This window comes from Cygnus atratus, chromosome 17 (assembly GCF_013377495.2).
Source record: "Cygnus atratus isolate AKBS03 ecotype Queensland, Australia chromosome 17, CAtr_DNAZoo_HiC_assembly, whole genome shotgun sequence".
NCBI classification, from domain to species: Eukaryota; Metazoa; Chordata; class Aves; order Anseriformes; family Anatidae; genus Cygnus; species Cygnus atratus.
Window position 1 is genome coordinate 1,453,463 of NC_066378.1, and position 121,632 is coordinate 1,575,094.

Here is a 121,632-nt window from a genome sequence, read left to right on the forward strand (position 1 = left end):
ATGGTGTCTGGGAGGCCACAGATAAGGGGGAGTTAACCTTGCCAGTTGAATCAGGGCTAGCTTTGGGGATCTCCGTAAGAGATCCTTCTCCTGCATGGCTTGTATGCAGGCTGGTTTTGGAACAGATGCAGCCAAATCGGAGAACCCTGAGGTCTTCATGACAAGGGATTCTCCTCTTTCTTGTGGGTCTATTCCACTGACCCGATAGGCAGCTAAAATGAATCTATGCCACTAACCCAAAAGGCAGTTAACACATTTCTAAACGTATAAATGCTATCGCAGGTATTCCTCACCAAAGTGAAGGTGAAGGTGCAGAGCTTACCAAGGAGGTGTCCCTGTCTTGGTGGAGAAGGAGCACAGAACATCGACTGCCTCTTCTAGGTTTTCAATTATTTCTTCTCCCCTCCGCCCCCCCTCCCCAGCTCTCCCTTTTTTCCTCACTCTAAGGTTTTCCTATCATGAATTTTTTCACCACTACCTGCTAACACTTTTATATCCTAAGCTTATGTGTCCCACCCTGGGATGACAATGAGCATAATTTGGGCAAAAAGTTGAGTATTATAGTCTTCTATGTTTAGCATGTACTTCCTTAATCTCATTGTCTTGTTAAGAGTTAACTTTAATGTTCATTTTATAAAGAATGAAGAAAAAGGTTTCAGTTTGGGCACCGCAGACTTCAAGATTCTGTTCTGCTGCCCAGAGAGGGTTTGGCACACCGTGGGTATGCTGCTTTTGTTGAGAACTAAGGCATGTAGGCCAAACTTTTCCAGTGTGCTCCAGGCAGCTGTCAGGACCCCCTGGGGCAGGACAGCCCAGCCGTGAGCTCGAGAGAGCTGGGCCATGGACGTCATGGATGTGGAGCTTCTCAGGGGCACAGGTATGGTGGAACCAAAAGAGAGTGTTCAGCTCCAGGGGAAAGAGTGAGAAGTCCGCCCTGTGGCACTTGGGGACTCATGGACTCGCACATGCACCACCTCGCTCAGGACCAAGCATGGGGACCCAGCTCGTTGGGAAGCCAAGGACAGGGACCGTGAGCACATGGCAGCCCTGTGCTGTCAGGGGCAGTGCATATTGTGACCCACAGTGGTGCTAGGCAACCGCCATGTCCCACTGCAGGGCTGACAGGCACAGCCTCAGTCACCCTCAAGCCAGAGCTGGCCCCAGCCCAGCCCTGTGGCTCCCAAGAGGGTCCTGGGGCACCAGTGCAGGTGGGCTCGAGCTGGATGGTCTTTAAGGGCCCTTCCAACCCCAGCCATTGTAGGATTCTGTGAGGGAGGCAGTGCACAGGGAAAACGGGGTCGGTTGCTGATGTCTGAAAAAAGCAAAGAAACAACAAAACTAAGAGGAGGATTCAAAGTAACAAAAGTGGTAGGATTGAAGGAAAGACCAAAGAAAGAAAAGGTCATAATGAAAAGAAACAACCAAACAAAACAAAATCCAACAAAAACTGTCTATTCCATTGTTGCAGGGTTGGGAACGTACACCGATGGACACAAACGAACTAGAGCAACAGCCTTGGAGGAGTTTGAGGCAGCAACCCGAGGTTTCAGCTCTGTTCAGAGAATGCCAAAAGGAAGGGCTCAATGAAATGCTTGGAAAGAGCCTTAAGGGGCAAACAGAACCAGACGTCAAGAAATGGAGAAAAAGCTGGGGAAGCTCCGTGCAATTTGAGCTAATCCGTGAGAGCTACAGGACATGCAGACACAGGCAGGTAACAAAAAAGCAGACGGGTATGCTGCTTTTCCAGAACTTGTGCAGGTGACAGAGAATTTTTCCTAAGTACAATGTGGTGGAGGCAAAGGTAGCTCCCGGGCATGTAGCAACCTCCAAATTAGCCAAAATTCTCTGTTACCTAGCCTAGAGGGATCCGAGTTTAGGATCCACAAAGAAAAAACCTCTCTTGGAGGAAGCCAAATCTTTTTTCTAGAAGCATGCCGAGGTGAGAAGGCAAGGGTAGCTACCAGGCATACAGTTCCGTCTAAACTTGTCCAAAGTTGTGGTGTCCCTGCCCTGAAGGGCTTTGCAGCTGGTCCCCAGAGCTAAATGTGTCTCAGGCAGAATCCCCAACATTTGCAGAAGCTTCCCTGGAGGAGGCAATGGTAGCTAGCAGGCATGCAGCTCCCTCCAAAGTAGAGCCAAAATTGTGAGGGACTTAACGCGGAGGGGTCTTCAGGTGGTGTTGACAAGCAGTTCTGTATTGGGAGCTAGGTCAAAAGTTTTTCAAATCATGATCAGCGAAGGGAAGTGAAGGTACCCAGGCAGGAACCTCCCTCCAAAATTGGCCAAAGTTCTTGGGTACCAAGCCTGAAGGGGTCTGCGGACCGAATCCACAAGTCCCTCTCTCTCCGGAAGAGGCCCCAAAATTTCACCAAGTATGCCTGGGAGGAGGAACGGGTAGCTACTGGGCATGCACGTACTTCCCAATTTGGCCAAAGTTCAGGTAGATACCCCATACGGGTATGCTGCTTTTATCCAGAACTTGTGCAGGTGACAGAGAATTTTTCCTAAGTACAATGTGGTGGAGGCAAAGGTAGCTCCCGGGCATGTAGCAACCTCCAAATTAGCCAAAATTCTCTGTTACCTAGCCTAGAGGGATCCGAGTTTAGGATCCACAAAGAAAAAACCTCTCTTGGAGGAAGCCAAATCTTTTTTCTAGAAGCATGCCGAGGTGAGAAGGCAAGGGTAGCTACCAGGCATACAGTTCCGTCTAAACTTGTCCAAAGTTGTGGTGTCCCTGCCCTGAAGGGCTTTGCAGCTGGTCCCCAGAGCTAAATGTGTCTCAGGCAGAATCCCCAACATTTGCAGAAGCTTCCCTGGAGGAGGCAATGGTAGCTAGCAGGCATGCAGCTCCCTCCAAAGTAGAGCCAAAATTGTGAGGGACTTAACGGCGGAGGGGTCTTCCGGTGGTATTGACAAGCAGTTCTGTATTGGGAGCTAGGTGCAAAGTTTTTCAAATCCTGATCAGCGAAGGGAAGTGAAGGTACCCAGGCAGGAACCTCCCTCCAAAATTGGCCAAAGTTCTTTGGTACCAAGCCTGAAGGGGTCTGCGGACCGAATCCACAAGTCCCTCTCTCTCCGGAAGAGGCCCCAAAATTTCACCAAGTATGCCTGGGAGGAGGAACGGGTAGCTACTGGGCATGCACGTACTTCCCAATTTGGCCAAAGTTCAGGTAGATACCCCATACGGGTATGCTGCTTTTATCCAGAACTTGTGCAGGTGACAGAGAATTTTTCCTAAGTACAATGTGGTGGAGGCAAAGGTAGCTCCCGGGCATGTAGCAACCTCCAAATTAGCCAAAATTCTCTGTTACCTAGCCTAGAGGGATCCGAGTTTAGGATCCACAAAGAAAAACTCTCTCTTGGAGGAAGCCAAATCTTTTTTCTAGAAGCATGCCGAGGTGAGAAGGCAAGGGTAGCTAGCCAGGCATACAGTTCCGTCTAAACTTGTCCAAAGTTGTGGTGTCCCTGCCCTGAAGGGCTTTGCAGCTGGTCCCCAGAGCTAAATGTGTCTCAGGCAGAATCCCCAACATTTGCAGAAGCTTCCCTGGAGGAGGCAATGGTAGCTAGCAGGCATGCAGCTCCCTCCAAAGTAGAGCCAAAATTGTGAGGGACTTAAGGCGGAGGGGTCTTCCGGTGGTATTGACAAGCAGTTCTGTATTGGGAGCTAGGTTGAAAGTTTTTCAAATCCTGATCAGCGAAGGGAAGTGAAGGTACCCAGGCAGGAACCTCCCTCCAAAACTGGCCAAAGTTGTCAGGTACCTACCCTGAAGCGATCTGAGCAGAGGATCCCAGACAAAATCTGTATGTGGAGGTAGCCACAAAGTTTTGGCAAACAAGATCAGCCAGCTGTGTGGCATCCAGGGCAGTATTCATAGCACAGGCAGTTTGTGTGTGGTCTTGAACAGTAGCTACATGTGTCTTTATGGTGTCTGGGAGGCCACAGATAAGGGGGAGTTAACCTTGCCAGTTGAATCAGGGCTAGCTTTGGGGATCTCCGTAAGAGATCCTTCTCCTGCATGGCTTGTATGCAGGCTGGTTTTGGAACAGATGCAGCCAAATCGGAGAACCCTGAGGTCTTCATGACAAGGGATTCTCCTCTTTCTTGTGGGTCTATTCCACTGACCCGATAGGCAGCTAAAATGAATCTATGCCACTAACCCAAAAGGCAGTTAACACATTTCTAAACGTATAAATGCTATCGCAGGTATTCCTCACCAAAGTGAAGGTGAAGGTGCAGAGCTTACCAAGGAGGTGTCCCTGTCTTGGTGGAGAAGGAGCACAGAACATCGACTGCCTCTTCTAGGTTTTCAATTATTTCTTCTCCCCTCCGCCCCCCCTCCCCAGCTCTCCCTTTTTTCCTCACTCTAAGGTTTTCCTATCATGAATTTTTTCACCACTACCTGCTAACACTTTTATATCCTAAGCTTATGTGTCCCACCCTGGGATGACAATGAGCATAATTTGGGCAAAAAGTTGAGTATTATAGTCTTCTATGTTTAGCATGTACTTCCTTAATCTCATTGTCTTGTTAAGAGTTAACTTTAATGTTCATTTTATAAAGAATGAAGAAAAAGGTTTCAGTTTGGGCACCGCAGACTTCAAGATTCTGTTCTGCTGCCCAGAGAGGGTTTGGCACACCGTGGGTATGCTGCTTTTGTTGAGAACTAAGGCATGTAGGCCAAACTTTTCCAGTGTGCTCCAGGCAGCTGTCAGGACCCCGTGGGGCAGGACAGCCCAGCCGTGAGCTCGAGAGAGCTGGGCCATGGACGTCATGGATGTGGAGCTTCTCAGGGGCACAGGTATGGTGGAACCAAAAGAGAGTGTTCAGCTCCAGGGGAAAGAGTGAGAAGTCCGCCCTGTGGCACTTGGGGACTCATGGACTCGCACATGCACCACCTCGCTCAGGACCAAGCATGGGGACCCAGCTCGTTGGGAAGCCAAGGACAGGGACCGTGAGCACATGGCAGCCCTGTGCTGTCAGGGGCAGTGCATATTGTGACCCACAGTGGTGCTAGGCAACCGCCATGTCCCACTGCAGGGCTGACAGGCACAGCCTCAGTCACCCTCAAGCCAGAGCTGGCCCCAGCCCAGCCCTGTGGCTCCCAAGTGGGTCCTGGGGCACCAGTGCAGGTGGGCTCGAGCTGGATGGTCTTTAAGGTCCCTTCCAACCCCAGCCATTGTAGGATTCTGTGAGGGAGGCAGTGCACAGGGAAAACGGGGTCGGTTGCTGATGTCTGAAAAAAGCAAAGAAACAACAAAACTAAGAGGAGGATTCAAAGTAACAAAAGTGGTAGGATTGAAGGAAAGACCAAAGAAAGAAAAGGTCATAATGAAAAGAAACAACCAAACAAAACAAAATCCAACAAAAACTGTCTATTCCATTGTTGCAGGGTTGGGAACGTACACCGATGGACACAAACGAACTAGAGCAACAGCCTTGGAGGAGTTTGAGGCAGCAACCCGAGGTTTCAGCTCTGTTCAGAGAATGCCAAAAGGAAGGGCTCAATGAAATGCTTGGAAAGAGCCTTAAGGGGCAAACAGAACCAGACGTCAAGAAATGGAGAAAAAGCTGGGGAAGCTCCGTGCAATTTGAGCTAATCCGTGAGAGCTACAGGACATGCAGACACAGGCAGGTAACAAAAAAGCAGACGGGTATGCTGCTTTTCCAGAACTTGTGCAGGTGACAGAGAATTTTTCCTAAGTACAATGTGGTGGAGGCAAAGGTAGCTCCCGGGCATGTAGCAACCTCCAAATTAGCCAAAATTCTCTGTTACCTAGCCTAGAGGGATCCAAGTTTAGGATCCACAAAGAAAAAACCTCTCTTGGAGGAAGCCAAATCTTTTTTCTAGAAGCATGCCGAGGTGAGAAGGCAAGGGTAGCTACCAGGCATACAGTTCCGTCTAAACTTGTCCAAAGTTGTGGTGTCCCTGCCCTGAAGGGCTTTGCAGCTGGTCCCCAGAGCTAAATGTGTCTCAGGCAGAATCCCCAACATTTGCAGAAGCTTCCCTGGAGGAGGCAATGGTAGCTAGCAGGCATGCAGCTCCCTCCAAAGTAGAGCCAAAATTGTGAGGGACTTAAGGCGGAGGGGTCTTCCGGTGGTATTGACAAGCAGTTCTGTATTGGGAGCTAGCCCAAAAGTTTTTCAAATCCTGATCAGCGAAGGGAAGTGAAGGTACCCAGGCAGGAACCTCCCTCCAAAATTGGCCAAAGTTCTTGGGTACCAAGCCTGAAGGGGTCTGCGGACCGAATCCACAAGTCCCTCTCTCTCCGGAAGAGGCCCCAAAATTTCACCAAGTATGCCTGGGAGGAGGAACGGGTAGCTACTGGGCATGCACGTACTTCCCAATTTGGCCAAAGTTCAGGTAGATACCCCATACGGGTATGCTGCTTTTATCCAGAACTTGTGCAGGTGACAGAGAATTTTTCCTAAGTACAATGTGGTGGAGGCAAAGGTAGCTCCCGGGCATGTAGCAACCTCCAAATTAGCCAAAATTCTCTGTTACCTAGCCTAGAGGGATCCGAGTTTAGGATCCACAAAGAAAAAACTCTCTCTTGGAGGAAGCCAAATCTTTTTTCTAGAAGCATGCCGAGGTGAGAAGGCAAGGGTAGCTACCAGGCATACAGTTCCGTCTAAACTTGTCCAAAGTTGTGGTGTCCCTGCCCTGAAGGGCTTTGCAGCTGGTCCCCAGAGCTAAATGTGTCTCAGGCAGAATCCCCAACATTTGCAGAAGCTTCCCTGGAGGAGGCAATGGTAGCTAGCAGGCATGCAGCTCCCTCCAAAGTAGAGCCAAAATTGTGAGGGACTTAACGCAGGAGGGGTCTTCAGGTGGTGTTGACAAGCAGTTCTGTATTGGGAGCTAGGTCGAAAGTTTTTCAAATCCTGATCAGCGAAGGGAAGTGAAGGTACCCAGGCAGGAACCTCCCTCCAAAATTGGCCAAAGTTCTTGGGTACCAAGCCTGAAGGGGTCTGCGGACCGAATCCACAAGTCCCTCTCTCTCCGGAAGAGGCCCCAAAATTTCACCAAGTATGCCTGGGAGGAGGAACGGGTAGCTACTGGGCATGCACGTACTTCCCAATTTGGCCAAAGTTCAGGTAGATACCCCATACGGGTATGCTGCTTTTCCAGAACTTGTGCAGGTGACAGAGAATTTTTCCTAAGTACAATGTGGTGGAGGCAAAGGTAGCTCCCGGGCATGTAGCAACCTCCAAATTAGCCAAAATTCTCTGTTACCTAGCCTAGAGGGATCCAAGTTTAGGATCCACAAAGAAAAAACCTCTCTTGGAGGAAGCCAAATCTTTTTTCTAGAAGCATGCCGAGGTGAGAAGGCAAGGGTAGCTACCAGGCATACAGTTCCGTCTAAACTTGTCCAAAGTTGTGGTGTCCCTGCCCTGAAGGGCTTTGCAGCTGGTCCCCAGAGCTAAATGTGTCTCAGGCAGAATCCCCAACATTTGCAGAAGCTTCCCTGGAGGAGGCAATGGTAGCTAGCAGGCATGCAGCTCCCTCCAAAGTAGAGCCAAAATTGTGAGGGACTTAACGCGGAGGGGTCTTCCGGTGGTATTGACAAGCAGTTCTGTATTGGGAGCTAGGTTGCAAAGTTTTTCAAATCCTGATCAGCGAAGGGAAGTGAAGGTACCCAGGCAGGAACCTCCCTCCAAAATTGGCCAAAGTTCTTTGGTACCAAGCCTGAAGGGGTCTGCGGACCGAATCCACAAGTCCCTCTCTCTCCGGAAGAGGCCCCAAAATTTCACCAAGTATGCCTGGGAGGAGGAACGGGTAGCTACTGGGCATGCACGTACTTCCCAATTTGGCCAAAGTTCAGGTAGATACCCCATACGGGTATGCTGCTTTTATCCAGAACTTGTGCAGGTGACAGAGAATTTTTCCTAAGTACAATGTGGTGGAGGCAAAGGTAGCTCCCGGGCATGTAGCAACCTCCAAATTAGCCAAAATTCTCTGTTACCTAGCCTAGAGGGATCCAAGTTTAGGATCCACAAAGAAAAAATCTCTCTTGGAGGAAGCCAAATCTTTTTTCTAGAAGCATGCCGAGGTGAGAAGGCAAGGGTAGCTACCAGGCATACAGTTCCGTCTAAACTTGTCCAAAGTTGTGGTGTCCCTGCCCTGAAGGGCTTTGCAGCTGGTCCCCAGAGCTAAATGTGTCTCAGGCAGAATCCCCAACATTTGCAGAAGCTTCCCTGGAGGAGGCAATGGTAGCTAGCAGGCATGCAGCTCCCTCCAAAGTAGAGCCAAAATTGTGAGGGACTTAACGCGGAGGGGTCTTCCGGTGGTATTGACAAGCAGTTCTGTATTGGGAGCTAGGTTGAAAGTTTTTCAAATCCTGATCAGCGAAGGGAAGTGAAGGTACCCAGGCAGGAACCTCCCTCCAAAACTGGCCAAAGTTGTCAGGTACCTACCCTGAAGCGATCTGAGCAGAGGATCCCAGACAAAATCTGTATGTGGAGGTAGCCACAAAGTTTTGGCAAACAAGATCAGCCAGCTGTGTGGCATCCAGGGCAGTATTCATAGCACAGGCAGTTTGTGTGTGGTCTTGAACAGTAGCTACATGTGTCTTTATGGTGTCTGGGAGGCCACAGATAAGGGGGAGTTAACCTTGCCAGTTGAATCAGGGCTAGCTTTGGGGATCTCCGTAAGAGATCCTTCTCCTGCATGGCTTGTATGCAGGCTGGTTTTGGAACAGATGCAGCCAAATCGGAGAACCCTGAGGTCTTCATGACAAGGGATTCTCCTCTTTCTTGTGGGTCTATTCCACTGACCCGATAGGCAGCTAAAATGAATCTATGCCACTAACCCAAAAGGCAGTTAACACATTTCTAAACGTATAAATGCTATCGCAGGTATTCCTCACCAAAGTGAAGGTGAAGGTGCAGAGCTTACCAAGGAGGTGTCCCTGTCTTGGTGGAGAAGGAGCACAGAACATCGACTGCCTCTTCTAGGTTTTCAATTATTTCTTCTCCCCTCCGCCCCCCCTCCCCAGCTCTCCCTTTTTTCCTCACTCTAAGGTTTTCCTATCATGAATTTTTTCACCACTACCTGCTAACACTTTTATATCCTAAGCTTATGTGTCCCACCCTGGGATGACAATGAGCATAATTTGGGCAAAAAGTTGAGTATTATAGTCTTCTATGTTTAGCATGTACTTCCTTAATCTCATTGTCTTGTTAAGAGTTAACTTTAATGTTCATTTTATAAAGAATGAAGAAAAAGGTTTCAGTTTGGGCACCGCAGACTTCAAGATTCTGTTCTGCTGCCCAGAGAGGGTTTGGCACACCGTGGGTATGCTGCTTTTGTTGAGAACTAAGGCATGTAGGCCAAACTTTTCCAGTGTGCTCCAGGCAGCTGTCAGGACACCGTGGGGCAGGACAGCCCAGCCGTGAGCTCGAGAGAGCTGGGCCATGGACGTCATGGATGTGGAGCTTCTCAGGGGCACAGGTATGGTGGAACCAAAAGAGAGTGTTCAGCTCCAGGGGAAAGAGTGAGAAGTCCGCCCTGTGGCACTTGGGGACTCATGGACTCGCACATGCACCACCTCGCTCAGGACCAAGCATGGGGACCCAGCTCGTTGGGAAGCCAAGGACAGGGACCGTGAGCACATGGCAGCCCTGTGCTGTCAGGGGCAGTGCATATTGTGACCCACAGTGGTGCTAGGCAACCGCCATGTCCCACTGCAGGGCTGACAGGCACAGCCTCAGTCACCCTCAAGCCAGAGCTGGCCCCAGCCCAGCCCTGTGGCTCCCAAGAGGGTCCTGGGGCACCAGTGCAGGTGGGCTCGAGCTGGATGGTCTTTAAGGGCCCTTCCAACCCCAGCCATTGTAGGATTCTATGAGGGAGGCAGTGCACAGGGAAAACGGGGTCGGTTGCTGATGTCTGAAAAAAGCAAAGAAACAACAAAACTAAGAGGAGGATTCAAAGTAACAAAAGTGGTAGGATTGAAGGAAAGACCAAAGAAAGAAAAGGTCATAATGAAAAGAAACAACCAAACAAAACAAAATCCAACAAAAACTGTCTATTCCATTGTTGCAGGGTTGGGAACGTACACCGATGGACACAAACGAACTAGAGCAACAGCCTTGGAGGAGTTTGAGGCAGCAACCCGAGGTTTCAGCTCTGTTCAGAGAATGCCAAAAGGAAGGGCTCAATGAAATGCTTGGAAAGAGCCTTAAGGGGCAAACAGAACCAGACGTCAAGAAATGGAGAAAAAGCTGGGGAAGCTCCGTGCAATTTGAGCTAATCCGTGAGAGCTACAGGACATGCAGACACAGGCAGGTAACAAAAAAGCAGACGGGTATGCTGCTTTTCCAGAACTTGTGCAGGTGACAGAGAATTTTTCCTAAGTACAATGTGGTGGAGGCAAAGGTAGCTCCCGGGCATGTAGCAACCTCCAAATTAGCCAAAATTCTCTGTTACCTAGCCTAGAGGGATCCAAGTTTAGGATCCACAAAGAAAAAATCTCTCTTGGAGGAAGCCAAATCTTTTTTCTAGAAGCATGCCGAGGTGAGAAGGCAAGGGTAGCTACCAGGCATACAGTTCCGTCTAAACTTGTCCAAAGTTGTGGTGTCCCTGCCCTGAAGGGCTTTGCAGCTGGTCCCCAGAGCTAAATGTGTCTCAGGCAGAATCCCCAACATTTGCAGAAGCTTCCCTGGAGGAGGCAATGGTAGCTAGCAGGCATGCAGCTCCCTCCAAAGTAGAGCCAAAATTGTGAGGGACTTAACGGCGGAGGGGTCTTCAGGTGGTGTTGACAAGCAGTTCTGTATTGGGAGCTAGGCCCAAAAGTTTTTCAAATCCTGATCAGCGAAGGGAAGTGAAGGTACCCAGGCAGGAACCTCCCTCCAAAATTGGCCAAAGTTCTTGGGTACCAAGCCTGAAGGGGTCTGCGGACCGAATCCACAAGTCCCTCTCTCTCCGGAAGAGGCCCCAAAATTTCACCAAGTATGCCTGGGAGGAGGAACGGGTAGCTACTGGGCATGCACGTACTTCCCAATTTGGCCAAAGTTCAGGTAGATACCCCATACGGGTATGCTGCTTTTCCAGAACTTGTGCAGGTGACAGAGAATTTTTCCTAAGTACAATGTGGTGGAGGCAAAGGTAGCTCCCGGGCATGTAGCAACCTCCAAATTAGCCAAAATTCTCTGTTACCTAGCCTAGAGGGATCCAAGTTTAGGATCCACAAAGAAAAACTCTCTCTTGGAGGAAGCCAAATCTTTTTTCTAGAAGCATGCCGAGGTGAGAAGGCAAGGGTAGCTACCAGGCATACAGTTCCGTCTAAACTTGTCCAAAGTTGTGGTGTCCCTGCCCTGAAGGGCTTTGCAGCTGGTCCCCAGAGCTAAATGTGTCTCAGGCAGAATCCCCAACATTTGCAGAAGCTTCCCTGGAGGAGGCAATGGTAGCTAGCAGGCATGCAGCTCCCTCCAAAGTAGAGCCAAAATTGTGAGGGACTTAACGCGGAGGGGTCTTCCGGTGGTATTGACAAGCAGTTCTGTATTGGGAGCTAGGTCAAAAGTTTTTCAAATCATGATCAGCGAAGGGAAGTGAAGGTACCCAGGCAGGAACCTCCCTCCAAAATTGGCCAAAGTTCTTGGGTACCAAGCCTGAAGGGGTCTGCGGACCGAATCCACAAGTCCCTCTCTCTCCGGAAGAGGCCCCAAAATTTCACCAAGTATGCCTGGGAGGAGGAACGGGTAGCTACTGGGCATGCACGTACTTCCCAATTTGGCCAAAGTTCAGGTAGATACCCCATACGGGTATGCTGCTTTATCCAGAACTTGTGCAGGTGACAGAGAATTTTTCCTAAGTACAATGTGGTGGAGGCAAAGGTAGCTCCCGGGCATGTAGCAACCTCCAAATTAGCCAAAATTCTCTGTTACCTAGCCTAGAGGGATCCAAGTTTAGGATCCACAAAGAAAAAACTCTCTCTTGGAGGAAGCCAAATCTTTTTTCTAGAAGCATGCCGAGGTGAGAAGGCAAGGGTAGCTACCAGGCATACAGTTCCGTCTAAACTTGTCCAAAGTTGTGGTGTCCCTGCCCTGAAGGGCTTTGCAGCTGGTCCCCAGAGCTAAATGTGTCTCAGGCAGAATCCCCAACATTTGCAGAAGCTTCCCTGGAGGAGGCAATGGTAGCTAGCAGGCATGCAGCTCCCTCCAAAGTAGAGCCAAAATTGTGAGGGACTTAACGGCGGAGGGGTCTTCCGGTGGTATTGACAAGCAGTTCTGTATTGGGAGCTAGGTTGAAAGTTTTTCAAATCCTGATCAGCGAAGGGAAGTGAAGGTACCCAGGCAGGAACCTCCCTCCAAAACTTGGCCAAAGTTGTCAGGTACCTACCCTGAAGCGATCTGAGCAGAGGATCCCAGACAAAATCTGTATGTGGAGGTAGCCACAAAGTTTTGGCAAACAAGATCAGCCAGCTGTGTGGCATCCAGGGCAGTATTCATAGCACAGGCAGTTTGTGTGTGGTCTTGAACAGTAGCTACATGTGTCTTTATGGTGTCTGGGAGGCCACAGATAAGGGGGAGTTAACCTTGCCAGTTGAATCAGGGCTAGCTTTGGGGATCTCCGTAAGAGATCCTTCTCCTGCATGGCTTGTATGCAGGCTGGTTTTGGAACAGATGCAGCCAAATCGGAGAACCCTGAGGTCTTCATGACAAGGGATTCTCCTCTTTCTTGTGGGTCTATTCCACTGACCCGATAGGCAGCTAAAATGAATCTATGCCACTAACCCAAAAGGCAGTTAACACATTTCTAAACGTATAAATGCTATCGCAGGTATTCCTCACCAAAGTGAAGGTGAAGGTGCAGAGCTTACCAAGGAGGTGTCCCTGTCTTGGTGGAGAAGGAGCACAGAACATCGACTGCCTCTTCTAGGTTTTCAATTATTTCTTCTCCCCTCCGCCCCCCCTCCCCAGCTCTCCCTTTTTTCCTCACTCTAAGGTTTTCCTATCATGAATTTTTTCACCACTACCTGCTAACACTTTTATATCCTAAGCTTATGTGTCCCACCCTGGGATGACAATGAGCATAATTTGGGCAAAAAGTTGAGTATTATAGTCTTCTATGTTTAGCATGTACTTCCTTAATCTCATTGTCTTGTTAAGAGTTAACTTTAATGTTCATTTTATAAAGAATGAAGAAAAAGGTTTCAGTTTGGGCACCGCAGACTTCAAGATTCTGTTCTGCTGCCCAGAGAGGGTTTGGCACACCGTGGGTATGCTGCTTTTGTTGAGAACTAAGGCATGTAGGCCAAACTTTTCCAGTGTGCTCCAGGCAGCTGTCAGGACACCGTGGGGCAGGACAGCCCAGCCGTGAGCTCGAGAGAGCTGGGCCATGGACGTCATGGATGTGGAGCTTCTCAGGGGCACAGGTATGGTGGAACCAAAAGAGAGTGTTCAGCTCCAGGGGAAAGAGTGAGAAGTCCGCCCTGTGGCACTTGGGGACTCATGGACTCGCACATGCACCACCTCGCTCAGGACCAAGCATGGGGACCCAGCTCGTTGGGAAGCCAAGGACAGGGACCGTGAGCACATGGCAGCCCTGTGCTGTCAGGGGCAGTGCATATTGTGACCCACAGTGGTGCTAGGCAACCGCCATGTCCCACTGCAGGGCTGACAGGCACAGCCTCAGTCACCCTCAAGCCAGAGCTGGCCCCAGCCCAGCCCTGTGGCTCCCAAGAGGGTCCTGGGGCACCAGTGCAGGTGGGTTCGAGCTGGATGGTCTTTAAGGTCCCTTCCAACCCCAGCCATTGTAGGATTCTATGAGGGAGGCAGTGCACAGGGAAAACGGGGTCGGTTGCTGATGTCTGAAAAAAGCAAAGAAACAACAAAACTAAGAGGAGGATTCAAAGTAACAAAAGTGGTAGGATTGAAGGAAAGACCAAAGAAAGAAAAGGTCATAATGAAAAGAAACAACCAAACAAAACAAAATCCAACAAAAACTGTCTATTCCATTGTTGCAGGGTTGGGAACGTACACCGATGGACACAAACGAACTAGAGCAACAGCCTTGGAGGAGTTTGAGGCAGCAACCCGAGGTTTCAGCTCTGTTCAGAGAATGCCAAAAGGAAGGGCTCAATGAAATGCTTGGAAAGAGCCTTAAGGGGCAAACAGAACCAGACGTCAAGAAATGGAGAAAAAGCTGGGGAAGCTCCGTGCAATTTGAGCTAATCCGTGAGAGCTACAGGACATGCAGACACAGGCAGGTAACAAAAAAGCAGACGGGTATGCTGCTTTTCCAGAACTTGTGCAGGTGACAGAGAATTTTTCCTAAGTACAATGTGGTGGAGGCAAAGGTAGCTCCCGGGCATGTAGCAACCTCCAAATTAGCCAAAATTCTCTGTTACCTAGCCTAGAGGGATCCAAGTTTAGGATCCACAAAGAAAAAACCTCTCTTGGAGGAAGCCAAATCTTTTTTCTAGAAGCATGCCGAGGTGAGAAGGCAAGGGTAGCTACCAGGCATACAGTTCCGTCTAAACTTGTCCAAAGTTGTGGTGTCCCTGCCCTGAAGGGCTTTGCAGCTGGTCCCCAGAGCTAAATGTGTCTCAGGCAGAATCCCCAACATTTGCAGAAGCTTCCCTGGAGGAGGCAATGGTAGCTAGCAGGCATGCAGCTCCCTCCAAAGTAGAGCCAAAATTGTGAGGGACTTAACGCGGAGGGGTCTTCCGGTGGTGTTGACAAGCAGTTCTGTATTGGGAGCTAGGTCCAAAAGTTTTTCAAATCCTGATCAGCGAAGGGAAGTGAAGGTACCCAGGCAGGAACCTCCCTCCAAAATTGGCCAAAGTTCTTGGGTACCAAGCCTGAAGGGGTCTGCGGACCGAATCCACAAGTCCCTCTCTCTCCGGAAGAGGCCCCAAAATTTCACCAAGTATGCCTGGGAGGAGGAACGGGTAGCTACTGGGCATGCACGTACTTCCCAATTTGGCCAAAGTTCAGGTAGATACCCCATACGGGTATGCTGCTTTATCCAGAACTTGTGCAGGTGACAGAGAATTTTTCCTAAGTACAATGTGGTGGAGGCAAAGGTAGCTCCCGGGCATGTAGCAACCTCCAAATTAGCCAAAATTCTCTGTTACCTAGCCTAGAGGGATCCGAGTTTAGGATCCACAAAGAAAAAACTCTCTCTTGGAGGAAGCCAAATCTTTTTTCTAGAAGCATGCCGAGGTGAGAAGGCAAGGGTAGCTACCAGGCATACAGTTCCGTCTAAACTTGTCCAAAGTTGTGGTGTCCCTGCCCTGAAGGGCTTTGCAGCTGGTCCCCAGAGCTAAATGTCGTCTCAGGCAGAATCCCCAACATTTGCAGAAGCTTCCCTGGAGGAGGCAATGGTAGCTAGCAGGCATGCAGCTCCCTCCAAAGTAGAGCCAAAATTGTGAGGGACTTAACGCAGGAGGGGTCTTCAGGTGGTATTGACAAGCAGTTCTGTATTGGGAGCTAGGTTGAAAGTTTTTCAAATCATGATCAGCGAAGGGAAGTGAAGGTACCCAGGCAGGAACCTCCCTCCAAAATTGGCCAAAGTTCTTGGGTACCAAGCCTGAAGGGGTCTGCGGACCGAATCCACAAGTCCCTCTCTCTCCGGAAGAGGCCCCAAAATTTCACCAAGTATGCCTGGGAGGAGGAACGGGTAGCTACTGGGCATGCACGTACTTCCCAATTTGGCCAAAGTTCAGGTAGATACCCCATACGGGTATGCTGCTCTTATCCAGAACTTGTGCAGGTGACAGAGAATTTTTCCTAAGTACAATGTGGTGGAGGCAAAGGTAGCTCCCGGGCATGTAGCAACCTCCAAATTAGCCAAAATTCTCTGTTACCTAGCCTAGAGGGATCCAAGTTTAGGATCCACAAAGAAAAAACCTCTCTTGGAGGAAGCCAAATCTTTTTTCTAGAAGCATGCCGAGGTGAGAAGGCAAGGGTAGCTACCAGGCATACAGTTCCGTCTAAACTTGTCCAAAGTTGTGGTGTCCCTGCCCTGAAGGGCTTTGCAGCTGGTCCCCAGAGCTAAATGTGTCTCAGGCAGAATCCCCAACATTTGCAGAAGCTTCCCTGGAGGAGGCAATGGTAGCTAGCAGGCATGCAGCTCCCTCCAAAGTAGAGCCAAAATTGTGAGGGACTTAAGGCGGAGGGGTCTTCCGGTGGTATTGACAAGCAGTTCTGTATTGGGAGCTAGGTCAAAAGTTTTTCAAATCCTGATCAGCGAAGGGAAGTGAAGGTACCCAGGCAGGAACCTCCCTCCAAAACTGGCCAAAGTTGTCAGGTACCTACCCTGAAGCGATCTGAGCAGAGGATCCCAGACAAAATCTGTATGTGGAGGTAGCCACAAAGTTTTGGCAAACAAGATCAGCCAGCTGTGTGGCATCCAGGGCAGTATTCATAGCACAGGCAGTTTGTGTGTGGTCTTGAACAGTAGCTACATGTGTCTTTATGGTGTCTGGGAGGCCACAGATAAGGGGGAGTTAACCTTGCCAGTTGAATCAGGGCTAGCTTTGGGGATCTCCGTAAGAGATCCTTCTCCTGCATGGCTTGTATGCAGGCTGGTTTTGGAACAGATGCAGCCAAATCGGAGAACCCTGAGGTCTTCATGACAAGGGATTCTCCTCTTTCTTGTGGGTCTATTCCACTGACCCGATAGGCAGCTAAAATGAATCTATGCCACTAACCCAAAAGGCAGTTAACACATTTCTAAACGTATAAATGCTATCGCAGGTATTCCTCACCAAAGTGAAGGTGAAGGTGCAGAGCTTACCAAGGAGGTGTCCCTGTCTTGGTGGAGAAGGAGCACAGAACATCGACTGCCTCTTCTAGGTTTTCAATTATTTCTTCTCCCCTCCGCCCCCCCTCCCCAGCTCTCCCTTTTTTCCTCACTCTAAGGTTTTCCTATCATGAATTTTTTCACCACTACCTGCTAACACTTTTATATCCTAAGCTTATGTGTCCCACCCTGGGATGACAATGAGCATAATTTGGGCAAAAAGTTGAGTATTATAGTCTTCTATGTTTAGCATGTACTTCCTTAATCTCATTGTCTTGTTAAGAGTTAACTTTAATGTTCATTTTATAAAGAATGAAGAAAAAGGTTTCAGTTTGGGCACCGCAGACTTCAAGATTCTGTTCTGCTGCCCAGAGAGGGTTTGGCACACCGTGGGTATGCTGCTTTTGTTGAGAACTAAGGCATGTAGGCCAAACTTTTCCAGTGTGCTCCAGGCAGCTGTCAGGACACCGTGGGGCAGGACAGCCCAGCCGTGAGCTCGAGAGAGCTGGGCCATGGACGTCATGGATGTGGAGCTTCTCAGGGGCACAGGTATGGTGGAACCAAAAGAGAGTGTTCAGCTCCAGGGGAAAGAGTGAGAAGTCCGCCCTGTGGCACTTGGGGACTCATGGACTCGCACATGCACCACCTCGCTCAGGACCAAGCATGGGGACCCAGCTCGTTGGGAAGCCAAGGACAGGGACCGTGAGCACATGGCAGCCCTGTGCTGTCAGGGGCAGTGCATATTGTGACCCACAGTGGTGCTAGGCAACCGCCATGTCCCACTGCAGGGCTGACAGGCACAGCCTCAGTCACCCTCAAGCCAGAGCTGGCCCCAGCCCAGCCCTGTGGCTCCCAAGTGGGTCCTGGGGCACCAGTGCAGGTGGGTTCGAGCTGGATGGTCTTTAAGGTCCCTTCCAACCCCAGCCATTGTAGGATTCTATGAGGGAGGCAGTGCACAGGGAAAACGGGGTCGGTTGCTGATGTCTGAAAAAAGCAAAGAAACAACAAAACTAAGAGGAGGATTCAAAGTAACAAAAGTGGTAGGATTGAAGGAAAGACCAAAGAAAGAAAAGGTCATAATGAAAAGAAACAACCAAACAAAACAAAATCCAACAAAAACTGTCTATTCCATTGTTGCAGGGTTGGGAACGTACACCGATGGACACAAACAAACTAGAGCAACAGCCTTGGAGGAGTTTGAGGCAGCAACCCGAGGTTTCAGCTCTATTCAGAGAATGCCAAAAGGAAGGGCTCAATGAAATGCTTGGAAAGAGCCTTAAGGGGCAAACAGAACCAGACGTCAAGAAATGGAGAAAAAGCTGGGGAAGCTCCGTGCAATTTGAGCTAATCCGTGAGAGCTACGAGGACATGCAGACACAGGCAGGTAACAAAAAAGCAGACGGGTATGCTGCTTTTCCAGAACTTGTGCAGGTGACAGAGAATTTTTCCTAAGTACAATGTGGTGGAGGCAAAGGTAGCTCCCGGGCATGTAGCAACCTCCAAATTAGCCAAAATTCTCTGTTACCTAGCCTAGAGGGATCCAAGTTTAGGATCCACAAAGAAAAAACCTCTCTTGGAGGAAGCCAAATCTTTTTTCTAGAAGCATGCCGAGGTGAGAAGGCAAGGGTAGCTACCAGGCATACAGTTCCGTCTAAACTTGTCCAAAGTTGTGGTGTCCCTGCCCTGAAGGGCTTTGCAGCTGGTCCCCAGAGCTAAATGTGTCTCAGGCAGAATCCCCAACATTTGCAGAAGCTTCCCTGGAGGAGGCAATGGTAGCTAGCAGGCATGCAGCTCCCTCCAAAGTAGAGCCAAAATTGTGAGGGACTTAAGGCGGAGGGGTCTTCCGGTGGTATTGACAAGCAGTTCTGTATTGGGAGCTAGGTCCAAAAGTTTTTCAAATCCTGATCAGCGAAGGGAAGTGAAGGTACCCAGGCAGGAACCTCCCTCCAAAATTGGCCAAAGTTCTTGGGTACCAAGCCTGAAGGGGTCTGCGGACCGAATCCACAAGTCCCTCTCTCTCCGGAAGAGGCCCCAAAATTTCACCAAGTATGCCTGGGAGGAGGAACGGGTAGCTACTGGGCATGCACGTACTTCCCAATTTGGCCAAAGTTCAGGTAGATACCCCATACGGGTATGCTGCTTTATCCAGAACTTGTGCAGGTGACAGAGAATTTTTCCTAAGTACAATGTGGTGGAGGCAAAGGTAGCTCCCGGGCATGTAGCAACCTCCAAATTAGCCAAAATTCTCTGTTACCTAGCCTAGAGGGATCCAAGTTTAGGATCCACAAAGAAAAAACTCTCTCTTGGAGGAAGCCAAATCTTTTTTCTAGAAGCATGCCGAGGTGAGAAGGCAAGGGTAGCTACCAGGCATACAGTTCCGTCTAAACTTGTCCAAAGTTGTGGTGTCCCTGCCCTGAAGGGCTTTGCAGCTGGTCCCCAGAGCTAAATGTCGTCTCAGGCAGAATCCCCAACATTTGCAGAAGCTTCCCTGGAGGAGGCAATGGTAGCTAGCAGGCATGCAGCTCCCTCCAAAGTAGAGCCAAAATTGTGAGGGACTTAAGGCGGAGGGGTCTTCCGGTGGTGTTGACAAGCAGTTCTGTATTGGGAGCTAGTCCAAAAGTTTTTCAAATCCTGATCAGCGAAGGGAAGTGAAGGTACCCAGGCAGGAACCTCCCTCCAAAATTGGCCAAAGTTCTTGGGTACCAAGCCTGAAGGGGTCTGCGGACCGAATCCACAAGTCCCTCTCTCTCCGGAAGAGGCCCCAAAATTTCACCAAGTATGCCTGGGAGGAGGAACGGGTAGCTACTGGGCATGCACGTACTTCCCAATTTGGCCAAAGTTCAGGTAGATACCCCATACGGGTATGCTGCTTTTATCCAGAACTTGTGCAGGTGACAGAGAATTTTTCCTAAGTACAATGTGGTGGAGGCAAAGGTAGCTCCCGGGCATGTAGCAACCTCCAAATTAGCCAAAATTCTCTGTTACCTAGCCTAGAGGGATCCGAGTTTAGGATCCACAAAGAAAAACTCTCTCTTGGAGGAAGCCAAATCTTTTTTCTAGAAGCATGCCGAGGTGAGAAGGCAAGGGTAGCTACCAGGCATACAGTTCCGTCTGAACTTGTCCAAAGTTGTGGTGTCCCTGCCCTGAAGGGCTTTGCAGCTTGGTCCCCAGAGCTAAGTCCGTCTCAGGCAGAATCCCCAACATTTGCAGAAGCTTCCCTGGAGGAGGCAATGGTAGCTAGCAGGCATGCAGCTCCCTCCAAAGTAGAGCCAAAATTGTGAGGGACTTAACGCAGAGGGGTCTTCAGGTGGTGTTGACAAGCAGTTCTGTATTGGGAGCTAGGTTGAAAGTTTTTCAAATCATGATCAGCGAAGGGAAGTGAAGGTACCCAGGCAGGAACCTCCCTCCAAAATTGGCCAAAGTTCTTGGGTACCAAGCCTGAAGGGGTCTGCGGACCGAATCCACAAGTATCTCTCTCTCCGGAAGAGGCCCCAAAATTTCACCAAGTATGCCTGGGAGGAGGAACGGGTAGCTACTGGGCATGCACGTACTTCCCAATTTGGCCAAAGTTCAGGTAGATACCCCATACGGGTATGCTGCTCTTATCCAGAACTTGTGCAGGTGACAGAGAATTTTTCCTAAGTACAATGTGGTGGAGGCAAAGGTAGCTCCCGGGCATGTAGCAACCTCCAAATTAGCCAAAATTCTCTGTTACCTAGCCTAGAGGGATCCGAGTTTAGGATCCACAAAGAAAAAACTCTCTCTTGGAGGAAGCCAAATCTTTTTTCTAGAAGCATGCCGAGGTGAGAAGGCAAGGGTAGCTACCAGGCATACAGTTCCGTCTAAACTTGTCCAAAGTTGTGGTGTCCCTGCCCTGAAGGGCTTTGCAGCTGGTCCCCAGAGCTAAATGTGTCTCAGGCAGAATCCCCAACATTTGCAGAAGCTTCCCTGGAGGAGGCAATGGTAGCTAGCAGGCATGCAGCTCCCTCCAAAGTAGAGCCAAAATTGTGAGGGACTTAAGGCGGAGGGGTCTTCCGGTGGTATTGACAAGCAGTTCTGTATTGGGAGCTAGGTCAAAAGTTTTTCAAATCCTGATCAGCGAAGGGAAGTGAAGGTACCCAGGCAGGAACCTCCCTCCAAAACTGGCCAAAGTTGTCAGGTACCTACCCTGAAGCGATCTGAGCAGAGGATCCCAGACAAAATCTGTATGTGGAGGTAGCCACAAAGTTTTGGCAAACAAGATCAGCCAGCTGTGTGGCATCCAGGGCAGTATTCATAGCACAGGCAGTTTGTGTGTGGTCTTGAACAGTAGCTACATGTGTCTTTATGGTGTCTGGGAGGCCACAGATAAGGGGGAGTTAACCTTGCCAGTTGAATCAGGGCTAGCTTTGGGGATCTCCGTAAGAGATCCTTCTCCTGCATGGCTTGTATGCAGGCTGGTTTTGGAACAGATGCAGCCAAATCGGAGAACCCTGAGGTCTTCATGACAAGGGATTCTCCTCTTTCTTGTGGGTCTATTCCACTGACCCGATAGGCAGCTAAAATGAATCTATGCCACTAACCCAAAAGGCAGTTAACACATTTCTAAACGTATAAATGCTATCGCAGGTATTCCTCACCAAAGTGAAGGTGAAGGTGCAGAGCTTACCAAGGAGGTGTCCCTGTCTTGGTGGAGAAGGAGCACAGAACATCGACTGCCTCTTCTAGGTTTTCAATTATTTCTTCTCCCCTCCGCCCCCCCTCCCCAGCTCTCCCTTTTTTCCTCACTCTAAGGTTTTCCTATCATGAATTTTTTCACCACTACCTGCTAACACTTTTATATCCTAAGCTTATGTGTCCCACCCTGGGATGACAATGAGCATAATTTGGGCAAAAAGTTGAGTATTATAGTCTTCTATGTTTAGCATGTACTTCCTTAATCTCATTGTCTTGTTAAGAGTTAACTTTAATGTTCATTTTATAAAGAATGAAGAAAAAGGTTTCAGTTTGGGCACCGCAGACTTCAAGATTCTGTTCTGCTGCCCAGAGAGGGTTTGGCACACCGTGGGTATGCTGCTTTTGTTGAGAACTAAGGCATGTAGGCCAAACTTTTCCAGTGTGCTCCAGGCAGCTGTCAGGACACCGTGGGGCAGGACAGCCCAGCCGTGAGCTCGAGAGAGCTGGGCCATGGACGTCATGGATGTGGAGCTTCTCAGGGGCACAGGTATGGTGGAACCAAAAGAGAGTGTTCAGCTCCAGGGGAAAGAGTGAGAAGTCCGCCCTGTGGCACTTGGGGACTCATGGACTCGCACATGCACCACCTCGCTCAGGACCAAGCATGGGGACCCAGCTCGTTGGGAAGCCAAGGACAGGGACCGTGAGCACATGGCAGCCCTGTGCTGTCAGGGGCAGTGCATATTGTGACCCACAGTGGTGCTAGGCAACCGCCATGTCCCACTGCAGGGCTGACAGGCACAGCCTCAGTCACCCTCAAGCCAGAGCTGGCCCCAGCCCAGCCCTGTGGCTCCCAAGTGGGTCCTGGGGCACCAGTGCAGGTGGGTTTGAGCTGGATGGTCTTTAAGGTCCCTTCCAACCCCAGCCATTGTAGGATTCTATGAGGGAGGCAGTGCACAGGGAAAACGGGGTCGGTTGCTGATGTCTGAAAAAAGCAAAGAAACAACAAAACTAAGAGGAGGATTCAAAGTAACAAAAGTGGTAGGATTGAAGGAAAGACCAAAGAAAGAAAAGGTCATAATGAAAAGAAACAACCAAACAAAACAAAATCCAACAAAAACTGTCTATTCCATTGTTGCAGGGTTGGGAACGTACACCGATGGACACAAACAAACTAGAGCAACAGCCTTGGAGGAGTTTGAGGCAGCAACCCGAGGTTTCAGCTCTATTCAGAGAATGCCAAAAGGAAGGGCTCAATGAAATGCTTGGAAAGAGCCTTAAGGGGCAAACAGAACCAGACGTCAAGAAATGGAGAAAAAGCTGGGGAAGCTCCGTGCAATTTGAGCTAATCCGTGAGAGCTACAGGACATGCAGACACAGGCAGGTAACAAAAAAGCAGACGGGTATGCTGCTTTTCCAGAACTTGTGCAGGTGACAGAGAATTTTTCCTAAGTACAATGTGGTGGAGGCAAAGGTAGCTCCCGGGCATGTAGCAACCTCCAAATTAGCCAAAATTCTCTGTTACCTAGCCTAGAGGGATCCAAGTTTAGGATCCACAAAGAAAAAACCTCTCTTGGAGGAAGCCAAATCTTTTTTCTAGAAGCATGCCGAGGTGAGAAGGCAAGGGTAGCTACCAGGCATACAGTTCCGTCTAAACTTGTCCAAAGTTGTGGTGTCCCTGCCCTGAAGGGCTTTGCAGCTGGTCCCCAGAGCTAAATGTGTCTCAGGCAGAATCCCCAACATTTGCAGAAGCTTCCCTGGAGGAGGCAATGGTAGCTAGCAGGCATGCAGCTCCCTCCAAAGTAGAGCCAAAATTGTGAGGGACTTAACGTGGAGGGGTCTTCCGGTGGTATTGACAAGCAGTTCTGTATTGGGAGCTAGGTTGAAAGTTTTTCAAATCCTGATCAGCGAAGGGAAGTGAAGGTACCCAGGCAGGAACCTCCCTCCAAAACTGGCCAAAGTTGTCAGGTACCTACCCTGAAGCGATCTGAGCAGAGGATCCCAGACAAAATCTGTATGTGGAGGTAGCCACAAAGTTTTGGCAAACAAGATCAGCCAGCTGTGTGGCATCCAGGGCAGTATTCATAGCACAGGCAGTTTGTGTGTGGTCTTGAACAGTAGCTACATGTGTCTTTATGGTGTCTGGGAGGCCACAGATAAGGGGGAGTTAACCTTGCCAGTTGAATCAGGGCTAGCTTTGGGGATCTCCGTAAGAGATCCTTCTCCTGCATGGCTTGTATGCAGGCTGGTTTTGGAACAGATGCAGCCAAATCGGAGAACCCTGAGGTCTTCATGACAAGGGATTCTCCTCTTTCTTGTGGGTCTATTCCACTGACCCGATAGGCAGCTAAAATGAATCTATGCCACTAACCCAAAAGGCAGTTAACACATTTCTAAACGTATAAATGCTATCGCAGGTATTCCTCACCAAAGTGAAGGTGAAGGTGCAGAGCTTACCAAGGAGGTGTCCCTGTCTTGGTGGAGAAGGAGCACAGAACATCGACTGCCTCTTCTAGGTTTTCAATTATTTCTTCTCCCCTCCGCCCCCCCTCCCCAGCTCTCCCTTTTTTCCTCACTCTAAGGTTTTCCTATCATGAATTTTTTCACCACTACCTGCTAACACTTTTATATCCTAAGCTTATGTGTCCCACCCTGGGATGACAATGAGCATAATTTGGGCAAAAAGTTGAGTATTATAGTCTTCTATGTTTAGCATGTACTTCCTTAATCTCATTGTCTTGTTAAGAGTTAACTTTAATGTTCATTTTATAAAGAATGAAGAAAAAGGTTTCAGTTTGGGCACCGCAGACTTCAAGATTCTGTTCTGCTGCCCAGAGAGGGTTTGGCACACCGTGGGTATGCTGCTTTTGTTGAGAACTAAGGCATGTAGGCCAAACTTTTCCAGTGTGCTCCAGGCAGCTGGCAGGACCCCCTGGGGCAGGACAGCCCAGCCGTGAGCTCGAGAGAGCTGGGCCATGGACGTCATGGATGTGGAGCTTCTCAGGGGCACAGGTATGGTGGAACCAAAAGAGAGTGTTCATCTCCAAGGGAAAGAGTGAGAAGTCCGCCCTGTGGCACTTGGGGACTCATGGACTCGCACATGCACCACCTCGCTCAGGACCAAGCATGGGGACCCAGCTCGTTGGGAAGCCAAGGACAGGGACCGGTGAGCACATGGCAGCCCTGTGCTGTCAGGGGCAGTGCATATTGTGACCCACAGTGGTGCTAGGCAACCGCCATGTCCCACTGCAGGGCTGACAGGCACAGCCTCAGTCACCCTCAAGCCAGAGCTGGCCCCAGCCCAGCCCTGTGGCTCCCAAGAGGGTCCTGGGGCACCAGTGCAGGTGGGTTTGAGCTGGATGGTCTTTAAGGTCCCTTCCAACCCCAGCCATTGTAGGATTCTGTGAGGGAGGCAGTGCACAGGGAAAACGGGGTCGGTTGCTGATGTCTGAAAAAAGCAAAGAAACAACAAAACTAAGAGGAGGATTCAAAGTAACAAAAGTGGTAGGATTGAAGGAAAGACCAAAGAAAGAAAAGGTCATAATGAAAAGAAACAACCAAACAAAACAAAATCCAACAAAAACTGTCTATTCCATTGTTGCAGGGTTGGGAACGTACACCGATGGACACAAACGAACTAGAGCAACAGCCTTGGAGGAGTTTGAGGCAGCAACCCGAGGTTTCAGCTCTGTTCAAAGAATGCCAAAAGGAAGGGCTCAATGAAATGCTTGGAAAGAGCCTTAAGGGGCAAACAGAACCAGACGTCAAGAAATGGAGAAAAAGCTGGGGAAGCTCCGTGCAATTTGAGCTAATCCGTGAGAGCTACAGGACATGCAGACACAGGCAGGTAACAAAAAAGCAGACGGGTATGCTGCTTTTCCAGAACTTGTGCAGGTGACAGAGAATTTTTCCTAAGTACAATGTGGTGGAGGCAAAGGTAGCTCCCGGGCATGTAGCAACCTCCAAATTAGCCAAAATTCTCTGTTACCTAGCCTAGAGGGATCCAAGTTTAGGATCCACAAAGAAAAAATCCTCTCTTGGAGGAAGCCAAATCTTTTTTCTAGAAGCATGCCGAGGTGAGAAGGCAAGGGTAGCTACCAGGCATACAGTTCCGTCTAGACTTGTCCAAAGTTGTGGTGTCCCTGCCCTGAAGGGCTTTGCAGCTGGTCCCCAGAGCTAAATGTGTCTCAGGCAGAATCCCCAACATTTGCAGAAGCTTCCCTGGAGGAGGCAATGGTAGCTAGCAGGCATGCAGCTCCCTCCAAAGTAGAGCCAAAATTGTGAGGGACTTAACGTGGAGGGGTCTTCCGCTGGTATTGACAAGCAGTTCTGTATTGGGAGCTAGGTCAAAAGTTTTTCAAATCCTGATCAGCGAAGGGAAGTGAAGGTACCCAGGCAGGAACCTCCCTCCAAAACTGGCCAAAGTTGTCAGGTACCTACCCTGAAGCGATCTGAGCAGAGGATCCCAGACAAAATCTGTATGTGGAGGTAGCCACAAAGTTTTGGCAAACAAGATCAGCCAGCTGTGTGGCATCCAGGGCAGTATTCATAGCACAGGCAGTTTGTGTGTGGTCTTGAACAGTAGCTACATGTGTCTTTATGGTGTCTGGGAGGCCACAGATAAGGGGGAGTTAACCTTGCCAGTTGAATCAGGGCTAGCTTTGGGGATCTCCGTAAGAGATCCTTCTCCTGCATGGCTTGTATGCAGGCTGGTTTTGGAACAGATGCAGCCAAATCGGAGAACCCTGAGGTCTTCATGACAAGGGATTCTCCTCTTTCTTGTGGGTCTATTCCACTGACCCGATAGGCAGCTAAAATGAATCTATGCCACTAACCCAAAAGGCAGTTAACACATTTCTAAACGTATAAATGCTATCGCAGGTATTCCTCACCAAAGTGAAGGTGAAGGTGCAGAGCTTACCAAGGAGGTGTCCCTGTCTTGGTGGAGAAGGAGCACAGAACATCGACTGCCTCTTCTAGGTTTTCAATTATTTCTTCTCCCCTCCGCCCCCCCTCCCCAGCTCTCCCTTTTTTCCTCACTCTAAGGTTTTCCTATCATGAATTTTTTCACCACTACCTGCTAACACTTTTATATCCTAAGCTTATGTGTCCCACCCTGGGATGACAATGAGCATAATTTGGGCAAAAAGTTGAGTATTATAGTCTTCTATGTTTAGCATGTACTTCCTTAATCTCATTGTCTTGTTAAGAGTTAACTTTAATGTTCATTTTATAAAGAATGAAGAAAAAGGTTTCAGTTTGGGCACCGCAGACTTCAAGATTCTGTTCTGCTGCCCAGAGAGGGTTTGGCACACCGTGGGTATGCTGCTTTTGTTGAGAACTAAGGCATGTAGGCCAAACTTTTCCAGTGTGCTCCAGGCAGCTGGCAGGACCCCCTGGGGCAGGACAGCCCAGCCGTGAGCTCGAGAGAGCTGGGCCATGGACGTCATGGATGTGGAGCTTCTCAGGGGCACAGGTATGGTGGAACCAAAAGAGAGTGTTCATCTCCAAGGGAAAGAGTGAGAAGTCCGCCCTGTGGCACTTGGGGACTCATGGACTCGCACATGCACCACCTCGCTCAGGACCAAGCATGGGGACCCAGCTCGTTGGGAAGCCAAGGACAGGGACGGTGAGCACATGGCAACCCTGTGCTGTCAGGGGCAGTGCATATTGTGACCCACAGTGGTGCTAGGCAACCGCCATGTCCCACTGCAGGGCTGACAGGCACAGCCTCAGTCACCCTCAAGCCAGAGCTGGCCCCAGCCCAGCCCTGTGGCTCCCAAGAGGGTCCTGGGGCACCAGTGCAGGTGGGTTTGAGCTGGATGGTCTTTAAGGTCCCTTCCAACCCCAGCCATTGTAGGATTCTGTGAGGGAGGCAGTGCACAGGGAAAACGGGGTCGGTTGCTGATGTCTGAAAAAAGCAAAGAAACAACAAAACTAAGAGGAGGATTCAAAGTAACAAAAGTGGTAGGATTGAAGGAAAGACCAAAGAAAGAAAAGGTCATAATGAAAAGAAACAACCAAACAAAACAAAATCCAACAAAAACTGTCTATTCCATTGTTGCAGGGTTGGGAACGTACACCGATGGACACAAACGAACTAGAGCAACAGCCTTGGAGGAGTTTGAGGCAGCAACCCGAGGTTTCAGCTCTGTTCAGAGAATGCCAAAAGGAAGGGCTCAATGAAATGCTTGGAAAGAGCCTTAAGGGGCAAACAGAACCAGACGTCAAGAAATGGAGAAAAAGCTGGGGAAGCTCCGTGCAATTTGAGCTAATCCGTGAGAGCTACAGGACATGCAGACACAGGCAGGTAACAAAAAAGCAGACGGGTATGCTGCTTTTCCAGAACTTGTGCAGGTGACAGAGAATTTTTCCTAAGTACAATGTGGTGGAGGCAAAGGTAGCTCCCGGGCATGTAGCAACCTCCAAATTAGCCAAAATTCTCTGTTACCTAGCCTAGAGGGATCCGAGTTTAGGATCCACAAAGAAAAACTCTCTCTTGGAGGAAGCCAAATCTTTTTTCTAGAAGCATGCCGAGGTGAGAAGGCAAGGGTAGCTACCAGGCATACAGTTCCGTCTAAACTTGTCCAAAGTTGTGGTGTCCCTGCCCTGAAGGGCTTTGCAGCTGGTCCCCAGAGCTAAATGTGTCTCAGGCAGAATCCCCAACATTTGCAGAAGCTTCCCTGGAGGAGGCAATGGTAGCTAGCAGGCATGCAGCTCCCTCCAAAGTAGAGCCAAAATTGTGAGGGACTTAAGGCGGAGGGGTCTTCAGGTGGTGTTGACAAGCAGTTCTGTATTGGGAGCTAGGTCCAAAAGTTTTTCAAATCCTGATCAGCGAAGGGAAGTGAAGGTACCCAGGCAGGAACCTCCCTCCAAAATTGGCCAAAGTTCTTGGGTACCAAGCCTGAAGGGGTCTGCGGACCGAATCCACAAGTCCCTCTCTCTCCGGAAGAGGCCCCAAAATTTCACCAAGTATGCCTGGGAGGAGGAACGGGTAGCTACTGGGCATGCACGTACTTCCCAATTTGGCCAAAGTTCAGGTAGATACCCCATACGGGTATGCTGCTTTTCCAGAACTTGTGCAGGTGACAGAGAATTTTTCCTAAGTACAATGTGGTGGAGGCAAAGGTAGCTCCCGGGCATGTAGCAACCTCCAAATTAGCCAAAATTCTCTGTTACCTAGCCTAGAGGGATCCAAGTTTAGGATCCACAAAGAAAAACTCTCTCTTGGAGGAAGCCAAATCTTTTTTCTAGAAGCATGCCGAGGTGAGAAGGCAAGGGTAGCTACCAGGCATACAGTTCCGTCTAAACTTGTCCAAAGTTGTGGTGTCCCTGCCCTGAAGGGCTTTGCAGCTGGTCCCCAGAGCTAAATGTGTCTCAGGCAGAATCCCCAACATTTGCAGAAGCTTCCCTGGAGGAGGCAATGGTAGCTAGCAGGCATGCAGCTCCCTCCAAAGTAGAGCCAAAATTGTGAGGGACTTAAGGCGGAGGGGTCTTCAGGTGGTGTTGACAAGCAGTTCTGTATTGGGAGCTAGGTCAAAAGTTATTCAAATCATGATCAGCGAAGGGAAGTGAAGGTACCCAGGCAGGAACCTCCCTCCAAAATTGGCCAAAGTTCTTGGGTACCAAGCCTGAAGGGGTCTGCGGACCGAATCCACAAGTCCCTCTCTCTCCAGGAAGAGGCCCCAAAATTTCACCAAGTATGCCTGGGAGGAGGAACGGGTAGCTACTGGGCATGCACGTACTTCCCAATTTGGCCAAAGTTCAGGTAGATACCCCATACGGGTATGCTGCTTTTCCAGAACTTGTGCAGGTGACAGAGAATTTTTCCTAAGTACAATGTGGTGGAGGCAAAGGTAGCTCCCGGGCATGTAGCAACCTCCAAATTAGCCAAAATTCTCTGTTACCTAGCCTAGAGGGATCCAAGTTTAGGATCCACAAAGAAAAAACCTCTCTTGGAGGAAGCCAAATCTTTTTTCTAGAAGGCATGCCGAGGTGAGAAGGCAAGGGTAGCTGCCAGGCATACACTTCCGTCTAAACTTGTCCAAAGTTGTGGTGTCCCTGCCCTGAAGGGCTTTGCAGCTGGTCCCCAGAGCTAAATGTGTCTCAGGCAGAATCCCCAACATTTGCAGAAGCTTCCCTGGAGGAGGCAATGGTAGCTAGCAGGCATGCAGCTCCCTCCAAAGTAGAGCCAAAATTGTGAGGGACTTAACGGCGGAGGGGTCTTCCGGTGGTGTTGACAAGCAGTTCTGTATTGGGAGCTAGGTTGAAAGTTTTTCAAATCCTGATCAGCGAAGGGAAGTGAAGGTACCCAGGCAGGAACCTCCCTCCAAAATTGGCCAAAGTTCTTGGGTACCAAGCCTGAAGGGGTCTGCGGACCGAATCCACAAGTCCCTCTCTCTCCGGAAGAGGCCCCAAAATTTCACCAAGTATGCCTGGGAGGAGGAACGGGTAGCTACTGGGCATGCACGTACTTCCCAATTTGGCCAAAGTTCAGGTAGATACCCCATACGGGTATGCTGCTTTTCCAGAACTTGTGCAGGTGACAGAGAATTTTTCCTAAGTACAATGTGGTGGAGGCAAAGGTAGCTCCCGGGCATGTAGCAACCTCCAAATTAGCCAAAATTCTCTGTTACCTAGCCTAGAGGGATCCGAGTTTAGGATCCACAAAGAAAAACTCTCTCTTGGAGGAAGCCAAATCTTTTTTCTAGAAGCATGCCGAGGTGAGAAGGCAAGGGTAGCTACCAGGCATACAGTTCCGTCTAAACTTGTCCAAAGTTGTGGTGTCCCTGCCCTGAAGGGCTTTGCAGCTGGTCCCCAGAGCTAAATGTGTCTCAGGCAGAATCCCCAACATTTGCAGAAGCTTCCCTGGAGGAGGCAATGGTAGCTAGCAGGCATGCAGCTCCCTCCAAAGTAGAGCCAAAATTGTGAGGGACTTAACGCGGAGGGGTCTTCAGGTGGTGTTGACAAGCAGTTCTGTATTGGGAGCTAGGTCCAAAAGTTTTTCAAATCATGATCAGCGAAGGGAAGTGAAGGTACCCAGGCAGGAACCTCCCTCCAAAATTGGCCAAAGTTCTTGGGTACCAAGCCTGAAGGGGTCTGCGGACCGAATCCACAAGTCCCTCTCTCTCCGGAAGAGGCCCCAAAATTTCACCAAGTATGCCTGGGAGGAGGAACGGGTAGCTACTGGGCATGCACGTACTTCCCAATTTGGCCAAAGTTCAGGTAGATACCCCATACGGGTATGCTGCTTTTATCCAGAACTTGTGCAGGTGACAGAGAATTTTTCCTAAGTACAATGTGGTGGAGGCAAAGGTAGCTCCCGGGCATGTAGCAACCTCCAAATTAGCCAAAATTCTCTGTTACCTAGCCTAGAGGGATCCAAGTTTAGGATCCACAAAGAAAAAACCTCTCTTGGAGGAAGCCAAATCTTTTTTCTAGAAGCATGCCGAGGTGAGAAGGCAAGGGTAGCTACCAGGCATACAGTTCCGTCTAAACTTGTCCAAAGTTGTGGTGTCCCTGCCCTGAAGGGCTTTGCAGCTGGTCCCCAGAGCTAAATGTGTCTCAGGCAGAATCCCCAACATTTGCAGAAGCTTCCCTGGAGGAGGCAATGGTAGCTAGCAGGCATGCAGCTCCCTCCAAAGTAGAGCCAAAATTGTGAGGGACTTAACGGCGGAGGGGTCTTCCGGTGGTATTGACAAGCAGTTCTGTATTGGGAGCTAGGTTGAAAAGTTTTTCAAATCCTGATCAGCGAAGGGAAGTGAAGGTACCCAGGCAGGAACCTCCCTCCAAAATTGGCCAAAGTTGTCAGGTACCTACCCTGAAGCGATCTGAGCAGAGGATCCCAGACAAAATCTGTATGTGGAGGTAGCCACAAAGTTTTGGCAAACAAGATCAGCCAGCTGTGTGGCATCCAGGGCAGTATTCATAGCACAGGCAGTTTGTGTGTGGTCTTGAACAGTAGCTACATGTGTCTTTATGGTGTCTGGGAGGCCACAGATAAGGGGGAGTTAACCTTGCCAGTTGAATCAGGGCTAGCTTTGGGGATCTCCGTAAGAGATCCTTCTCCTGCATGGCTTGTATGCAGGCTGGTTTTGGAACAGATGCAGCCAAATCGGAGAACCCTGAGGTCTTCATGACAAGGGATTCTCCTCTTTCTTGTGGGTCTATTCCACTGACCCGATAGGCAGCTAAAATGAATCTATGCCGCTAACCCAAAAGGCAGTTAACACATTTCTAAACGTATAAATGCTATCGCAGGTATTCCTCACCAAAGTGAAGGTGAAGGTGCAGAGCTTACCAAGGAGGTGTCCCTGTCTTGGTGGAGAAGGAGCACAGAACATCGACTGCCTCTTCTAGGTTTTCAATTATTTCTTCTCCCCTCCGCCCCCCCTCCCCAGCTCTCCCTTTTTTCCTCACTCTAAGGTTTTCCTATCATGAATTTTTTCACCACTACCTGCTAACACTTTTATATCCTAAGCTTATGTGTCCCACCCTGGGATGACAATGAGCATAATTTGGGCAAAAAGTTGAGTATTATAGTCTTCTATGTTTAGCATGTACTTCCTTAATCTCATTGTCTTGTTAAGAGTTAACTTTAATGTTCATTTTATAAAGAATGAAGAAAAAGGTTTCAGTTTGGGCACCGCAGACTTCAAGATTCTGTTCTGCTGCCCAGAGAGGGTTTGGCACACCGTGGGTATGCTGCTTTTGTTGAGAACTAAGGCATGTAGGCCAAACTTTTCCAGTGTGCTCCAGGCAGCTGTCAGGACACCGTGGGGCAGGACAGCCCAGCCGTGAGCTCGAGAGAGCTGGGCCATGGACGTCATGGATGTGGAGCTTCTCAGGGGCACAGGTATGGTGGAACCAAAAGAGAGTGTTCAGCTCCAGGGGAAAGAGTGAGAAGTCCGCCCTGTGGCACTTGGGGACTCATGGACTCGCACATGCACCACCTCGCTCAGGACCAAGCATGGGGACCCAGCTCGTTGGGAAGCCAAGGACAGGGACCGTGAGCACATGGCAGCCCTGTGCTGTCAGGGGCAGTGCATATTGTGACCCACAGTGGTGCTAGGCAACCGCCATGTCCCACTGCAGGGCTGACAGGCAAAGCCTCAGTCACCCTCAAGCCAGAGCTGGCCCCAGCCCAGCCCTGTGGCTCCCAAGTGGGTCCTGGGGCACCAGTGCAGGTGGGTTCGAGCTGGATGGTCTTTAAGGTCCCTTCCAACCCCAGCCATTGTAGGATTCTATGAGGGAGGCAGTGCACAGGGAAAACGGGGTCGGTTGCTGATGTCTGAAAAAAGCAAAGAAACAACAAAACTAAGAGGAGGATTCAAAGTAACAGAAGTGGTAGGATTGAAGGAAAGACCAAAGAAAGAAAAGGTCATAATGAAAAGAAACAACCAAACAAAACAAAATCCAACAAAAACTGTCTATTCCATTGTTGCAGGGTTGGGAACGTACACCGATGGACACAAACGAACTAGAGCAACAGCCTTGGAGGAGTTTGAGGCAGCAACCCGAGGTTTCAGCTCTAGTTCAGAGAATGCCAAAAGGAAGGGCTCAATGAAATGCTTGGAAAGAGCCTTAAGGGGCAAACAGAACCAGACGTCAAGAAATGGAGAAAAAGCTGGGGAAGCTCCGTGCAATTTGAGCTAATCCGTGAGAGCTAGAGGACATGCAGACACAGGCAGGTAACAAAAAAGCAGACGGGTATGCTGCTTTTCCAGAACTTGTGCAGGTGACAGAGAATTTTTCCTAAGTACAATGTGGTGGAGGCAAAGGTAGCTCCCGGGCATGTAGCAACCTCCAAATTAGCCAAAATTCTCTGTTACCTAGCCTAGAGGGATCCAAGTTTAGGATCCACAAAGAAAAAACCTCTCTTGGAGGAAGCCAAATCTTTTTTTCTAGAAGCGTGCCGAGGTGAGAAGGCAAGGGTAGCTACCAGGCATACAGTTCCGTCTAAACTTGTCCAAAGTTGTGGTGTCCCTGCCCTGAAGGGCTTTGCAGCTGGTCCCCAGAGCTAAATGTCGTCTCAGGCAGAATCCCCAACATTTGCAGAAGCTTCCCTGGAGGAGGCAATGGTAGCTAGCAGGCATGCAGCTCCCTCCAAAGTAGAGCCAAAATTGTGAGGGACTTAACGCGGAGGGGTCTTCCGGTGGTGTTGACAAGCAGTTCTGTATTGGGAGCTAGGTTGAAAGTTTTTCAAATCCTGATCAGCGAAGGGAAGTGAAGGTACCCAGGCAGGAACCTCCCTCCAAAATTGGCCAAAGTTCTTGGGTACCAAGCCTGAAGGGGTCTGCGGACCGAATCCACAAGTCCCTCTCTCTCCGGAAGAGGCCCCAAAATTTCACCAAGTATGCCTGGGAGGAGGAACGGGTAGCTACTGGGCATGCACGTACTTCCCAATTTGGCCAAAGTTCAGGTAGATACCCCATACGGGTATGCTGCTTTTATCCAGAACTTGTGCAGGTGACAGAGAATTTTTCCTAAGTACAATGTGGTGGAGGCAAAGGTAGCTCCCGGGCATGTAGCAACCTCCAAATTAGCCAAAATTCTCTGTTACCTAGCCTAGAGGGATCCGAGTTTAGGATCCACAAAGAAAAACTCTGTCTTGGAGGAAGCCAAATCTTTTTTCTAGAAGCATGCCGAGGTGAGAAGGCAAGGGTAGCTACCAGGCATACAGTTCCGTCTAAACTTGTCCAAAGTTGTGGTGTCCCTGCCCTGAAGGGCTTTGCAGCTGGTCCCCAGAGCTAAATGTCGTCTCAGGCAGAATCCCCAACATTTGCAGAAGCTTCCCTGGAGGAGGCACTGGTAGCTAGCAGGCATGCAGCTCCCTCCAAAGTAGAGCCAAAATTGTGAGGGACTTAAGGCGGAGGGGTCTTCAGGTGGTATTGACAAGCAGTTCTGTATTGGGAGCTAGGTGCAAAGTTTTTCAAATCCTGATCAGCGAAGGGAAGTGAAGGTACCCAGGCAGGAACCTCCCTCCAAAATTGGCCAAAGTTCTTGGGTACCAAGCCTGAAGGGGTCTGCGGACCGAATCCACAAGTCCCTCTCTCTCCGGAAGAGGCCCCAAAATTTCACCAAGTATGCCTGGGAGGAGGAACGGGTAGCTACTGGGCATGCACGTACTTCCCAATTTGGCCAAAGTTCAGGTAGATACCCCATACGGGTATGCTGCTTTATCCAGAACTTGTGCAGGTGACAGAGAATTTTTCCTAAGTACAATGTGGTGGAGGCAAAGGTAGCTCCCGGGCATGTAGCAACCTCCAAATTAGCCAAAATTCTCTGTTACCTAGCCTAGAGGGATCCAAGTTTAGGATCCACAAAGAAAAAACCTCTCTTGGAGGAAGCCAAATCTTTTTTCTAGAAGCATGCCGAGGTGAGAAGGCAAGGGTAGCTACCAGGCATACAGTTCCGTCTAAACTTGTCCAAAGTTGTGGTGTCCCTGCCCTGAAGGGCTTTGCAGCTGGTCCCCAGAGCTAAATGTGTCTCAGGCAGAATCCCCAACATTTGCAGAAGCTTCCCTGGAGGAGGCAATGGTAGCTAGCAGGCATGCAGCTCCCTCCAAAGTAGAGCCAAAATTGTGAGGGACTTAACGGCGGAGGGGTCTTCCGGTGGTATTGACAAGCAGTTCTGTATTGGGAGCTAGGTTGAAAGTTTTTCAAATCATGATCAGCGAAGGGAAGTGAAGGTACCCAGGCAGGAACCTCCCTCCAAAATTGGCCAAAGTTCTTTTGTACCAAGCCTGAAGGGGTCTGCGGACCGAATCCACAAGTCCCTCTCTCTCCGGAAGAGGCCCCAAAATTTCACCAAGTATGCCTGGGAGGAGGAACGGGTAGCTACTGGGCATGCACGTACTTCCCAATTTGGCCAAAGTTCAGGTAGATACCCCATACGGGTATGCTGCTCTTATCCAGAACTTGTGCAGGTGACAGAGAATTTTTCCTAAGTACAATGTGGTGGAGGCAAAGGTAGCTCCCGGGCATGTAGCAACCTCCAAATTAGCCAAAATTCTCTGTTACCTAGCCGTAGAGGGATCCAAGTTTAGGATCCACAAAGAAAAAACCTCTCTTGGAGGAAGCCAAATCTTTTTTCTAGAAGCATGCCGAGGTGAGAAGGCAAGGGTAGCTACCAGGCATACAGTTCCGTCTAGAACTTGTCCAAAGTTGTGGTGTCCCTGCCCTGAAGGGCTTTGCAGCTGGTCCCCAGAGCTAAATGTGTCTCAGGCAGAATCCCCAACATTTGCAGAAGCTTCCCTGGAGGAGGCACTGGTAGCTAGCAGGCATGCAGCTCCCTCCAAAGTAGAGCCAAAATTGTGAGGGACTTAACGTGGAGGGGTCTTCCGGTGGTATTGACAAGCAGTTCTGTATTGGGAGCTAGGTTGAAAGTTTTTCAAATCATGATCAGCGAAGGGAAGTGAAGGTACCCAGGCAGGAACCTCCCTCCAAAATTGGCCAAAGTTCTTTTGTACCAAGCCTGAAGGGGTCTGCGGACCGAATCCACAAGTCCCTCTCTCTCCGGAAGAGGCCCCAAAATTTCACCAAGTATGCCTGGGAGGAGGAACGGGTAGCTACTGGGCATGCACGTACTTCCCAATTTGGCCAAAGTTCAGGTAGATACCCCATACGGGTATGCTGCTTTTATCCAGAACTTGTGCAGGTGACAGAGAATTTTTCCTAAGTACAATGTGGTGGAGGCAAAGGTAGCTCCCGGGCATGTAGCAACCTCCAAATTAGCCAAAATTCTCTGTTACCTAGCCTAGAGGGATCCGAGTTTAGGATCCACAAAGAAAAACTCTGTCTTGGAGGAAGCCAAATCTTTTTTCTAGAAGCATGCCGAGGTGAGAAGGCAAGGGTAGCTGCCAGGCATACAGTTCCGTCTAAACTTGTCCAAAGTTGTGGTGTCCCTGCCCTGAAGGGCTTTGCAGCTGGTCCCCAGAGCTAAATGTGTCTCAGGCAGAATCCCCAACATTTGCAGAAGCTTCCCTGGAGGAGGCAATGGTAGCTAGCAGGCATGCAGCTCCCTCCAAAGTAGAGCCAAAATTGTGAGGGTACTTAACGCAGGAGGGGTCTTCAGGTGGTATTGACAAGCAGTTCTGTATTGGGAGCTAGGTTGAAAGTTTTTCAAATCATGATCAGCGAAGGGAAGTGAAGGTACCCAGGCAGGAACCTCCCTCCAAAATTGGCCAAAGTTGTCTGGTACCTACCCTGAAGCGATCTGAGCAGAGGATCCCAGACAAAATCTGTATGTGGAGGTAGCCACAAAGTTTTGGCAAACAAGATCAGCCAGCTGTGTGGCATCCAGTGCAGTATTCATAGCACAGGCAGTTTGTGTGTGGTCTTGAACAGTAGCTACATGTGTCTTTATGGTGTCTGGGAGGCCACAGATAAGGGGGAGTTAACCTTGCCAGTTGAATCAGGGCTAGCTTTGGGGATCTCCGTAAGAGATCCTTCTCCTGCATGGCTTGTATGCAGGCTGGTTTTGGAACAGATGCAGCCAAATCGGAGAACCCTGAGGTCTTCATGACAAGGGATTCTCCTCTTTCTTGTGGGTCTATTCCACTGACCCGATAGGCAGCTAAAATGAATCTATGCCGCTAACCCAAAAGGCAGTTAACACATTTCTAAACGTATAAATGCTATCGCAGGTATTCCTCACCAAAGTGAAGGTGAAGGTGCAGAGCTTACCAAGGAGGTGTCCCTGTCTTGGTGGAGAAGGAGCACAGAACATCGACTGCCTCTTCTAGGTTTTCAATTATTTCTTCTCCCCTCCGCCCCCCCTCCCCAGCTCTCCCTTTTTTCCTCACTCTAAGGTTTTCCTATCATGAATTTTTTCACCACTACCTGCTAACACTTTTATATCCTAAGCTTATGTGTCCCACCCTGGGATGACAATGAGCATAATTTGGGCAAAAAGTTGAGTATTATAGTCTTCTATGTTTAGCATGTACTTCCTTAATCTCATTGTCTTGTTAAGAGTTAACTTTAATGTTCATTTTATAAAGAATGAAGAAAAAGGTTTCAGTTTGGGCACCGCAGACTTCAAGATTCTGTTCTGCTGCCCAGAGAGGGTTTGGCACACCGTGGGTATGCTGCTTTTGTTGAGAACTAAGGCATGTAGGCCAAACTTTTCCAGTGTGCTCCAGGCAGCTGTCAGGACACCGTGGGGCAGGACAGCCCAGCCGTGAGCTCGAGAGAGCTGGGCCATGGACGTCATGGATGTGGAGCTTCTCAGGGGCACAGGTATGGTGGAACCAAAAGAGAGTGTTCAGCTCCAGGGGAAAGAGTGAGAAGTCCGCCCTGTGGCACTTGGGGACTCATGGACTCGCACATGCACCACCTCGCTCAGGACCAAGCATGGGGACCCAGCTCGTTGGGAAGCCAAGGACAGGGACCGTGAGCACATGGCAGCCCTGTGCTGTCAGGGGCAGTGCATATTGTGACCCACAGTGGTGCTAGGCAACCGCCATGTCCCACTGCAGGGCTGACAGGCAAAGCCTCAGTCACCCTCAAGCCAGAGCTGGCCCCAGCCCAGCCCTGTGGCTCCCAAGTGGGTCCTGGGGCACCAGTGCAGGTGGGTTCGAGCTGGATGGTCTTTAAGGTCCCTTCCAACCCCAGCCATTGTAGGATTCTATGAGGGAGGCAGTGCACAGGGAAAACGGGGTCGGTTGCTGATGTCTGAAAAAAGCAAAGAAACAACAAAACTAAGAGGAGGATTCAAAGTAACAGAAGTGGTAGGATTGAAGGAAAGACCAAAGAAAGAAAAGGTCATAATGAAAAGAAACAACCAAACAAAACAAAATCCAACAAAAACTGTCTATTCCATTGTTGCAGGGTTGGGAACGTACACCGATGGACACAAACGAACTAGAGCAACAGCCTTGGAGGAGTTTGAGGCAGCAACCCGAGGTTTCAGCTCTGTTCAGAGAATGCCAAAAGGAAGGGCTCAATGAAATGCTTGGAAAGAGCCTTAAGGGGCAAACAGAACCAGACGTCAAGAAATGGAGAAAAAGCTGGGGAAGCTCCGTGCAATTTGAGCTAATCCGTGAGAGCTACAGGACATGCAGACACAGGCAGGTAACAAAAAAGCAGACGGGTATGCTGCTTTTCCAGAACTTGTGCAGGTGACAGAGAATTTTTCCTAAGTACAATGTGGTGGAGGCAAAGGTAGCTCCCGGGCATGTAGCAACCTCCAAATTAGCCAAAATTCTCTGTTACCTAGCCTAGAGGGATCCAAGTTTAGGATCCACAAAGAAAAAACCTCTCTTGGAGGAAGCCAAATCTTTTTTTCTAGAAGCGTGCCGAGGTGAGAAGGCAAGGGTAGCTACCAGGCATACAGTTCCGTCTAAACTTGTCCAAAGTTGTGGTGTCCCTGCCCTGAAGGGCTTTGCAGCTGGTCCCCAGAGCTAAATGTGTCTCAGGCAGAATCCCCAACATTTGCAGAAGCTTCCCTGGAGGAGGCAATGGTAGCTAGCAGGCATGCAGCTCCCTCCAAAGTAGAGCCAAAATTGTGAGGGACTTAAGGCGGAGGGGTCTTCCGGTGGTGTTGACAAGCAGTTCTGTATTGGGAGCTAGCCCAAAAGTTTTTCAAATCCTGATCAGCGAAGGGAAGTGAAGGTACCCAGGCAGGAACCTCCCTCCAAAATTGGCCAAAGTTCTTGGGTACCAAGCCTGAAGGGGTCTGCGGACCGAATCCACAAGTCCCTCTCTCTCCGGAAGAGGCCCCAAAATTTCACCAAGTATGCCTGGGAGGAGGAACGGGTAGCTACTGGGCATGCACGTACTTCCCAATTTGGCCAAAGTTCAGGTAGATACCCCATACGGGTATGCTGCTTTTATCCAGAACTTGTGCAGGTGACAGAGAATTTTTCCTAAGTACAATGTGGTGGAGGCAAAGGTAGCTCCCGGGCATGTAGCAACCTCCAAATTAGCCAAAATTCTCTGTTACCTAGCCTAGAGGGATCCGAGTTTAGGATCCACAAAGAAAAAACCTCTCTTGGAGGAAGCCAAATCTTTTTTCTAGAAGCATGCCGAGGTGAGAAGGCAAGGGTAGCTACCAGGCATACAGTTCCGTCTAAACTTGTCCAAAGTTGTGGTGTCCCTGCCCTGAAGGGCTTTGCAGCTGGTCCCCAGAGCTAATGTCGTCTCAGGCAGAATCCCCAACATTTGCAGAAGCTTCCCTGGAGGAGGCAATGGTAGCTAGCAGGCATGCAGCTCCCTCCAAAGTAGAGCCAAAATTGTGAGGGACTTAAGGCGGAGGGGTCTTCAGGTGGTATTGACAAGCAGTTCTGTATTGGGAGCTAGGCCCAAAGTTTTTCAAATCATGATCAGCGAAGGGAAGTGAAGGTACCCAGGCAGGAACCTCCCTCCAAAATTGGCCAAAGTTCTTGGGTACCAAGCCTGAAGGGGTCTGCGGACCGAATCCACAAGTCCCTCTCTCTCCGGAAGAGGCCCCAAAATTTCACCAAGTATGCCTGGGAGGAGGAACGGGTAGCTACTGGGCATGCACGTACTTCCCAATTTGGCCAAAGTTCAGGTAGATACCCCATACGGGTATGCTGCTTTATCCAGAACTTGTGCAGGTGACAGAGAATTTTTCCTAAGTACAATGTGGTGGAGGCAAAGGTAGCTCCCGGGCATGTAGCAACCTCCAAATTAGCCAAAATTCTCTGTTACCTAGCCTAGAGGGATCCGAGTTTAGGATCCACAAAGAAAAAACTCTCTCTTGGAGGAAGCCAAATCTTTTTTCTAGAAGCATGCCGAGGTGAGAAGGCAAGGGTAGCTACCAGGCATACAGTTCCGTCTAGAACTTGTCCAAAGTTGTGGTGTCCCTGCCCTGAAGGGCTTTGCAGCTGGTCCCCAGAGCTAAATGTGTCTCAGGCAGAATCCCCAACATTTGCAGAAGCTTCCCTGGAGGAGGCAATGGTAGCTAGCAGGCATGCAGCTCCCTCCAAAGTAGAGCCAAAATTGTGAGGGACTTAACGCAGAGGGGTCTTCAGGTGGTGTTGACAAGCAGTTCTGTATTGGGAGCTAGGTTGAAAGTTTTTCAAATCCTGATCAGCGAAGGGAAGTGAAGGTACCCAGGCAGGAACCTCCCTCCAAAATTGGCCAAAGTTCTTTTGTACCAAGCCTGAAGGGGTCTGCGGACCGAATCCACAAGTCCCTCTCTCTCCGGAAGAGGCCCCAAAATTTCACCAAGTATGCCTGGGAGGAGGAACGGGTAGCTACTGGGCATGCACGTACTTCCCAATTTGGCCAAAGTTCAGGTAGATACCCCATACGGGTATGCTGCTTTTATCCAGAACTTGTGCAGGTGACAGAGAATTTTTCCTAAGTACAATGTGGTGGAGGCAAAGGTAGCTCCCGGGCATGTAGCAACCTCCAAATTAGCCAAAATTCTCTGTTACCTAGCCTAGAGGGATCCAGAGTTTAGGATCCACAAAGAAAAACCTCTCTTGGAGGAAGCCAAATCTTTTTTCTAGAAGCATGCCGAGGTGAGAAGGCAAGGGTAGCTACCAGGCATACAGTTCCGTCTAAACTTGTCCAAAGTTGTGGTGTCCCTGCCCTGAAGGGCTTTGCAGCTGGTCCCCAGAGCTAAATGTGTCTCAGGCAGAATCCCCAACATTTGCAGAAGCTTCCCTGGAGGAGGCAATGGTAGCTAGCAGGCATGCAGCTCCCTCCAAAGTAGAGCCAAAATTGTGAGGGACTTAACGCGGAGGGGTCTTCAGGTGGTATTGACAAGCAGTTCTGTATTGGGAGCTAGGTTGAAAGTTTTTCAAATCCTGATCAGCGAAGGGAAGTGAAGGTACCCAGGCAGGAACCTCCCTCCAAAACTGGCCAAAGTTGTCTGGTACCTACCCTGAAGCGATCTGAGCAGAGGATCCCAGACAAAATCTGTATGTGGAGGTAGCCACAAAGTTTTGGCAAACAAGATCAGCCAGCTGTGTGGCATCCAGTGCAGTATTCATAGCACAGGCAGTTTGTGTGTGGTCTTGAACAGTAGCTACATGTGTCTTTATGGTGTCTGGGAGGCCACAGATAAGGGGGAGTTAACCTTGCCAGTTGAATCAGGGCTAGCTTTGGGGATCTCCGTAAGAGATCCTTCTCCTGCATGGCTTGTATGCAGGCTGGTTTTGGAAGCAGATGCAGCCAAATCGGAGAACCCTGAGGTCTTCATGACAAGGGATTCTCCTCTTTCTTGTGGGTCTATTCCACTGACCCGATAGGCAGCTAAAATGAATCTATGCCAGCTAACCCAAAAGGCAGTTAACACATTTCTAAACGTATAAATGCTATCGCAGGTATTCCTCACCAAAGTGAAGGTGAAGGTGCAGAGCTTACCAAGGAGGTGTCCCTGTCTTGGTGGAGAAGGAGCACAGAACATCGACTGCCTCTTCTAGGTTTTCAATTATTTCTTCTCCCCTCCGCCCCCCCTCCCCAGCTCTCCCTTTTTTCCTCACTCTAAGGTTTTCCTATCATGAATTTTTTCACCACTACCTGCTAACACTTTTATATCCTAAGCTTATGTGTCCCACCCTGGGATGACAATGAGCATAATTTGGGCAAAAAGTTGAGTATTATAGTCTTCTATGTTTAGCATGTACTTCCTTAATCTCATTATCTTGTTAAGAGTTAACTTTAATGTTCATTTTATAAAGAATGAAGAAAAAGGTTTCAGTTTGGGCACCGCAGACTTCAAGATTCTGTTCTGCTGCCCAGAGAGGGTTTGGCACACCGTGGGTATGCTGCTTTTGTTGAGAACTAAGGCATGTAGGCCAAACTTTTCCAGTGTGCTCCAGGCAGCTGTCAGGACACCGTGGGGCAGGACAGCCCAGCCGTGAGCTCGAGAGAGCTGGGCCATGGACGTCATGGATGTGGAGCTTCTCAGGGGCACAGGTATGGTGGAACCAAAAGAGAGTGTTCAGCTCCAGGGGAAAGAGTGAGAAGTCCGCCCTGTGGCACTTGGGGACTCATGGACTCGCACATGCACCACCTCGCTCAGGACCAAGCATGGGGACCCAGCTCGTTGGGAAGCCAAGGACAGGGACCGTGAGCACATGGCAGCCCTGTGCTGTCAGGGGCAGTGCATATTGTGACCCACAGTGGTGCTAGGCAACCGCCATGTCCCACTGCAGGGCTGACAGGCACAGCCTCAGTCACCCTCAAGCCAGAGCTGGCCCCAGCCCAGCCCTGTGGCTCCCAAGTGGGTCCTGGGGCACCAGTGCAGGTGGGCTTCGAGCTGGATGGTCTTTAAGGGCCCTTCCAACCCCAGCCATTGTAGGATTCTGTGAGGGAGGCAGTGCACAGGGAAAACGGGGTCGGTTGCTGATGTCTGAAAAAAGCAAAGAAACAACAAAACTAAGAGGAGGATTCAAAGTAACAAAAGTGGTAGGATTGAAGGAAAGACCAAAGAAAGAAAAGGTCATAATGAAAAGAAACAACCAAACAAAACAAAATCCAACAAAAACTGTCTATTCCATTGTTGCAGGGTTGGGAACGTACACCGATGGACACAAACGAACTAGAGCAACAGCCTTGGAGGAGTTTGAGGCAGCAACCCGAGGTTTCAGCTCTGTTCAGAGAATGCCAAAAGGAAAGGCTCAATGAAATGCTTGGAAAGAGCCTTAAGGGGCAAACAGAACCAGACGTCAAGAAATGGAGAAAAAGCTGGGGAAGCTCCGTGCAATTTGAGCTAATCCGTGAGAGCTACAGGACATGCAGACACAGGCAGGTAACAAAAAAGCAGACGGGTATGCTGCTTTTCCAGAACTTGTGCAGGTGACAGAGAATTTTTCCTAAGTACAATGTGGTGGAGGCAAAGGTAGCTCCCGGGCATGTAGCAACCTCCAAATTAGCCAAAATTCTCTGTTACCTAGCCTAGAGGGATCCAAGTTTAGGATCCACAAAGAAAAAATCTCTCTTGGAGGAAGCCAAATCTTTTTTTCTAGAAGCATGCCGAGGTGAGAAGGCAAGGGTAGCTACCAGGCATACAGTTCCGTCTAAACTTGTCCAAAGTTGTGGTGTCCCTGCCCTGAAGGGCTTTGCAGCTGGTCCCCAGAGCTAAATGTGTCTCAGGCAGAATCCCCAACATTTGCAGAAGCTTCCCTGGAGGAGGCAATGGTAGCTAGCAGGCATGCAGCTCCCTCCAAAGTAGAGCCAAAATTGTGAGGGATCTTAACGCAGAGGGGTCTTCATGTGGTGTTGACTAAGCAGTTCCTGTATTGGGAGCTAGGTCAAAAGTTTTTCAAATCCTGATCAGCGAAGGGAAGTGAAGGTACCCAGGCAGGAACCTCCCTCCAAAATTGGCCAAAGTTCTTGGGTACCAAGCCTGAAGGGGTCTGCGGACCGAATCCACAAGTCCCTCTCTCTCCGGAAGAGGCCCCAAAATTTCACCAAGTATGCCTGGGAGGAGGAACGGGTAGCTACTGGGCATGCACGTACTTCCCAATTTGGCCAAAGTTCAGGTAGATACCCCATACGGGTATGCTGCTTTTCCAGAACTTGTGCAGGTAACAGAGAATTTTTCCTAAGTACAATGTGGTGGAGGCAAAGGTAGCTCCCGGGCATGTAGCAACCTCCAAATTAGCCAAAATTCTCTGTTACCTAGCCTAGAGGGATCCGAGTTTAGAATCCACAAAGAAAAACTCTCTCTTGGAGGAAGCCAAATCTTTTTTCTAGAAGCATGCCGAGGTGAGAAGGCAAGGGTAGCTACCAGGCATACAGTTCCGTCTAAACTTGGCCAAAGTTGTGGTGTCCCTGCCCTGAAGGGCTTTGCAGCTGGTCCCCAGAGCTAAATCTGTCTCAGGCAGAATCCCCAACATTTGCAGAAGCTTCCCTGGAGGAGGCAATGGTAGCTAGCAGGCATGCAGCTCCCTCCAAAGTAGAGCCAAAATTGTGAGGGTCTTAACGCAGAGGGGTCTTCATGTGTTGTTGACAAGCAGTTCCGTATTGGGAGCTAGGTCAAAAGTTTTTCAAATCCTGATCAGCGAAGGGAAGTGAAGGTACCCAGGCAGGAACCTCCCTCCAAAATTGGCCAAAGTTCTTTTGTACCAAGCCTGAAGGGGTCTGCGGACCGAATCCACAAGTCCCTCTCTCTCCGGAAGAGGCCCCAAAATTTCACCAAGTATGCCTGGGAGGAGGAACGGGTAGCTACTGGGCATGCACGTACTTCCCAATTTGGCCAAAGTTCAGGTAGATACCCCATACGGGTATGCTGCTTTTCCAGAACTTGTGCAGGTGACAGAGAATTTTTCCTAAGTACAATGTGGTGGAGGCAAAGGTAGCTCCCGGGCATGTAGCAACCTCCAAATTAGCCAAAATTCTCTGTTACCTAGCCTAGAGGGATCCAAGTTTAGGATCCACAAAGAAAAAACCTCTCTTGGAGGAAGCCAAATCTTTTTTCTAGAAGCATGCCGAGGTGAGAAGGCAAGGGTAGCTGCCAGGCATACAGTTCCATCTAAACTTGTCCAAAGTTGTGGTGTCCCTGCCCTGAAGGGCTTTGCAGCTGGTCCCCAGAGCTAAATCTGTCTCAGGCAGAATCCCCAACATTTGCAGAAGCTTCCCTGGAGGAGGCAATGGTAGCTAGCAGGCATGCAGCTCCCTCCAAAGTAGAGCCAAAATTGTGAGGGACTTAACGCGGAGGGGTCTTCCGGTGGTATTGACAAGCAGTTTTGTATTGGGAGCTAGGTCAAAAGTTTTTCAAATCCTGATCAGCGAAGGGAAGTGAAGGTACCCAGGCAGGAACCTCCCTCCAAAACTGGCCAAAGTTGTCAGGTACCTACCCTGAAGCGATCTGAACAGAGGATCCCAGACAAAATCTGTATGTGGAGGTAGCCACAAAGTTTTGGCAAACAAGATCAGCCAGCTGTGTGGCATCCAGTGCAGTATTCATAGCACAGGCAGTTTGTGTGTGGTCTTGAACAGTAGCTACATGTGTCTTTATGGTGTCTGGGAGGCCACAGATAAGGGGGAGTTAACCTTGCCAGTTGAATCAGGGCTAGCTTTGGGGATCTCCGTAAGAGATCCTTCTCCTGCATGGCTTGTATGCAGGCTGGTTTTGGAGCAGATGCAGCCAAATCGGAGAACCCTGAGGTCTTCATGACAAGGGATTCTCCTCTTTCTTGTGGGTCTATTCCACTGACCCGATAGGCAGCTAAAATGAATCTATGCCGCTAACCCAAAATGCAGTTAACACATTTCTAAACGTATAAATGCTATCGCAGGTATTCCTCACCAAAGTGAAGGTGAAGGTGCAGAGCTTACCAAGGAGGTGTCCCTGTCTTGGTGGAGAAGGAGCACAGAACATCGACTGCCTCTTCTAGGTTTTCAATTATTTCTTCTCCCCTCCGCCCCCCCTCCCCAGCTCTCCCTTTTTTCCTCACTCTAAGGTTTTCCTATCATGAATTTTTTCACCACTACCTGCTAACACTTTTATATCCTAAGCTTATGTGTCCCACCCTGGGATGACAATGAGCATAATTTGGGCAAAAAGTTGAGTATTATAGTCTTCTATGTTTAGCATGTACTTCCTTAATCTCATTGTCTTGTTAAGAGTTAACTTTAATGTTCATTTTATAAAGAATGAAGAAAAAGGTTTCAGTTTGGGCACCGCAGACTTCAAGATTCTGTTCTGCTGCCCAGAGAGGGTTTGGCACACCGTGGGTATGCTGCTTTTGTTGAGAACTAAGGCATGTAGGCCAAACTTTTCCAGTGTGCTCCAGGCAGCTGTCAGGACACCGTGGGGCAGGACAGCCCAGCCGTGAGCTCGAGAGAGCTGGGCCTTGGACGTCATGGATGTGGAGCTTCTCAGGGGCACAGGTATGGTGGAACCAAAAGAGAGTGTTCAGCTCCAGGGGAAAGAGTGAGAAGTCCGCCCTGTGGCACTTGGGGACTCATGGACTCGCACATGCACCACCTCGCTCAGGACCAAGCATGGGGACCCAGCTCGTTGGGAAGCCAAGGACAGGGACCGTGAGCACATGGCAGCCCTGTGCTGTCAGGGGCAGTGCATATTGTGACCCACAGTGGTGCTAGGCAACCGCCATGTCCCACTGCAGGGCTGACAGGCACAGCCTCAGTCACCCTCAAGCCAGAGCTGGCCCCAGCCCAGCCCTGCGGCTCCCAACAGGGTCCTGGGGCACCAGTGCAGGTGGGCTCGAGCTGGATGGTCTTTAAGGGCCCTTCCAACCCCAGCCATTGTAGGATTCTGTGAGGGAGGCAGTGCACAGGGAAAACGGGGTCGGTTGCTGATGTCTGAAAAAAGCAAAGAAACAACAAAACTAAGAGGAGGATTCAAAGTAACAAAAGTGGTAGGATTGAAGGAAAGACCAAAGAAAGAAAAGGTCATAATGAAAAGAAACAACCAAACAAAACAAAATCCAACAAAAACTGTCTATTCCATTGTTGCAGGGTTGGGAACGTACACCGATGGACACAAACGAACTAGAGCAACAGCCTTGGAGGAGTTTGAGGCAGCAACCCGAGGTTTCAGCTCTGTTCAGAGAATGCCAAAAGGAAGGGCTCAATGAAATGCTTGGAAAGAGCCTTAAGGGGCAAACAGAACCAGACGTCAAGAAATGGAGAAAAAGCTGGGGAAGCTCCGTGCAATTTGAGCTAATTCGTGAGAGCTACAGGACATGCAGACACAGGCAGGTAACAAAAAAGCAGACGGGTATGCTGCTTTTCCAGAACTTGTGCAGGTGACAGCGAATTTTTCCTAAGTACAATGTGGTGGAGGCAAAGGTAGCTCCCGGGCATGTAGCAACCTCCAAATTAGCCAAAATTCTCTGTTACCTAGCCTAGAGGGATCCAAGTTTAGGATCCACAAAGAAAAAATCTCTCTTGGAGGAAGCCAAATCTTTTTTTCTAGAAGCATGCCGAGGTGAGAAGGCAAGGGTAGCTACCAGGCATACACTTCCGTCTAAACTTGTCCAAAGTTGTGGTGTCCCTGCCCTGAAGGGCTTTGCAGCTGGTCCCCAGAGCTAAATGTGTCTCAGGCAGAATCCCCAACATTTGCAGAAGCTTCCCTGGAGGAGGCAATGGTAGCTAGCAGGCATGCAGCTCCCTCCAAAGTAGAGCCAAAATTGTGAGGGACTTAACGCAGAGGGGTCTTCAGGTGGTGTTGACAAGCAGTTCTGTATTGGGAGCTAGCCCAAAAGTTTTTCAAATCCTGATCAGCGAAGGGAAGTGAAGGTACCCAGGCAGGAACCTCCCTCCAAAATTGGCCAAAGTTCTTGGGTACCAAGCCTGAAGGGGTCTGCGGACCGAATCCACAAGTCCCTCTCTCTCCGGAAGAGGCCCCAAAATTTCACCAAGTATGCCTGGGAGGAGGAACGGGTAGCTACTGGGCATGCACGTACTTCCCAATTTGGCCAAAGTTCAGGTAGATACCCCATACGGGTATGCTGCTTTTATCCAGAACTTGTGCAGGTGACAGAGAATTTTTCCTAAGTACAATGTGGTGGAGGCAAAGGTAGCTCCCGGGCATGTAGCAACCTCCAAATTAGCCAAAATTCTCTGTTACCTAGCCTAGAGGGATCCGAGTTTAGGATCCACAAAGAAAAAACCTCTCTTGGAGGAAGCCAAATCTTTTTTCTAGAAGCATGCCGAGGTGAGAAGGCAAGGGTAGCTACCAGGCATACAGTTCCATCTAAACTTGTCCAAAGTTGTGGTGTCCCTGCCCTGAAGGGCTTTGCAGCTGGTCCCCAGAGCTAAATGTGTCTCAGGCAGAATCCCCAACATTTGCAGAAGCTTCCCTGGAGGAGGCAATGGTAGCTAGCAGGCATGCAGCTCCCTCCAAAATAGAGCCAAAATTGTGAGGGACTTAAGGCGGAGCGGTCTTCAGCTCGTATTGACAAGCAGTTCTGTATTGGGAGCTAGCCCAAACGTTTTTCAAATCCTGATCAGCGAAGGGAAGTGAAGGTACCCAGGCAGGAACCTCCCTCCAAAATTGGCCAAAGTTCTTGGGTACCAAGCCTGAAGGGGTCTGCGGACCGAATCCACAAGTCCCTCTCTCTCCGGAAGAGGCCCCAAAATTTCACCAAGTATGCCTGGGAGGAGGAACGGGTAGCTACTGGGCATGCACGTACTTCCCAATTTGGCCAAAGTTCAGGTAGATACCCCATACGGGTATGCTGCTTTTCCAGAACTTGTGCAGGTGACAGAGAATTTTTCCTAAGTACAATGTGGTGGAGGCAAAGGTAGCTCCCGGGCATGTAGCAACCTCCAAATTAGCCAAAATTCTCTGTTACCTAGCCTAGAGGGATCCGAGTTTAGAATCCACAAAGAAAAACTCTCTCTTGGAGGAAGCCAAATCTTTTTTCTAGAAGCATGCCGAGGTGAGAAGGCAAGGGTAGCTACCAGGCATACAGTTCCGTCTAAACTTGGCCAAAGTTGTGGTGTCCCTGCCCTGAAGGGCTTTGCAGCTGGTCCCCAGAGCTAAATGTGTCTCAGGCAGAATCCCCAACATTTGCAGAAGCTTCCCTGGAGGAGGCAATGGTAGCTAGCAGGCATGCAGCTCCCTCCAAAGTAGAGCCAAAATTGTGAGGGTCTTAACGCAGAGGGGTCTTCATGTGTTGTTGACAAGCAGTTCCGTATTGGGAGCTAGGTCAAAAGTTTTTCAAATCCTGATCAGCGAAGGGAAGTGAAGGTACCCAGGCAGGAACCTCCCTCCAAAATTGGCCAAAGTTCTTTTGTACCAAGCCTGAAGGGGTCTGCGGACCGAATCCACAAGTCCCTCTCTCTCCGGAAGAGGCCCCAAAATTTCACCAAGTATGCCTGGGAGGAGGAACGGGTAGCTACTGGGCATGCACGTACTTCCCAATTTGGCCAAAGTTCAGGTAGATACCCCATACGGGTATGCTGCTTTTCCAGAACTTGTGCAGGTGACAGAGAATTTTTCCTAAGTACAATGTGGTGGAGGCAAAGGTAGCTCCCGGGCATGTAGCAACCTCCAAATTAGCCAAAATTCTCTGTTACCTAGCCTAGAGGGATCCAAGTTTAGGATCCACAAAGAAAAAACCTCTCTTGGAGGAAGCCAAATCTTTTTTCTAGAAGCATGCCGAGGTGAGAAGGCAAGGGTAGCTACCAGGCATACAGTTCCATCTAAACTTGGCCAAAGTTGTGGTGTCCCTGCCCTGAAGGGCTTTGCAGCTGGTCCCCAGAGCTACATGTGTCTCAGGCAGAATCCCCAACATTTGCAGAAGCTTCCCTGGAGGAGGCACTGGTAGCTAGCAGGCATGCAGCTCCCTCCAAAGTAGAGCCAAAATTGTGAGGGACTTAACGCGGAGGGGTCTTCCGGTGGTATTGACAAGCAGTTTTGTATTGGGAGCTAGGTTGAAAGTTTTTCAAATCCTGATCAGCGAAGGGAAGTGAAGGTACCCAGGCAGGAACCTCCCTCCAAAACTGGCCAAAGTTGTCTGGTACCTACCCTGAAGCGATCTGAGCAGAGGATCCCAGACAAAATCTGTATGTGGAGGTAGCCACAAAGTTTTGGCAAACAAGATCAGCCAGCTGTGTGGCATCCAGTGCAGTATTCATAGCACAGGCAGTTTGTGTGTGGTCTTGAACAGTAGCTACATGTGTCTTTATGGTGTCTGGGAGGCCACAGATAAGGGGGAGTTAACCTTGCCAGTTGAATCAGGGCTAGCTTTGGGGATCTCCGTAAGAGATCCTTCTCCTGCATGGCTTGTATGCAGGCTGGTTTTGGAGCAGATGCAGCCAAATCGGAGAACCCTGAGGTCTTCATGACAAGGGATTCTCCTCTTTCTTGTGGGTCTATTCCACTGACCCGATAGGCAGCTAAAATGAATCTATGCCACTAACCCAAAAGGCAGTTAACACATTTCTAAACGTATAAATGCTATCGCAGGTATTCCTCACCAAAGTGAAGGTGAAGGTGCAGAGCTTACCAAGGAGGTGTCCCTGTCTTGGTGGAGAAGGAGCACAGAACATCGACTGCCTCTTCTAGGTTTTCAATTATTTCTTCTCCCCTCCGCCCCCCCTCCCCAGCTCTCCCTTTTTTCCTCACTCTAAGGTTTTCCTATCATGAATTTTTTCACCACTACCTGCTAACACTTTTATATCCTAAGCTTATGTGTCCCACCCTGGGATGACAATGAGCATAATTTGGGCAAAAAGTTGAGTATTATAGTCTTCTATGTTTAGCATGTACTTCCTTAATCTCATTATCTTGTTAAGAGTTAACTTTAATGTTCATTTTATAAAGAATGAAGAAAAAGGTTTCAGTTTGGGCACCGCAGACTTCAAGATTCTGTTCTGCTGCCCAGAGAGGGTTTGGCACACCGTGGGTATGCTGCTTTTGTTGAGAACTAAGGCATGTAGGCCAAACTTTTCCAGTGTGCTCCAGGCAGCTGTCAGGACACCGTGGGGCAGGACAGCCCAGCCGTGAGCTCGAGAGAGCTGGGCCTTGGACGTCATGGATGTGGAGCTTCTCAGGGGCACAGGTATGGTGGAACCAAAAGAGAGTGTTCAGCTCCAGGGGAAAGAGTGAGAAGTCCGCCCTGTGGCACTTGGGGACTCATGGACTCGCACATGCACCACCTCGCTCAGGACCAAGCATGGGGACCCAGCTCGTTGGGAAGCCAAGGACAGGGACCGTGAGCACATGGCAGCCCTGTGCTGTCAGGGGCAGTGCATATTGTGACCCACAGTGGTGCTAGGCAACCGCCATGTCCCACTGCAGGGCTGACAGGCACAGCCTCAGTCACCCTCAAGCCAGAGCTGGCCCCAGCCCAGCCCTGTGGCTCCCAAGTGGGTCCTGGGGCACCAGTGCAGGTGGGCTCGAGCTGGATGGTCTTTAAGGGCCCTTCCAACCCCAGCCATTGTAGGATTCTGTGAGGGAGGCAGTGCACAGGGAAAACGGGGTCGGTTGCTGATGTCTGAAAAAAGCAAAGAAACAACAAAACTAAGAGGAGGATTCAAAGTAACAAAAGTGGTAGGATTGAAGGAAAGACCAAAGAAAGAAAAGGTCATAATGAAAAGAAACAACCAAACAAAACAAAATCCAACAAAAACTGTCTATTCCATTGTTGCAGGGTTGGGAACGTACACCGATGGACACAAACGAACTAGAGCAACAGCCTTGGAGGAGTTTGAGGCAGCAACCCGAGGTTTCAGCTCTGTTCAGAGAATGCCAAAAGGAAAGGCTCAATGAAATGCTTGGAAAGAGCCTTAAGGGGCAAACAGAACCAGACGTCAAGAAATGGAGAAAAAGCTGGGGAAGCTCCGTGCAATTTGAGCTAATCCGTGAGAGCTACAGGACATGCAGACACAGGCAGGTAACAAAAAAGCAGACGGGTATGCTGCTTTTCCAGAACTTGTGCAGGTGACAGAGAATTTTTCCTAAGTACAATGTGGTGGAGGCAAAGGTAGCTCCCGGGCATGTAGCAACCTCCAAATTAGCCAAAATTCTCTGTTACCTAGCCTAGAGGGATCCAAGTTTAGGATCCACAAAGAAAAAATCTCTCTTGGAGGAAGCCAAATCTTTTTTTCTAGAAGCATGCCGAGGTGAGAAGGCAAGGGTAGCTACCAGGCATACACTTCCGTCTAAACTTGTCCAAAGTTGTGGTGTCCCTGCCCTGAAGGGCTTTGCAGCTGGTCCCCAGAGCTAAATGTGTCTCAGGCAGAATCCCCAACATTTGCAGAAGCTTCCCTGGAGGAGGCAATGGTAGCTAGCAGGCATGCAGCTCCCTCCAAAGTAGAGCCAAAATTGTGAGGGACTTAACGCAGAGGGGTCTTCAGGTGGTGTTGACAAGCAGTTCTGTATTGGGAGCTAGCCCAAAAGTTTTTCAAATCCTGATCAGCGAAGGGAAGTGAAGGTACCCAGGCAGGAACCTCCCTCCAAAATTGGCCAAAGTTCTTGGGTACCAAGCCTGAAGGGGTCTGCGGACCGAATCCACAAGTCCCTCTCTCTCCGGAAGAGGCCCCAAAATTTCACCAAGTATGCCTGGGAGGAGGAACGGGTAGCTACTGGGCATGCACGTACTTCCCAATTTGGCCAAAGTTCAGGTAGATACCCCATACGGGTATGCTGCTTTTCCAGAACTTGTGCAGGTGACAGAGAATTTTTCCTAAGTACAATGTGGTGGAGGCAAAGGTAGCTCCCGGGCATGTAGCAACCTCCAAATTAGCCAAAATTCTCTGTTACCTAGCCTAGAGGGATCCGAGTTTAGGATCCACAAAGAAAAAACCTCTCTTGGAGGAAGCCAAATCTTTTTTCTAGAAGCATGCCGAGGTGAGAAGGCAAGGGTAGCTACCAGGCATACAGTTCCGTCTAAACTTGTCCAAAGTTGTGGTGTCCCTGCCCTGAAGGGCTTTGCAGCTGGTCCCCAGAGCTAAATGTGTCTCAGGCAGAATCCCCAACATTTGCAGAAGCTTCCCTGGAGGAGGCAATGGTAGCTAGCAGGCATGCAGCTCCCTCCAAAGTAGAGCCAAAATTGTGAGGGACTTAACGCAGAGGGTCTTGTGGTTGACAAGCAGTTCTGTATTGGGAGCTAGGTCAAAAGTTTTTCAAATCTGATCAGCGAAGGGAAGTGAAGGTACCCAGGCAGGAACCTCCCTCCAAAATTGGCCAAAGTTCTTTTGGGTACCAAGCCTGAAGGGGTCTGCGGACCGAATCCACAAGTCCCTCTCTCCGGAAGAGGCCCCAAAATTTCACCAAGTATGCCTGGGAGGAGGAACGGGTAGCTACTGGGCATGCACGTACTTCCCAATTTGGCCAAAGTTCAGGTAGATACCCATACGGGTATGCTGCTTTATCCAGAACTTGTGCAGGTGACAGAGAATTTTTCCTAAGTACAATGTGGTGGAGGCAAAGGTAGCTCCCGGGCATGTAGCAACCTCCAAATTAGCCAAAATTCTCTGTACCTAGCCTAGAGGGATCCAAGTTTAGGATCCACAAAGAAAAAACCTCTCTTGGAGGAAGCCAAATCTTTTTTCTAGAAGCATGCCGAGGTGAGAAGGCAAGGGTAGCTACCAGGCATACAGTTCCGTCTAAACTTGTCCAAAGTTGTGGTGTCCCTGCCCTGAAGGGCTTTGCAGCTGGTCCCCAGAGCTAAATGTGTCTCAGGCAGAATCCCCAACATTTGCAGAAGCTTCCCTGGAGGGGCAATGGTAGCTAGCAGGCATGCAGCTCCCTCCAAAGTAGAGCCAAAATTGTGAGGGACTTAAGGCGGAGGGGTCTTCGGTGGTATTGACAAGCAGTTCTGTATTGGGAGCTAGGTTGAAAGTTTTTCAAATCCTGATCAGCGAAGGGAAGTGAAGGTACCCAGGCAGGAACCTCCCTCCAAAACTGGCAAAAGTTGTCTGGTACCTACCCTGAAGCGATCTGAGCAGAGATTCCCAGACAAAATCTGTATGTGGAGGTAGCCACAAAGTTTTGGCAAACAAGATCAGCCAGCTGTGTGGCATCCAGGCAGTATTATAGCACAGGCAGTTGTGTGTGGTCTTGAACAGTAGCTACATGTGTCTTTATGGTGTCTGGGAGGCCACAGATAAGGGGAGTTAACCTTGCCAGTTGAATCAGGGCTAGCTTTGGGGATCTCCGTAAGAGATCCTTCTCCTGCAGGCTTGTATGCAGGCTGGTTTGGAACAGATGCAGCCAAATCGGAGAACCGAGGTCTTCATGACAAGGGATCCCTTTCTTGTGGGTCTATTCCACTGACCCGATAGGCAGCTAAAATGAATCTATGCCACTAACCCAAAAGGCAGTTAACACATTTCTAAACGTATAAATGCTATCGCAGGTATTCCTCACCAAAGTGAAGGTGAAGTGCAGAGCTTACCAAGGAGGTGTCCCTGTCTTGGTGGAGAAGGAGCACAGAACATCGACTGCCTCTTCTAGGTTTTCAATTATTCTTCTCCCTCGCCCCCCCCCCTCCCCAGCTCTCCCTTTTTCTTCACTCTAAGGTTTTCCTATCATGATTTTTTCACCACTACCTGCTAACACTTTTATATCCTAGCTTATGTGTCCCACCCTGGGATGACAATGAGCATAATTTGGCAAAAGTTGAGTATTATAGTCTTCTATGTTTAGCATGTACTTCCTTAATCTCATTGTCTTGTTAAGAGTTAACTTAATGTTCATTTATAAAGAATGAAGAAAAAGGTTTCAGTTTGGGCACCGCAGACTTCAAGATTCTGTTCTGCTGCCCAGAGAGGGTTTGGCACACCGTGGGTATGCTGCTTTTGTGAACTAAGGCATGTAGGCCAAACTTTTCCAGTGTGCTCCAGGCAGCTGTCAGGACCCGTGGGGCAGGACAGCCCAGCCGTGAGCTCGAGAGAGCTGGGCCATGGACGTCATGGATGTGGAGTTCTCAGGGGCACAGGTATGGTGGAACCAAAAGAGAGTGTTCAGCTCCAGGGGAAAGAGTGAGAAGTCGCCCTGTGGCACTTGGGGACTCATGGACTCGCACATGCCACCTCGCTCAGGACCAAGCATGGGGACCCAGCTCGTTGGGAAGCCAAGGACAGGGACCGTGAGCACATGGCAGCCCTGTGCTGTCAGGGGCAGTGCATATTGGACCCACAGTGGTGCAGGCAACCGCCATGTCCCACTGCAGGGCTGACAGGCACAGCCTCAGTCACCCTCAAGCCAGAGCTGCCCCAGCCCAGCCTGTGGCTCCCAAGAGGGTCCTGGGGCACCAGTGCAGGTGGGCGCGAGCTGGATGGTCTTTAAGGGCCCTTCAACCCCAGCCATGTAGGATTCTGTGAGGAGGCAGGGCACAGGGAAAACGGGTCGGTTGATGATGTCTGAAAAAAGCAAAGAAACAACAAAAAAGAGGAGGATTCAAAGTAACAAAAGTGGTAGGATGAAGGAAAGACCAAAGAAAGAAAAGGTCATAATGCAAAAGAAACAAACAACAAAACAAAATCCAACAAAAAACGTCTATTCCATTGTTGCAGGGTTGGGAACGTACACCGATGGACACAAACGAACTAGAGCAACAGCCTTGGAGAGTTTTGAGGCAGCAACCGAGTTTCAGCTCTGTTCAGAGAATGCCAAAGGAAAGGCTCAATGAAATGCTTGGAAAGAGCCTTAAGGGGCAAACAGAACCAGACGTCAAGAAATGGAGAAAAAGCTGGGGAAGCTCCATGCAATTTGAGCTAATCCGTGAGAGCTACAGGACATGCAGACACAGGCAGGTAACAAAAAAGCAGACGGGTATGCTGCTTTTCCAGAACTTGTGCAGGTGACAGAGAATTTTTCCTAAGTACAATGTGGTGGAGGCAAAGGTAGCTCCCGGGCATGTGCAACTCCAAATTAGGCAAAATTCTCTGTTACCTAGCCTAGAGGGATCCGAGTTTAGGATCCACAAAGAAAAAACCTCTCTTGGAGGAAGCCAAATCTTTTTTCTAGAAGCATGCCGAGGTGAGAAGGCAAGGGTAGCTACCAGGCATACAGTTCCGTCTAAACTTGTCCAAAGTTGTGGTGTCCCTGCCCTGAAGGGCTTTGCAGCTGGTCCCCAGAGCTAAATGTGTCTCAGGCAGAATCCCCAACATTTGCAGAAGCTTCCCTGGAGGAGGCAATGGTAGCTAGCAGGCATGCAGCTCCCTCCAAAGTAGAGCCAAAATTGTGAGGGACTTAAGGCGGAGGGGTCTTCAGGTGGTATTGACAAGCAGTTCTGTATTGGGAGCTAGGCCCAAAAGTTTTTCAAATCCTGATCAGCGAAGGGAAGTGAAGGTACCCAGGCAGGAACCTCCCTCCAAAATTGGCCAAAGTTGTCAGGTACCTACCCTGAAGCGATCTGAGCAGAGGATCCCAAGACAAAATCTGTATGTGGAGGTAGCCACAAAGTTTTTGGCAAACAAGATCCTGAAGAGGCCAGCTGTGTGGCATCCAGGGCAGTATTCATAGCACAGGCAGTTTGTGTGCTGGTCTTGAACAGTAGCTACATGTGTCTTTATGGTGTCTGGGAGGCCACAGATAAGGGGGAGTTACCTTGCCAGTTGCCAAATCAGGGCTAGCTTTGGGGATCTCCGTAAGAGATCCTTCTCCTGCATGGCTTGTATGCAGGCTGGTTTTGGAACAGATGCAGCCAAATCGGGAGCCAACCCTAGGTCTTCATGACAAGGGATTCTCCTCTTTCTTGTGAAGGTCTATTCTAGAAGCACTGAACCCGATAGGCAGCTAAAAATGAATCTATGCCACTAACCCAAAAGGCAGTTAACACATTTCCAAACGTATAAATGCTATCGCAGGTATTCCTCACCAAAGTGAAGGTGAAGGTGCAGAGCTTACCAAGGAGGTGTCCCTGTCTTGGTGGAGAAGGAGCACAGAACATCGACTGCCTCTTCTAGGTTTTCAATTATTTCTTCTCCCCTCCGCCCCCCCTCCCCAGCTCTCCCTTTTTTCCTCACTCTAAGGTTTCCTATCATGATTTTTTCACCACTACCTGCTAACACTTTTATATCCTAAGCTTATGTGTCCCACCCTGGATGACAATGAGCATAATTTGGGCAAAAAGTTGAGTATTATAGTCTTCTATGTTTAGCATGTACTTCCTTAATCTCATTGTCTTGTTAAGAGTTAACTTTAATGTTTCATTTTATAAAGAATGAAGAAAAAGGTTTCAGTTTGGGCACCGCAGACTTCAAGATTCTGTTCTGCTGCCCAGAGAGGGTTTGGCACACCGTGGGTATGCTGCTTTTGTTGAGAACTAAGGCATGTAGGCCAAACTTTTCCAGTGTGCTCCAGGCAGCTGGCAGGACCCCCTGGGGCAGGACAGCCCAGCCGTGAGCTCGAGAGAGCTGGGCCATGGACGTCATGGATGTGGAGCTTCTCAGGGGCACAGGTATGGTGGAACCAAAAGAGAGTGTTCAGCTCCAGGGGAAAGAGTGAGAAGTCCGCCCTGTGGCACTTGGGGACTCATGGACTCGCACATGCACCACCTCGCTCAGGACCAAGCATGGGGACCCAGCTCGTTGGGAAGCCAAGGACAGGGACCGTGAGCACATGGCAGCCCTGTGCTGTCAGGGGCAGTGCATATTGTGACCCACAGTGGTGCTAGGCAACCGCCATGTCCCACTGCAGGGCTGACAGGCACAGCCTCAGTCACCCTCAAGCCAGAGCTGGCCCCAGCCCAGCCCTGTGGCTCCCAACAGGGTCCTGGGGCACCAGTGCAGGTGGGCTCGAGCTGGATGGTCTTTAAGGGCCCTTCCAACCCCAGCCATTGTAGGATTCTGTGAGGGAGGCAGTGCACAGGGAAACGGGGTCGGTTGCTGATGTCTGAAAAAAGCAAAGAAACAACAAAACTAAGAGGAGGATTCAAAGTAACAAAGTGGTAGGATTGAAGGAAAGACCAAAGAAAAAAGGTCATAATGAAAAGAAACAACCAAACAAACAAAATCCAACAAAAACTGTCTATTCCATTGTTGCAGGGTTGGGAACGTACACCGATGGACACAAACGAACTAGAGCAACAGCCTTGGAGGAGTTTGAGGCAGCAACCCGAGGTTTCAGCTCTGTTCAGAGAATGCCAAAAGGAAGGGCTCAATGAAATGCTTGGAAAGAGCCTTAAGGGGCAAACAGAACCAGACGTCAAGAAATGGAGAAAAAGCTGGGGAAGCTCCGTGCAATTTGAGCTAATCCGTGAGAGCTACAGGACATGCAGACACAGGCAGGTAACAAAAAAGCAGACGGGTATGCTGCTTTTCCAGAACTTGTGCAGGTGACAGAGAATTTTTCCTAAGTACAATGTGGTGGAGGCAAAGGTAGCTCCCGGGCATGTAGCAACCTCCAAATTAGCCAAAATTCTCTGTTACCTAGCCTAGAGGGATCCAAGTTTAGGATCCACAGAAGAAAAAATCTCTCTTGGAGGAAGCCAAATCTTTTTTCTAGAAGCATGCCGAGGTGAGAAGGCAAGGGTAGCTACCAGGCATACAGTTCCGTCTAAACTTGTCCAAAGTTGTGGTGTCCCTGCCCTGAAGGGCTTTGCAGCTGGTCCCCAGAGCTAAATGTGTCTCAGGCAGAATCCCCAACATTTGCAGAAGCTTCCCTGGAGGAGGCAATGGTAGCTAGCAGGCATGCAGCTCCCTCCATCCAAAGTAGAGCCAAAATTGTGAGGGACTTAACGGAGGGGTCTTCCGGTGGTATTGACAAGCAGTTCTGTATTGGGAGCTAGGTTGAAAGTTTTTCAAATCCTGATCAGTGAAGGTACCCAGGCAGGTACCTCCCTCCAAAATTGGAAGTGAAGGTACAAGTCCCAGAAGCAGCCCCCAAACCTCAAGTATCCTGGGAGGAGGAACGGGTAAAATTGGCCAAAGTTCTTCAGGTACCTACCCTGAAGCGATCTGGTAGGATGCCCAGATCCAAGAACTCTGTGGAAGGTAGCCACAAAGTTTTTCCAAGTATCAGCCAGCTGTGTGGATCCAGGGCAGTATTCATAGCACAGGCAGTTTGTGTGGGCATGCACAGTAGCTACATGTGTCTTTATGGTGTCTGGGAGGCCACAGATAAGGGGGAGTTAACCTTGCCAGTAGAATCAGGGCTAGCTTTGGGGATCTCCGTAAGAGATCCTTCTCCTGCATGGCTTGTATGCAGGCAGGTTTTGGAACAGATGCAGCCAAATCGGAGAACCCTGAGGTCTTCATGACAAGGGGATTCTCCTCTTTCTTGTGGGTCTATTCCACTGACCCGATAGGCAGCTAAATGAATCTATGCCAAATCTTTTTACTAGAAGCATGACAGCAGTTGACACATTTCAAGGGTATAAAGGCTACATCGCAGGTAAATTGTCCAAAGTTGTGAAGGTGAAGGTGCAGGGCTTACAGCTGAGGTGTCCCAGTCTTGTGGAGAAGGAAATCCCCAACATCCTGCCTCTTCTGGAGGAGGCAAATTTCTTCTAGCAGCCCCCCTCCCCAGCATCTCCCCTTTTTTACCCTCACTCTAAGGTTTTCCTATCCAAATTTCTTTCACCACTACCTGCTAACACTTTTATATCCTAAGCTTTGTGTGTCCCACCCTGGGATGACAATGAGCAATTTGGGCAAAAAGTTGAGTATTATAGTCTTCTATGTTTAGCATGTACTTCCTTAATCTCATTGTCTTGTTAAGAGTTTAACTTTAATGTTCATTTTATAAAGAATGAAGAAAAAAGGTTTCAGTTTGGGCACCGCAGACTTCAAGATTCTGTTCTGCTGCCCAAGAGGGTTTGGCACACCGTGGGTATGCTGCTTTTGTTGAGAACTAAGGCATGTAGGCCAAACTTTTCCAGTGTGCTCCAGGCAGCTGCAGGACCCCCTGGGGCAGGACAGCCCAGCCGTGAGCTCGAGAGAGCTGGGCCATGGACGTCATGGATGTGGAGCTTCTGAAGGGCACAGGTGCATGGTGGAACCAAAGAGAGTGTTCCTCCAGGGGAAAGAGTGAGAAGTCCGCCCTGTGGCACTTGGGGACTCATGGACTCCGCACATGCACCACCTCGCTCAGGACCAAGCATGGGGACACAAAGCTCGTTGGGAAGCCAAGGAAGGGACCGTGAGCACATGGCAGCCCTGTGCTGTCAGGGGCAGTGCATATTGTGACCCACAGTGGTGCTAGGCAACCGCCATGTCCCACTGGGCATGCACGTATCAAGGCCAAAGTACGTTACATACCCCATACGGGATGCTGCAGGGCTGACAGGCACAGCCTCAGTCACCCCAAGCCAGAGCTGCCCCAGCCCAGCCCTGTGGCTCCCAAGAGGGTCCTGGGGCACCAGTGCAGGTGGGCTCGAGCTGGATGGCTTTAAGCTCCCTTCCAAACCCCAGCCATTGTAGGATTCTGTGAGGGAGGCAGTGCTTCAGGGATTGAAACGGGGTCGTATTGCTGAGCTGTCTGAAAAAAGCAAAGAAACAACAAAACTAAGAGGAGGATTCAAAGTAACAGAAGTGGTAGGATTGAAGGAAAGACCAAAGAAAGAAAAGGTCATAATGAAAAGAAACAACCAAACAAACAAAATCCCCAAACAAAAACTGTCTATTCCATTGTTGCAGGGTTGGGAACGTACACCGATGGACACAACGAACTAGAGCAACAGCCTTGGAGGAGTTTGAGGCAGCAACCCGAGGTTTCAGCTCTGTTCAGAGAATGCCAAAAGGAAGAGGCTCAATGAAATGCTTGGAAAGAGCCTTAAGGGGCAAACAGAACCAGACGTCAAGAAATGGAGAAAAACTGGGGAAGCTCCATGCAATTTGAGCTAATCCTGAGAGCTACAGGACATGCAGACACAATTTGGGCAGGTTCAAAGGTAGAACCCCATACGGGTATGCTGCTTTTCCAGAACTTGTGCAGGTGACAGAGAATTTTTCCTAAGTACAATGTGGTGGAGGCAAAGGTAGCTCCCGGGCATGTAGCAACCTCCAAATTAGCCAAAATTCTCTGTTACCTAGCCTAGAGGGATCCGAGTTTAGGATCCACAAAGAAAAAATCTCTCTTGGAGGAAGCCAAATCTTTTTTCTAGAAGCATGCCGAGGTGAGAAGGCAAGGGTAGCTACCAGGCATACACTTTCCGTCTAAACTTGTCCAAAGTTGTGGTGTCCCTGCCCTGAAGGGCTTTGCAGCTGGTCCCCAGAGCTAAATGTGTCTCAGGCAGAATCCCCAACATTTGCAGAAGCTTCCCTGGAGGAGGCAATGGTAGCTAGCAGGCATGCAGCTCCCTCCAAAGTAGAGCCAAAATTGTGAGGGACTTAAGGCGGAGGGGTCTTCCGGTGGTATTGACAAGCAGTTCTGTATTGGGAGCTAGCCCAAAAGTTTTTCAAATCCTGATCAGCGAAGGGAAGTGAAGGTACCCAGGCAGGAACCTCCCTCCAAAATTGGCCAAAGTTGTCAGGTACCTACCCTGAAGCGATCTGAGCAGAGGATCCCAGACAAAATCCTGTATGTGGAGGTAGCCACAAAGTTTTGGCAAACAAGATCAGCCAGCTGTGTGGCATCCAGGGCAGTATTGGGCATAGCACAGGCAGTTTGTGTTGGCCTTGTTGTCAGTAGCTACCCCATGTGTCTTTATGGTGTCTGGGAGGCCACAGATAAGGGGGAGTTAACCTTGCCAGTTGAATCAGGGCTAGCTTTGGGGATCTCCGTAAGAGATCCTTCTCCTGCATGGCTTGTATGCAGGCTGGTTTTGGAACAGATGCGGCCAAATCGGAGAACGCAGATTTGCCGAAGCAAAATGTGGGTGGAGAAGCCTGAGGTCTTCATGACAAGGGATTCTCCTCTTTCTTGTGGGTCTATTCCACTGACCCGATAGGCAGCTAAAATGAATCTATGCCACTAACCCAAAAGGCAGTTAACACATTTCTAAACGTATAAATGCTATCGCAGGTCTTTTCCTCACCAAAGTGAAGGTGAAGGTGCAGAGCTTACCAGGAGGTGTCCCTGTCTTGTGGAGAAGGAGCACAGAACATCGACTGCCTCTTCTAGGGTTTTCAATGGTACCCTTCTCCCCTCGCCCCCCCTCCCCAGCTCCAACTTTTTTCCTCACTCTAAGTTTTCCTATCATGAACTTTTTTTTTTCACCACTACCTGCTAACACTTTTATATCCTAAGCTTATGTGTCCCACCCTGGGATGACAATGAGCATAATTTGGGCAAAAAGTTGAGTATTATAGTCTTCTATGTTTAGCATGTACTTCCTTAATCTCATTGTCTTGTTAAGAGTTAACTTTAATGTTCATTTTATAAAGAATGAAGAAAAAGGTTTCAGTTTGGGCACCGCAGACTTCAAGATTCTGTTCTGCTGCCCAGAGAGGGTTTGGCACACCGTGGGTATGCTGCTTTTGTTGAGAACTAAGGCATGTAGGCCAAACTTTTCCAGTGTGCTCCAGGCAGCTGGCAGGACCCCCTGGGGCAGGACAGCCCAGCCGTGAGCTCGAGAGAGCTGGGCCATGGACGTCATGGATGTGGAGCTTCTCAGGGGCACAGGTATGGTGGAACCAAAAGAGAGTGTTCAGCTCCAGGGGAAAGAGTGAGAAGTCCGCCCTGTGGCACTTGGGGACTCATGGACTCGCACATGCACCACCTCGCTCAGGACCAAGCATGGGGACCCAGCTCGTTGGGAAGCCAAGGACAGGGACCGTGAGCACATGGCAGCCCTGTGCTGTCAGGGGCAGTGCATATTGTGACCCACAGTGGTGCTAGGCAACCGCCATGTCCCACTGCAGGGCTGACAGGCACAGCCTCAGTCACCCTCAAGCCAGAGCTGGCCCCAGCCCAGCCCTGCGGCTCCCAACAGGGTCCTGGGGCACCAGTGCAGGTGGGCTCGAGCTGGATGGTCTTTAAGGGCCCTTCCAACCCCAGCCATTGTAGGATTCTGTGAGGGGGAGGCAGTGCACAGGGAAAACGGGGTCGGTTGCTGATGTCTGAAAAAAGCAAAGAAACAACAAAACTAAGAGGAGGATTCAAAGTAACAAAGTGGTAGGATTGAAGGAAGACCAAAGAAAGAAAAGGTCATAATGAAAAGAAACAACCAAACAAAACAAAATCCAACAAAAGCTGTCTATTCCATTGTTGCAGGGTTGGGAACGTACACCGATGGACACAAACGAACTAGAGCAACAGCCTTGGAGGAGTTTGAGGCAGCAACCCGAGGTTTCAGCTCTGTTCAGAGAATGCCAAAAGGAAAGGCTCAATGAAATGCTTGGAAAGAGCCTTAAGGGGCAAACAGAACCAGACCGTCAAGAAATGGAGAAAAAAGCTGGGAAACCTCCCGTGCAATTTGAGCTAATCCGTGAGAGCTACAGGACATGCAGACACAGGCAGGTAACAAAAAAGCAGACGGGTATGCTGCTTTTCCAGAACTTGTGCAGGTGACAGAGAATTTTTCCTAAGTACAATGTGGTGGAGGCAAAGGTAGCTCCCGGGCATGTAGCAACCTCCAAATTAGCCAAAATTCTCTGTTACCTAGCCTAGAGGGATCCGAGTTTAGGATCCACAAAGAAAAAAATCTCTCTTGGAGGAAGCCAAATCTTTTTTCTAGAAGCATGCCGAGGTGAGAAGGCAAGGGTAGCTACCAGGCATACAGTTCCCGTCTAAACTTGTCCAAAGTTGTGGTGTCCCTGCCCTGAAGGGCTTTGCAGCTGGTCCCCAGAGCTAAATGTGTCTCAGGCAGAATCCCCAACATTTGCAGAAGCTTCCCTGGAGGAGGCAATGGTAGCTAGCAGGCATGCAGCTCCCTCCAAAGTAGAGCCAAAATTGTGAGGGACTTAACGCGGAGGTCTTCAGGTGGTATTGACAAGCAGTTCTGTATTGGGAGCTAGCCCAAAAGTTTTTCAAATCCTGATCAGCGAAGGGAAGTGAAGGTACCCAGGCAGGAACCTCCCTCCAAAATTGGCCAAAGTTCTCAGGTACCTAGCCTGAAGGGTCTGCGGACCGAATCCACAAGTCCCTGTCTCTCCGGAGAGGCCCCAAGTTTTCACCAAGTATGCCTGGGAGGAGGAACGGGTAGCTACTGGCATGCACGTACTTCCCAATTTTGGCCAAAGTTCAGGTAGATACCCCATACGGGTATGCTGCTTTTCCAGAACTTGTGCAGGTGACAGAGAATTTTTCCTAAGTACAATGTGGTGGAGGCAAAAGCTCGGGCATGTAGCAACCCATGTAGGTCTGAATTTAGCCTAGAAAGTTTAGGATACCCCACAAAGTAAGGGCTTTTCTTGCGCAGGAAGCCTCTTTTTTCTAGAAGCATGTAGGCAAGGGTAGCTCTATTCCACTGACCCGATTAGATGAATCTATGTTACTACCCAATCCAGTTTAGTTCACATTTCTAAAAAAATCTCTCTTGGAGGGAAGCCAAATCTTTTTCCAGAAGCATGCCGAGGTGAGAAGGCAAGGGTAGCTACCAGGCATACACTTCCCTGTAAACTTGTCCAAAGTTGTGGAAGGTCCCTGCCCTGAAGGGCTTTCAGCTGGTCCCCAGAGCTAAATGTGTCTCGCAGGAAGAATCCCCAACATTTCCCAGAAGCTTCCCTGGAGGAGGCAATGGTAGCTAGCAGGCATGCAGCTCCCTCCCAAAGTAGAGGCCAAAATTGTGAGGGACTTAAGCGGACTTGTCTTCCCACCCTGGGTATGACAAGAGTTCTGTATTTGGAGCTAAAAAGTTTTCAAATCATGATCAGCGAAGGGAAGTATGGTTTAGGCATGTACCTCCTCCAAAATCTCATTGTCTTGTTAAGAGTTAACTTTAATGTTCATTTTATAAAGAATGAAGAAAAAAGTTTCACTTTGGGCACCGCAGACTTCAAGATTCTGTTCTGCTGCCCAGAAAGGGTTTGGCACACCGTGGGTATGTCCTGCTTTTCTCTGAGAACTAAGGCATGAGGCCAAACTTTTCCACCAAGTATCCTGGGAGGAGGCAACGGGTAGCTACTGGGCATGGTACAGCCCAATTTGAGCCAAAGAGGTGGGCCATGGACCCTCAATGGATGCTGGAGCTTCTCCAGAACTTGTGCAGGTGGAACCAAAGAGAAGTTTTCCAGCTCCAATGGGAAAGAGGAGAAGTAGCCCTGGGCATGGGGACTCATGGACTCGCACATGCCAAAATTCTCTGTTACCAAGCATAGGGGATCCCAGCTCGTTGGGATCCCAAGGACAGGGACTCGTGAGCACATGGCAGCCCTGTGCTGTCAGGCAGCAGTGCATATTGTGACCCACAGTGGTGCTAGGCAACCGCCAGGGTCCCACTGCAGGCTACAGGCACAGCCTCAGTCACCCTCAAGCCAGAGCTGGCCCCAGCTGGCTCCCAAGAGGGTCCTGGGGCACCAGTGCAGGTGGGCTCGAGCTGGATGGTCTTTAAGGCCCTTCCAATCCCCAGCCATTGTAGGATTCCTGTGAGGGAGGCAGTGCACAAGGAAAACGGGGTCGGTTGCTGATGTCTGAAAAAAGCAAGAAGCTCCAAAACTAAGAGGAGGATTCAAAGTACCAGAAGTGTGTAGGATTGAAGGAAGACCAAAGAAAGAAAAGGTCATAATGAAAAGAAACAACCAAACAAATCAAAATAGCCACAAAACTGTTATTCCATTGTTGCAGGGTTGGGAACGTACACCGATGGACCAAACGAACCTCCCTCCAACAGCCTTGGAGGAGTTTGAGGCAGCAACCCGAGGTTTGAGCTCTGTTCAGAGAATGCCAAAAAAAGGTCAATGAAATGCTTGGAAAGAGCCTTAAGGGGCAAAAGAACCAGACTCAAGAAATGAGAAGGAGCTGGGGAACCTCCGTGCAATTTGAGCTAATCCGTGAGAGCTACAGGACATGCAGACACAGGCAGGTAACAAAAAGCAGACGGGTATGCTGCTTTTTCCAGAACTTGTGCAGGTGACAGAGAAATTTTTCCTAAGTACAATGTGGTGGAGGCAAAGGTAGCTCCCGGGCATGTAGCAACCTCCAAATTAGCCAAAATTCTCTGTTACCTAGCCTAGAGGGATCCGAGTTTAGGATCCACAAAGAAAAAATCTCTCTTGGAGGAAGCCAAATCTTTTTTCTAGAAGCATGCCGAGGTGAGAAGGCAAGGGTAGCTACCAGGCATACACTTCCCTGTCTAAACTTGTCCAAAGTTGTGGTGTCCCTGCCCTGAAGGGCTTTTGCAGCTGGTCCCCAGAGCTAAATGTGTCTCAGGCAGAATCCCCAACATTTGCAGAAGCTTCCCTGGAGGAGGCAATGGTAGCTAGCAGGCATGCAGCTCCCTCCAAAGTAGAGCCAAAATTGTGAGGGACTTAAGGCGGAGGGGTCTTCAGGTGGTATTGACAAGCAGTTCTGTATTGGAGCTAGCCCAAAAGTTTTTCAAAATCCTGATCAGCGAAGGGAAGTGAAGGTACCCAGGCAGGAACCTCCCTCCAAAATTGGCCAAGTTCTTGGGTACCAAGCCTGAAGGGTCTGCAGACCGAATCCACAAGTCCCTCTCTCTCCGGAAGAGGCCCCAAAACATTTTCACCAAGTATGCCTGGGAGGAGGAACGGGTAGCTACTGGGCATGCACGTACTTCCAATTTGGCCAAAGTTCAGGTAGATACCCCATACGGGTATGCTGCTTTTCCAGAACTTGTGCAGGTGACAGAGAATTTTTCCTAAGTACAATGTGGTGGAGGCAAAGGTAGCTCCCGGGCATGTAGCAACCTCCAAATTAGCCAAAATTCTCTGTTACCTAGCCTAGAGGGATCCGAGTTTAGGATCCACAAAGAAAAAATCTCTCTTGGAGGAAGCCAAATCTTTTTTCTAGAAGCATGCCGAGGTGAGAAGGCAAGGGTAGCTACCAGGCATACACTTCCGTCTAAACTTGTCCAAAGTTGTGGTGTCCCTGCCCTGAAGGGCTTTGCAGCTGGTCCCCAGAGCTAAATGTGTCTCAGGCAGAATCCCCAACATTTGCAGAAGCTTCCCTGGAGGAGGCAATGGTAGCTAGCAGGCATGCAGCTCCCTCCAAAGTAGAGCCAAAATTGTGAGGGACTTAAGGCGGAGGGTCTTCAGGTGGTATTGACAAGCAGTTCTGTATTGGGAGCTAGCCCAAAAGTTTTTCAAAACATGATCAGCGAAGGGAAGTGAAGGTACCCAGGCAGGAACCTCCCTCCAAAATTGGGAAAAGTTCTTGGGTACCAAGCCTGAAGGGGTCAAAGTTTGGCTGCGGACCGAATCCACAAGTCCCTCTCTCTCCGGAAGAGGCCCAAAAATTTCACCAAGTATGCCTGGGAGGAGGAACGGGTAGCTACTGGGCATGCACGTACTTCCCATTTGGCCAAAGTTCAGGTAGATACCCCATACGGGTATGCTGCTTTTCCAGAACTTGTGCAGGTGACAGAGAATTTTTCCTAAGTACAATGTGGTGGAGGCAAAGGTAGCTCCCGGGCATGTAGCAACCTCCAAATTAGCCAAAATTCTCTGTTACCTAGCCTAGAGGGATCCGAGTTTAGGATCCACAAAGAAAAAACCTCTCTTGGAGGAAGCCAAATCTTTTTTCTAGAAGCATGCCGAGGTGAGAAGGCAAGGGTAGCTACCAGGCATACAGTTCCGTCTAAACTTGTCCAAAGTTGTGGTGTCCCTGCCCTGAAGGGCTTTGCAGCTGGTCCCCAGAGCTAAATGTGTCTCAGGCAGAATCCCCAACATTTGCAGAAGCTTCCCTGGAGGAGGCAATGGTAGCTAGCAGGCATGCAGCTCCCTCCAAAGTAGAGCCAAAATTGTGAGGGACTTAACGCGGAGGGGTCTTCAGCTGTATTGACAAGCAGTTCTGTATTGGGAGCTAGGCCCAAAAGTTTTTCAAATCCTGATCAGCGAAGGGAAGTGAAGGTACCCAGGCAGGAACCTCCCTCCAAAATTGGCCAAGTTCTTGGGTACCAAGCCTGAAGGGGTCTGCGGACCGAATCCACAAGTCCCTCTCTCTCGGAAGAGGCCAAAAAATTTCACCAAGTATGCCTGGGAGGAGGAACGGGTAGCTACTGGGCATGCACGTACTTCCCAATTTGGCCAAAGTTCAGGTAGATACCCCATACGGGTATGCTGCTTTTCCAGAACTTGTGCAGGTGACAGAGAATTTTTCCTAAGTACAATGTGGTGGAGGCAAAGGTAGCTCCCGGGCATGTAGCAACCTCCAAATTAGCAAAATTCTCTGTTACCTAGCCTAGAGGGATCCGAGTTTAGGATCCACAAAGAAAAAACCTCTCTTGGAGGAAGCCAAATCTTTTTTCTAGAAGCATGCCGAGGTGAGAAGGCAAGGGTAGCTACCAGGCATACACTTCCGTCTAAACTTGTCCAAAGTTGTGGTGTCCCTGCCCTGAAGGGCTTTGCAGCTGGTCCCCAGAGCTAAATGTGTCTCAGGCAGAATCCCCAAACATTTGCAGAAGCTTCCCTGGAGGAGGCAATGGTAGCTAGCAGGCATGCAGCTCCCTCCAAAGTAGAGCCAAAATTGTGAGGGACTTAACGCGGAGGGGTCTTCGGTGGTATTGACAAGCAGTTCTGTATTGGGAGCTAGGTTGAAAGTTTTTCAAATCCTGATCAGCGAAGGGAAGTGAAGGTACCCAGGCAGGAACCTCCCTCCAAAATTGGCCAAAGTTGTCAGGTACCTACCCTGAAGCGATCTGAGCAGAGGATCCCAGACAAAATCTGTATGTGGAGGTAGCCACAAAGTTTTGGCAAACAAGATCAGCCAGCTGTGTGGCATCCAGGGCAGTATTCATAGCACAGGCAGTTTGTGTGTGGTCTTGAACAGTAGCTACATGTGTCTTTATGGTGTCTGGGAGGCCACAGATAAGGGGGAGTATGCTTGCCAGTTGAATCAGGGCTAGCTTTGGGGATCTCCGTAAGAGATCCTTCTCCTTGCAGTTCTGAATTTGGCCAAACTTTGCTTGCTTGTATGCAGGCTGGTTTTGGAACAGATGCAGCCAAATCGGAGAACCCTGAGGTCTTCATGACAAGGGATTCTCCTCCTAAGTGTGGGCTATTCCACTGACCCGATAGGCAGCTAAAATGGCAAAATCTATGCCACTAACCCAAAAGGCAGTTAACACATTCCTAAAGTAAAAATCTCTATCGCAGGTATTCCAAACCAAAGTGAAGGTGAAGGTGCAGAGCTTACCAAAAGTGCCTGTCTTGGTGGAGAAGGAGCTACAGGCATCGACTGCCTCCCTTCTAGGTTTTCCAAAGTTCTTCTCCCCTCCGCCCCCCCCTGAAGCTCTCCCTGGTCCCCTCACTCTAAGGTTTTCCTATCATGAATTTTTTCACCACTACCATTTGCTAACACTTTTATATCCTGGAAGCAATGGTCCTACCCAGGCATGACAATGAGCATAATTTGGGCAAAAAGTTGAGTATTATAGTCTTCTATGTTTAGCATGTACTTCCTTAATCTCATTGTCTTGTTAAGAGTTAACTTTAATGTTCATTTTATAAAGAATGAAGAAAAAAGGTTTCAGTTTGGGCACCGCAGACTTCAAGATTCTGTTCTGCTGCCCAGAGAGGGTTTGGCACACCGTGGGTATGCTGCTTTTGTTGAGAACTAAGGCATGTAGGCCAAACTTTTCCAGTGTGCTCCAGGCAGCTGTCAGGACCCCCTGGGGCAGGACAGCCCAGCCGTGAGCTCGAGAGAGCTGGGCCATGGACGTCATGGATGTGGAGCTTCTCAGGGGCACAGGTATGGTGGAACCAAAAGAGAGTGTTCAGCTCCAGGGGAAAGAGTCCTAAGTCCGCCCTGTGGCACTTGGGGACTCATGGACTCGCACATGCACCACCTCGCTCAGGACCAAGCATGGGGACCCAGCTCGTTGGGAAGCCAAGGACAGGGACCGTGAGCACATGGCAGCCCTGTGCTGTCAGGGGCAGTGCATATTGTGACCCACAGTGGTGCTAGGCAACCGCCATGTCCCACTGCAGGGCTGACAGGCACAGCCTCAGTCACCCTCAAGCCAGAGCTGGCCCCAGCCCAGCCCTGTGGCTCCCAAGAGGGTCCTGGGGCACCAGTGCAGGTGGGCTCGAGCTGGATGGTCTTTAAGGCCCTTCCAACCCCAGCCATTGTAGGATTCTTGAGGGAGGCAGTGCACAGGGAAAACGGGGTCGGTTGCTGATGTCCCTGAAAAAAGCAAAGAAACAACAAAACTAAGAGGAGGATTCAAAGTAACAAAGTGGTAGGATTGAAGGAAAGACCAAAGAAAGAAAAGGTCATAATGAAAAGAAACAACCAACCAAAACAAAATCCAACAAAAACTGTCTATTCCATTGTTGCAGGGTTGGGAACGTACACCGATGGACACAAACGAACTAGAGCAACAGCCTTGGAGGAGTTTGAGGCAGCAACCCGAGGTTTCAGCTCTGTTCAGAGAATGCCAAAAGGAAGGGCTCAATGAAATGCTTGGAAAGGCCTTAAGGGGCAAACAGAACCAGACGTCAAGAAATGGAGAAAAAAGCTGGGGAAGCTCCGTGCAATTTGAGCTAATCCGTGAGAGCTACAGGACATGCAGACACAGGCAGGTAGATACCCCAGACGGGTATGCTGCTTTTCCAGAACTTGTGCAGGTGACAGAGAATTTTTCCTAAGTACAATGTGGTGGAGGCAAAGGTAGCTCCCGGGCATGTAGCAACCTCCAAATTAGCCAAAATTCTCTGTTACCTAGCCTAGAGGGATCCGAGTTTAGGATCCACAAAGAAAAAATCTCTCTTGGAGGAAGCCAAATCTTTTTTTCTAGAAGCATGCCGAGGTGAGAAGGCAAGGGTAGCTACCAGGCATACACTTCCGTCTAAACTTGTCCAAAGTTGTGGTGTCCCTGCCCTGAAGGGCTTTGCAGCTGGTCCCCAGAGCTAAATGTGTCTCAGGCAGAATCCCCAACATTTGCAGAAGCTTCCCTGGAGGAGGCAATGGTAGCTAGCAGGCATGCAGCTCCCTCCAAAGTAGAGCCAAAATTGTGAGGGACTTAAGGCGGAGGGGTCTTCAGCTGGTATTGACAAGCAGTTCTGTATTGGGAGCTAGCCCAAAAGTTTTTCAAATCCTGATCAGCGAAGGGAAGTGAAGGTACCCAGGCAGGAACCTCCCTCCAAAATTGGCCAAAGTTCTTCAGGTACCAAGCCTGAAGGGGTCTGCGGACCGAATCCACAAGTCCCTCTCTCTCCGGAAGAGGCCCCAAAATTTCACCAAGTATGCCTGGGAGGAGGAACGGGTAGCTACTGGGCATGCACGTACTTCCCAATTTGGCCAAAGTTCAGGTAGATACCCCATACGGGTATGCTGCTTTTTCCAGAACTTGTGCAGGTGACAGAGAATTTTTCCTAAGTACAATGTGGTGGAGGCAAAGGTAGCTCCCGGGCATGTAGCAACCTCCAAATTAGCCAAAATTCTCTGTTACCTAGCCTAGAGGGATCCGAGTTTAGGATCCACAAAGAAAAAACCTCTCTTGGAGGAAGCCAAATCTTTTTTCTAGAAGCATGCCGAGGTGAGAAGGCAAGGGTAGCTACCAGGCATACAGTTCCGTCTAAACTTGTCCAAAGTTGTGGTGTCCCTGCCCTGAAGGGCTTTGCAGCTGGTCCCCAGAGCTAAATGTGTCTCAGGCAGAATCCCCAACATTTGCAGAAGCTTCCCTGGAGGAGGCAATGGTAGCTAGCAGGCATGCAGCTCCCTCCAAAGTAGAGCCAAAATTGTGAGGGACTTAACGCGGAGGGGTCTTCGGTGGTATTGACAAGCAGTTCTGTATTGGGAGCTAGGTTGAAAGTTTTTCAAATCCTGATCAGCGAAGGGAAGTGAAGGTACCCAGGCAGGAACCTCCCTCCAAAATTGGCCAAAGTTGTCAGGTACCTACCCTGAAGCGATCTGAGCAGAGGATCCCAGACAAAATCTGTATGTGGAGGTAGCCACAAAGTTTTGGCAAACAAGATCAGCCAGCTGTGTGGCATCCAGGGCAGTATTCATAGCACAGGCAGTTTGTGTGTGGTCAGGTACAGTAGCTACATAGGGTGTCTTTTATGGTGTCTTGGAGGCCACAGATAAGGGGGATTTTTAACCTTGCCAGTTGAATGGGCTAGGCTTTGGGGATCTCCGGGCAAGAGATCCTTCTCCTGCAAAATTGGCTTGTATGCAGGCTGGGATTGAACAGATGCAGCCAAATCGGAGAACCCTGAGGTCTTCATGACAAATTCTCCTCTTTCTTGTGGGTCTATTGCCACTGACCCGATAGGCAGCTAAAATGAATCTATGCCACTAACCCAAAAGGCAGTTAACACATTTCTAAACGTATAAATGCTATCGCAGGTATTCCTCACCAAAGTGAAGGTGAAGGTGCAGAGCTTACCAAGGAGGTGTCCCTGTCTTGGTGGAGAAGGAGCACAGAACATCGACTGCCTCTTCTAGGTTTTCAATTATTTCTTCTCCCCTCCGCCCCCCCTCCCCAGCTCTCCCTTTTTTCCTCACTCTAAGGTTTTCCCCAAATTTTTTCACCACTTACCTGCTAACACTTTTATATCCTAAGCAGGTGTCCCACCCTGGGAAACAATGAGCATAATTTGGGCAAAAAGTTGAGTATTATAGTCTTCTATGTTTAGCATGTACTTCCTTAATCTCATTGTCTTGTTAAGAGTTAACTTTAATGTTCATTTTATAAAGAATGAAGAAAAAGGTTTCAGTTTGGGCACCGCAGACTTCAAGATTCTGTTCTGCTGCCCAGAGAGGGTTTGGCACACCGTGGGTATGCTGCTTTTGTTGAGAACTAAGGCATGTAGGCCAAACTTTTCCAGTGTGCTCCAGGCAGCTGGCAGGACCCCCTGGGGCAGGACAGCCCAGCCGTGAGCTCGAGAGAGCTGGGCCATGGACGTCATGGATGTGGAGCTTCTCAGGGGCACAGGTATGGTGGAACCAAAAGAGAGTGTTCAGCTCCAGGGGAAAGAGTGAGAAGTCCGCCCTGTGGCACTTGGGGACTCATGGACTCGCACATGCACCACCTCGCTCAGGACCAAGCATGGGGACCCAGCTCGTTGGGAAGCCAAGGACAGGGACCGTGAGCACATGGCAGCCCTGTGCTGTCAGGGGCAGTGCATATTGTGACCCACAGTGGTGCTAGGCAACCGCCATGTCCCACTGCAGGGCTGACAGGCACAGCCTCAGTCACCCTCAAGCCAGAGCTGGCCCCAGCCCAGCCCTGTGCTCCCAAGAGGGTCCTGGGGCACCAGTGCAGGGCTTTTGGCTCGAGCTGGATGGTCTTAAGGGCCCTTCCAACCCCAGCCATTGTAGGATTCTGTGAGGGAGGCAGTGCACAGGGAAAACGGGGTCGGTTGCTGATGTCTGAAAAAAGCAAAGAAACAACAAAACTAAGAGGAGGATTCAAAGTAACAAAGTGGTAGGATTGAAGGAAAGACCAAAGAAAGAAAAGGTCATAATGAAAAGAAACAACCAAACAAAACAAAATCCAACAAAAACTGTCTATTCCATTGTTGCAGGGTTGGGAACGTACACCGATGGACACAAACGAACTAGAGCAACAGCCTTGGAGGAGTTTGAGGCAGCAACCCGAGGTTTCAGCTCTGTTCAGAGAATGCCAAAGGAAAGGCTCAATGAAATGCTTGGAAAGAGCCTTAAGGGGCAAACAGAACCAGACTCAAGAAATGGAGAAAAAGCTGGGGAAGCTCCGTGCAATTTGAGCTAATCCGTGAGAGCTACAGGACATGCAGACACAGGCAGGTAACAAATAAGCAGACGGGTATGCTGCTTTTCCAGAACTTGTGCAGGTGACAGAGAATTTTTCCTAAGTACAATGTGGTGGAGGCAAAGGTAGCTCCCGGGCATGTAGCAACCTCCAAATTAGCAAAATTCTCTGTTACCTAGCCTAGAGGGATCCGAGTTTAGGATCCACAAAGAAAAAATCTCTCTTGGAGGAAGCCAAATCTTTTTTCTAGAAGCATGCCGAGGTGAGAAGGCAAGGGTAGCTACCAGGCATACACTTCCGTCTAAACTTGTCCAAAGTTGTGGTGTCCCTGCCCTGAAGGGCTTTGCAGCTGGTCCCCAGAGCTAAATGTGTCTCAGGCAGAATCCCCAACATTTGCAGAAGCTTCCCTGGAGGAGGCAATGGTAGCTAGCAGGCATGCAGCTCCCTCCAAAGTAGAGCCAAAATTGTGAGGGACTTAACGCGGAGGGGTCTTCAGTGGTATTGACAAGCAGTTCTGTATTGGGAGCTAGCCCAAAAGTTTTTCAAATCCATGATCAGCGAAGGGAAGTGAAGGTACCCAGGCAGGAACCTCCCTCCAAAATTGGCCAAAGTTCTTGGGTACCAAGCCTGAAGGGGTCTGCGGACCGAATCCACAAGTCCCTCTCTCTCCGGAAGAGGCCCCAAATTTCACCAAGTATGCCTGGGAGGAGGAACGGGTAGCTACTGGGCATGCACGTACTTCCCAATTTGGCCAAAGTTCAGGTAGATACCCCATACGGGTATGCTGCTTTTCCAGAACTTGTGCAGGTGACAGAGAATTTTTCCTAAGTACAATGTGGTGGAGGCAAAGGTAGCTCCCGGGCATGTAGCAACCTCCAAATTAGCCAAAATTCTCTGTTACCTAGCCTAGAGGGATCCGAGTTTAGGATCCACAAAGAAAAAACTCTCTCTTGGCGGAAGCCAAATCTTTTTTCTAGAAGCATGCCGAGGTGAGAAGGCAAGGGTAGCTACCAGGCATACAGTTCCGTCTAAACTTGTCCAAAGTTGTGGTGTCCCTGCCCTGAAGGGCTTTGCAGCTGGTCCCCAGAGCTAAATGTGTCTCAGGCAGAATCCCCAACATTTGCAGAAGCTTCCCTGGAGGAGGCAATGGTAGCTAGCAGGCATGCAGCTCCCTCCAAAGTAGAGCCAAAATTGTGAGGGACTTAAGGCGGAGGGTCTTCCGGTGGTATTGACAAGCAGTTTCTGTATTGGAGCTAGTCACAAAGTTTTTCAAATCATGATCAGCGAAGGGAAGTGAAGGTACCCAGGCAGGAACCTCCCTCCAAAATTGGCCAAAGTTCTTGGGTAAAAGCCTGAAGGGGTCTGCGGACCGAATCCACAAGTCCCTCTCTCTCCGGAAGAGGCCCCAAAATTTCACCAAGTATGCCTGGGAGGAGGAACGGGTAGCTACTGGGCATGCACGTACTTCCCAATTTGGCCAAAGTTCAGGTAGATACCCATACGGGTATGCTGCTTTTCCAGAACTTGTGCAGGTGACAGAGAATTTTTCCTAAGTACAATGTGGTGGAGGCAAAGGTAGCTCCCGGGCATGTAGCAACCTCCAAATTAGCCAAAATTCTCTGTTACCTAGCCTAGAGGGATCCGAGTTTAGGATCCACAAAGAAAAAATCTCTCTTGGAGGAAGCCAAATCTTTTTTCTAGAAGCATGCCGAGGTGAGAAGGCAAGGTGTAGCTACCAGGCATACACTTCCGTCTAAACTTGTCCAAAGTTGTGGTGTCCCTGCCCTGAAGGGCTTTGCAGCTGGTCCCCAGAGCTAAATGTGTCTCAGGCAGAATCCCCAACATTTGCAGAAGCTTCCCTGGAGGAGGCAATGGTAGCTAGCAGGCATGCAGCTCCCTCCAAAGTAGAGCCAAAATTGTGAGGGACTTAAGGCGGAGGGGTCTTCCGGTGGTATTGACAAGCAGTTCTGTATTGGGAGCTAGGCCAAAAGTTTTTCAAAATCCTGATCAGCGAAGGGAAGTGAAGGTACCCAGGCAGGAACCTCCCTCCAAAATTGGCCAAAGTTGTCAGGTACCTACCCTGAAGGATCTGAGCAGAGGATCCCAGAATCCAAATCCCTGTATGTGGAAGTAGGCCACAAAGTTTTGGCAAACAAGATGGGAGGAGGAACCAGCTACTGGGCATGCAGGGCGTATTCCATAGCACAGGCAGTTTGTGTGTGGTCTTGAAGGGTATGGTAGCTACTGTGATGGGTCTTTATGGTGTCTGGAGGCCACAGATAAGGGGAGTTAACCTTGCCAGTTGAATCAGGGCTAGCTCTTTGGGGATCTCCGTAAGGATCCTTCTCCTGCATGGCTTGCCAATGCAGGCTGGTTTTGAACAGATGCAGCCAAATCGGAGAACCCTGAGGTCTTCATGACAAGGGATTCTCCTCTTTCTTGTGGCCCTATTCCTTTGACCCGATAGGCAGCTAAAATGAATCTATGCCACTAACCCAAAAGGCAGTTAACACATTTCTAAACGTATAAATGCTATCGCAGGTACTTCCTCACCAAAGTGAAGGTGAAGGTGCAGAGCTTACCAAGGAGGTGTCCCTTTCTTGGTGGAGAAGGAGCACAGAACATCGACTGCCTCTTCTAGGTTTTCAATTATTTCTTCCCCCTCCGCCCCCCCTCCCCAGCTCTCCCTTTTTCCTCAGGCTAAGGTTTTCCTATCATGAATTTTTTCACCACTACCTGCTAACACTTTTATATCCTAAGCTTATGTGTCCCACCCTGGGATGACAATGAGCATAATTTGGGCAAAAAGTTGAGTATTATAGTCTTCTATGTTTAGCATGTACTTCCTTAATCTCATTGTCTTGTTAAGAGTTAACTTTAATGTTTTTTTTTATAAAGAATGAAGAAAAAGGTTTCAGGTTTGGGCACCGCAGACTTCAAGATTCTGTTCTGCTAGAGGGATCTGCGGAGTTTAATCCCAAGAGAGGGTTTGGCACACCGTGGGTATGCTGCTTTTGTTGAGAACTAAGGCATGTAGGCCAAACTTTTCCAGTGTGCTCCAGGCAGCTGTCAGGACCCCCTGGGGCAGGACAGCCCAGCCGTGAGCTCGAGAGAGCTGGGCCATGGACGTCATGGATGTGGAGCTTCTCAGGGGCACAGGTATGGTGGAACCAAAAGAGAGTGTTCAGCTCCAGGGAAAGAGTGAGAAGTCCGCCCTGTGGCACTTGGGGACTCATGGACTCGCACATGCACCACCTCGCTCAGGACCAAGCATGGGGACCCAGCTCGTTGGGAAGCCAAGGACAGGGACCGTGAGCACATGGCAGCCCTGTGCTGTCAGGGGCAGTGCATATTGTGACCCACAGTGGTGCTAGGCAACCGCCATGTCCCACTGCAGGGCTGACAGGCACAGCCTCAGTCACCCTCAAGCCAGAGCTGGCCCCAGCCCAGCCCTGTGGCTCCCAAGCAGGGTCCTGGGGCACCAGTGCAGGTGGGCTCGGCTGGATGGTCTTTAAGGTCCCTTCCAACCCCAGCCATTGTAGGATTCTGCCCTGAGGGAGGCAGTGCACAGGGAAAACGGGGTCGGTTGCTGATGTCTGAAAAAAGCAAAGAAACAACAAAACTAAGAGGAGGATTCAAAGTACAAGAAGTGGTAGGATTGAAGGAAAGACCAAAGAAAGAAAAGGCCATAATGAAAAGAAACAACCAAACAAAACAAAATCCAACAAAAACTGTCTATTCCATTGTTGCAGGGTTGGGAACGTACACCGATGGACACAAACGAACTAGAGCAACAGCCTTGGAGGAGTTTGAGGCAGCAACCCGAGGTTTCAGCTCTGTTCAGAGAATGCCAAAAGGAAGGGCTCAATGGAAATGTTTGGAAAGAGCCTGAAGGGGCAAACGAATCCAGACGTCAAGAAATGGAGAGGCCAAAAATTTGGGGAAGCTCCGTGCAATTTGAGCTAAGCTACTGGATGCTACTTCAGGACATTTGCAGACACAAGGTTCAGGTAGAAGCAGACGGGTATGCTGCTTTTCCAGAACTTGTGCAGGTGACAGAGAATTTTTCCTAAGTACAATGTGGTGGAGGCAAAGGTAGCTCCCGGGCATGTAGCAACCTCCAAATTAGCCAAAATTCTCTGTTACCTAGCCTAGAGGGATCCGAGTTTAGGATCCACAAAGAAAAAACCTCTCTTGGAGGAAGCCAAATCTTTTTTCTAGAAGCATGCCGAGGTGAGAAGGCAAGGGTAGCTACCAGGCATACACTTCCGTCTAAACTTGTCCAAAGTTGTGGTGTCCCTGCCCTGAAGGGCTTTGCAGCTGGTCCCCAGAGCTAAATGTGTCTCAGGCAGAATCCCCAACATTTGCAGAAGCTTCCCTGGAGGAGGCAATGGTAGCTAGCAGGCATGCAGCTCCCTCCAAAGTAGAGCCAAAATTGTGAGGGACTTAAGGCGGAGGGGTCTTCCGGTGGTATTGACAAGCAGTTCTGTATTGGGAGCTAGCCCAAAAGTTTTTCAAATCCTGATCAGCGAAGGGAAGTGAAGGTACCCAGGCAGGAACCTCCCTCCAAAATTGGCCAAAGTTCTTGGGTACCAAGCCTGAAGGGGTCTGCGGACCGAATCCACAAGTCCCTCTCTCTCCGGAAGAGGCCCCAAAATTTCACCAAGTATGCCTGGGAGGGAACGGGTAGCTACTGGGCATGCACGTACTTCCCAATTTGGCCAAAGTTCAGGTAGATACCCCATACGGGTATGCTGCTCTTTTTCCAGAACTTGTGCAGGTGACAGAGAATTTTTCCTAAGTACAATGTGGTGGAGGCAAAGGTAGCTCCCGGGCATGTAGCAACCTCCAAATTAGCCAAAATTCTCTGTTACCTAGCCTAGAGGGATCCGAGTTTAGGATCCCACAAAGAAAAAATCTCTCTTGGAGGAAGCCAAATCTTTTTTCTAGAAGCATGCCGAGGTGAGAAGGCAAGGGTAGCTACCAGGCATACACTTCCGTCTAAACTTGTCCAAAGTTGTGGTGTCCCTGCCCTGAAGGGCTTTTGCAGCTGGTCCCCAGAGCTAAATGTGTCTCAGGCAGAATCCCCAACATTTGCAGAAGCTTCCCTGGAGGAGGCAATGGTAGCTAGCAGGCATGCAGCTCCCTCCAAAGTAGAGCCAAAATTGTGAGGGACTTAAGGCGGAGGGGTCTTCAGGTGGTATTGACAAGCAGTTCTGTATTGGGAGCTAGCCCAAAAGTTTTTCAAATCCTGATCAGCGAAGGGAAGTGAAGGTACCCAGGCAGGAACCTCCCTCCAAAATTGGCCAAAGTTCTTGGGTACCAAGCCTGAAGGGGTCTGCGGACCGAATCCACAAGTCCCTCTCTCTCCGGAAGAGGCCCAAAATTTCACCAAGTATGCCTGGGAGGAGGAACGGGTAGCTACTGGGCATGCACGTACTTCCCAATTTGGCCAAAGTTCAGGTAGATACCCCATACGGGTATGCTGCTTTTCCAGAACTTGTGCAGGTGACAGAGAATTTTTCCTAAGTACAATGTGGTGGAGGCAAAGGTAGCTCCCGGGCATGTAGCAACCTCCAAATTAGCCAAAATTCTCTGTTACCTAGCCTAGAGGGATCCGAGTTTAGGATCCACAAAGAAAAATCTCTCTTGGAGGAAGCCAAATCTTTTTTCTAGAAGCATGCCGAGGTGAGAAGGCAAGGGTAGCTACCAGGCATACAGTTCCTCTAAACTTGTCCAAAGTTGTGGTGTCCCTGCCCTGAAGGGCTTTTGGCAACCAGTGCAGGCAGCTGGTCCCCAGAGCTAAATGTGTCTCAGGCAGAATCCCCAACATTTGCAGAAGCTTCCCTGGAGGAGGCAATGGTAGCTAGCAGGCATGCAGCTCCCTCCAAAGTAGAGCCAAAATTGTGAGGGACTTAAGGCAGGAGGGGTCTTCGGTGGTATTGACAAGCAGTTCTGTATTGGGAGCTAGGTCAAAAGTTTTTCAAATCCTGATCAGCGAAGGGAAGTGAAGGTACCCAGGCAGGAACCTCCCTCCAAAATTGGGCCAAAGTTCTCAGGTACCAAGCCTGAAGGGGTCTGCGGACCGAATCCCACAAGTCCCTCTCTCTCCGGAAGAGGCCCCAAAATTTCACCAAGTATGCCTGGGAGGAGGAACGGGTAGCTACTGGGCATGCACGTACTTCCCAATTTGGCCAAAGTTCAGGTAGATACCCCATACGGGTATGCTGCTTTTCCAGAACTTGTGCAGGTGACAGAGAATTTTTCCTAAGTACAATGTGGTGGAGGCAAAGGTAGCTCCCGGGCATGTAGCAACCTCCAAATTAGCAAAATTCTCTGTTACCTAGCCTAGAGGGATCCAAGTTTAGGATCCACAAAGAAAAAATCTCTCTTGGAGGAAGCCAAATCTTTTTTCTAGAAGCATGCCGAGGTGAGAAGGCAAGGGTAGCTACCAGGCATACAGTTCCGTCTAAACTTGTCCAAAGTTGTGGTGTCCCTGCCCTGAAGGGCTTTGCAGCTGGTACCCAGAGCTAAATGTGTCTCAGGAAGAATCCCCAACATTTGCAGAAGCTTCCCTGGAGGAGGCAATGGTAGCTAGCAGGCATGCAGCTCCCTCCAAAGTAGAGCCAAAATTGTGAGGGACTTAACGCGGAGGGGTCTTCCAGGTGGTATTGACAAGCAGTTCTGTATTGGGAGCTAGGTTGAAAGTTTTTCAAATCCTGATCAGCGAAGGGAAGTGAAGGTACCCAGGCAGGAACCTCCCTCCAAAATTGGCCAAAGTTGTCAGGTACCTACCCTGAAGCGATCTGAGCAGAGGATCCCAGACAAAATCGTATGTGGAGGTAGCCACAAAGTTTTGGCAAACAAGATCAGCCAGCTGTGTGGCATCCAGGGCAGTATTCATAGCACAGGCAGTTTGTGTCAGGTCTTGAACAGTAGCTACATGTGTCTTTATGGTGTCTGGGAGGCCACAGATAAGGGGGAGTTAACCGGTTGCCAGTGGGCATCAGGGCTAGCTTTGGGGATCTCCGTAAGAGATCCCTCTCCTGCATGGCTTGTATGCAGGCTGGTTTTGGAACAGATGCAGCCAAATCGGAGAACCCTGAGGTCTTCATGGCAAGGGTAGCTCCTCTTTCTTGTGGGTCTATTCCACTCCAAATAGGCAGCTAAAATGAATCTATGCCCTAACCCAAAAGGCAGTTAGGATCCATTTCTAAACGAATAAATGCTATCGCAGGTATTCCTCACCAAAGTGAAGGTGAAGGTGCAGAGCTTACCAAGGAGGTGTCCCTGTCTTGGTGGAAAGGAGCACAGAACATCGACTGCCTCTTCTAGGTTTTCAATTATTTCTTCTCTTCCCTCCGCCCAACCTCCCCCAGCTCTCCCTTTTTTCCTCACTCTAAGGTTTTCCTATCATGCATTTTTTCAGCCACTACCTGCTAACACTTTTATATCCTAAGCTTATGTGTCCCACCCTGGGATGACAATGAGCATAATTTGGGCAAAAAGTTGAGTATTATAGTCTTCTATGTTTAGCATGTACTTCCTTAATCTCATGATCTTGTTAAGAGTTAACTTTAATGTTCATTTTATAAAGAATGAAGAAAAAGGTTTCAGTTTGGGCACCGCAGACTTCAAGATTCTGTTCTGCTGCCCAGAGAGGGTTTGGCACACCGTGGGTATGCTGCTTTTGTTGAGAACTAAGGCATGTAGGCCAAACTTTTCCAGTGTGCTCCAGGCAGCTGGCAGGACCCCCTGGGGCAGGACAGCCCAGCCGTGAGCTCGAGAGAGCTGGGCCATGGACGTCATGGATGTGGAGCTTCTCAGGGGCACAGGTGTGGTGGAACCAAAAGAGAGTGTTCAGCTCCAGGGGAAAGAGTGAGAAGTCCGCCCTGTGGCACTTGGGGACTCATGGACTCGCACATGCACCACCTCGCTCAGGACCAAGCATGGGGACCCAGCTCGTTGGAAGCCAAGGACAGGGACCGTGAGCACATGGCAGCCCTGTGCTGTCAGGGGCAGTGCATATTGTGACCCACAGTGGTGCTAGGCAACCGCCATGTCCCACTGCAGGGCTGACAGGCACAGCCTCAGTCACCCTCAAGCCAGAGCTGGCCCCAGCCCAGCCCTGCGGCTCCCAACAGGGTCCTGGGGCACCAGTGCAGGTGGGCTCGAGCTGGATGGTCTTTAAGGGCCTTCCAACCCCAGCCATTGTAGGATTCTGTGAGGGAGGCAGTGCACAGGGAAAACGGGGTCGGTTGCTGATGTCTGAAAAAAGCAAAGAAACAACAAAACTAAGAGGAGGATTCAAAGTAACAAAAGTGGTAGGATTGAAGGAAAGACCAAAGAAAGAAAAGGTCATAATGAAAAGAAACAACCAAACAAAACAAATCCAACAAAACTGTCTATTCCATTGTTGCAGGGTTGGGAACGTACACCGAAGGGACACAAACGAACTAGAGCAACAGCCTTGGAGGAGTTTGAGGCAGCAACCGAGGTTTCAGCTCTGTTCAGAGAATGCCAAAAGGAAAGGCTCAATGAAATGCTTGGAAAGAGCCTTAAGGGGCAAACAGAACCAGACGTCAAGAAATGGAGAAAAAGTCCCTCTCTCTGGGGAAGCTCCGTGCAATTTGAGCTAATCCGGGAGGAGAGCTACAGGACATGCAGACACAGGCAGTAACAAATCACCCCATACGGGTATGCTGCTTTTCCAGAACTTGTGCAGGTGACAGAGAATTTTTCCTAAGTACAATGTGGTGGAGGCAAAGGTAGCTCCCGGGCATGTAGCAACCTCCAAATTAGCCAAAATTCTCTGTTACCTAGCCTAGAGGGATCCAAGTTTAGGATCCACAAAGAAAAAAACCTCTCTTGGAGGAAGCAAATCTTTTTTCTAGAAGCATGCCGAGGTGAGAAGGCAAGGGTAGCTACCAGGCATACAGTTCCGTCTAAACTTGTCCAAAGTTGTGGTGTCCCTGCCCTGAAGGGCTTTGCAGCTGGTCCCCAGAGCTAAATGTGTCTCAGGCAGAATCCCCAACATTTGCAGAAGCTTCCCTGGAGGAGGCAATGGTAGCTAGCAGGCATGCAGCTCCCTCCAAAGTAGAGCCAAAATTGTGAGGGACTTAAGGCGGAGGGGTCTTCGGTGGTATTGACAAGCAGTTCTGTATTGGGAGCTAGCCCAAAAGTTTTTCAAATCCTGATCAGCGGAAGTGAAGGTAGCCCAGGGCAGGAACCTCCCCTCCAAAAATTGGCCAAAGTTCTTGGTACCAAGCCTGAAGGGGTCTGCGGACCGAATCCACAAGTCCCTCTCTCTCCGGAAGAGGCCCCAAAATTTCACCAAGTATGCCTGGGAGGAGGAACGGGTAGCTACTGGGCATGCACGTACTTCCCAATTTGGCCAAAGTTCAGGTAGATACCCCATACGGGTATGCTGCTTTTATCCAGAACTTGTGCAGGTGACAGAGAATTTTTCCTAAGTACAATGTGGTGGAGGCAAAGGTAGCTCCCGGGCATGTAGCAACCTCCAAATTAGCCAAAATTCTCTGTTACCTAGCCTAGAGGGATCCAAGTTTAGGATCCACAAAGAAAAAATCTCTCTTGGAGGAAGCCAAATCTTTTTTCTAGAAGCATGCCGAGGTGAGAAGGCAAGGGTAGCTACCAGGCATACACGTTCCGTCTAAACTTGTCCAAAGTTGTGGTGTCCCTGCCCTGAAGGGCTTTGCAGCTGGTCCCCAGAGCTAAATGTGTCTCAGGCAGAATCCCCAACATTTGCAGAAGCTTCCCTGGAGGAGGCACTGGTAGCTAGCAGGCATGCAGCTCCCTCCAAAGTAGAGCCAAAATTGTGAGGGACTTAAGGCGGAGGGGTCTTCCGGTGGTATTGACAAGCAGTTCTGTATTGGGAGCTAGGTCAAAAGTTTTTCAAATCCTGATCAGCGAAGGGAAGTGAAGGTACCCAGGCAGGAACCTCCCTCCAAAATTGGCCAAAGTTCTTGGGTACCAAGCCTGAAGGGGTCTGCGGACCGAATCCACAAGTCCCTCTCTCTCCGGAAGAGGCCCCAAAATTTCACCAAGTATGCCTGGGAGGAGGAACGGGTAGCTACTGGGCATGCACGTACTTCCCAATTTGGCCAAAGTTCAGGTAGATACCCCATACGGGTATGCTGCTTTTATCCAGAACTTGTGCAGGTGACAGAGAATTTTTCCTAAGTACAATGTGGTGGAGGCAAAGGTAGCTCCCGGGCATGTAGCAACCTCCAAATTAGCCAAAATTCTCTGTTACCTAGCCTAGAGGGATCCAAGTTTAGGATCCACAAAGAAAAAATCTCTCTTGGAGGAAGCCAAATCTTTTTTCTAGAAGCATGCCGAGGTGAGAAGGCAAGGGTAGCTACCAGGCATACAGTTCCGTCTAAACTTGTCCAAAGTTGTGGTGTCCCTGCCCTGAAGGGCTTTGCAGCTGGTCCCCAGAGCTAAATGTGTCTCAGGCAGAATCCCCAACATTTGCAGAAGCTTCCCTGGAGGAGGCACTGGTAGCTAGCAGGCATGCAGCTCCCTCCAAAGTAGAGCCAAAATTGTGAGGGACTTAAGGCGGAGGGGTCTTCCGGTGGTATTGACAAGCAGTTCTGTATTGGGAGCTAGGTCAAAAGTTTTTCAAATCCTGATCAGCGAAGGGAAGTGAAGGTACCCAGGCAGGAACCTCCCTCCAAAATTGGCCAAAGTTCTTGGGTACCAAGCCTGAAGGGGTCTGCGGACCGAATCCACAAGTCCCTCTCTCTCCGGAAGAGGCCCCAAAATTTCACCAAGTATGCCTGGGAGGAGGAACGGGTAGCTACTGGGCATGCACGTACTTCCCAATTTGGCCAAAGTTCAGGTAGATACCCCATACGGGTATGCTGCTTTTATCCAGAACTTGTGCAGGTGACAGAGAATTTTTCCTAAGTACAATGTGGTGGAGGCAAAGGTAGCTCCCGGGCATGTAGCAACCTCCAAATTAGCCAAAATTCTCTGTTACCTAGCCTAGAGGGATCCAAGTTTAGGATCCACAAAGAAAAAACTCTCTCTTGGAGGAAGCCAAATCTTTTTTCTAGAAGCATGCCGAGGTGAGAAGGCAAGGGTAGCTACCAGGCATACACTTCCGTCTAAACTTGTCCAAAGTTGTGGTGTCCCTGCCCTGAAGGGCTTTGCAGCTGGTCCCCAGAGCTAAATGTGTCTCAGGCAGAATCCCCAACATTTGCAGAAGCTTCCCTGGAGGAGGCACTGGTAGCTAGCAGGCATGCAGCTCCCTCCAAAGTAGAGCCAAAATTGTGAGGGACTTAAGGCGGAGGGGTCTTCCGGTGGTATTGACAAGCAGTTCTGTATTGGGAGCTAGGTCAAAAGTTTTTCAAATCCTGATCAGCGAAGGGAAGTGAAGGTACCCAGGCAGGAACCTCCCTCCAAAATTGGCCAAAGTTCTTGGGTACCAAGCCTGAAGGGGTCTGCGGACCGAATCCACAAGTCCCTCTCTCTCCGGAAGAGGCCCCAAAATTTCACCAAGTATGCCTGGGAGGAGGAACGGGTAGCTACTGGGCATGCACGTACTTCCCAATTTGGCCAAAGTTCAGGTAGATACCCCATACGGGTATGCTGCTTTTATCCAGAACTTGTGCAGGTGACAGAGAATTTTTCCTAAGTACAATGTGGTGGAGGCAAAGGTAGCTCCCGGGCATGTAGCAACCTCCAAATTAGCCAAAATTCTCTGTTACCTAGCCTAGAGGGATCCAAGTTTAGGATCCACAAAGAAAAAATCTCTCTTGGAGGAAGCCAAATCTTTTTTCTAGAAGCATGCCGAGGTGAGAAGGCAAGGGTAGCTACCAGGCATACAGTTCCGTCTAAACTTGTCCAAAGTTGTGGTGTCCCTGCCCTGAAGGGCTTTGCAGCTGGTCCCCAGAGCTAAATGTGTCTCAGGCAGAATCCCCAACATTTGCAGAAGCTTCCCTGGAGGAGGCACTGGTAGCTAGCAGGCATGCAGCTCCCTCCAAAGTAGAGCCAAAATTGTGAGGGACTTAAGGCGGAGGGGTCTTCCGGTGGTATTGACAAGCAGTTCTGTATTGGGAGCTAGGTCCAAAAGTTTTTCAAATCCTGATCAGCGAAGGGAAGTGAAGGTACCCAGGCAGGAACCTCCCTCCAAAATTGGCCAAAGTTCTTGGGTACCAAGCCTGAAGGGGTCTGCGGACCGAATCCACAAGTCCCTCTCTCTCCGGAAGAGGCCCCAAAATTTCACCAAGTATGCCTGGGAGGAGGAACGGGTAGCTACTGGGCATGCACGTACTTCCCAATTTGGCCAAAGTTCAGGTAGATACCCCATACGGGTATGCTGCTTTTATCCAGAACTTGTGCAGGTGACAGAGAATTTTTCCTAAGTACAATGTGGTGGAGGCAAAGGTAGCTCCCGGGCATGTAGCAACCTCCAAATTAGCCAAAATTCTCTGTTACCTAGCCTAGAGGGATCCAAGTTTAGGATCCACAAAGAAAAAATCTCTCTTGGAGGAAGCCAAATCTTTTTTCTAGAAGCATGCCGAGGTGAGAAGGCAAGGGTAGCTACCAGGCATACAGTTCCGTCTAAACTTGTCCAAAGTTGTGGTGTCCCTGCCCTGAAGGGCTTTGCAGCTGGTCCCCAGAGCTAAATGTGTCTCAGGCAGAATCCCCAACATTTGCAGAAGCTTCCCTGGAGGAGGCAATGGTAGCTAGCAGGCATGCAGCTCCCTCCAAAGTAGAGCCAAAATTGTGAGGGACTTAAGGCGGAGGGGTCTTCCGGTGGTATTGACAAGCAGTTCTGTATTGGGAGCTAGGTCAAAAGTTTTTCAAATCATGATCAGCGAAGGGAAGTGAAGGTACCCAGGCAGGAACCTCCCTCCAAAATTGGCCAAAGTTCTTGGGTACCAAGCCTGAAGGGGTCTGCGGACCGAATCCACAAGTCCCTCTCTCTCCGGAAGAGGCCCCAAAATTTCACCAAGTATGCCTGGGAGGAGGAACGGGTAGCTACTGGGCATGCACGTACTTCCCAATTTGGCCAAAGTTCAGGTAGATACCCCATACGGGTATGCTGCTTTTATCCAGAACTTGTGCAGGTGACAGAGAATTTTTCCTAAGTACAATGTGGTGGAGGCAAAGGTAGCTCCCGGGCATGTAGCAACCTCCAAATTAGCCAAAATTCTCTGTTACCTAGCCTAGAGGGATCCAAGTTTAGGATCCACAAAGAAAAAATCCTCTCTTGGAGGAAGCCAAATCTTTTTTCTAGAAGCATGCCGAGGTGAGAAGGCAAGGGTAGCTACCAGGCATACAGTTCCGTCTAAACTTGTCCAAAGTTGTGGTGTCCCTGCCCTGAAGGGCTTTGCAGCTGGTCCCCAGAGCTAAATGTGTCTCAGGCAGAATCCCCAACATTTGCAGAAGCTTCCCTGGAGGAGGCAATGGTAGCTAGCAGGCATGCAGCTCCCTCCAAAGTAGAGCCAAAATTGTGAGGGACTTAAGGCGGAGGGGTCTTCCGGTGGTATTGACAAGCAGTTCTGTATTGGGAGCTAGGTCAAAAGTTTTTCAAATCATGATCAGCGAAGGGAAGTGAAGGTACCCAGGCAGGAACCTCCCTCCAAAATTGGCCAAAGTTCTTGGGTACCAAGCCTGAAGGGGTCTGCGGACCGAATCCACAAGTCCCTCTCTCTCCGGAAGAGGCCCCAAAATTTCACCAAGTATGCCTGGGAGGAGGAACGGGTAGCTACTGGGCATGCACGTACTTCCCAATTTGGCCAAAGTTCAGGTAGATACCCCATACGGGTATGCTGCTTTTATCCAGAACTTGTGCAGGTGACAGAGAATTTTTCCTAAGTACAATGTGGTGGAGGCAAAGGTAGCTCCCGGGCATGTAGCAACCTCCAAATTAGCCAAAATTCTCTGTTACCTAGCCTAGAGGGATCCAAGTTTAGGATCCACAAAGAAAAAAATCTCTCTTGGAGGAAGCCAAATCTTTTTTCTAGAAGCATGCCGAGGTGAGAAGGCAAGGGTAGCTACCAGGCATACAGTTCCGTCTAAACTTGTCCAAAGTTGTGGTGTCCCTGCCCTGAAGGGCTTTGCAGCTGGTCCCCAGAGCTAAATGTGTCTCAGGCAGAATCCCCAACATTTGCAGAAGCTTCCCTGGAGGAGGCACTGGTAGCTAGCAGGCATGCAGCTCCCTCCAAAGTAGAGCCAAAATTGTGAGGGACTTAAGGCGGAGGGGTCTTCCGGTGGTATTGACAAGCAGTTCTGTATTGGGAGCTAGGTCAAAAGTTTTTCAAATCCTGATCAGCGAAGGGAAGTGAAGGTACCCAGGCAGGAACCTCCCTCCAAAATTGGCCAAAGTTCTTTGGTACCAAGCCTGAAGGGGTCTGCGGACCGAATCCACAAGTCCCTCTCTCTCCGGAAGAGGCCCCAAAATTTCACCAAGTATGCCTGGGAGGAGGAACGGGTAGCTACTGGGCATGCACGTACTTCCCAATTTGGCCAAAGTTCAGGTAGATACCCCATACGGGTATGCTGCTTTTATCCAGAACTTGTGCAGGTGACAGAGAATTTTTCCTAAGTACAATGTGGTGGAGGCAAAGGTAGCTCCCGGGCATGTAGCAACCTCCAAATTAGCCAAAATTCTCTGTTACCTAGCCTAGAGGGATCCAAGTTTAGGATCCACAAAGAAAAAATCTCTCTTGGAGGAAGCCAAATCTTTTTTCTAGAAGCATGCCGAGGTGAGAAGGCAAGGGTAGCTACCAGGCATACAGTTCCGTCTAAACTTGTCCAAAGTTGTGGTGTCCCTGCCCTGAAGGGCTTTGCAGCTGGTCCCCAGAGCTAAATGTGTCTCAGGCAGAATCCCCAACATTTGCAGAAGCTTCCCTGGAGGAGGCACTGGTAGCTAGCAGGCATGCAGCTCCCTCCAAAGTAGAGCCAAAATTGTGAGGGACTTAACGCAGGAGGGGTCTTCCGGTGGTATTGACAAGCAGTTCTGTATTGGGAGCTAGGCCAAAAGTTTTTCAAATCATGATCAGCGAAGGGAAGTGAAGGTACCCAGGCAGGAACCTCCCTCCAAAATTGGCCAAAGTTCTTGGGTACCAAGCCTGAAGGGGTCTGCGGACCGAATCCACAAGTCCCTCTCTCTCCGGAAGAGGCCCCAAAATTTCACCAAGTATGCCTGGGAGGAGGAACGGGTAGCTACTGGGCATGCACGTACTTCCCAATTTGGCCAAAGTTCAGGTAGATACCCCATACGGGTATGCTGCTTTATCCAGAACTTGTGCAGGTGACAGAGAATTTTTCCTAAGTACAATGTGGTGGAGGCAAAGGTAGCTCCCGGGCATGTAGCAACCTCCAAATTAGCCAAAATTCTCTGTTACCTAGCCTAGAGGGATCCAAGTTTAGGATCCACAAAGAAAAAATCTCTCTTGGAGGAAGCCAAATCTTTTTTCTAGAAGCATGCCGAGGTGAGAAGGCAAGGGTAGCTACCAGGCATACAGTTCCGTCTAAACTTGTCCAAAGTTGTTGTGTCGCTGCCCTGAAGGGCTTTGCAGCTGGTCCCCAGAGCTAAATGTGTCTCAGGCAGAATCCCCAACAGTTTGCAGAAGCTTCCCTGGAGGAGGCACTGGTAGCTAGCAGGCATGCAGCTCCCTCCAAAATAGAGCCAAAATTGTGAGGGACTTAAGGCGGAGGGGTCTTCCGGTGGTATTGACAAGCAGTTCTGTATTGGGAGCTAGGTCAAAAGTTTTTCAAATCATGATCAGCGAAGGGAAGTGAAGGTACCCAGGCAGGAACCTCCCTCCAAAATTGGCCAAAGTTCTTTGGTACCAAGCCTGAAGGGGTCTGCGGACCGAATCCACAAGTCCCTCTCTCTCCGGAAGAGGCCCCAAAATTTCACCAAGTATGCCTGGGAGGAGGAACGGGTAGCTACTGGGCATGCACGTACTTCCCAATTTGGCCAAAGTTCAGGTAGATACCCCATACGGGTATGCTGCTTTTATCCAGAACTTGTGCAGGTGACAGAGAATTTTTCCTAAGTACAATGTGGTGGAGGCAAAGGTAGCTCCCGGGCATGTAGCAACCTCCAAATTAGCCAAAATTCTCTGTTACCTAGCCTAGAGGGATCCAAGTTTAGGATCCACAAAGAAAAAACCTCTCTTGGAGGAAGCCAAATCTTTTTTCTAGAAGCATGCCGAGGTGAGAAGGCAAGGGTAGCTGCCAGGCATACACTTCCGTCTAAACTTGTCCAAAGTTGTGGTGTCCCTGCCCTGAAGGGCTTTGCAGCTGGTCCCCAGAGCTAAATGTGTCTCAGGCAGAATCCCCAACATTTGCAGAAGCTTCCCTGGAGGAGGCAATGGTAGCTAGCAGGCATGCAGCTCCCTCCAAAGTAGAGCCAAAATTGTGAGGGACTTAACGGCGGAGGGGTCTTCCAGGTGGTATTGACAAGCAGTTCTGTATTGGGAGCTAGGTCCAAAAGTTTTTCAAATCCTGATCAGCGAAGGGAAGTGAAGGTACCCAGGCAGGAACCTCCCTCCAAAATTGGCCAAAGTTCTTGGGTACCAAGCCTGAAGGGGTCTGCGGACCGAATCCACAAGTCCCTCTCTCTCCGGAAGAGGCCCCAAAATTTCACCAAGTATGCCTGGGAGGAGGAACGGGTAGCTACTGGGCATGCACGTACTTCCCAATTTGGCCAAAGTTCCGGTAGATACCCCATACGGGTATGCTGCTTTTATCCAGAACTTGTGCAGGTGACAGAGAATTTTTCCTAAGTACAATGTGGTGGAGGCAAAGGTAGCTCCCGGGCATGTAGCAACCTCCAAATTAGCCAAAATTCTCTGTTACCTAGCCTAGAGGGATCCAAGTTTAGGATCCACAAAGAAAAAACCTCTCTTGGAGGAAGCCAAATCTTTTTTCTAGAAGCATGCCGAGGTGAGAAGGCAAGGGTAGCTACCAGGCATACACTTCCGTCTAAACTTGTCCAAAGTTGTGGTGTCCCTGCCCTGAAGGGCTTTGCAGCTGGTCCCCAGAGCTAAATGTGTCTCAGGCAGAATCCCCAACATTTGCAGAAGCTTCCCTGGAGGAGGCAATGGTAGCTAGCAGGCATGCAGCTCCCTCCAAAGTAGAGCCAAAATTGTGAGGGACTTAACGCGGAGGGGTCTTCCGGTGGTATTGACAAGCAGTTCTGTATTGGGAGCTAGGTCAAAAGTTTTTCAAATCATGATCAGCGAAGGGAAGTGAAGGTACCCAGGCAGGAACCTCCCTCCAAAATTGGCCAAAGTTCTTGGGTACCAAGCCTGAAGGGGTCTGCGGACCGAATCCACAAGTCCCTCTCTCTCCGGAAGAGGCCCCAAAATTTCACCAAGTATGCCTGGGAGGAGGAACGGGTAGCTACTGGGCATGCACGTACTTCCCAATTTGGCCAAAGTTCAGGTAGATACCCCATACGGGTATGCTGCTTTTATCCAGAACTTGTGCAGGTGACAGAGAATTTTTCCTAAGTACAATGTGGTGGAGGCAAAGGTAGCTCCCGGGCATGTAGCAACCTCCAAATTAGCCAAAATTCTCTGTTACCTAGCCTAGAGGGATCCAAGTTTAGGATCCACAAAGAAAAAATCTCTCTTGGAGGAAGCCAAATCTTTTTTCTAGAAGCATGCCGAGGTGAGAAGGCAAGGGTAGCTACCAGGCATACAGTTCCGTCTAAACTTGTCCAAAGTTGTGGTGTCCCTGCCCTGAAGGGCTTTGCAGCTGGTCCCCAGAGCTAAATGTGTCTCAGGCAGAATCCCCAACATTTGCAGAAGCTTCCCTGGAGGAGGCACTGGTAGCTAGCAGGCATGCAGCTCCCTCCAAAGTAGAGCCAAAATTGTGAGGGACTTAAGGCGGAGGGGTCTTCCGGTGGTATTGACAAGCAGTTCTGTATTGGGAGCTAGGTCAAAAGTTTTTCAAATCATGATCAGCGAAGGGAAGTGAAGGTACCCAGGCAGGAACCTCCCTCCAAAATTGGCCAAAGTTCTTTGGTACCAAGCCTGAAGGGGTCTGCGGACCGAATCCACAAGTCCCTCTCTCTCCGGAAGAGGCCCCAAAATTTCACCAAGTATGCCTGGGAGGAGGAACGGGTAGCTACTGGGCATGCACGTACTTCCCAATTTGGCCAAAGTTCAGGTAGATACCCCATACGGGTATGCTGCTTTTATCCAGAACTTGTGCAGGTGACAGAGAATTTTTCCTAAGTACAATGTGGTGGAGGCAAAGGTAGCTCCCGGGCATGTAGCAACCTCCAAATTAGCCAAAATTCTCTGTTACCTAGCCTAGAGGGATCCAAGTTTAGGATCCACAAAGAAAAAATCTCTCTTGGAGGAAGCCAAATCTTTTTTCTAGAAGCATGCCGAGGTGAGAAGGCAAGGGTAGCTACCAGGCATACAGTTCCGTCTAAACTTGTCCAAAGTTGTGGTGTCCCTGCCCTGAAGGGCTTTGCAGCTGGTCCCCAGAGCTAAATGTGTCTCAGGCAGAATCCCCAACATTTGCAGAAGCTTCCCTGGAGGAGGCACTGGTAGCTAGCAGGCATGCAGCTCCCTCCAAAGTAGAGCCAAAATTGTGAGGGACTTAACGCGGAGGGGTCTTCCGGTGGTATTGACAAGCAGTTCTGTATTGGGAGCTAGGTCAAAGTTTTTCAAATCATGATCAGCGAAGGGAAGTGAAGGTACCCAGGCAGGAACCTCCCTCCAAAATTGGCCAAAGTTCTTGGGTACCAAGCCTGAAGGGGTCTGCGGACCGAATCCACAAGTCCCTCTCTCTCCGGAAGAGGCCCCAAAATTTCACCAAGTATGCCTGGGAGGAGGAACGGGTAGCTACTGGGCATGCACGTACTTCCCAATTTGGCCAAAGTTCAGGTAGATACCCCATACGGGTATGCTGCTTTTATCCAGAACTTGTGCAGGTGACAGAGAATTTTTCCTAAGTACAATGTGGTGGAGGCAAAGGTAGCTCCCGGGCATGTAGCAACCTCCAAATTAGCCAAAATTCTCTGTTACCTAGCCTAGAGGGATCCAAGTTTAGGATCCACAAAGAAAAAATCTCTCTTGGAGGAAGCCAAATCTTTTTTCTAGAAGCATGCCGAGGTGAGAAGGCAAGGGTAGCTACCAGGCATACAGTTCCGTCTAAACTTGTCCAAAGTTGTGGTGTCCCTGCCCTGAAGGGCTTTGCAGCTGGTCCCCAGAGCTAAATGTGTCTCAGGCAGAATCCCCAACATTTGCAGAAGCTTCCCTGGAGGAGGCAATGGTAGCTAGCAGGCATGCAGCTCCCTCCAAAAGTAGAGCCAAAATTGTGAGGGACTTAACGCGGAGGGGTCTTCCGGTGGTATTGACAAGCAGTTCTGTATTGGGAGCTAGGTCAAAAGTTTTTCAAATCCTGATCAGCGAAGGGAAGTGAAGGTACCCAGGCAGGAACCTCCCTCCAAAATTGGCCAAAGTTCTTGGGTACCAAGCCTGAAGGGGTCTGCGGACCGAATCCACAAGTCCCTCTCTCTCCGGAAGAGGCCCCAAAATTTCACCAAGTATGCCTGGGAGGAGGAACGGGTAGCTACTGGGCATGCACGTACTTCCCAATTTGGCCAAAGTTCAGGTAGATACCCCATACGGGTATGCTGCTTTTATCCAGAACTTGTGCAGGTGACAGAGAATTTTTCCTAAGTACAATGTGGTGGAGGCAAAGGTAGCTCCCGGGCATGTAGCAACCTCCAAATTAGCCAAAATTCTCTGTTACCTAGCCTAGAGGGATCCAAGTTTAGGATCCACAAAGAAAAAATCTCTCTTGGAGGAAGCCAAATCTTTTTTCTAGAAGCATGCCGAGGTGAGAAGGCAAGGGTAGCTACCAGGCATACACGTTCCGTCTAAACTTGTCCAAAGTTGTGGTGTCCCTGCCCTGAAGGGCTTTGCAGCTGGTCCCCAGAGCTAAATGTGTCTCAGGCAGAATCCCCAACATTTGCAGAAGCTTCCCTGGAGGAGGCACTGGTAGCTAGCAGGCATGCAGCTCCCTCCAAAGTAGAGCCAAAATTGTGAGGGACTTAACGCGGAGGGGTCTTCCGGTGGTATTGACAAGCAGTTCTGTATTGGGAGCTAGGTCAAAAGTTTTTCAAATCCTGATCAGCGAAGGGAAGTGAAGGTACCCAGGCAGGAACCTCCCTCCAAAATTGGCCAAAGTTCTTGGGTACCAAGCCTGAAGGGGTCTGCGGACCGAATCCACAAGTCCCTCTCTCTCCGGAAGAGGCCCCAAAATTTCACCAAGTATGCCTGGGAGGAGGAACGGGTAGCTACTGGGCATGCACGTACTTCCCAATTTGGCCAAAGTTCAGGTAGATACCCCATACGGGTATGCTGCTTTTATCCAGAACTTGTGCAGGTGACAGAGAATTTTTCCTAAGTACAATGTGGTGGAGGCAAAGGTAGCTCCCGGGCATGTAGCAACCTCCAAATTAGCCAAAATTCTCTGTTACCTAGCCTAGAGGGATCCAAGTTTAGGATCCACAAAGAAAAAATCTCTCTTGGAGGAAGCCAAATCTTTTTTCTAGAAGCATGCCGAGGTGAGAAGGCAAGGGTAGCTACCAGGCATACAGTTCCGTCTAAACTTGTCCAAAGTTGTGGTGTCCCTGCCCTGAAGGGCTTTGCAGCTGGTCCCCAGAGCTAAATGTGTCTCAGGCAGAATCCCCAACATTTGCAGAAGCTTCCCTGGAGGAGGCAATGGTAGCTAGCAGGCATGCAGCTCCCTCCAAAGTAGAGCCAAAATTGTGAGGGACTTAACGCGGAGGGGTCTTCCGGTGGTAGTTGACAAGCAGTTCTGTATTGGGAGCTAGGTCAAAAGTTTTTCAAATCATGATCAGCGAAGGGAAGTGAAGGTACCCAGGCAGGAACCTCCCTCCAAAATTGGCCAAAGTTCTTGGGTACCAAGCCTGAAGGGGTCTGCGGACCGAATCCACAAGTCCCTCTCTCTCCGGAAGAGGCCCCAAAATTTCACCAAGTATGCCTGGGAGGAGGAACGGGTAGCTACTGGGCATGCACGTACTTCCCAATTTGGCCAAAGTTCAGGTAGATACCCCATACGGGTATGCTGCTTTTATCCAGAACTTGTGCAGGTGACAGAGAATTTTTCCTAAGTACAATGTGGTGGAGGCAAAGGTAGCTCCCGGGCATGTAGCAACCTCCAAATTAGCCAAAATTCTCTGTTACCTAGCCTAGAGGGATCCAAGTTTAGGATCCACAAAGAAAAAATCTCTCTTGGAGGAAGCCAAATCTTTTTTCTAGAAGCATGCCGAGGTGAGAAGGCAAGGGTAGCTACCAGGCATACAGTTCCGTCTAAACTTGTCCAAAGTTGTGGTGTCCCTGCCCTGAAGGGCTTTGCAGCTGGTCCCCAGAGCTAAATGTGTCTCAGGCAGAATCCCCAACATTTGCAGAAGCTTCCCTGGAGGAGGCACTGGTAGCTAGCAGGCATGCAGCTCCCTCCAAAGTAGAGCCAAAATTGTGAGGGACTTAACGCGGAGGGGTCTTCCGGTGGTATTGACAAGCAGTTCTGTATTGGGAGCTAGCCCAAAGGTTTTTCAAATCCTGATCAGCGAAGGGAAGTGAAGGTACCCAGGCAGGAACCTCCCTCCAAAATTGGCCAAAGTTCTTTGGTACCAAGCCTGAAGGGGTCTGCGGACCGAATCCACAAGTCCCTCTCTCTCCGGAAGAGGCCCCAAAATTTCACCAAGTATGCCTGGGAGGAGGAACGGGTAGCTACTGGGCATGCACGTACTTCCCAATTTGGCCAAAGTTCAGGTAGATACCCCATACGGGTATGCTGCTTTTATCCAGAACTTGTGCAGGTGACAGAGAATTTTTCCTAAGTACAATGTGGTGGAGGCAAAGGTAGCTCCCGGGCATGTAGCAACCTCCAAATTAGCCAAAATTCTCTGTTACCTAGCCTAGAGGGATCCAAGTTTAGGATCCACAAAGAAAAAATCTCTCTTGGAGGAAGCCAAATCTTTTTTCTAGAAGCATGCCGAGGTGAGAAGGCAAGGGTAGCTACCAGGCATACAGTTCCGTCTAAACTTGTCCAAAGTTGTGGTGTCCCTGCCCTGAAGGGCTTTGCAGCTGGTCCCCAGAGCTAAATGTGTCTCAGGCAGAATCCCCAACATTTGCAGAAGCTTCCCTGGAGGAGGCAATGGTAGCTAGCAGGCATGCAGCTCCCTCCAAAGTAGAGCCAAAATTGTGAGGGACTTAACGCGGAGGGGTCTTCCGGTGGTATTGACAAGCAGTTCTGTATTGGGAGCTAGGTGCAAAGTTTTTCAAATCCTGATCAGCGAAGGGAAGTGAAGGTACCCAGGCAGGAACCTCCCTCCAAAATTGGCCAAAGTTCTTGGGTACCAAGCCTGAAGGGGTCTGCGGACCGAATCCACAAGTCCCTCTCTCTCCGGAAGAGGCCCCAAAATTTCACCAAGTATGCCTGGGAGGAGGAACGGGTAGCTACTGGGCATGCACGTACTTCCCAATTTGGCCAAAGTTCAGGTAGATACCCCATACGGGTATGCTGCTTTTATCCAGAACTTGTGCAGGTGACAGAGAATTTTTCCTAAGTACAATGTGGTGGAGGCAAAGGTAGCTCCCGGGCATGTAGCAACCTCCAAATTAGCCAAAATTCTCTGTTACCTAGCCTAGAGGGATCCAAGTTTAGGATCCACAAAGAAAAAATCTCTCTTGGAGGAAGCCAAATCTTTTTTCTAGAAGCATGCCGAGGTGAGAAGGCAAGGGTAGCTACCAGGCATACAGTTCCGTCTAAACTTGTCCAAAGTTGTGGTGTCCCTGCCCTGAAGGGCTTTGCAGCTGGTCCCCAGAGCTAAATGTGTCTCAGGCAGAATCCCCAACATTTGCAGAAGCTTCCCTGGAGGAGGCACTGGTAGCTAGCAGGCATGCAGCTCCCTCCAAAGTAGAGCCAAAATTGTGAGGGACTTAACGCGGAGGGGTCTTCCGGTGGTATTGACAAGCAGTTCTGTATTGGGAGCTAGGTCAAAAGTTTTTCAAATCCTGATCAGCGAAGGGAAGTGAAGGTACCCAGGCAGGAACCTCCCTCCAAAATTGGCCAAAGTTCTTGGGTACCAAGCCTGAAGGGGTCTGCGGACCGAATCCACAAGTCCCTCTCTCTCCGGAAGAGGCCCCAAAATTTCACCAAGTATGCCTGGGAGGAGGAACGGGTAGCTACTGGGCATGCACGTACTTCCCAATTTGGCCAAAGTTCAGGTAGATACCCCATACGGGTATGCTGCTTTTATCCAGAACTTGTGCAGGTGACAGAGAATTTTTCCTAAGTACAATGTGGTGGAGGCAAAGGTAGCTCCCGGGCATGTAGCAACCTCCAAATTAGCCAAAATTCTCTGTTACCTAGCCTAGAGGGATCCAAGTTTAGGATCCACAAAGAAAAAATCTCTCTTGGAGGAAGCCAAATCTTTTTTCTAGAAGCATGCCGAGGTGAGAAGGCAAGGGTAGCTACCAGGCATACAGTTCCGTCTAAACTTGTCCAAAGTTGTGGTGTCCCTGCCCTGAAGGGCTTTGCAGCTGGTCCCCAGAGCTAAATGTGTCTCAGGCAGAATCCCCAACATTTGCAGAAGCTTCCCTGGAGGAGGCACTGGTAGCTAGCAGGCATGCAGCTCCCTCCAAAGTAGAGCCAAAATTGTGAGGGACTTAAGGCGGAGGGGTCTTCCGGTGGTATTGACAAGCAGTTCTGTATTGGGAGCTAGGTCAAAAGTTTTTCAAATCCTGATCAGCGAAGGGAAGTGAAGGTACCCAGGCAGGAACCTCCCTCCAAAATTGGCCAAAGTTCTTGGGTACCAAGCCTGAAGGGGTCTGCGGACCGAATCCACAAGTCCCTCTCTCTCCGGAAGAGGCCCCAAAATTTCACCAAGTATGCCTGGGAGGAGGAACGGGTAGCTACTGGGCATGCACGTACTTCCCAATTTGGCCAAAGTTCAGGTAGATACCCCATACGGGTATGCTGCTTTTATCCAGAACTTGTGCAGGTGACAGAGAATTTTTCCTAAGTACAATGTGGTGGAGGCAAAGGTAGCTCCCGGGCATGTAGCAACCTCCAAATTAGCCAAAATTCTCTGTTACCTAGCCTAGAGGGATCCAAGTTTAGGATCCACAAAGAAAAAATCTCTCTTGGAGGAAGCCAAATCTTTTTTCTAGAAGCATGCCGAGGTGAGAAGGCAAGGGTAGCTACCAGGCATACAGTTCCGTCTAAACTTGTCCAAAGTTGTGGTGTCCCTGCCCTGAAGGGCTTTGCAGCTGGTCCCCAGAGCTAAATGTGTCTCAGGCAGAATCCCCAACATTTGCAGAAGCTTCCCTGGAGGAGGCACTGGTAGCTAGCAGGCATGCAGCTCCCTCCAAAGTAGAGCCAAAATTGTGAGGGACTTAAGGCGGAGGGGTCTTCCGGTGGTATTGACAAGCAGTTCTGTATTGGGAGCTAGGTCAAAGTTTTTCAAATCATGATCAGCGAAGGGAAGTGAAGGTACCCAGGCAGGAACCTCCCTCCAAAATTGGCCAAAGTTCTTGGGTACCAAGCCTGAAGGGGTCTGCGGACCGAATCCACAAGTCCCTCTCTCTCCGGAAGAGGCCCCAAAATTTCACCAAGTATGCCTGGGAGGAGGAACGGGTAGCTACTGGGCATGCACGTACTTCCCAATTTGGCCAAAGTTCCGGTAGATACCCCATACGGGTATGCTGCTTTTATCCAGAACTTGTGCAGGTGACAGAGAATTTTTCCTAAGTACAATGTGGTGGAGGCAAAGGTAGCTCCCGGGCATGTAGCAACCTCCAAATTAGCCAAAATTCTCTGTTACCTAGCCTAGAGGGATCCAAGTTTAGGATCCACAAAGAAAAAATCTCTCTTGGAGGAAGCCAAATCTTTTTTCTAGAAGCATGCCGAGGTGAGAAGGCAAGGGTAGCTACCAGGCATACAGTTCCGTCTAAACTTGTCCAAAGTTGTGGTGTCCCTGCCCTGAAGGGCTTTGCAGCTGGTCCCCAGAGCTAAATGTGTCTCAGGCAGAATCCCCAACATTTGCAGAAGCTTCCCTGGAGGAGGCAATGGTAGCTAGCAGGCATGCAGCTCCCTCCAAAGTAGAGCCAAAATTGTGAGGGACTTAAGGCGGAGGGGTCTTCCGGTGGTATTGACAAGCAGTTCTGTATTGGGAGCTAGGTCAAAAGTTTTTCAAATCCTGATCAGCGAAGGGAAGTGAAGGTACCCAGGCAGGAACCTCCCTCCAAAATTGGCCAAAGTTCTTGGGTACCAAGCCTGAAGGGGTCTGCGGACCGAATCCACAAGTCCCTCTCTCTCCGGAAGAGGCCCCAAAATTTCACCAAGTATGCCTGGGAGGAGGAACGGGTAGCTACTGGGCATGCACGTACTTCCCAATTTGGCCAAAGTTCAGGTAGATACCCCATACGGGTATGCTGCTTTATCCAGAACTTGTGCAGGTGACAGAGAATTTTTCCTAAGTACAATGTGGTGGAGGCAAAGGTAGCTCCCGGGCATGTAGCAACCTCCAAATTAGCCAAAATTCTCTGTTACCTAGCCTAGAGGGATCCAAGTTTAGGATCCACAAAGAAAAAATCTCTCTTGGAGGAAGCCAAATCTTTTTTCTAGAAGCATGCCGAGGTGAGAAGGCAAGGGTAGCTACCAGGCATACAGTTCCGTCTAAACTTGTCCAAAGTTGTGGTGTCCCTGCCCTGAAGGGCTTTGCAGCTGGTCCCCAGAGCTAAATGTGTCTCAGGCAGAATCCCCAACATTTGCAGAAGCTTCCCTGGAGGAGGCACTGGTAGCTAGCAGGCATGCAGCTCCCTCCAAAGTAGAGCCAAAATTGTGAGGGACTTAAGGCGGAGGGGTCTTCCGGTGGTATTGACAAGCAGTTCTGTATTGGGAGCTAGGTCAAAAGTTTTTCAAATCCTGATCAGCGAAGGGAAGTGAAGGTACCCAGGCAGGAACCTCCCTCCAAAATTGGCCAAAGTTCTTTGGTACCAAGCCTGAAGGGGTCTGCGGACCGAATCCACAAGTCCCTCTCTCTCCGGAAGAGGCCCCAAAATTTCACCAAGTATGCCTGGGAGGAGGAACGGGTAGCTACTGGGCATGCACGTACTTCCCAATTTGGCCAAAGTTCAGGTAGATACCCCATACGGGTATGCTGCTTTTATCCAGAACTTGTGCAGGTGACAGAGAATTTTTCCTAAGTACAATGTGGTGGAGGCAAAGGTAGCTCCCGGGCATGTAGCAACCTCCAAATTAGCCAAAATTCTCTGTTACCTAGCCTAGAGGGATCCAAGTTTAGGATCCACAAAGAAAAAATCTCTCTTGGAGGAAGCCAAATCTTTTTTCTAGAAGCATGCCGAGGTGAGAAGGCAAGGGTAGCTACCAGGCATACAGTTCCGTCTAAACTTGTCCAAAGTTGTGGTGTCCCTGCCCTGAAGGGCTTTGCAGCTGGTCCCCAGAGCTAAATGTGTCTCAGGCAGAATCCCCAACATTTGCAGAAGCTTCCCTGGAGGAGGCACTGGTAGCTAGCAGGCATGCAGCTCCCTCCAAAGTAGAGCCAAAATTGTGAGGGACTTAAGGCGGAGGGGTCTTCCGGTGGTATTGACAAGCAGTTCTGTATTGGGAGCTAGGTCAAAGTTTTTCAAATCCTGATCAGCGAAGGGAAGTGAAGGTACCCAGGCAGGAACCTCCCTCCAAAATTGGCCAAAGTTCTTGGGTACCAAGCCTGAAGGGGTCTGCGGACCGAATCCACAAGTCCCTCTCTCTCCGGAAGAGGCCCCAAAATTTCACCAAGTATGCCTGGGAGGAGGAACGGGTAGCTACTGGGCATGCACGTACTTCCCAATTTGGCCAAAGTTCCGGTAGATACCCCATACGGGTATGCTGCTTTTATCCAGAACTTGTGCAGGTGACAGAGAATTTTTCCTAAGTACAATGTGGTGGAGGCAAAGGTAGCTCCCGGGCATGTAGCAACCTCCAAATTAGCCAAAATTCTCTGTTACCTAGCCTAGAGGGATCCAAGTTTAGGATCCACAAAGAAAAAATCTCTCTTGGAGGAAGCCAAATCTTTTTTCTAGAAGCATGCCGAGGTGAGAAGGCAAGGGTAGCTACCAGGCATACAGTTCCGTCTAAACTTGTCCAAAGTTGTGGTGTCCCTGCCCTGAAGGGCTTTGCAGCTGGTCCCCAGAGCTAAATGTGTCTCAGGCAGAATCCCCAACATTTGCAGAAGCTTCCCTGGAGGAGGCACTGGTAGCTAGCAGGCATGCAGCTCCCTCCAAAGTAGAGCCAAAATTGTGAGGGACTTAACGCGGAGGGGTCTTCCGGTGGTATTGACAAGCAGTTCTGTATTGGGAGCTAGGTCCAAAGTTTTTCAAATCATGATCAGCGAAGGGAAGTGAAGGTACCCAGGCAGGAACCTCCCTCCAAAATTGGCCAAAGTTCTTTGGTACCAAGCCTGAAGGGGTCTGCGGACCGAATCCACAAGTCCCTCTCTCTCCGGAAGAGGCCCCAAAATTTCACCAAGTATGCCTGGGAGGAGGAACGGGTAGCTACTGGGCATGCACGTACTTCCCAATTTGGCCAAAGTTCCGGTAGATACCCCATACGGGTATGCTGCTTTTATCCAGAACTTGTGCAGGTGACAGAGAATTTTTCCTAAGTACAATGTGGTGGAGGCAAAGGTAGCTCCCGGGCATGTAGCAACCTCCAAATTAGCCAAAATTCTCTGTTACCTAGCCTAGAGGGATCCAAGTTTAGGATCCACAAAGAAAAAATCTCTCTTGGAGGAAGCCAAATCTTTTTTCTAGAAGCATGCCGAGGTGAGAAGGCAAGGGTAGCTACCAGGCATACAGTTCCGTCTAAACTTGTCCAAAGTTGTGGTGTCCCTGCCCTGAAGGGCTTTGCAGCTGGTCCCCAGAGCTAAATGTGTCTCAGGCAGAATCCCCAACATTTGCAGAAGCTTCCCTGGAGGAGGCAATGGTAGCTAGCAGGCATGCAGCTCCCTCCAAAGTAGAGCCAAAATTGTGAGGGACTTAAGGCGGAGGGGTCTTCCGGTGGTATTGACAAGCAGTTCTGTATTGGGAGCTAGGTCAAAAGTTTTTCAAATCCTGATCAGCGAAGGGAAGTGAAGGTACCCAGGCAGGAACCTCCCTCCAAAATTGGCCAAAGTTCTTGGGTACCAAGCCTGAAGGGGTCTGCGGACCGAATCCACAAGTCCCTCTCTCTCCGGAAGAGGCCCCAAAATTTCACCAAGTATGCCTGGGAGGAGGAACGGGTAGCTACTGGGCATGCACGTACTTCCCAATTTGGCCAAAGTTCAGGTAGATACCCCATACGGGTATGCTGCTCTTATCCAGAACTTGTGCAGGTGACAGAGAATTTTTCCTAAGTACAATGTGGTGGAGGCAAAGGTAGCTCCCGGGCATGTAGCAACCTCCAAATTAGCCAAAATTCTCTGTTACCTAGCCTAGAGGGATCCAAGTTTAGGATCCACAAAGAAAAAATCTCTCTTGGAGGAAGCCAAATCTTTTTTCTAGAAGCATGCCGAGGTGAGAAGGCAAGGGTAGCTACCAGGCATACACTTCCGTCTAAACTTGTCCAAAGTTGTGGTGTCCCTGCCCTGAAGGGCTTTGCAGCTGGTCCCCAGAGCTAAATGTGTCTCAGGCAGAATCCCCAACATTTGCAGAAGCTTCCCTGGAGGAGGCACTGGTAGCTAGCAGGCATGCAGCTCCCTCCAAAGTAGAGCCAAAATTGTGAGGGACTTAACGCGGAGGGGTCTTCCGGTGGTATTGACAAGCAGTTCTGTATTGGGAGCTAGGCCCAAAGTTTTTCAAATCCTGATCAGCGAAGGGAAGTGAAGGTACCCAGGCAGGAACCTCCCTCCAAAATTGGCCAAAGTTCTTGGGTACCAAGCCTGAAGGGGTCTGCGGACCGAATCCACAAGTCCCTCTCTCTCCGGAAGAGGCCCCAAAATTTCACCAAGTATGCCTGGGAGGAGGAACGGGTAGCTACTGGGCATGCACGTACTTCCCAATTTGGCCAAAGTTCAGGTAGATACCCCATACGGGTATGCTGCTTTTATCCAGAACTTGTGCAGGTGACAGAGAATTTTTCCTAAGTACAATGTGGTGGAGGCAAAGGTAGCTCCCGGGCATGTAGCAACCTCCAAATTAGCCAAAATTCTCTGTTACCTAGCCTAGAGGGATCCAAGTTTAGGATCCACAAAGAAAAAATCTCTCTTGGAGGAAGCCAAATCTTTTTTCTAGAAGCATGCCGAGGTGAGAAGGCAAGGGTAGCTACCAGGCATACACTTCCGTCTAAACTTGTCCAAAGTTGTGGTGTCCCTGCCCTGAAGGGCTTTGCAGCTGGTCCCCAGAGCTAATGTCCGTCTCAGGCAGAATCCCCAACATTTGCAGAAGCTTCCCTGGAGGAGGCAATGGTAGCTAGCAGGCATGCAGCTCCCTCCAAAGTAGAGCCAAAATTGTGAGGGACTTAACGCGGAGGGGTCTTCCGGTGGTATTGACAAGCAGTTCTGTATTGGGAGCTAGGTCAAAAGTTTTTCAAATCCTGATCAGCGAAGGGAAGTGAAGGTACCCAGGCAGGAACCTCCCTCCAAAATTGGCCAAAGTTCTTTGGTACCAAGCCTGAAGGGGTCTGCGGACCGAATCCACAAGTCCCTCTCTCTCCGGAAGAGGCCCCAAAATTTCACCAAGTATGCCTGGGAGGAGGAACGGGTAGCTACTGGGCATGCACGTACTTCCCAATTTGGCCAAAGTTCAGGTAGATACCCCATACGGGTATGCTGCTTTTATCCAGAACTTGTGCAGGTGACAGAGAATTTTTCCTAAGTACAATGTGGTGGAGGCAAAGGTAGCTCCCGGGCATGTAGCAACCTCCAAATTAGCCAAAATTCTCTGTTACCTAGCCTAGAGGGATCCAAGTTTAGGATACACAAAGAAAAAATCTCTCTTGGAGGAAGCCAAATCTTTTTTCTAGAAGCAGTGCCGAGGTGAGAAGGCAAGGGTAGCTACCAGGCATACACTTCCGTCTAAACTTGTCCAAAGTTGTGGTGTCCCTGCCCTGAAGGGCTTTGCAGCTGGTCCCCAGAGCTAAATGTGTCTCAGGCAGAATCCCCAACATTTGCAGAAGCTTCCCTGGAGGAGGCACTGGTAGCTAGCAGGCAAGCAGCTACCTCCAAACTAGGACCAAAATTCTTAGATAGCTGTGGGAAACCAAGTTTTGGTTTTGCAGTAGAACTTTTTTCAAAGTAGAGTGTTTTTGTAGTAGAACCTTTTTTCAAAGTGGAATGTGTTTTTCCAGTAGAAAGGCAACCTTTTTTATTCAAAGGTATATGTGTAAACGTAACAAATAAATGCTAAAGTGGACATGGACAGTAGAAGGCCTCACTGTTCCAAAATAGGGCTGAAAATTGAGAAAAAGTGGACAAGAAATGTGAGAAAATTAAAAACAAGGGTCACAAGTTGTCTAATCATTAGAAAAGAAAGGAAAATAGGGAAAAACGAGAAATCAAAGGGTTGATAAAAAAAATGTACATATATAGTATAGAGGAGCGTCGAGTAGCTTTGAACCTGTAATACTCAGCCAATGAGGAAACAGGGGAGGTAGTCAGGTGTCAGGTAATAGGGGATAAAAGGTTATGATATGTTTACTATAATGCGCTCCTACTGGCAGTATGCCACCATTGCAATCATGAATAAAATAGCTTGATGGAAGATCCTGTCTGAAGAACATTACTGAGATTTTTCTAACAATTTGGGGGCTCGTCCGGGATCTTGTCGCCTACCAAAGTGTTCTTGCCGCCACAGACAGAAAGGTGCACCCCGCTGATTTCAGCAGTCCCATCGGGGGTGGTGGGTCGTCTCGGTATGGCCGGCAAAGGACCGAGACTGTTAATCTGAAGACAGGCTCTGCAAAGCACTGGGGAGAAGGGAGGCCAGCACTGACATACCAGAGACACAGCCCAGACACAGAACAGGCACAGGGCTAACTGCGTATAACCCGGACCGGGAATTCTGTGCACAGAAGAAGGTAAGGTAAACTTTACCATATATTGCCTCGGGGTGAGTTCAGGGAGACTCGTGTGGGGTATGAATGAGACACACTTCTAGTGTGAAGCAAGTGTACAGTCCCGATCTGCAGTTTCGTAGTCCTGCGAGGGGCACAGCCAGAGACAAACGAAGCGAAACAGAGACGACCGAAAGAGAGTCTTGGGGTTTGGGCCCTTAGGTGTACAGTACCTTGAGCACGGTGAGGTGCTTGGCAGTATACCCCACCTCTGTCCTAATCCTAGGTGAAGGCATGTGGTACCCTGTGGGTGGTAAAGTCCACACCAGCACATCAGGAAGAGATGGGGATTAAGGGTTCCAAGAGTCAGCAGGGTGGGTGTGGAGACCCCGGGACTGTGCCTAAAGATAGTTCTTTGGGGAGAATTATAAGGATCTGGAAAAACAACCCAAAAACTAGGGGAAAAGATTTTAAAAAATAAATAATCAATGGTTAGTTATTGTGTAATTGTCTGGCCTTTTTTAGGGCCAAAATATGAGTCTGATGAAAATTCAGGCTTTAAATTTATATGTAAACAATAAGACTACTTTTTCGGAGGAGGAATCAAGTTATGCTCCTTTTAATCCTAGTATTGCACTGGAGGCAGTGGCAGCTGCTCCAGGAGGGGAGATAGGGACTGTAATTGATGCTGTCCCTGGAGAAGGAAGCACACTCCATGCTCTGGCAAAAATTAGAACAATGTAGAAGAGATATTGAGAATTTCACCTTCCCTAATACTAACAGTACTAACACTGTGTATCCTCTTACGGAAGTTCCAGTGGAACAAGGACAAATATATTATGTGAACTCCCCCCTTATCAGCAGAGATGTTAGGAGTTTTTAGAAGGAAATGAAGTCTTTAATTGAGGGCCTAGCAGAACAGTCAAATCCATTTCTAAGGCCTAATCTGTATTCCTGGGAGAGGGGGAAATGTCAGTCTTGAGTATGCTATTTACTGGAGGAGAATGTTTAAGAGGGGAATGATTCGGCAGGCAGCTATTCAAGAATGGGAAAGAACTAACCCCCTCCCCCCCCCAACCCCCCAATCCCCCGGACCGAGAGTAATTCCAATAGAGCAGAAATATCCACTTATCCAACTGGAATAATAACAACCCACAACACAGAAATGATATGAGAGACTCGGGGTCAGAATGAGAAAGTACTCAGGGATGAATCCTGAGGACCCGGTAGCCCAAGGGCTCTCAAAAGTTCATTTTGTGATTAAAGCCTGGCGAGATACACAGAAAAAGCTCCAGAAGGTGAGAGGATGGAGTGAACAGTGTAGGTGGTATGAAGGTATATGCCAGGAGGGGAGATGAGAAGGAAAAGTAGAGTGAAACTAATGGTATTCACAGCGTACAGGGTAGTGAGGCAGAGGGCTGGAGATAGAGGAACTTTGGGGAGGAGTCAGGCCCAGGATGGAAGGGAGAGGAAGAGAGAGGAAGGAATGGCAGGCAAGGAAAGCTACCTGTGTTGCAGCCTAAATCCTAGCAGGGACAGGCTTTGAGAAGATGTTTTAAGTATGGCCAGGATGACCACTTCAAACAGGAGTATCCGCAGTGGAAAAAGGAGGAGAGATTGCTGTTACAAATTCAGAATAGGGGAGTAGGGGCTTCTCAAAAAGCTAGTTCCCTGATAAATGAAAAAGTGTACCTCGAGGGTTCCTCAAGTGTACCTCAATGGGGATCACTCTACAGTTATCGTTGCAGGCAAAACAGACTTAGCACAGGAAGATTAATAACATTTATTACCTATTGCTGACAGGCTGGAGAGGTGAGAAACAAAGAAACAAGCTGGGGGCACCTTCCCCCATCTACTCTCTTCCACCTCTTCCCTGCCCTGAGTGGCGCAGGGGAGGCGGCACTGGAGGCTGCAGTCAGTCCATGGTGCTTTGTTCCCACCGCTCCTTCACGGTCGCTCTCTCCCCTGCCCTGGTGTGGGGTCCCTCTCACGGGGCGCCAGCCTTCCTGGGCTGGTCCTGTGTGGGTTTCTCCCCAGGCAGCAAAAAACGGGCTCTTTGGGAGCTGCTCCATGTGTGGGTCTGTGCTGTGGGGTCTATTCATCAGGAGTGGGTTGGTCCATGTTGGGACCCCCCCGCCAATCACCTGCTCCTGCATGGGCTCCTCTCCACAGGCTGCAGCATGAAGATCTGCTCTGCCATGGTACACCATCGGCTGTGGGGGCAGTCAGCCTGCTCCACCAGGGGCCTCTCTGTGGGCCGCGGGAGGGACTTTGGCTCCAGCACCTGGAGTGCCTTCTCCCCCTCCTTCTACACTGACCTTGGTGTCTGCAGGGAGGTTTCTCACTCCTCGCTCTCCCAGCTGCTGTTGTGCAGCAGGTTTTTTTGTTTGTTTGTTTTTTGTGTGTTTTTTTCCTTTTCTTGGATGTGCTCGCACAGAGGCACAAACTGCATTGCTCATGGCTTGGCTCTGGGCAGCAGTGGGCCCCTTTGGAGCTGACTGAAACTGGCCCTTATCTGCCACGGGGCAGCTGCTGGATTCTTCTCACAGGGGCTACCACTGCAGCATCCCCAATACCAGAACCTTGCCACATAAACCCAATACACTAGAGCAGCTAGGTCATTGCTGGCCTGTAAAGTATCAGGGCTTAAATTGACTAATGAAACCCTAAATGTGATGGGGGTAGAAGGGACTGGGATGACAGTGCAAATTTTGGGGATACCAGACTGAGACTAGGGATAGAATGATCACTGGGAAATTATTGTATGTACCCAAGGCAGAGACTAACTTGTTGGGAAAGGATTTGGTAATGAAATTGGGCATTCAAATAGTAAATTGTTAGGCTGGAATAACGGTGTTATTAGTGGAGTGCTCTCAGACCCTGAGAGCAAAGATACATTTGCCTTTGAGTGGAAAGACCCTGAAATGGGGCACAAGCAGCAATACAGGTGGACAATTTTACCTCAGGGGTTTACAGGGCCACCGATTTATTTGGGCAAGTTCTAGAACAAATTTTGGAGCAATTCCAACCTCCAGAGGAAGTGTTACTGTTACAATGTGTGGATGATCTTTTATTGTCAGGACAGGAGAAAACAGTTGTGAAGGAAGCCACTAACAAGCTACTAAACTTTCCGTGAAAACAGGGCTTGAAAGTATTGGAAAATAAATTAAAATTTGTAGAAAGAGAAGTCAAGTATTTAGGGCATCTAGTGTCTGAGGGGGAACGAAGAATAAATCCAGAGAGGATTCAGGGAATTGTTGAGCTACCCCCACCCAAAACTAAAAAGAACTAAAAAGTTTTAAGAGAAAGAGGTTTTTAAGGAATTAGGAGTCACGAAGTCCAAAGGAAAATAGATACTCCCTGATGGGAGAAAAATGCAGAATAAAGTGCTAATGAAGCAAATATTAACTGTTTTACACCAAGAGAGTCATTGGGGAATTCAAGCAATGTGTGACGCTGTGCTATGGACATGTATGTGTAGGAATATATATATATATATATATATACACACACACTCTGGCTGAACAAGTATGCAGGAGTTGTGTAGTATGTCGAAAGGTAAATAGGAAAATTATCCGCAGTCAGCCCAAAGAGGGACAAGAAACAGGAATTCAACACTTCCAAAATGTGCAGGTAGATTTTACAGAATTCCTTAGAGTAGGTAGATTTAAATACTTATTTGTCTTGGTCGATCATTTGTCAGGGTGGGTGGAAGCTTTCCTTTCAGTATCTGCTACTGGGAACATAAAAACTAAAGTCCAGAACAAATAATTCCTAGGTATGGAATTGTTGAAAATATTGACTCTGATCAAGGAAATCACTGTATGTCAGAAGTATTGCAAAGGCTAATGTGGACTCCAGGAATTAAGTGGAAATTTCACAGTCCTTGGTATCTTCCTCTTCTGGAAGGGTGGAGCAGATCAGACTGCATAGAAGCAATCGACTAAGTTCTGGAAACTCGGCTTCACTGAAGGAAGTGCTTACCTTTGCCACTTCTCCGAATTCAAACTGCACTAAGAAAAGATGTGGGAGTTTCACCATATGAAATATTATTTGGATTGCTGTACCTGGACAAAGGGAATGAATTACCTCAATTTGAGACAAAAGATGCTTTTCTTAGGAACTATATACTCGGGCTGTTGTCCTCTTTGTCATCTCCCAGGACCTGTGGATCATTAGCTCAAACCCCACCCTTGGAAGTCCTGATCTGTCCATTCCAAGCAGGAGACTGGGTTCTGATGTGAACATGGAGAGAATCAAAGCTGCAACCTGAGTGGGACAGACTGTTCCAAGTGCTCCTGACTACTGAGATAGCAGTAAGAACGGCTGAGAACGGGTGGACTCATTATACCTGGGTAAAAGCATCAGTTAACCCTGATACCTGAGAGACTGCATTAACAAAGACTTTTAAGGTTAAAACTGTTGAAACTATCTATTGTAAACCTTTAACTTCTCCTTAGAAGAATTCTGAATGAATTAATGAGTACAAGGGATTGAATTACACAGAATTAGAGTGTTTCCAGGGAACACTCCCTGGAAGTGGGAGGAAAAGAAAGGGGGGGGGGGAGGGGTGGTATTTAATCCCCATCAGAAGAAGCCTTATTAGTTTGTGATTTTTATTGCTTTTCTTAATTATTATAGGGGTATATACATATATATAGAAATGATGTATTTTAAGTTTATCTTAGTAACACCTATTCTCACTGGATTACTGATTACTGATAGGATGGAGGGAAAAATCAGCATTTCCAATTAACCCAGAACGTCTCTCGAGTTCTGTCTCAAAATAATTGTTGGATTTGCACCCAGATGCCTAGAAAGACTGAAAAGGCCTTGTCCCCGATTGCTATTTCCAGCAGTGAATGTGTCTGGATTCTCTAGATTTCTAAAAATGACAGATCATACTCAGTCCTGGGAAGGAATAGATTTTGAAGCCGAGCTCCCTACACATAATCCTGACTACAATATACTGTGTTATCAAAGGTGCCTTTTAAACAACATTGACAGAAACTCAGGGGGCAATAGCACTGATCCTGGGTGTGGAAATATTATCCATGAAGTAAGGAATAATCCATACTGTACAGAATATGGTAGCTACGGGAATGCTAATATACTTAATGCACACCAGATACAACATGACAATCCTGTAACTGGATGGCCTGTCCCAAATGGCCAGGGGTGGTACTGGCTATGTGGCCATAAAGCCGGGAAGGTGTTGCCCCTAGGATGGAAGGGAGCTTGCACCCTGGTGACAGTAATTCCAACTGTAACTATTATTGAAGACCCACAAAGCCAAAGCGCCCTTGAGACCACATGCAAAATTAAGTGGACTCCAGATAATCCTCTAGTAAAAAGAAACAGGGCATTTCACAGCTTTGCAAAATGTTTTTTACCTTGGTTAGGGGTGAGTGAATTAGAAAAGGCTATTGTAAATAGCTATAATTGAAGAAGTAGGAAATAACACTCTGGATGCAGTCCAGAAACTACAAAAGGAGGTAACAAGTTTGCAAAAATAGTACTCCAGAATCGAATGGTATTAGATTTATTACTAACCTCACAAGGAGGAGCGTGCACTGTAATTAATGCTAGTTGCTATATATATGTAGATCAAATGGGATGAATTTGACTGATCTCAAAAATATTTGGGGGAAAAAAAAAAAAGATCCTAAGATCCTACATAGAGTGGCTCAAGATGACACTTCCTGGGGATTTAGAAACATCTGGGAGAAACTAACTTTGTGGTTACCTGAATGGAATTGGCTCAAATAACTAATTGATGGTATTATAATAATAATGACATTATATATCTGTCATCCCCTGTAACATCCAAAGAAGAATATTGTGCCCTAATGTTGGAAAAAGTCAAGAGTGGGGCATGTGAAAAGGTGCAAAAACAACAATAGGAGTGAGAAAAGAAGAGGGGGGAATTGTGAGAAAAAAGTTGTGGTTTTGAAGTAGAAGGTGTTTTTGAAGTGGAAAATTCCACTAATCTTGCATATTCAAAAGTGATTGTGCAGCATAGCAGTGGGGAGTATGTTAAGCAGATAAGAGGAAGGTCCCACTGTCCCAGAATAAGGAGGATAGCTAAGAAAAACAGGATGAGCAGTACAAAATCAGTGGAAACAAAAGTCACGGGCCCTCTAGTCATGAGAGAAGAAGAAAAAAAAAAAAGGAGACATTAACAGCTGGTCAAATGAAATTGTACATATATGGTATAGAAGTGCATCAAGTAGATTGTGAACCTGTAGTACTCGGCCAATGAGGAAACGGGATAAATCAGGTGCCGGGTAATAGAGAATATAAGTTTATGATAAACTTTTACTATGCTCTCCTGCTTGCAGGACACCCACCATAGCAATCGCAGATAAAATAGCTTCACAGAAGAACCTGTCTGAAAAGAATTATTCAGATTTCTGTCACGGGTGGATCATGCCACTTCTGGCAGGACTTCTGGCTGCTGACCAGCAGTTCCCAGCAGGCACATCATGCTAGTAGTCATAGGTGAAGAAACATCGTGTGTTCAGTTGGAGTCAAAGAGAGGGAAGGCCATACACGCGTTTTGTCAGAAACTGGTTGGGCGTGAAGCTCCAAAATGAGATCTCTAATTTTGGGAACGACGGGGAGGAAATCAAATGCCAGTGTTCTGTTTTGTCCCAGATGGATAAAAAGTAGCAGGAAAATTACAGTAGGACAATAATGCAAATGCTTCCTGGTCACCATGAACTTCATGGTTCATGAGGCTGAGGCTGAAACCCAGACAGGATGGCTGCAACCTCCTGCAACTCTCCCCATCTCCAGCACTGCTGTCCAGCCCTCTGGGATGTCCAGGTTCCTCACAGGTAAGGTCAAAAGCAGTCCCTGGCTGGCTGTCAGGGATCTTCTCCTCCTTGCAGGGCAATAACCTCCCTGGCCTGGGGCCTGGCCTTGCTTCTCCCCAGGGCAGCACTCTGCTCTGCTCCTTGGTGAACTGAGCACTCGGAGGTGGCTCTCAGCCCCAAGAACAGCTAGAGCACACCCTGCGCATGGCTGGAACATGGTCTGGGGCATGGCAATAAGCTGCAGGCAAGAGCCACAGTGCCAGAGAGCTCCTGAGTTGTGGCACCTGAAGCAGGGACCCAGCTCTGCCCCTTCTGCTCCAGCACCGCAGCGGATGTCCTGACTCCCTGGGTATGGGGTGAGGAGCCATCTGCAGCCCTGCACAGCTCCCGTGGGCTGATCCACACCTCCTCGCCCTGCCCAGGGACTGGGCACAGCACCGACCGCAGCATGGCCTTCCTCCTCATCTTCATCCTGCTCCTCCTCCTCCCGCTCTCCCCAGGCTGTTGATGACTGCACCACTGCAGTGGCCATATCCTAACCACCTCCCACCCCAAGATGTGACACCAGGCCGGCAGCTGTTCCCCATGAAACTGGCTGCACGCACCAGAGTTGGCACCAAGGGGTGGTCTCAGCCAGAGCGGCCCCCTCGTGCGGCAGCCATGTTAAGCTTCAGGGCTGCGCACAGGCCTCAGGGAGGAAAGGCGGGGGGTGGTTGTATTCTGTGGAAAAAAATGTTGGGATGTGGGTTTAGAAGAGAGGTGGAGATGTGCAGATGGAGTGGGATAAACACAGACCCTGTCGATGCTGTCAGCCTCCCCCAAGATGTGCATGGCCATGGCCCCTCTAGGTTTTCCATACATTGCTTCAGTTCAGTGATTAGCCCCAATGTAACCTCCTCTTCCCCCAAACCAGCCTCAGTGTTTGAACTACCAAGGAGGTGGAGGAGATCCCAGGGCTGCTGGAAGGGCAGCTGGGAGCTCCCACCAGCTAGCCATTTCCCTACGGCATGGACCAGCCCCAGCATGGCCACCAACACGGGGTTTAAAATGCTTGGCCATTTTTTGAGAACATCTTGTCTATTCTGAAGTGTCAGAAGTCAAGCAGCAGGGGCAGAAGGACAGCTTGGCTGAGCAGGGACCCCCCCAGGATCCCAGTATGTTAATGGGAAAAGGAGGACCAGAGCACACATAGGTCCGATACTTGATGAATATGGTCACCTCATGAACAGGGACACAGAAAAAGCAGAGACGTTCAATGCATTTTTCACCTCTGTCTTTAACACCAGTGATGTCTCTGGGACCCCAGCTGCCCCAAGTTGGAGGACCGTGACTGCAGGAACGACAAACTCCCAGTTTACCCCAAACTTGTGCGGGATTTGCTGCTCCACTTGGACACATACAAGTCCATGGGCCTGATGGGCTTCATCCCACAGTATCCTTCTGGACAGAATGACCAGAATACAGTTAGAAAAAAGCATAAAAAGTTGGGCGAGCAGTTGGTGGAAGGGTCGGGCCCAGAGGGTTCTTGTAAATGGGGTTACTTCAGGCTGATGAGCTGTCACTAGTGGGGTTCCTCAGGGCTCCAGATTAGGACCAGTCTACTTCAATGTTTTCACAGATGCTTTGGGTGAATTCCTTGAAGGTTTTTGAAGCAAGTTTGCGGATGATACCAAATTGGGTGGAGCTGTTGACTCTGTCGAGGGGGTGAGGCCTTGCAGAGAGATCTGGACTAATCAGAGAGCTGGGCAATCACCCCCAATATGAAGTTTAATGAGAGCAAGTGCCAGCTTTTGCAACTGGGGAGGGACAAGCCTGGCTATACGTACAGACTGGGGGACGAGATGCTGGAGAGCAGCCCCGCAGAAAGGGATCTGGAGGTTTTGATCGACAGCAAGCTGAACGTGAGCAGGCAGCATGTCCTGGCAGCCGAAAGGGCCAACCGTATCCTGAGGTGCATCAAGCATGGCATTTCTAGCCGGTCAAGGGAAGTGATTGTCCCAGTCTGCTCTGCGCTGGTGCGGCCTCACCTCTAGAACTGTGTGCAGTTTTCAGTCCATAGTTTAAGAAAGATATGAGGCTGTTAGAGAGCATCCAAGGGGGGGACAACAAAGGTGGTAAAGGGTCTAGAGGGGAAGATGTATGAGGAGCGGCTGAAGTCACTTGGATTGTTTCAGCCTGGAGAAGAGGAGACCGAGGGGAGACCTCATTGTGGTCTACAGCTTCTTCATGAGGGAGAGCGGGGAGGCAGGCACTGATCTCTTCCCTCTGGTAGACAGTGATAGGATCCAAAGGAACGGCTTGTATCTGTGACAGGGGAGGTTCAGGCTGGATATCAGGAAAAGGTTCTTCACCAAGGGGGTGGTCAGATACTGGAACAGGCTCCCCAGGGAAGTGGTCAAGGCACCAAGCCTGCTGAAACTGAAGAAGCATTCGGACAACACTCTCGGACACATGGTCTGATATTTTTGTTTTGGGGTGGTCTTTTGTGGATCCAGGAGTTGGACTCCATGAACCTCATAGGTCCCTTCCAACTCAGATATTCTATGATTCTATGATTGTCCTAATGGCCTGCTGCAGCAGGGCCATCCAGAGAATGAGGCCCACATCCAGGCGGCTTTTGAAGATCTCCCAGGAGGGAGCAAGCTGTGCAGGGCTCTGGCACCACTGAAGAGAGCCTGGCTCTGTCCCCTCTGCAGCCTCCCTGCAGGTGCTTACAGGCATTGACAGCCTTCTCCTGAGCCTCCTCTTCTCCAGCTCCCTCAGCCTCTCCTCACAGCAGAGCTGCTCCAGTCCCTCCCGCATCTTGGTGGCCTTCCACCGGACTCACTCCAGTGTGCCCAGGTCTGTCTCGGACGGGGGAGCCCAGCACTGGTCCCAGCACTCCAGCTGTGGCCTCCCCAGAGCTGAGCAGAGCAGAGGATCACCTCTCTGGAGCTGCCGGCAACACCGTGCCCAATGCGACCCAGGACAGCGTTTGCCTGCTGTGCGGCCAGGCCTAGTTGCAGGTTCACGGTCAAGTTGGTGTGCGGCAGGACTCCTGGGTCCTTCCCAGGCGCGTGCCCCCAGCCTGTCCCGGTGCTGGGCTTGTTCCTCCTCAGGTGCAGCACTCTGCTCTGCTCCTCGGTGAACCCCACGAGGTTCCTACCAGCCCATTTCTCCAGCCTGGCCGGGTCCCTCTGGGTGGTGTCCCTCTGGCGACTCAGCCACTCCCCAGGTTTTGTGTCATCCCCAAATTTATTGAGGGTGCACTCTCCCCATCATCCAGACCGTTAACGAAGCTGTTAAACGGAACTGGAGCCGGCACTGACCCTGGAGCATTCTGCTCGTTGATGGCCTCCTACTGGACTCCATGTCGCTGACCTCCAGCCCCCGAGCCCGGCCGATCAGCCCGGTTCTCACCCCGCTCCCTGCCTGCCCATGGGGATGGGATGGAGGTGGCACCAGGACAGGGAAAGGCACTGGTACCCCCAGTGGGACAGGGACTGGGATGGGGGCAGGACAGGGTCCTTTCCAGGCATGTGCCCACAGCCTGTCCTATTGCTGGGCTTGTTCCTCCCCAGGTGCAGCAATTTGCCCTTCCCCTCGCTGAGCAACCTGGGGTTCGTGCCTGGGCAGAGCACAACCCCAGATGCCCACGAGAGCAGCAGCACCAGGCTGTGACTGCGCAGGAGGCATCTGGGTGCTGCCGTGGCCGGGCCACAGCAGCAGTGCAGGCTGGCAGGAGAGCAGAGGCCCAGCTGTGGGGTCAGAGGCTGCGGTGAGGAGGAGGCCAGGCTGGGGTGATGAGACCGGAGCATGGGCTGGGCTGGAGACCCCAGGCTGGAAACACCTTCCTGGCAGCGGCTGCGGAGACGCAGGCTGGAGCGGGGCAGTGGGTGCTGTCAGGGCAGCAACGCAACAGGGCAAAGAGTGGGCACGGCATCGGGAAAGGGAGGAGAAAACAGCAGGGGTGGGGATGGCAATGACCACTGTGCTGTTTGCAACACTGACACGTTTTCATGATTTTATTTGTTCTCTGTGTGCTGGAATAGGACCCTGATGACCTTTGGGTCCTTTGGGGCCGGTGTGTGTCCCAGCTGCTGTCCGGCCCTGGTCTCGGAGGGTCTTCTATTGTCGCCGGCGGGGTGGCCTCTTCTTGGGTGGTGCAGAGGCCTGGGAGGAGTTGGTCTTCCTCTTGGGGGCTCGCCGGGACCCCACAGGTGGGCAGCCCCTGCCCCGCCTGGTGGTGGAGGGACCTGCTGCAGCCTCCTGTGGCTCCTCTTGAGGTGCTGCCTGCTCCATGGGGACCGCAGCGGGGGGGGGGGGAGGGCGGCTGGTACTCCCTCGAAGGGCATCTCTTGATGTGCCGGGCACCTCATCCCTGCCGGAGCTGGCGGGATGGAGAGAGGGGACTGGGCCAGGTGCAGGAGCCACTCCTTCAGGGCCAGATGGGCCGGGTTCTGGCACGGGGCTGGCCTCCCGATGCTCGGCTGCAGGGGGAACGTTGAGGCCCAGCAGGCGGTGGGCCTCCCTGCCGCACTGTTGCACGGCAATGTCCAGGAGGTGACGCACAAATGTCGCCGCGTTCTCACCGAGGTCTTCCTCCAACAGCTGGACCAGCATCTCTTCCCCCAGTCCGAACAGGCGCAGGGTCTCCCTGATGGCATTCTCCAAGATGAGCACCTGCGAACGCCGTGTCTGGAAGATGCGCCCCAGCTCCTGGCGCACCCAGGAGAGCAGGGGCTGGAGCAGAGCAGGGTGCTCCCGGAAGAGTTGTCCCCAGGTGTCCGCGGGGAGGCCGCCCACCAGAGGGCTGGGTGCCAGCCATGCAGCCCATGGCCAGGCTGCCTGAGCGTCAGGGGGGCTGTCGGCATCGATGGATGCTGCTGCCGACGGGCTGATGACCAGCTCCTCAAACTTGTCATCAGCCTGCACCGAGTGCACGATTGACGTCAGCCTCCGCTTGCAGAGTGGGCACTCGGGCTTGCTGTCAGCCCACCGCTGGATGCACGGGAAGCAAAATTGGTGGTAGCATGGCATGGTGAAAGCGGGGCTGCCCCAGGTGTCCAGGCATATGGGGCAGCGGGTGTCCAATGCTGTGGCCATGCTTGCCACCAGCTGCAGTGGGCTGGGGGGAGCAGCAGGTGACGATGCGCTCCCTGGTACAGATGCTGCAGCAGCGGGTGTCGCTCTGGAAGAGGAAGAGAGAGGCCACTGTCATTCTCTGGCCCGGGGAGGGTCCCTCAAGGAGGAACCCTCCGCTGGAAGATAGAGGTGTCCCTGCACTGCCTACTTCTGCTGCTGCAGGTGCTCCTCCTGGATGTCCCAGCTGCCTGGTCAGAACAGGGCTGGGAGAAAAGCAGAGGTGGCTCTGGGGACGTGAGCCTCTGAGAGCTACACGAAGCAGCTCTGAGAGCACGACCCAGCACCGAGACACGCCTAATTCCGCACTCCAGTCCTCACACAACCGCTTGCCTGGAGGGGAGGCACAAGTCGCTGGGCTGAGCTGCCATGCCCAGATTTAAGCAGTGAGGACCACGCAGTCACAAATCGTCACCTGGAGACATCCCAGAGCATCAGCAGGATGTCACAGACAGTTGCCGGGCACATCGCCGCCCACCAGTAGGGGACATCGCCCCTGGGATGTCACAGTCCATCGCTGTGACATCGCAATGGGCCATCCTCACCTGCAGCATGTTCTCTCCAGCAGTTCTCCAGCCCCAGCACATGTTTCTGGGGTTTCCGTAGTGCCACTGCCTGCTCCATCCACCACGTCTTGTGGGCTTGGCATTGGTGTTTCATATCAGTCCCTGAGGCCCTGAGGCTTTGGCTGTGTCTTCCCAGGGCCCCTTCGGACCGTTCTTCCTGTAGCACACAGCTGCAGGCATGCACAGCAAGAGGGTTTCTTCCAAAAAACCTCACGCTTCCCTCTGAGGCTGCAGGACAAAGTCGTACAGGCTCTCCCCATCTCCAGCACTGCTGGCCAGCCTTCCGGGATATCCAGGTCCTTCCAAGTGAGGTCAAAAGGAGTCCCTGGCTGGCTCTCAGGGATCTTCTCCTCCTTGCAGGGCAATAAGAATGATATAAAGGTGTTAGAGAGCATCCAAAGGAGTGCAACAAAGATGCTAAAGGGTCTAGAGGAGAAGACGTATGAGAAGTGGCTGAAGTCACTTGGATTGTTCAGCCTGGAAGAGGCTGAGGGGAAACCTCATTTCAGTCTACAGCTTCCTCATGAGGGAGAGCAGAGAGGCAGGCTTTGATCTCTCTCTTCACTCTGGTTACTTGTGATTCAGCGATAGGACCCAAATGAATGGCCCGTAGCTCACCCAGCGCCACTAGCAGGGCTTGCACTAGACTACAATTAAAAGAAAAATAAAAGGCATGACTGTTCCACAGACAATGTCTTGGTCTGACTCAAAAGCGAGCTCACAGCAGTGCCTGTGGGTGCTGCTAGCAATGGTGTTTATGGGGGACTCTCGCCTTGAGTCCTGGGATACTCTGACTCACCAGGATGCTCTCTAACAGTTTGTGACTCTCCAGGACACACTGTGAGAGTCTGTGATGCTTTCTTTCCATTTACAAATATTTCAAACACAAATCACAAAACCACTCGTCTGTGCCAATGGTTACATAAGAATCCCCCAATCCCTTTTTTTGCATCTTCTCAAGACTTAGCAGAACACTGAAGGACGTGCTCACGGAAGAACCTTTCCTTCTGCTGCCTTACTTTCGTGTGCTGCAACAGAAGATCCATGATCCAGTATGCTTCCTGATTTCCAAGCTGATGACCCAAATCAGGTTTCAACAACAACAATGCAACACAGAGTACATCAACTGGGCATTAAAAGGATATGACCTTCTCTGAAAAATCCCTGTTGCTCTGTTCCTTGTTACAGATGTTTTAAAAGCCTTGATTCAGCAGGTGGTTTGTTCAAACAACTGCTCAGCATCGAATCATAGAAACATGGAATGGCTTGGGTTGAAAGCGACCTTAAAGATCATCTAATTCCAACTCCTGCCAGGGGCAGGGACACCTCCCACTACACCAGGTTGCTCGAAACCCCATCCAACCTGGCCTTACACACTTCCAGGGATGGGGCATCCACAGCTTCTCTGGACAACCTGTTCCAGTGCCTCACCACCCTCATCATGTTCCAGTGCCTCACCACCCTCATCATGAAGAATTTCTTGCAAATATCTAAATCTACCCTCTTTTAGCTTAAAGCTGCTACGCCTTGTCCTATTGCTGCACTCCCTGATAAAAGAGTCCCTCTTCTGCTTTCTTGTAGCCCCCTTTAGCTACTGGAAGGCCTCTATAAGGTCTCCCCGGAGCCTCGTCTTCTGCAGGCTGAACAATACCGATGTCCACAGCCTGTCTTCATAGGAGAGCTGGTCCAGCCCTCATGATCATCCTCATGGCCTCCTCTGGACTGTCTCCAACACGTCAATGTCCTTCTTGTGCTGGGGGCCCTGAGCTGAATGCAGGGTTCCAGGTGGGGTGTCACAAGAGCAGAGCAGAAGGGGAGAATCACCTCCCTCGCCCTGCTGGCCATGATGCTTTTGGTCCAGCCCAGGATATGGTTGGCTTTGTGGGCTGCAAGCGCACATTGCCAGCTCACGTGGAGTTTCTCATCAACCAACACCCCCAGGTCCTTCTCCTCTGGACTGCTCTCAATCCATTCTCTGCCCAGCCTGGATTTGTGCTTGGGATTGCCCCAGCCCAGGTGCAGGACCTTGCACTTGGCCTTGTTGAACCTCATGAGGTTGCACAGGCCCACCTCTCAGGCCTGTCCAGGTCCCTCTGGATGGGATCCCTTCCCTGCAGCATGTTGACCACACCTCACAGCTTGGTGTCATTGGCAAACTTGCTGAGGGTGCACTCGATCTCACTGTCCGTGTCACCAATAAAGATGTTAAACAGCGCCGGTCCCAATCCTGAGCCCTGAGGAACACCACTCGTTGCTGATCTCCACCAGGACATTGAGCTGCTGATCACAACTCTTTGAGTGTGACCATCCAGCCGATTCTTTATCCACCATGTGGTCCATCCATCAAATCCTTGTCTCTTCAATTTAGAGACCAGGATGGCATGGGGGACAGCGTCAAATGCTTTGCACAAGTCCAGGCAGATGATGTCAGTTGCTCTTCCCCTATCCATCAATGCTGTCGTAGAAGGCCACCTGATTTGTCAGGCATGATCTGCCCTTAGTGAAGCCATGTTATCTGTCATCAATCACCTCCTTATTTTCCAGGTGCCTTAGCAGAGTTTCCACAAGGATCAGGTGAGACTGACAGGCCTGTAGTTCCCCGGGGCTTCCTTTTTAAAAATGGGGGTTATGTTTCCCTTCTTCCAGTCTATGGGAACTTCACTGGACTGCCACAACTTCTCAGATATGACGGATGGTGGATCATGCCACTTTTGGCATGACTTGACCTTTGGAGACTGTGAACTGCAGCCCACAGCAGCTCCTCTCCCTTTCCCAGATCAGAAAGTAGGTCACTGAGTAAGAGCATGAGAGATCAATGGGTTTTCTTTCATGTTGGTGGCTGTGCACAGAGCCACGGGAAGGAAATCAAATGCCACTGTTCTGTTTCTCATCCAGGACAGATGAAATGTAGCAGGAAAAATACAGCAGGTCAAGTATTTACTCGTATTCAAATGCTTCCTGGTCACCGTGATCTTCACGGTTTAGACAGTCTCCTGGCGGGATGCAGCTTAATGCTGGCAAAGGGAAAAGATGAAAGAAGCAGGCACTGAATGAAGGTTGATGGGCGCAGACTTTGCTGCAGGGGGCTGGCACATGTGGCTGGCCAGGGCTGGCGGGCAGGCTGTCACATCCAGTGCACAGCCCCTTGCACCTTGTGTGCCAGGACTGGATAAAGGGTCACTGCTGAGGAGCACGCACCCGCATCTTGTTCAGGAGAAATGTCAGGAGAAGAGAGTGACCCCGACTTCACTGTGAAGGAGGAAAATAACTGGGAGTGGGCACGAGTGTTAGATACTTTGGGCCAGTAATGATTTTTACCTTATTTTGGTTTTCTTTGCAGAAGCACAGGTGGGGGACATGTGAGAATCACCTTTCTGGGGGACACTTGGAAGAGCTCAAGGTAATGGACAAGTCTGTGGGGTGGGCAGGGGCTGCACTACAGTGTAGCCACTTATTATAGAATCATGAATGGTTTGGGTTGGAATGGACTTGAACTAACTATCCCTTGGGTTGAGGGATGAACTAACCCCATGATAGCTGCAATGTTGGGCCATGCTCATCAATCCCAAATGAAGCAATTTAAACCTACATTTTTACTCCCACTTTTCCCTGGTAGCCATAACTGAATGGGCTTTCCTTCACCAGAGTGGTGGGGATAGGTTGCTGCATTTACAGTCAAACCCTGAGATCTGCTAATGGACTTAGGGCTGTAGACAAATAGGTCGCTCGCTCACCAGTCCATTGACAGACGCCAGAAATCACTGGCGAATGTGGTGGTGTGAGAAGCTGGTGACTGTTTTCAGTTAGGTGTCCTGGTTTCAGCTAGGATAGAGTTAATTTTCCTCCTAGTAGCTGGTATGGTGCTGTGTTTTGGATTTAGGGTGGGAATAATGTTGATAACACACTGATGTTTTAGTTGTTGCAGGGCAGTGCTTACACCAAGCCAAGGACTTTTCAGCTTCTCGCTCTGTCCTGCCAGTGGGCAGGCTGGGGGTGCACCAGGAGCTGGGAGGGGACAGACCCAGGACAGCTGACCCAACTGGCCAAATGGGTATTCCACACCATAGGACATCATGCTGAACAATTAATATGGGGTGGCTGGCTGGGGTGGGGGGGGACCAGCTGCTCAGGGATAGGCTGGGCATCAGTCAGCAGGTGGTGAGCAATTGCATCGTGCATCACTTGTTTTGTACACATTAGTAGTACTATTATCATTATTTTTATTATTTTCCTTTCTTTCCTGTCCTAATAAACTGTCTTTATCTCAACACACAAGCTTTCACTTTTTTTCTGATTCTGTCCCCCATCCCACTGGAGGTCTGGAGGTGAGGGTGAGCAAACAGCTGTGTGGTGCTTAGCTGCCGGCCGGGTTAAAATACAGCACTGTTTCAAGACAGCACTCTCAGGAATGGCTGATTTCACAGATGGTCAAAAGGCAACAGGCTCCAGGGCAGGCATGCTCTGCAGAGGAGTGGGGGATCATGGCATGCAGGGGGTTTCCTGCACTGAGGCCCCTTGAAGCAGCTGAGGGAGACGCTAGGGCCTGCAGCCCTCGAAAGGGTGGCTGAGGA

General features: G+C 49.8%; 2 long non-coding RNA genes across 4 annotated transcripts; both read left to right on the plus strand.

Annotated features, from left to right (window-relative positions):
- The first annotated feature begins 18,180 nt into the window (after positions 1 to 18,180).
- On the plus strand, positions 18,181 to 52,822 carry LOC126913513 (uncharacterized). 3 transcript variants are annotated; one of them, XR_007708953.1, is made up of 5 exons: positions 18,181 to 18,626; positions 33,588 to 33,629; positions 44,398 to 44,813; positions 47,277 to 49,459; positions 51,923 to 52,822. It is a non-coding gene; the product is annotated as an uncharacterized LOC126913513 (long non-coding RNA). The 3 variants fall into 3 exon arrangements; XR_007708954.1 differs by lacking the exons at positions 18,181 to 18,626; positions 33,588 to 33,629; positions 44,398 to 44,813 and adding an exon at positions 34,605 to 34,776; XR_007708952.1 differs by lacking the exons at positions 18,181 to 18,626; positions 33,588 to 33,629 and having other exon boundaries at positions 43,922 to 44,813.
- Positions 52,823 to 67,783: 14,961 nt separating this feature from the next.
- Positions 67,784 to 80,267, plus strand: LOC126913514 (uncharacterized). The gene is made up of 3 exons (XR_007708955.1): positions 67,784 to 67,890; positions 77,538 to 77,952; positions 80,151 to 80,267. It is a non-coding gene; the product is annotated as an uncharacterized LOC126913514 (long non-coding RNA).
- The last annotated feature ends 41,365 nt before the right edge of the window (positions 80,268 to 121,632 follow it).